Genomic DNA, 144179 nt, shown 5'->3' with positions numbered 1-144179 from the left:
GCCAATGTAAGGAAGTAGACATCAGGCTTTGGGTAGATGGGGTTGATACAGGAGAGATAGGAACAACTTTGAAAAACAGCTTCAGAAATTTGCTTAGATGTGAAACCAAGCAGCTTAGATTGGCACTTGAACCATGATCTATTAACTGAGATCACACACAAGGTCTCAGGACTTAATGAAGTTCACGTTCTTGATGTCTCATTGCAGGAAGAATTGAGAGGGAAACAAAATGATAGGTAAGAAGTGCATTTATTTTGAGAGAAATACACTCCACAGAGTGTGGGCCATCTCAGAAGGCGACAGAGGCACTAGGGTATGGGGTTGTCAGTTTTTATAGGGATGGGTAATTTCAGAGGCTCTTGAGTGGGAAGAGTATTACAGCCATCTTGGGGAAGAGGGGATGGGGTGGGGATTTCCGGGAACTGGGCCACCACCCACTTTTTGACCTTTATGGACTGTCGAGGTGCCTGTGAGTGTGTCATTTAGCTTGCTGATGTGTTGCAATGAATGTATATGAAGGCTCAAGGTTTAGTGGAAGTTGACTCATCTGCCGTATTGGGCCCATTTGGTTCTAATCAGTTTATGTCATGTTTAGAGTATGTCATTCTTTAAAAAACTGTGCCCTGCTCCCTTCCCTCCTGTTTCAGAGGTATCCCTGAAACTTTAGCTAAATATTAATGTGCACTTGCAGAGACTGAGAAATCATGAGATAGAGGAAAGTAACAATTGTTGGGAAGCTGCAAAATGAATAATTCCCAGAGCAACACAAATTTGAATTCCATCAGGCCAGAGTGCAGATATTTACTTGAATACCTTGCACAACCAATAGAGGCAACAAAAGGGCCATGCCTTAGTAATTAGACTAGGTTTGATAACAATTAAAGGAATTTTAAAACATGCTTTGAAAAGATCAACCTCCTCTGCAAGTAACATAACTACCTGCCAAATAAATCCAGCACTCTTTAACAAAGAGAAAACTAAGTCCAAATATTCAAAGATATAATATTCACAATGTATGGCAATGGATGAAATTTTACAGAAATATATAGCAGTTTTTTTATTGCTTCCATAACAAATTTGTACAAATTTAGTGATTTGCAGTACACGAATTTATTATCTACAGTGCTATAGGTCAAAAGTATGGCAAGAGGCTCACTGCTGCTGCTGCTAAGTCACTTTAGTCGTGTCCAACTCTGTGCGACCCCATAAACAGCAGCCCACCAAGTCTCCACCATCCCTGGGATTCTCCAGGCAAGAACACTGGAGTGGGTTGCCATTTCCTTCTCCAATGCATGAAAGTGAAAAGTGAAAGTTAAGTCGCTCAGTCTTATCTGACTCTTAGCGACCCCATGGACTGCAGCCTACCAGGCTCCTCCGTCCATGGGATTTTCCAGGCAAGAGTACTGGAGTGGGGTGCCATTAGGCTGAAATCAAAATATTAGCAGTATATATTCCTTGCTGGAGGCTCTGTGGGAGAAATTGTTCCCTGCTTATTTAAGTGGTTGGCAGAATTCAGTTTTCATTAGTTTTAGGACTGAGGACCCCATAAACCCTGTTTACAGTCTTATTGGCTGTAAATTCAGGGTAGTTCCCAGTTTCAAGAAGCTATAGCATTCCTTGGCACATACCACCTCCCCATCTCCCTTTTCCATCTTAAAAGTCAGAACTTAGAGGTAGATTCTCTCTAAGGTGGTATCTCTCTGACCTCAATTGGGAAAATTTTTCCATTTTCAAAGACTCTTGTAATTAGACTGGGTCCACCCAGATAATCCAGAATAATTTCCTTATCTCAAGGTCTATAACCTTAATGACAAAGTCTCCTTTACTATTTAATGTGACATAGTTACAGATTCCAGACAGGATATGAATTGGGGCTAGTGGTAGCATTCTTGACTATTACATCATGTGAAAAACTGAAACACATAATCAGAAAGAAAATCACTCTTTAGGTGTAATTCCAGAAATTATTTGATTTCTATTACATTTACTGACAAATGGGGATATATAAGTAGTTATTAAAGCTATAAACATGATAGGCAATTTTAAGAAAAACATTAGGGACTTCCCTGGTGGTCCAGTGGCTTAAACATTACACTCCCAATGCAGGGGGCCCAGGTTCAACCCTCGTCAGGGCACTAGATCTCACATGCTGCAATTAAGACCTGGCGCAGCCAAATAAATTAACAAATATATTTTTTTAAAACAATAAAATGACCATGAGATAAATTGATGATATAAGGAAATGGATCACACTGAAATTATAGAGAGAAATATATTATTTCTGAAAGGGAAAATTTACTCAAATTTAACATCAGAGTAGATACCACAATAGAAAATGAGTGAATTTGAACAGATAGTGACAAATATCCAAGATGAAGCTTGGGCTTGAATGTTTACATTTAAACTATTTTTTTCCAAGATGACAGGTCAGTAACATGAAGCATGGGAAAGTAGTCAGGAGTCGTCATATGGCAAAGGTAGCATTTTCTCCACTACACCAAGCTTCATTTCAATATTTGCAAAACATAACACACATACTATGGGCTTCATGAATTTATAATGTTTGCTTTGATAGCTATCATCATATAGAATAATATTTAAAAAATAAAAATTTGGACCTATATATCTTGGGTTCAAATTCAGGTACTTTCAACTGAACTATATGACATTGAATATTTTGCAAGTTTTCCTAACTCTGAGGAGCAGTATAGGGATGGCTTGAGGGAAGTTAATCACATGTTTATCAACTACAAACTGTCACTTGCCATTAGCAGTTGCCATCTACCTCTGCATAGATTAAACCATGAACTGCGGTAGCGGCTGCCTTTCAACACCACCTGAAAGGCATTCAGGGTAGAAAGCAGAAATGAGACACTCTGTTCACTGAGAAAAACTGGAAGAATAGATCTCCAGATAGTTTGATATTTTCAGGCGATGATTTTACAAACCCAATTCTTGTATCTCCTCGTATCTAGAAAAGCACTATAATACTTCATGCTCACATCTGCTCCTCATGACTGGCAGGAACCTTCATGACACCTTTTTTTTTTTTTTTTTGCAAAAGACACATTTTAGAAAAAAAAAAATGTGCTTAATTGCATGTACTTCCCCTTCACAAAATCACATATAAACTGAACTTCTCCTCTACTTCTTTGGAGCAGTTCTTCAGAACTATCTTAGATGCTGTCTCCCAAGCTATGGTCCTCATTTAGCCCAGATAAAATTTAACTCACGACTCTCAAGTAGTACATGTATTTAAATCAATATGTTGCTCTATGAAGAACAGTTGTTTCAATCTGAATTTCAAGTCTTGGATACCTTCTTCCTTTTGTTTTCTTCTTCTTCTCTTTTTGGGGTCAGTTAACAAACATATTGCCTAATCCAGAAAGGGAAGGATGGAGATTTGAAATAACGTATTTTATGAACTTGCCTGTTGAACTTCTTTAATATGATGGGAACCTTCCATTTTTGCTGGGAAGCACAACATTATGGCCTATAAAATTAAATTTGTTTTTTAAAATAATTTAATTCAACACAGACAGCTACAGCTGTCAGATAATATTGGAGCATGAAATGCTGCATTAAATGTTGGGACATTGTCAGTTGATGAAGGTAAATGAACATCCTAGATGATTACAAATACCTCTTTGTGTTTAATGTCACATTATCAGTTATATAATTCAACATTGCCATGCAAAGTGGATTGAATAAAGCAAGTGCCATGACATAGTTTTGCTTTACATCATTAATGATGGCATATGAATTTGACAAGATGTCTTTAATTCTATATTAAGTTGACTATGCATTTCACTATGACAAAGTTTATAGAGGTAGATAAACTCTCTGAGTTTAATAAACTTAAAACATTGCAATTTTAATCCAAATTTATTATATTGCTTATGAAAGATGCCACAATGTAAATTGTCTATGATCAAATTCTACATTGGCTCTAAATTAAGCAAGTTCAAACCTCATTAACTTGACCACATTCCTTAAGATACTATTAAATTTTTTCTTTGGTGTAATAAACTTTACTCTGATTAACTAGAAGGAAATTACCTCTAAGTACAGGACTTATCAACAATGGGATTTTAGGCAGTGTGTAAATTTGGTTAGGGCTTGGGAGGGTGTGGAGAAAAGGGAACGAATGTCCTGTTGGTGAAATGTGATTTGGTACAGCCACTATGAAAAACAGTATGTAGGTTCTTCAGGAAATTAAAAATAGAACTACCATAAGATCTGCTTTTTAATATGCTGTCTACATTGGTCATAGCTTTTCTTCCAAGGAGCAAGTGTCTTTTAATTTCATGGCGGCAGTCACCATCTGCAGTGATCTTGAGCCCCCAGAAATAAAGTCTCTCAGTGTTTCCATTGTTTCCCTATCTATTTGCCATGAAGTGATGGAACCAGATACCATGATCTTAGTTTTCTGAACATTGAGTTTCAAGCCAACTTTTTCACTTTCTTCTTTCACTTTCATCAAGAGACTTTTTAGTTCTTCACATTCTGCCATAAGGGTGGTGTCATCTGCGTATCTGAGGTTATTGATATTTCTCCTGGCAACCTTGATTCCAGCTTGCGCTTCATCCAGCCTGGCATTTTGCATGATGTACTCTGCCTTTAAGTTAAATAAGCAGGGTGACAAAATACAGCCTTGATGTACTCCTTCCCTGATTTGGAATCAGCCTGTTGTTCCGTGTCCAGTGACATGAGTTTGAACAAGCTCTGGGAGTTGGTGATGGACAGGGAAGCCTGGCATGCTGCAGTCCATGGGGTCACAGAGAGTCAGACAAGACTGTGGGACTGAATTGAACTGACCATAAGATCTAGCAACCCCACTTCCAGGTTTGTATCCAAAGGAAATGAAATCACTATCTTGAAGAGATATTAGCCCCTCTATGTTCATTGCAGCATTATTCACAACAATCAAGGTATGATTGACTAAAAAGGTAGAAAACTTGCCCTTTAAGATTAAGGAACGAGATAAGGATGGCCACTCTTAACCTAGGCACCCAGGAAGTTCTAACCAGAACAATTAAGCAAGAAGATGAAATAAAAAGTCATCTAAACTGGAATAAAAGAAGTAACATAGTTTCTGTTCATAGCCATATGGTGGTGGTGGTTTAGTCACTAAGTCATTACAGATATATAGAATCCATCAAAAAGCTGTTAAGTTTAGTTCAGTCGCTCAGTCATGTCCAACTCTTCGCGACCCGATGAACCACAGCACTCCATCCAGGCCTCCCTGTCCATCACCAACTCCTGGAGTCCACCCAAACCCATGTCCATCGAGTCAGTGATGCCATCCAACCATCTCACTCTCTGTTGTCCCCTTCTCTTCCTGCCCTCAATCTTTCCCAGCTGTTGGAGAAAATATTCATAAAATATTGAAAAATCTAGTAAGAATTTATTTGTTCAAAATAAGCAACTATAACAAGTAGTATAGAAACATTGTAGGATATTCAAATATCAATTATAATTTTGTAAAAGAGAAATTTAACTGTGACCATTTTTACTAGCAATAAATAATATATGCAATAAAATGTGACAAGATTTTAACATCCTTGTGTAAGAATTCATTATATGAAGTGAAGTGAAGTGAAGTGAAAGTTGCTCAGTTGTGTCTGACTCTTTGCAACCGCATAGACTCTACAGTCCATGGAATTCTCCAGGCCAGAATGCTAGAGTGGGTAACCTTTTCCATCTCCAGGTTATGTTCCCAACCCAGGAATTGAACCCAGGTCTCCCGCATTGCAGGTGGATTCTTTACCAGCCGAAACACAAGGGAAGCCAAATTCATTATGTAAGACATCAAAAATATCTAAATATACTTTCACAAAATATACATTAAGTAACTTAATACTGTCCAGTAATGCCCCCAAATTGGTCTATGTATTTAACCTAATTGCAATAAAAATCGCATTAGAACTTTGAAAATAAGTTGACAGAAGAATAAAAAGTTCAAGAGTAAATAGCCAAGAAACTCCTGAAGAATAATATTGTGGAGTCTTTATAATGATGAAGATGTTTTAGGAAGGTATGGTAATAAACCTGTGAGTTTGGGGGCAGAGAATAGACAGACCAGTGGAACAGCAGAGAGTTCAGAACAAACTCACACAGGTACAAGAACCTGCGCTGTGACAGAGATGGCACCGAGAATCAATGGAGAAAACAACCTAGTCAGAAAACGGTGTTGAAAAAACATGTAAATTAAAATATTATATATATAGTAATGGATTCTTATCTGACAACTTACATGCAAATCAATTCCAAATGGATTAAGAACTCAAATTTTAAAAAATAACTTCAAAATCAAAAGTAAACAAACATAGATGAATATATTTATAACTTGGATTAAGGATGTGTTCTTAAGACCAGATGGCATTTACCACAAGTGAAAAGACTGATACATTTGAATGCATTGAAATTAAGGATTTCTCTTATTCAGAAGACATCATAAAGAAAATGAAAGTATAATTAACAAATTGGGAGAAGATGTGTGCAATATACACAGTTTATGAAGGAGTTACACCAAAATACATAACTTCTTTGAATCTGTGGGGGAAAAATAACCTTCTTTTATAAACATGCTCTAAAGGAATAGTTAAAAATATGCACTAGTAGATCCTTATGTAGTGATAGTTTAAAATACTATCACAATAGCAACTAATAACACAAAACATAGGAAAAAAATTCAATCAACAGTTGAATAGAAAAATAAATTATTTTTATGTACACATATTATATGGCAGTGAAAGTCAACAAAGGAAATATATATATACACACACACAATATGGGTGAAACTGAAAAACAGAATATTGAACAAACAAAGCAAGTCACAAATAATTTTACTTCTTTAATCTCCAAAAATCAAGACTAATATATATATCTTTAGTATACAGTCAAGTATGTAATGGAGAAGGCAATGGCAACCCACTCCAGTACTCTTGCCTGGAAAATCCCACGGACGGAGGAGCCTGGTGGGCTGCTGTCTATGGAGTCGCACAGAGTCAGACACGACTGAAGCACCTTAGCAGCAGTAGCAGCAAGTATGTAAATCTATTTTTGAAATGACTATAAAATGATTACAGAAAATAATAAGATACAAGTTTCCATCAGGGGAAGAAGTGCTATGACATCTACCAGGAGTATACAGAGGTCTTTGAATTAGTAATATTTTCTTTCTTAAATGAGATGTAGTTTTCATGGATACTCCTTTTATTATTTCCTTAACTATAAATTCATCATGAAAAATATAAAATTAAACAAAATAGATAATTTTGGATGCCAGAAATGATAAAAGAAAGGAATGGGTCTCAATCTGATATGCTGACTGATATTACCCTTGTTTCCAAATTTTATTTAATATTTTCTAAATTTGTTAAACATTCTTTATTTTAATATTTTAAATCACATTAGAACTATTAGACTAGTAAACTTTTGTTATTAATAATAACATTTGCCAAAATTCATCACCCTAAAAAAGATTATTCTATACATATTGATATTTCCTTTAAAAAGTTTGGATATTTCATATGTGATTAATATGTTTGTCAGGGACATTTTCTAAAAATGAATAAAATACTCATCACTAAAGATGATCCGGTTAAGTGGAAAAGTTTACTGCAATAGGAATTTACAAATTATATCAGACATTAGATTGTAAAGTGTGTTCAGCCTTGCTTAATGTATTCTCTATATGATGGAATCATATGACAGAGATCTAGAAGATTAACCCTGGATCACACATATCAGCAAGCAAATCTCCAAAGTATCTTCAAGCTGAATAATTTACCCTAAAATTCTCAAGAGGTTCTATTACGTTCTCTTCATTACATTATTTTATGGTCAAATAATTACATACAAAAATTATTACTCTAGCAATAGAAGTGAGAGTGAAATAAATTTGATGAACAGTGGAATATATTTTACTTTAAATATCCTATTTATTTAACTGTACATTAATTTAAAGCAATAGTAATATTAATCTGATGAGAAATTGTTTACCTCTTGAAAAATAAATTCAACAGCTGCTAAGTTATGTGTCTAAAATTGACACAAGTAAACAATGAACAAATTCCTTGATTAATTCATTTCAGATCACATATTAATACTATCTCACTCAGTAGTTTTCACTCACATTCTGAAGCAAATCAGCCTTAATATGATAGAAGTAAAGAATAAGCTATTGAGAATTATTTAACTGACATTGTATGTCAGGAAATTTACCAAAGCAAGAGACACAGGTTCGATCCCTGCATCAAAAAGTTTCCTGGAGTAGGAAATGGCAACATGCTCCATTATCCTGGCCTGGAAGATTCCATGGGCAGGGGAACCTGTCAGGCTATAGTCCAGGGATCTGCAGAGAGTTGGACACGACTGAGCTACTGAGCATAAACACACAATAACTAAAACATGTTTTCTTGGATCTGTGACCAACATAGGATGGCCTGCTGGAAACAGTTTCCATTTTTCAATCAAAATATCTAATATCCAAGCTCATCAAGAACAATTTTTTAAATGTAGTAAGATCTTGCATTTTGTTAAATACCAAAATAACTTATAAACAAGAAGCATAATCTCTTCTTCTCAGGTTAACTTGGTTTCAGGAAAAAGCTAAGCTACAACAGCACTGCCAGTGATGTTTTCCCCCTTTCTTCCTTCCTTTTAGAGCTCTCAATTCTGCCCTACCCTGAATTAGCTTTTCAATACATTCTTCTCCTTTTTCCTGATCCGTTCCTTACTTCTTTATTGCATTAGCCTCTCTAGAAAAATGATTCCAGATACCAGTCCTGAAAATGCCTAACAGCCAAAATGCTTTCTGTGTGCTAAATGACTAAAGTAGTTACTTGGTTGAAGCTTTTACACCCCATATGCTCAGAATGAATACATTCTTACAATTGTAGTTTGCAGATAAGACTGTGTTTCTAGTTTCCCATGTAAACTTAGAGAAGCTAAATCTGTAAACTAAATATAAATTGATAGAGATTCTTAACATTGAATTGCTATGCACTGAAATATATTCAAGGATGGAAATCCACAAAAATATTTTTTAAATGATTTTCCTTAATAGCTGACTAATAATCAAGGAAAAACTCTATTAAAAGTTAGTTTCAGCTCATGGATAATTTTCACTGAGTTCACAATTAAATATGTGGAGATTATACATGCAGATTTTTAAAATATCATCTATGAATTCAATATTTCTGACTTCAAAATATTTAATACAAGTAATTTAAAAGATTCATCATTTCCATAGTTGTCATATTGAAAAACAAAATTACATTGTTGAGATTATTTCAACATAAATTTTAAAAATGGTTTCTATAGCTGTAGAATTGGAAAATAAAATTATATTACCAGGATTCCTTCAATTAGTCTAACTTTTAATAATGGTTAATGGCAACCTACTCCAGTACTCTTGCCTAGAAAATTCCATGGCTGGCGGAGCCTGATGGGCTATAGTCCATGGGGGTCGCAAAGAGTCAGACACGACTGAGTGCCTGAACTGAACTGAACTGAAGACCAATTCATTAGAGAGGGATGTAAAGCATAACTCTAATTTTATCCAAAATATAAAAAGAACTCTTAAAACTCAGCAATAAGAAAACAAACAATCTCCTTTTAAGAATGAGGGAATTTCCTGGTGGTCCATAGTTTAGGACTCTGTTTTTACTGCTGAGGGCCTAGGTTCATTCCTGATTGGACAACTAAGACCTGCAAGCTGCAAGGTGCAGAAGAAGAAGAAGGAAAAAAAACCCAGAAACCTTAATGTGTGCCCGAGAAAATAAGCATATGTAAAGGTGGTCCGTATCATATGTTTTCGGGGAAATTCAGTTAAAACAACAATGAGGTAACACTACCGACCTATTAAAATGCCCCAGTTTTGGAATACTGATAATATCAAATGCTGTTGAGGCCATGGAACAAGAGGAACTCTTGTTCATTGTGGGTGGAAATGCAAAATGGTACAGACACTTTGAAAGATAATTTGGAAATTTCTTGCCAAACCAAAGATACGTGTACCACATGATCTAGTAATTGAGCTCCTTAGTGTTGACCCAAAGAACCTGAGCACTTTTGTTCACACAGGAACCTGCACATGACTGTTTACAGCAGCTTTATTCATAATTGCCAAGCAATTAAGATGTCCTACAGCAGATGAATAAATAAACTGTGGTACATCCAGACAGTGGAATATTATTCGGCACTAAGAGGGCAGATGGTGACTGCAGCCATGAAATTAAAAGACGCTTGGACTCTGAGGGAGAGGGAGAGGGTGGGAAGATTTGGGAGAATAGCATTGAAACATGTAAAATATCATGTATGAAACGAGATGCCAGTCCAGGTTCGATGCACGATACTGGATGCTTGGGGCTAGTGCACTGGGACGAGCCAGAGGGATGGTATGGGGAGGGAGGAGGGAGGAGGGTTCAGGATGGGGAACACATGTATACCTGTGGTGGATTCATTTTGATATTTGGCAAAACTAATACAAGTATGTAAAGTTTAAAAATAAAATAAAATTAAAAAAAAAAAAAGACGCTTACTCCTTGGAAGGGAAGTTATGACCAACCTAGATAGCATATTAAAAAGCAGAGACATTACTCTGCCAACAAAGGTCCGTCTAGTCAAGGCTATGGTTTTTCCAGCAGTCATGTTTGGATGTGAGAGTTGGACTACAAAGAAAGCTGAGCACCAAAGAATTGATGCTTTTGAACTGTGGTGTTGGAGAAGACTCTTGAGAGTCCCTTGGACTGCAAGGAGATCCAACCAGTCCATTCTGAAGGAGATCAGCCCTGGGATTTCTTTGGATGGAATGATGCTAAAGCTGAAACTCCAGTACTTTGGCCACCTCATGCGAAGAGTTGACTCATTGGAAAAGACTCTGATGCTGGGAAGGATTGGGGGCAGGAGGAGAAGGGGACAACAGAGGATGAGATGGCTGGATGGCATCACTGACTCGATGGACATGAGTCTGAGTGAACTCTGGGAGTTGGTGATGGACAGGGAGGCCTAGCGTGCTGCGATTCATGGGGTTGCAAAGAGTCGGACATGACTGAGGACTGAACTGAACTGAAAGAGGGCTCTAAAGTCATAAAAAGACATGATGGAAACTTAGATGTGTATTAATAAGTGAAAAAAGTCAATCTGAAAAGGCTCCATACTATAATGCTAAGCTGTTTTGACTTTTTGTGACCATATGGACTGTAGCCCACCAGGTTCCTCTGTCCATGGGATTTTCCAGCTAATAATACTAGAGTGGGTTACCATTCCCTTCTCCAGGGGATCTTCCTAACCCAGGGATTGAACCCACATCTCTTATGTCTTCTGCATTGGCAGGCAGGTACTTTACCACTAGTGCCACCTATAACTCCAACTATATGACGTTATGGAAAAGGCAAAAGACAGTAAAATGGAGACAGTAAAATGATGAATGGTTACCAAGGTTTGGATGTGTGGGGAATTGGAGAGGCAGAGGAAAGAGGATTTTTAGGGCAGTGAAAATACTCTGTAGGATACCATAATGATGGATATATGTCATGATACATTTGTTCAAACCTGTTGAATGTACAACACCAAGAATGTACTGTAATGTAAATTATAGACTTTGTGGTGTGTTAACATATATCAACTGTAATGAATGGACCACTCTGGTGAGAGACACTGTTAAGGGGAATTGTATGTATGGGGGATATAAGAAATCACTGTATCCTCCCTTCAATTTTTCCTTAGACCTTAAACTGCTTTAAAAAAATAAAAAGTCTGAATTTAAGTATAATAAAAATGTGCTATACATGTTTAAAAATATTAACCTTATACCTAATACACAATCTTAAGCAATTAATCAAAGATGTATGTAGAAGTAATTTATGTGCATTAAGGGAATATTTTCTTACTTTTGTAACATCAAAAGGAGAAAAAATCTAAATATTAATGCTATAGAATAATAAGACATATTGATAAGTCATGTTACTTTGCAAGTACTAAAACTCATGCTTTAATTTTTTGAGAACTTGACAAAATTCTCATTTGAAAAATTTATTAAAAAAAACTAAACACCAAACTTTACATAGTCAGACCTTTTTACATGTACTTGTGTAAGTTTTCAGATGTTTCTATACCGCATATGTGTGTGTTAGTCACTCAGTCATGTCCAACTCTTTGCAACCCCATGGACTGTAGCCCGCCAAGCTTCTCTGTCCTTGGAATTCTCCAGGTAAAAATACTGGATTAGGTTGGCATTCCCTTCTCCAGAAGGTCTTCTGGAGTCAGGGATCAAACCTGTGTCTCTTGCACTGGAGGTGGATTCTTTACCACTGAGCCATCAGGGAAGCCCACACCACATATATGATACTTTTATAATTTTATTATGTATTAAGAATGCTGTAATTTTAAGGAATTCCAAAGAAAAAGATATTTTGTAAATATATTTCTCCCAATTTAAAGCAGTATGTTATATCTAGAATATATGTATTATATTTTCTTAATACTCTTCTATTTATTCAAAGTCCTACTGTATGTATCTCCAGTCTTCAAAACAGTAAGTGGAGAAGGAAAAGGTGCCATCCATCACAGGCTGCAGCAATCACCCTCTCCTCCTACTCCTAAAACACACACACACATACACAATTAATCACAACTAGCTTCTGCCAAGATGAGGTGGAGAGCACTTTTAGGAAAAACTAATTTGAATATTAGTATCTTGTGATTTGCACTTGTATTCAGTGTCTTAGTTTGGGTTTTGATCTAAATTCATGCATTTTATGTTCTACTACAGCAGAGCATATATATGTAATATGTGGATAATATTTATTATAAAAAGAAAAGGAAAACTTGTTATTCAAGTAGACTATTATTAAATAACTAAAAGAATCTTAGATAGCATATTCAAAAGCAGAGACATTACTTTGCCAACAAAGGTCCGTCTAGTCAAGGCTATAGTTTTTCCTGTGGTCATGTGTGGATGTGAGAGTTGGACTGTGAAGAAAGCTGAGCACCGAAGAATTGATGTTTTTGAACTGTGGTGTTGGAGAAGACTCTTGAGAGTCCCTTGGACTGCAAAGAGATCCAACCAGTCCATTCTGAAGGAGATCAGCCCTGGGATTTCTTTGGGAGGAATGATGCTGAAGCTGAAACTCCAATACTTTGGCCACCTCATGCGAAGAGTTGACTCATTGGAAAAGACTCTGATGCTGGGAGGGATTGGGGGCAGGAGGAGAAGGGGACGACAGAGGATGAGATGACTGGATGGCATCACCGACTCGATGGACGTGAGTCTGAATGAACTCCGGGAGTTGGTGATAGACAGGGAGGGCTGGCGTGCTGCGATTCATGGGGTTGCAAAGAGTTGGACATGACTGAGCAACTGAACTGAACTGAACTGAAATGAACTGAAAAGAATCTTGTACTGTTTACATATTTCACCATTTTTCTATTTTGCCTTAATAAAGTCAGGTATATAAAAACTGAATGTAAAAACTACAAAGATTTTTGTAAAGATTTTCAAAAAAAATTTTTGGTGGAAATTTTACTAGTTTTATCTGTTTATTTGTAGACTAGTAAACACTGTCAGAGACAGTTATAGAGCTTTTTGTGTACTCTTTATCGGGAATTAATCATATATCAATGCAATAAGCTATAAAATTTAATATCTAGAGTTAATTTGCAAAACACTTTTATTATAAAACAATTGGCATAAATTTTTAGGAATGTACTTATTGTATAGAGTAAAATCTTAAATGAAAATAACAATATAGAATCTATACATAGAATAAATCAATAAGGTATAGTCATTTGATTCTAATTTTGCTATCCTCACATAAGAATTGTTTAAAATTTTGTGCTTCAAATTCAATTGAGCCTCCTCAATACAATCTATGAGAATAACCATGGGCTAATGAAGGAATTGATCAATTTGCTAGTTAATCCATAGTGCATGGGGAAGTAGCTATTGGAGAAACCATGGAGAGAACAGCTGGTCTGCTCACTGGGAGAAAAACAAAAACAAAAACAAAAACTTATTTACTGGGTTCGTTCCAAAGATGCTAACTACATAGGTCCCAGGTGCACTGGCGGTGGTGGCTTCCTTTACAATCATTCTGAACTGTGATTTAATGGAATCATATGGACAATATTTACTGCCTAAATTGGGCAGTACTCCCTATATGCTAATTATATTTGACATGAATGAAATCTTCAAGTATTGTTCAGTCAATGATATTCTGATTACAGAACAGCTGCAGTGAATGTTTTCCACTTGTTATATATTATGTCCTCTTATTCCTTTTAAAATAAATAGCCCTTATATATATATAATTAAAATAAACACTAGCAATGTTATGGTATCCAAAAATGCTGAGATTGTTGCTTATGGTAAGCTTTTTATTATACTACTCAATGACAAGTTATAGGTATCATCTTAATTTGCTATTCTTGTTGTTCAGTCACTGGGTTGTGTTTAACTCTTGGTGACTCCATGAACTGAAGTAGCCCACCAGGTTCCTCTGTCTATGGGGTTTTCCAGGCAAGAATACTGGACTGGGTTGGCATTTCCTTCCCCAGGGGAACCTGTGTCTCCTGAATTGGCAGGTGAATTCTCTACCACAGATCCACCAGGGAAGCTCATCATTTTAATCCTTTCCACTAATTATGTTGCCACTATTTGTCAAAAAACATAGTACTAATATAAGGAAACCCACACATCAGTTCCAATTTTAGTAGATTTAAACTAAATTATTTTGCCTTCTGACTTTATAGCATTCATCCTTATGGAACTGTTTGTTTTTAACAAATGAAATAATAGAACTATCAAAGGGACTCAATTCAAAAAAAACAAAAGGTAATTCAGTTTTTTTTTTTGTATTAGTAGTAAAAAATAAGAAAATGCAACACTTTCTGCCTGTGTACATATGAAATAGTCATTGTGCTTCTAAGGGGACACAAGGTTTTTGACTAGAATACATTCTTTTGTAAAATTAAGGACATTACCTAGATAGTGTAATAATCTAAGGTAGTCCATGATAGTCCAATCTATACTATACTCGTAACTTTTAAATGGAACACAGGTGTTCATAAAAAGAAAGCCTGGATACAGGGCTCATATAGCTTCTACTTAGAGTCAAGGTTGCAGTTTCTAGAGATCTTCTAATGCTGCTCTGTGGAGATAATTTCATGAGGGATTCTCGACTAAAAACTCTAATGTTTCCCTTTCAGGTGACAGAGCGCACGTGTGTGTCCGTGTGTATATATGTGTTGCCGGTAAAGAGCTCTCCATGACTGGCCCATATCAAATGACCAATGTCAATTTATATGACTGATGCTACAATTTAATAGCTCTACACACAGTCTTTGAACCGTGGCCATATTTATTATATAGTCCTGCCTATTTTGCAATGCTCTCCCCTTTTCAAAAGAGACATTCTTCATCTTAAGTGTTTATGCTAATCAACTCATAATGTACAATCATTCTAGACTTGCAATTATCAGACTACAAAACATTGCTTTACAGCAAACTGTACACCAATAATGTAGAAGCGATTAATCTCTCCTGTATTGTTCATTTGTTGCTATGGAAATACTGCTCCTCTACAGGGCTATTAGTAAACATTGTATTAAGATTGCTGCCAATGACAGAGTCACCCTTGGCAAACTCCGCAACAAATGCAAAGCAGCATGATCCCACTCATGCTCTGCCAGGCATGCAAACATCAGAGCATGCTTTTTATCAGGAGGATTTTATTTCAGTGAAAAAAAATGCAATTTCTATTATAAAACATACTGATAGGAAATTGACTACACATTGGTATTTATTGGGAATGTATGCAAATAAAACATATCAGTAATTTACAATTAAAATCATTTTTTATTTTTTAAATGAAATGGCTTATGCTTATCCTTATTAGAGTTGAATGTCTTTGACCACAATGAACTACCTGACACATTTCTTTCTTTCAAACTTAAAAATATATAATTTTTTCATTCTAGAAACACTGAAAAGACATTAAAATCATGTTAATTTTTGAATAAAAACTAAGCACATCATATATTAGCTTGGGTGGAAGGGCAGAGTGTTGTGCTACCATATACAACACAATTGATCTCACTTGATTGAGGTGATTTTAAAGCTCTAAAGTGAAAGTGTTAGTCACTCAGTCGTACTCAGCTATTTGCAACCCTGTGGACTACAGCCCATCAACTCCTCTGTTCTTGGAATTATCCAGGCAAGAATACTGGAGTAGGTAGCCATTCCCTTCTCTGGGCCATCTTCTTGACTTAGGGGTCAAACCCAGGTCTTCTGCATTGCTGGTGGATTCTTTACCACCTGAACCAACAGGGAAGATTGAGGTGATATGTGGGCTGAAATAGTTTACTCATTTCCATTAGGACTCATAAGAATAGGCGAATATTTCTGTAAATACATTTCACTCATGGCACAAAGTGAAGAAAAATATTTTAGATTGCCATGAAGTACATCTAACTGTTAAAAAAGCTAGTTTTGATACAATTTTCTCTAAACAAATATAGATTTGGCCTATATCAATCAAGTTAAACTGGTTAGCATCTTTTTTCTTATTGCTAGGTGATCATTGTTACAGTTGCCACTTGATAAAATAATCTTTGAATATAAGATAATAAACTCAAATTAAAAAAAAACTGTATTAGAGATAATGGCATTAATTTAATTGCATTGATGCCTTTATTTTACTTATACTTTTTCAGTTTTATTGAGATATAATAGGGGAATAAAATGACAGTATCTGAAGTGTATATTTGATATTTGTGTATATTATCAAATGATTACCACATTCAAGCTAATTCATATATCCATCACTCACATAGCTACCTTCTACATGTGCATGTAGTGAGAACACCTACAGCAAATTTCAAGCAGATAACGTTAACGATAGTCACTATGATGTACATTAGAGTCTCCATAACTTATTCGTCCTGTTTAACTGGAAACTTTGTACCATTTAGCCAACATCTCCCTCATTTTCTTCACCTCCTTCAGCCCCTGGCAATCACCATTCTACTCTCTGATTCTATGAGTCTAGCTTTTTAAGACTCCATTTATACTTGAGATTCTGCAGGATTTATCTTTGTGTCTAGTTTATTTCACTTACCATAATATCCTCCAGATTCAGTTATCACTACATTGTTGTGAATGGCAGGATGTCTTTCTTTTGAGACTAAATAATACTCCATTGTGTGGTCAGTCTCACATTTTCCTTATGTGTATATCCAACAGTGGACACTTAACTAGCTTCCATATCTTGACTATTGTGAATAATGCTGCAGTGAATATGAGAGTACCGATATCTCTTCAAGATACAAATTTTATTTCCTCTAGATATTTTCCCAGAAGTGGAATTGCTGGATAATAGGATAATTCCTGCCCCCCCCCCTCCCCCAAGGTGGCGATGGTGGTAAAGAACCCATCTGCTAATGCAGGTAGACAAAAGAGACTTGGTTCGATCACTGGGTTGGGAATATCCCTGGAGGAGGGCACGGCAATCCACTCCAGATTCTTGCCTGAAGAATCCTGTGGACAGAGCAGCCTGGTGGGCTACAGTCCATTGGGTGCACAGAGTTGAACACAATTGAAGAGGCTTAGCATGTAAACACATACATGTACATACACAAATTTACACTTGTAATGCTGCTGCTGCTGCTGCTAAGTCGCTTCAGTGGTGTCCAACTCTGTGCAACCCCATAGACGGCAGCCCACCAGGCTCCCCCGTCCCTGGGATTCTCCAGGCAAGAACACTGGAGTGGGCTGCCATTTCCTTCTCCTACGCATGAAACTGAAAAGTGAAAGTGAAGTCGCTCAGTCGTGTCCAACTCCTAGCGACCCCATGGACTGCAGTCTACCCGGCTCCTCCGCCCATGGGATTTTCCAGGCAAGAGTACTGGAGTGGGGTGCCATTGCCTTCTCCGACACTTGTAATATATACATGCAAAATATATACATGCAATTTCCTAATGCAATTATCAAGAATTAACATTTATCATAAGGCATTTTTTAAAAATCATAACCAATTTGCTTTAAGGACTTTCTTCATCTATTTCTGTAGTATAATATTAATAATATTTGGGTTTGCCAGGTGGCTTAGTGGTAAAGAATCCGCCTGCCAATGCAATAGACAATAGAACAGGTTTGATTCTTGGGTCAGGAAGATCCCCTGGAGAAGGAAATGGCTACCCACTCCAGTATTCTTGCTTGGGAAATCCCCTGGATGGAGGAGCCTGGCGGGCTACAGTCCATTGGGTTGCAAAAGAATCATACATGGCTGAGTGAGCACACATGCATTCATTAATAATATTTACATTTAAATTGATTGGAGTTAATTAATAAAATATAACTATCAGATTTATTGAATAAATACTATTGAAGCAAGCTAATCTTTGATAGAAATCAGCTTGAAAGTGAGGAGAAATAGCTTTCAACAGCTAATTTGGACAGTGAAACTTATTTTCATCTAATAAGCATTAATCTGTGACAAAGTCGCCAGATTCCCAAAGGCATCTTGGCACACATTTTATCTGGCTACATCATTATGGAAATCTTGACCTTTGATCTTAATTGGGCACTCACACTTCCATGATGAAAGTCATAATTTTGGTTAGTGGTTTGCATAAAATGTTTGCACATGTAGTTTTGATTTAGAAATGAGTGCAGGGCATGACTGAAACTTAGCGGTTGAAGATAATTGGCACTTATGCTGGGTATTTACAAGTGGGAAAATCTTTCTTGGGAATAAAGCAAGTGAAGTTGTAGGAAACAGCAGCTTTCCAAAACTGAAAATAATTGAGAAGCAGGTAGTTTTAAATCCAAAAAATCCTGAAAAATGTTTTCTTACATTTGATGTAACAATGATGGTAAATAGAACTCAGATGCAAAAATTAACATAGCGGCTGAGATAGTATACTGTCCATTCTTGGACAAGACAAATGAGTTTTATGCAGTGAATAGTGCTAAATATCTTAACTCCATGCTGCTGCTGCTGCTAAGTCGCTTCAGTAGTGTCCGACTGTGCGACCCCATAGACGGCAGCCCACTAGGCTCCCCCGTCCCTGGGATTCTCCAGGCAAGAACACTGGAGTGGGCTGCCATTTCCTTCTCCAATGCATGAAAGTGAAAAGTGAAAGTGAAATCACTCAGTTGTGTCCAACTCTTCACAACCCCATGGACTGCAGCCTTCCAGGCTCCTCTGACCATGGGATTTTCCAGGCAAGAGTACTAGAGTGGGTTGCCATTGCCTTCTCCATCTTAATTCCATAGTGTGGTTAATAAGAAATTCTGCAAATACAGAACAAAATAGTTGTTTTAGTAAAATAATAAATGGTCAATAAGCTTATTTTTATTTCATATCTGAATGGAAATAATACTAGACTTCCATTACATGAAAAGAGAAAATCCTTTATACCTCATTTTTGTTTGTCCTCTACAAAAAATAATTTGAGCCTGAGGGATTGCAAAATATCATAAAGCTTTCTAACAAGAATAAAGCAAAGGCCTATCTTATCTTTCAAGGTTGATATCACACGTAACTTAAGTCAAATATTTTGTTTCTTCCCATTTTTCTTTTTTTTTCTCCTCAACATTCCTCTCTCAATGGTATTTTAAGCACATATGAGAAAAATCTGAGTATATTTAAAAATCCTTCCTTTCTTCCTTCTTTTCACTATATACTTATTAATCGACTTTATTTTAAAAAGTTCACATAACATACAATTCATCCATTCAAAGTATCCAATTGTATGTATCTTAGTATATTCATTAAACGGTACAACTATCAACACAATCCAGTTTCAGAATATTTTCCTTTATTTTCCAAGAGGAAAATCTTACCCATTAGCTGTCACTTCTCATTTTACCATAAACTGAACACATCTAATCTTAAGCACCTGTTTATCTTTATAGAATTGCCTATTCTGGACATTTTAAGTAAATATAATCATGCAATATGCAATCTTCTTTAAAAGTCTTCTTTCACAATAAATACTGTATATTTTAGTATAATACATTCAAGTTGAGGCATGTATCAGTACTTATCTTTTAATGCTGAATAATAGTATACAGCTAAAATATATTTCATTTATCTATTCATCAGTTGATTAACATTTGGTTTGTTTACCAATTTTGATTATTATGAATAAAGTTTGTCTAATTATTTGTATACTCATTTTTTAAATCTATATGTTTTTTATCGAATTTGTAGATCAATTTTGGGAGTATTGTGTTAAAAATATTGATACATGAACATGAATTTATTTAGGTATTATTTAATATCTTTCAATAATGCTTGGTGGTTTGAGTGTATAAGACTTACACCTCTCTGGTTAAATTTATTGTTAAGTATTTGGTGCTTTTCTGGTGCTATTATAAATGGAATTGTTTCCTTAATTTTGTTTTTAGATGATTCAGTGCTACTATATAGAAGTGAGATTAATGTTTGTGTATCGGTAGTATGTAGTACAAATTTGCTGAACTTGTTTTTTTACTTCTAATATTTTTCATGGATTATTTAGGATTTTCTATGACAAGATCATGTTGTGTTAATAGAAATAGTTTTGCTTTTTGCTTTCTAATCTCAACACATTTATTTTTCTTACTTAATTATCTATGCTAGAACCTTCAGTACAATGTTAAATGGAAATGTCAAGAGAAGACTTCTTGATCTTCCAATCTTGGAGGGGAAGATCTCATTTTTCACCTTTTATTATAATGTTAGTTGTGGGTTTTTCATAGATGCCCTTTAACAGTTTGTGGAATTTCCCTTCCAATTCTAGTTTGTTGAAAATTTGTATCATGAATGTGTGTAGGAGTCTGTCAAAATTATATATGCATCTATTGAGATGCTCATATGCTTTTCTTATCCATTGCATTAATATGGTACACTATATCAATTGATTTTGAGATGCTTAAGCAACACTGTATTTCTGTAACAAACTTCTTCATCTTAGCTTGTAATTCTTTTTATAGATGGTTGGATTTTGACTGTTAGTATTTTACTGAGGGAACTGTATCTATTTACATTTGAAATATTGATCTGCAGATATCTCCACCTGAGCTGTCTTTGTCTCATATTAAAATCAGGCTTTCACTGGTTTAAGAGTGAGTTGAAATTTATTCTTTCCATAAAGTGTTTCTGTTTCCCTAATCAGTTTGTTTAAACCCTAACCTCTAGTGTGACTGTATATGGAGATACGCCTCTGATGGAGAATCAAGGTAAAATAAACACAGGGCCTTGGCCTGATGGGAGTGGTGTAGAGATATAAGAAGGTGCACCAGAAACTTCAATGTCTCCCTCCTTGCATGTGCCAAGAAAGGTCACGTGAGCAAACAGTGCCACGACAGCTGCCTCCAAGCCAAGTAAAGAGGCGTTAGAATAGCCTACATTTCTGCAGCCTTGTTCATGGAAGTCCCAGTTTCCAGAACTTGAGAATAATCTTTCTGGTGTTTAAATTACCTAGTCTATGGTATATTATTATGGTAGCCTAAGCTGAGCAATACACTCTGCTTGTATTTTTGGCAAGAATTTGAGGGAGATAAGAATAGATTATTACTTTTTTAATTTGGTGGAGGTTACCAGTGATGCTGTCTGAATCTGGGTTTTCTTTGTAGGAATTTTGAAATTAAATTGAATCTCTGCTTTTGTTATAGGTCTATTCTGACTTTCTACTTCTTCCTAATTAGGTTTCAGTAATTTACGTTCTTTTGAAGGAATTTTTTCAATTTAATCCAAGTTGTCTAATTTATCAGTATATAGTTGTACATGGTATTCTCTCTTATTTCTGTAAAGTCTTATCGATGACGCTCTTTCATTCTATTTTAGAAATTTGTGTTTGTTTTTATTTTTTCTTGGTTATCCCAATTAAAGTTTTTCAATTTTTTATAATTTTTAAAGAATTATTATTTGAAAAAAATTCTCTATTAGTTTTCTATTTCTTATTTCATTTATGTTTTATATATGCCTTTATTATTTCTTTTTTTCTACTTTCTTTGTGTTTCATTTGCTTTCCTTTTTTTTTAAAGTTGACCTCAGCTATTGATTTAAAATGTTTATTTTTTTAATATGAGCATTTATAGCTCTTCATTTCCTTCTGAATATTGCTAATTTTGCAAAATATTTCCCTTGAATTTTAAAGCTTCTGATGCCCTTGTCATCTCTGTTTTTTTTTTTTTTTTCTTTTAAACTAGGGATTTGCCCTGGATCAGCATAAACATCTTATTAGATTTTTGTCCCATATTCGATCCAGGACTAGTGGCTTGAATGATCCCTCCTGAGAGCTCTGCTATGGGGATGCAAGTCCTTCAGATTTCCAGGGATGACTATTATAATACTTTTAAGCCTGACTTGCTCAAGTCATCTCTGGATCAGAGTAGCTTATTGTTCACTCAGTATTAAGAAATATAATGTGATGGTGAATGTCACTCTAAGGCATGATTCTCAAACTCAGTCAGACCAACGGAGTCTCCAAAACCTGGGCTCTTTCCACTGCTTATTTCCATGTTCTGGTTTCAACACTAGTTTTGCTGGCACTGTGCCCCTTCTGCCTCTTCTTACTGGATTATGTTTGTCCTAGACCTTATGGATGGCCAGAGGAAAGACTTAAATTAGATAGGACACTTGGGAGCAAGCTGGAGAAACTATAGTGCTAGGACTCTATATTATTAGTATATATCTATATGAATCCATTTTTGTCAAAGTCCAAAAGAGTCTGACACATACATACTATTTTTATGTCGTATGTGATAAGAATACATTTCTTGGCAGGTTTGTGATTCATAGACTAGAACTTCTGTCAACTTGTTCACTAATTTTAGTGTTTTCTTTTCATAGTTTCTTAATACTAATGATGTAAAATAAGAGCCATTACAGGAAGACACTGGAAACTAAAATAGTATAGCAGCTTCATGCTTAGGTCGGTGAATATGTGCATTTTATAAAGTTGTTCACATGCATCTTTAAAGAAACAGGTTAGCAAATTGCTGAATAATTCACATCAAAGAATTCTCTGTCTCTCTTTTTCTCTCAGTAAGGAATGGAATATGCTATGCATTTAACGAACTGAAGATTCCCAAAGTGGCTATTTTCAATATAAGACACATTTTCATTTTTTTTTTTTCTGAATCGCTGGATTTGAGATAAGAATACACTAAATTCAACTTTACTGCTCATTACTTGGAAGCAATTTTCTGTTAAGTAGGGAGTTATTCTATGATCTATATATTTTTTATTCCCAGTGTTGAAGTAATTTTGAGTACTTCAAGGACATTCATTTACGAAGGTTGGATAATTTTTGGCAATTCTGGCTTAATCATTACACATAAAAGAAACAATAGTTAAGTTCAAAATGAGGTCATAAAACTTCCCCCTGAATTAGCTCACCAGCCAGTGGGAGTCGATAGATTTTCTTGATTTGTACCTAATAGCTTTTGATAGTTGCAAGGAAGATGGTTACCACAGTAATCTTTACATTAACACAATTTTCCAAGAGAGATGGCTGTATTTTCCTTTTTATTTTATTTTTATTTTTTTTACTTTTTTATTATTTTATTTTTAAACTTTACAATATTGTATTGGTTTTGCCATATATCAAAATGAATCCGCCATAGGTATACATGTGTATTTTCCTTTTTAAATTAGAGCTAGGCTACACTACCTCATCCACATCATTGAAAGTGAAAGTGAAAGTGTTCACTTCTCAGTCCTGATTCTTTGCGACCCCATGAACTGTAGCCCACCAGACTCCTCTGTCCATGGAATTCTTCAGGGAAGAATACTGGAATGGGTAGCCATTCTCTTCTCCAGTTCACATCCTTTAGTAGAGCTCATTTGGAATGTCTGTGTTACTAATGAGCATAAGCTCTAAAGAGGGGATGGCTAGACACAACGCAGAAGTTCATGTTATTGGGACTTCAGTTTTCTGTGTCTAAAAACACACTCATATTTACTGAGCACTCAGTGTTTGCTAATGATGGACTAACAACCTAGGGAAAAAAAAAAGATTTTCTAGGGAGATTAGCACTCATCTCACACGCTAGTAAAGTAATGCTCAAAATTCTCCAAGCCAGGCTTCAGCAATATGTGAACTGTGAACTTCCTGATGTTCAAGCTGGTTTTAGAAAAGGCAGAGGAACCAGAGATCAAATTGCCAACATCCACTGGATCATGGAAAAAGCAAGAGAGTTCCAGAAAAACATCTATTTCTGCTTTATTGACTATGCCAAAGCCTTTGACTGTGTGGATCACAATAAACTGTGGAAAATTCTTCAAGAGATGGGAATACCAGACCACCTGATCTGCCTCTTGAGAAATCTATATGCAGGTCAGGAAGCAACAGTTAGAACTGGACATGGAACAACAGACTGGTTCCAAATTGGAAAAGGAGTACGTCAAGGCTGTGTATTGTCACCCTGCTTATTTAACTTCTATGCAGAGTACATCATGAGAAATGCTGGAGTGGAAGAAACACAAGCTGGAATCAAGATTGCAGGGAGAAATATCAATAACCTCAGATATGCAGATGACACCACCCTTGTGGCAGAAAGTGAAGAGGAACTCAAAAGCCTCTTGATGAAAGAGGAGAGTGAAAAAGTTGGCTTAAAGCTTAACATTCAGAAAATGAAGATCATGGCATCTAGTCCCCTCACTTCATGGCAAATAGATGGGGAAACAGTGGAAACAGTGTCAGACTTTATTTTCTGGGGCTCCAAAATTACTGCAGATGGTGACTGCAGCCATGAAATTAAAAGACGCTTACTCCTTGAAAGGAAAGTTATGACCAACCTAGATAGCATATTCAAAAGCAGAGACATTACTTTGCCAACAAAGGTCTGTCTAGTCAAGGCTATGGTTTTCCTGTGGTCATGTATGGATGTGAGAGTTGGACTGTGAAGAAAGCTGAGCGCTGAAGAATTGATGTTTTTGAACTGTGGTGTTGGAGAAGACTCCTGAGAGTCCCTTGGACTGCAAGGAGATCCAACCAGTCCATTCTGAAGGAGATCAGCCCTGGGATTTCTTTGGAAGGAACGATGCTAAAGCTGAAACTCCAATACTTTGGCCACCTCATGCGAAGAGTTGATTCATTGGAAAAGACCCTGATGCTGGTAGGGATTTGGGGCAGGAGGAGAAGGGGACGACAGAGGATGAGATGACTGGATGGCATCACTGACTTGATGGACGTGAGTCTGAGTGAACTCCGGGAGTTGGTGATGGGCAGGGAGGCCTGGTGTGCTGCGATTCATGGGGTCGCAAAGAGTCGGACATGACTGAACTAAACTGAACTGAGGGAGATTAGACTATAATACACTGTGATTGGCTAACATGTTCTATTTTTATGGAAGTGCAAGAAACCAGTTTATTTTCAGACCACTACTTGGTAACTACATAGGCACAACAACAGGAGTTTAATAACCTTAATGCAGTTCTTCATAAAGTATAATTTTAACTTTTAAAGTATTATATAAATAAATAAATTTTAGTAAGTCCACATTTCATTTTCCCCATTAAGAAATTTAAACATACATTTGTTTGTGCAAAGAGAAATCAAACCAATTTTTTTCATGCCTGACTCCATCTTCACCATCACCAAAATCACTATCAACAATGACAAAACAAAGCAAGCAAAACAAATACTCTATTGCTTTTGTTCAATTCATGGTTTCTTATATTTAAAGGATCATGGACTTTTTAGGCAAAATCTATTAATGTCCTGAAAACACTTTGATTTTTGGGAAGTTTTGTCTTACAGAGATTCATCAGATACAATCACCTCTATAGAAATAATCTACCACAAGAGAGCAAGATATAGATAATAAAATATTGTGCCCATTTATTAGTACACTCAGATCCAAGAAACTAGATTAATAAGTCTTTAAGACTCATGTTCATGTACTTTGAATTTTATTTCTTCATTATTCCTTTGTCTTTATCTGAATACCTATTTCAGGAATAAGTGTGCTTTTCATAGTTTGATGTTTCTCACACTCGTCAGTTAGATATAACAACTGCTGACACTCTTCTTGTTTTTCTCATTGTATTTTTTCTAAACTATGATCTCCCCATTCAACTCAAAGGACATCTATTACTTAGGTCTTCTGAACCAAATAACACATTACCATGTACTAATTCTATGCTAAATTCCATAGTCAGTACCTCACTGGTATAATTTTAGTCACATTGATATAAAATGATTCGTTCAGGGCATAAAAACAGCTCAGAGATATATATTTTGCCAAGCTTAATTAGGTGCTCAGGTGATAACTTTGTATATTAAGTCACTATCTACAAATATTATAAGCAGTGAAGAACATAGATGGAACTCAGACCTAAATGTCCAACCATATTTTCCAAGTGAAAATGATCAATATTTGCAAAACAATTACTGAGCATTATGGTGTACTTCTTTGAATCTTACAACCTGAAGTGTGTGGGAAAAAAAGTCACCCCAATTTCCAACAAAAGTCATTATAACATACAAGCATTTAATAATAAAGTGACCTCTCAAAAATTTTTTGCCACTTACTACTAGCTTAGGGCATATTCTTTCTAATGGTGTCAAAATATTTGTTGATTTCATGTATATTTGTATTATAAATACAATACTATACTGTATTTAGCAAAGTGAACAAACAAATCATTTAAAAATATTCATTATTTTATTTGGTGATTTTGGAATAGCTTTAAAATTGCACTCAAGCTCATTGACTACTTAGAATCTGACAGTTTGACCTGTTAATACTCAAAAAAAAAAAGAGAAGTTTCCACTGTGAGTGAATTAAGTACAAGATTATTGATAGGATCTTTTGAAAACCAATGGACCTTCACGTTTTTCTTTACCTTTGTCTGCCCAAAAAGTCACCCTCAAAATGCTAAGTGAATGGTAAAGTGTGTATGAAATACTGCACATAATATACAGTGACAAAATATATCCTCTGTGAATATTAATGATTGAATTATGTGGTTCTAGAATCTGGAGTATAGCTGCTATTATAATCCCAAATATAATATAATACAAAACAAACTATTTTATGTGTTTAATTTCTCAAGACAGCCTCCCAATACAACTCATTTCTCATTATTTATACTTTGAAAATTGTTTCACATTTTAAATGAATTCACCTAAAGTGACTGTTTTTCTCCCCCCAGATAATTCAGTTTTCCTGGCAGAAAGTGATTTATCATTTGTCGTTAAGAATATAGATAATGCTAAAGCAAACCTCAAAAGAGTGATTAATTTTTGCTACAAATATATTTGAGATCCTACCATGTGCCAGGCATTACTCATTGTTTTTGATACAGCAGTAAATAAAGCCTGTTAACATTGACTCAAATCTCATGAAAGACTATAAACAGGTAGGTATTATCCAGAGGTGGTATAGGTTATGAAGAAAAGTTAAGCAATTGTAGGGGAAAATTTGGAGAAAGAAATGGCAACCCACTCCAGTATTCTTGCCTGGAGAATCCCAGGGACAGAGGAGCCTGGTGGGCTGCTGTCTATGGGATAGCACAAAGTTGGACACGACTGAAGTGGCTTATTAGCAGCAGCAGCAGCAGCAGGGGTAAATACAGCAGTGTTCTCCAGGAAAAAATAAAAATAAAAAAGAACAAAAGGGGTTTAAATATATATATATATATGTGTGTGTGTGTGTGTGTGTGTGTGTATATAAAGATTTCGTATATTTTGGAATTGGAAGCCAAGGAACTGGAATTGGAAAATGGAAGCCAAGAAGTCCTACAATCTATTATCCACAAGTGGAGAACCAGGAAAGCCACAGTATAATTCAGTCTCAGTACAAAGGCCTAAGAAAAAGAGGAGTCAGTGGTTTATCCCACAGATGGAATTCAAGGCCCCCAGAACTAGTAGCTCTGATGTCCAAGGACAGGAGTAGATATCCCCATTCAAGGGAATAGTCAGAGAGCTCTCCCTTTCTTTGTTCTTATTTAGTTCCATTTGGGCCCCCAGGAGATCGAATGATGCCCACTCACATTGGTTAATATTAAGGGCAAAGGTTAGTGAAAGAGCTACTTTTTAAGCATTCCTTAAGAGTAAAAGTACATGAATTACTTTTGTTTTAAAAGAATAACTATCTGCTGAATAGAGACATTCAGCATATGTCTTCTTGTCTTCTAAGGCTGCTTTGGAAAGAAAAGGCAACAGCAGGGAGACCAGTGAGCAACTCTTAATCCACCAGGAGGAAGACTTGACTTGGGTTGGGGTGGTAGTCATGGAGGTACCAAGAAATAGTCAACAAAGCGATAGATTGTGGTAGGATTTAGTAATGGAGTTGTATGTGAGTGAGAGGGGAGAGAGATTGTTTTAAACATGCTAGTGGGAAAGAATACATGAGGGAAAAGTAAGTCTTTTTTTTTTGTTGGCTAGATTACTTTTTCTAGAAGATGGAGACCCAACCATAAGTAAAGACTGAGAAGGAAGGACACACTGGACAGAGAAATCTTGAAAATGAAATATAAGGAAATAATCGGTACGATATTATTTTACAACTATGAGTTTGGAGAAAGAAAGGAAAGTTTAAGTGGAAAAGCTAACTTTAAAGGAAGGGACATTTTCTTAAGGGGCTTTCCTGGTACCTCAGTAGTAAAGAATCTGCCTGCCATGCAGGAGCTGCAGCAGCTGTGGGGTCGATCCCTGGGTCAGGAAGATCTCCTGGAGGAGGGCAGGGCAACCCATACCCGTAGTCCTACCTGGAGCATACCATGGACAGAGTTGCCTGGTGGGCTACAGTCAGTAGGGTTGCAAAGAGTTGGACACAACTGAAGCAGTTTAGCATGCACACATGCATACTTTCTTAAAAAGGATACATCCTTAAACAATGAAGATACAGAGAGCTTAAAAGGAAGATAGGAGGAAAATGAAGAGATGTCCATACTAGATGACTTCAATCATCTCTTAATTCAGAGAAAACAGGGTAGTGGCAGAGGTGTGATGTATGTTTTACTTTACTCGATACAACATAGATCTATTTGTTTTCTTCGGCTTTAAAAACACCATGCAATCAAAAAGGAGACACTGAGTCTAGACTTCTTGAGAAATAAATAAAATAAAACAAGAGCCCACTGAGAGAAGGGTTTATTTCTCACATTTCTATATACCTTTCAGTAAAATTTCAGTATGAACTTTGGAAAGCATGAATAACCAGAGGGATTCTATGCCACTGGAATAGTACAGATGCTCTCAGAAAGGCCCTGTTCAAGGTGAGGAGTCCTGATGTTACACCATATTGAATCAATAATCCAGAAACCAGCTTCCCTCGTGGCTCAGTGGTACAGAATCAGCCTGCCAATGCAGGAGACATGGGTTCAATCCCTGGTCCTGGAAGATCCCACATGCCATGGAGCAACAAAGCCCGTGTGCCACAACTATTGAGCCTGCGCTCTGGAGCCCAAGAGCCGCAACTTTTGAGCCCTTGTGCTGCAACTACTGAAGCCCGCAGGCCCGAGAGCCCATGCTCTGCAACAAGAGAAGCCACTGCAATGAGAATTCTCTGCCTTGCAACTCTACAGTAGCCCCACTTGCTGCAACTAGAGAAAAGCCCATGCAACAAGGAGGGCCCAGCACAGCCAAAAATATAAAAATAAATAAAGAAAAAATTTAAAGTACAGATATTTGTTTAAAAAATAATCCATAACCTTATACTTGTTCCATGGCACTTAACCAACATTCTCTTCCACTTGCCCACCTCAAGGAGTTCTTCAATTCTTTCCAGATCTAACTGTCATGCATTTTATGAGGGAGGTAGAGGCTAAAGTTCTTTCTGTGGTTTAAGAGGAAGCTTATTTCCATAGAGTCTTGGGAAACTCTTCAACAATATCCTCTTGACCTTTTCATCTTTAGTAGAAACATTGATGGACAAAAGCGTAGATACACATAGTAAAACAGAGACTTTTCTATGGTAGGGGATCCTGTACAAAAAGGGGCCATACTGACTAGACCCAATAGTATTCTAGATGTTTTGTAAAGTGTCCATGTCTATTTCACTTTTTTTCTCTTCTCTATTATACGACCTGGTGTCTGGATGAGGTCTAACTAGTCAATCCTAGAAAATAATATTAATGATAGGTGCTTGCTATGGTTCCATCTATCAGTGTGCATAGTAAAGAAGTCTTAGGGAAACATTAGCTACATAGAAATCACACCAAATAGTCGTATATTACAAGCAACTTGAAAAGTTAAGGGACCTCACACTCTAAGAGCAGATGGAGCCTAGTGCATCTTCTTAAATAATGTCACATAGTCCCGGTTTATCATATAAATATTTAATGTTTTATACCTTACAGCTCTTTGAATTGGCCACCGAAGTATGTTTTTCTAGGTAAACTCTCAGCATTGCCCTGATCTTTGAAAGGTATGAGCATGCTAGCTCAGAGGAAAGCAGCCGAATTTTAGCATGCTTCTTCAAAGCTGTCAGCTTTGTTCAGTGTAAATTTCTGAAGTCTGAAAGCCTCTCTGCCTGGCAGTGTTTCGTCCTCTCACTGTGTACTGGTGATCACTGTCTTCACACTACCAGCAAGGCCATCGCATCTCAGTGGTGAGAGACAAGTGTTACAGTAACACTTGGTTTCATAAGAATCACCATCCAGGTAGCTCAGGAACCTTCATGATTTCGGTTGACACATGTTCTGCTTTGTCAAGGTGAGACTTCATTTCACAGAGACTTGGAAACGAAAGTTGAAAGGATACTTGAAAACTAAAATTCTTCACTTGGGTGCACAAGTGCTCAGTTGTTCAGTCATGTCCAACTCTATGCGACCCCATGGACTGTAGCCCACCAGGCGGCTGTGTCCGTGGAATTCTCCAGGCAAGAATACTGGAGTGGGTTGCCATTTCCTTTCCTAGGGGATCTTCCCGTAGGAGTCACATAATAGTCTTTCTCAAGATGAAGAGCTTGCAGTGAGATGCAAATGACCACAACAGCTTTCTCTATTCTAAAACTATTCATTCCCATAAAAGTGACCTTCGATGTCTATGTCCATAGTATCTCTGAAGCTTATTTTTTAAAGATTTTTTTAAACTTAAATTTATTTATTTTAATTGGAGGATAATTACTTTACAATATTGTATATTTTTTGATGTGGACCTTTTAAAAAGTCTTTATTGAATTTGCTACAATACTGCTTCTGTTTTATGTTTTGGTTTTTTGGCTGTGAGGCATGTGGGATTCCGGCTTCTAATGCAAGATGTTGAACCTGTACCCCTTGCATTGGAAGTTGAAGTCTTAACCACTGGACTGCCAGGGAAGTCCCCTGAAGATTTCTTAAATTATAATATTTAAATACTGTAAAAAGAAATTGGTCCACAATTCTGTATCTGGTCAGTGTTGTACAATGAGATTTCCCAGGACTCTTTTTGTTTTCTGCCTATGCAGCAGGAGGGACACGTGGTTTAGCTTAGCCCCCGTTCACTTTGGCTCTAAGTAATTTAAATGAAATATATCTCAGGAGTAATTGTGTAAGCTAATCCCCTCTAGAAGAACTTATATTAGGTCCTTGGGGAAGTTTGTCACTTTTATTTGATGTTACAAGAATTTATACCCTGACAAGTACACTATCAGGGTGTCACTAGTTGTATCAATTTAATTAAGGTAGTGTCAGCTCTTCTCTAGTTTGCACAGTTTAATGTCTCAGTCTTTTATAATCAAGTGGGCCAGAAAATTGGTGCTCAGTTTACTAGCCCTGGTTTGTTTTATTTTCCTGAAGTGTGACTTGAATTGTTGAAACCATTTTTTAGTCATTTGATGTTAATGTGCATAGATACATATTTATACTTCTTTTTGCATAGTTGAGTCAGTATCAGATAGTCTTCTAGTGCTCCCCTCTATGTGTTAAGAAATATTTAAAAATAAAATCGGTGGATGCATTGGATTAGTTAGTTTATAAAACAATATATAAAAGATTAGGCTTTTGAGATGTATTAGGATTTTGGATGGAGAAGGCAATGGCACCCAACTCCAGTACTCTTGCCTGGAAAATCCCATGGATGGAGGAGCCTGGTAGGCAGCAGTCCATGGGGTCGCACAGAGTCGGACACGACTGAGTGACTTCACCTTCACTTTTCACTTTCATCCATTGGAGAAGGAAATGGCAACCCACTCCAGTGTTCTTGCCTGGAGAATCCCAGGGACGGGGGAGCCTGGTGGGCTGCTGTCTATGGGGTCACACAGAGTCGGACACGACTGAAGTGACTTAGCAGCAGTAGGATTTTGGAGAGAGATTCTGTTTCTTCTGAGGAATAAAAGACCTAATATTTGATCTATGAAATACAATAGTGTTTTTAAAATACAAATGTTTCTGTTAGCATATACCTATATTAATTTTACCAATTCATAATCATTTAAAATTGAACCAATGTTTTACTAATTATTTAACTCATTATAGGCAGCATAAAGGTTTAAAAGAGTATAATTTTGAAAGGGTGCTTAATTTTGAAGGCAAAATTTTTGTTCAGTAAAGTCTGTTGTGCAATTAATTACTTATGCAACACATGGAAAAACACCCTATTCAATCCAGAAAAGAGTACCAGCTGTCATTTCTAGAAAACCTCATAATATTGATGATGGTAAATAGATGATCTAGATATTTGTGTAGATATAGGTATTAATGGTATTAATATAAGGAGAGAAACAGAGAGATAGAGATATATAGCAGATAGATAAGACTTTCTGGCCAAAATACTCAATTAGTTCTTATATAAATAATTAATTAGTTCTAGTCTAAATCATTTGCTGTGTGAATTTTAATAGCTCACTTTCATTTTTGTGTCCTAAAATGGGAATACTAAAAAGCAGAGACATTACTTTGCCAATAAAGGTCTGTGTAGTCAAAGCTATGGTTTATCCAATAGTCATGTATGGATGTGAGAGTTGGACCATAAAGAAGGCTGAGTGCTGAAGAACTGATGCTTTTGAACTGTGGTGTTGGAGAAGACTCTTGAGAGTCTCTTGTATTGCAAGGAGATCAAACCAGTCAATCCTAAAGGAAATCAACCCTGAATATTTTTTGGAAGGATTGATGCTGAAGCTGAAGCTCCAATACTTTGGTTGCCTGATGCGAAGAGCTGACTCACTGGAAAAAAATCCTTTCCCACATGGGAAAGACTGAAGGAAGCAGAGGATAACATGGTTAGACAACATCATCAACCCAATGGACATGAATCTGAGCCAAGTGTGGGAGATAGTAAAGGTCAGGGTAGCCGGACCTGCTGCAGTTTATGGGGTCCCAAAGACTTAGCAGTTGAACAACAACATTGAATAAGAAAACATTTAGGCATTTAAGGTTCTTGACTTCAGGTGTAAAACTGTGAATCTAACTCCTAATAATCTAGTTTCTGAAATTATATGCATTCACGCGTATATACGTTTTATATAAATAAATATATATCCAGTAACGTATCTGCACATATACTCTATGAATTTGGATAAATGCATACTGACAAATGTTCATCATCATATTATCATACGTAGTATTTTTGCTGCTCTGAAAATCCTCTTTGCCCTGCCTATGCCTCTCTCCTCATATCCTCTGTATCTACTAATATTATTGTTCCAATGGCTTTGCTCTTATGTCATATAATTAGAATCATACAGTATAGAAATTTCTCTGATTGACTTCTCTCACTTAGTAATATGCATTTAAGTTTCCACCATGTCTTTTTCTGGCTTTACAGCTCATTTATTTTTAGCATTAAATAATATTTCATTATCTGGATGTACCATAGCTTATTTTTCCATTCACCTATTGATGGACATCTTGGTTGCTTCCAAGTACTGGCAATTATGAATAAAGCTACTATAAACATCCACATGAAGATGTTTGTATGGACATAAGTTTTCTAAGTCCTTTGGGTTAATGCCAAGGAGTATGATTTCTGGATTCTAGGGTAAAAGTATATTTAGTTTTGAAAGGAAGGCCAAACTGTCTTCCAAAATGGCTGTTCTATTTTGGATTCCACCATCAATGAGTGAGATTTCCTATAGCTCCACACCTAGGCCAGCATTTGGTGTACTGGATTGTTGCCATTTTTAATAGATGATTAATGGTATTCCATTGTTGTTTTATTTAATTTCATTCTATGAAAAACAGAGCATCTTTCATAAAGATAACACATTTTCCATTCTTATATCTTCTTTGGGCTTCCCTAGTGACTCAGATGGTAAAGAATCTGCTTGCAGAGCAGGAGACTCAGGTTTGATCACTGGGTCAGGAAGATCCCCTGGAGAAGGAAATGGCAACTCACTCCAGTACTCTTTCCTGGAGAATCCCATGGACAGAGGAACCTGGCGGGCTTCCATTTACGGGGTCACAAAGAGCTGGAAACAACAGAGCTACTAACACACACACACACATATTTTCTTTGGGAGTTGTCTGTCCTGATCTTTAGCCCAATCTTTTAATCGTCATCATTTTAAGAAACTGATGATTTAAGTTTTTTCTATTTTTTGATCCAAATTACTTCTTTTGCCTTTTTATTATTGATTATTAATTTTATTTCTGTAATGGTAAGATGTGGTTTCTAATTATTTTTAAAAATTTTTGCAGTGTTTCTGAAAAATATGTAATTATTCATTTTTAAATATTCTTTGGATATACAAGAAGAATGTGGATCCATTAGATTTGATGGTGGTGTGTTTCAAGTGCCCCTCACTACCAATCAAGCATATTGTTAAGTAGTTTAAATCATCTACAACTTTATTGTTTGAATTATGTTTTGACCTATCAATAACAAAGAGTGCTGTTTTGATATTGCCCACCCAAATGGTAGATTTTAAAAGTTTTTTGTCATTTAAACAAAATTTGTTTTCTATATCTTGTGAAAATTTATTCAGTGCATGAAAATTTTGACTTCATAAAGCTTCTTGGGGAGTTAATGTTTTCTTATTACATAGGAGCCTTCTTTATTCTTAATACTTTTAACCCCAAATTATATTTTGAATAATATAAATACAGAAATCTTTCTATTAGTATTTTACTGATATTTTCTCTTTTAATCTTTTTGTTATATTTTAAATGAATCTCTTGTAAAAAGTATGAAAATCATTAAAAAATATTATTTAGCAATTATCGTGGTGACAAGAATACACAGAAGGACTGTACAAAAAAGATCTCAATGATTCAGATAACCACAATGATGTAATCACTCACCTAGAGCCAGGCATCTTGGAGTGCAAAGTCAAGTAGGCTTTAGGAAGCATCACTGCAAACAAAGCTAGTGGAGGTGATGGAATTCCAGTTGAGCTATTTCATATCTTAAAAGATGACACTGTAAAAGTGCTGACCTCAATTTGGAGCAAATTTGGAAAACTCAGCAGTGGCCACAGGACTGGAAAAGGCCAGTTTTCATTCCAATCCCAAAAAAGGGCAGTGCAAAGAATGCTCAAACTACTGAACAACCGCACTCTTTTCACATGCTAGCAAATTCAGTTCAGCCCCTCAGTTGTGTCCTACTCTCTGTGACCACATTGACTGCAGCACTCCAGGCCTCCCTGTCCAAAACCCACTCCTGCAGCTATCCATCACCAACTCCCAGAGTGTGCTTAAACTCATGTCCATCGAGTTGGTGATGCAATCCAACCATTTCATCCTCTGTTGACCCCTTCTCCTCCTACCTTCAATGTTTCCCAGCATCAGTGTCTTTTCCAAGCATCACTTCTTTGCATCAGGTGGGCAAAGTATTGGAGTTTGAGCTTCAGTATCAGTCCTTCCAATGAATATTTGGGATTAATTTCTTCTAGGATTGACTGGTTTGATCCCCTTGCAACCCAAGGGACTCTCAAGGGTATTCTCCAACACCACAAGCTAACAAGGTCATGCTCAAAAATCCTCCGAGATAGGCTTCCAAGATAGGCTTCAACAGTATGTGAACCAAGAACTTCCAGGTATACAAACTGGAATTAAAAAAGGTAGAGGAACCAGAGATCAAATTGCCAACATCCATTGAATCATAGAAAAAGCAAGAGAATTCAAGAAAACCATCTACTTCTGCTTCATTGAGCTAAATCTTTCTAAGCTAAATTTTTTGACTGTGTGGAACACAACTTACTGTGGAAAATTCTTTAAGGAATGGGAATACCAGACCACCTTACCTGCCTCCTGAGAAATCTGTATGCAGGTCAAGAAGCAACTGTTAGAGCTGGACATGGAACAACAGACTGGTTCCAAATTGGGAAAGGAGTGCATCAAGGCTAAATACTGTCATCCTACTTATTCAACTTATAGGCAGAGTACATCATGTGAAATGCCAGGCTGGATTAATGACAAGCTGGAATCAAGTTTGCTGGGAGAAATATCAATAACCTCAGATATGCAGATGACACCACCCTTATGGCAGAAAGTGAAGAGGAACTAAAAAGCTTCTTGGTTAAAGTGAAAGTGGAGAGTGAAAAAGTTGGCTTAAAGCTCAACAGTCAGAAAACTAAGATCATGGCATCTGGTCCCCTCACTTCATGGGAAATAGATGGGGAAACAGTGGAAACAGTGTCAGACTTTATTTTTTTGGGCTCCAAAATCACTGCAGATGGTGATTGCAGCCATGAAATTAAAAGACACTTACTCCTTGGAAGGAAAGTTATGACCAACCCGGAGAGCATATTCAAAAGCAGAGACATTACTTTGCCAACGAAGGTCCGTCTAGTCAAGGCTATGGTTTTTCGTAGCCTTGTGAGAGTTGGACTGTGAAGAAAGCTGAGTGCTGAAGAATTGATGCTTTTGAATTGTGGTGTTGAAGAAGACTCTTGAGAGTCCCTTGCACTGCAAGGAGATCCAACCAGTCCATTATGAAGGAGGTCAGCCCTGGGATTTCTTTGGAAGGAATGATGCTAAAGCTGAAACTCCAGTACTTTGGCTACCTCATGCGAAGAGTTGACTCATTGGAAAAGACTCTGACCCTGGGAGGGATTGGGGGCAGGAGGAGAAGGGGACGACAGAGGATGAGATGGCTGGATGGCATCACTAACTCGATGGCTGTGAGTCTGAGTGAACTCTGGGAATTGGTGATGGACAGGGAGGCCTGGTGTGCTGTGATTCATGGGGTCACAAAAAGTTGGACACAACTGAGCGACTCAACTGACTGAACTGAACTGAACTGAACTGAACTACATGCTCAGAATTTCTTCTCTCATTTAAAACTTTTAGATATCACTTAGGTTCTTTGAAAGTTTGTCCATTAGATGCTTTCTTTGTGTAATTTTCATGGTGCTTGCTAAGTCCCTTCAGTCGGGTCTGACTCTGTGTGACCCTATGAACTATAGCTTGCCATACTCCTTTGTCCATGGGATTCTCTAGGCAAGAATACTGGAGTGGGTTGCCATTTCCTCCTCCAGAGGATCTTCCTGACTGAGGATCGAACCTATGTCTCATGTCTCCTGCATTGGCAGGTGGGTTTGTTCTGACTAGCACCACGTGTGCTATGAAGTACAATTTTTAATGGAAAATATTTATGTGTTTGATGGAAAATATTGCCAACAAAGGTACATCTAGTCAAAGCTATGGTTTATCCAGTAGTCATATATGGATGTGAGAGTTGGACTATAAAGAAAGCTGAGCCCCAAAGAATTGATGCTTTTGAACTGTGGTGTTGGAGAAGACTCTTGAGAGTCCCTTCCAACCAGTCAAGTCCAGGGGTCGCAAACAGTTGGACATGACTGAGCGATTGAACTGAACTGAACTGATTGATGTGTTTGTTTTTCCTTTGTTCTTGAAAGACGATTTTTAGTGCAAAAATTTCAGGTTTTATGGTCAGTTTCTTTTTGAAGAGATTACAGGGCTGATTTCTGACTTTTTCTGTTTTAAAGTGTGCTAATCACCTAACTGCCATTTATTTACAGGAAATTTTTTTACTTCAGTATTCTTCAGTTCCAGTACAATGGGTTTACATCATAGTTTTCTTTTAGTTTATCCTGCTTAATATACATTATACTTGTTTCTGTAGATTCATCATCAGTTTTTGTTTTTATTCATGTATTATTTGTTCATATTGCCTTTTCTTATCTTCTTTCTATGTTTTCTTGGTGATGCTCATTAGACATGTAAACTTTCCCAGTAGGTACTCATATTTCTTAACCTCACTTACAAATATTTTGAAATTTTTATCTTTTGAGGCTACATTTTGAATAGTTTAAAAATGTCTGTTGAGTTATTAAGTTTTTCTTCAGCTGTGTCTAATTTTCTTTTTTACTCATTGAATTTTTGATGTCAATTATTTTATTTCTATTCCTCAATGTTTTATTTTTATTAATTTTCAAATGATCATTTCAGAATGTGTTTTCTTGGTTGCTTATTTTTTATGCCACTTAAAAATTCCTTAAATATTTATTAATCTTTTTAAAAAATTGAGGAGGGGTGCTGCTGATTCTTTTATAAACAGTGAAACCAAATGATGAGCCATGAAAGAAGTAATTAATTTTGTAGTGGTAGACCATTTAAAAATATCTAGTCTGCCTTAAGTTCAGGAATTGGAATGCATCTTTTTACCACATTAAAGTTTTTGAATATAGAGTATTTTAAAGTATAATTCACTATTATTGTGCATAAACTTCTGTGTCATCTGTATACCATAGGCTTTTCCCTTTTAAGAATATCTTAACAATGATCATAGCCCATCAAATGACCATGGTCTTATATATGTCATCATTTAATGGTGTATCATCAATATATATTATCAGTTTCAGGTTCAGGTGTTACAAACATAGCCTATGATCAAATTAATGATAAATGTATAAGTGTCGTTGTTACTATATGAAAGTTGCTTTTTCACTAGAATGGCCACTAGTTTTGTTTCTGGTATGGTAATTTATGGTCAAACATATATCTATACTCAATTTATATTAATTTTTAGAAAGCATGAACATATTTGTTATGTTTTCTTTTTGTGTGTGTGTGAATTATGACCAAATTATTTGCCTATTTTTGAACATTAATTTTATTTATTTTCCTAATTTCTACTAATGCACTTTTACTGTATTATCCCTTGGCCACATTCTACAAATAGATTTTTTGAAAATCAACTTGGATTACATACTATACACTAAATATTTTAGTTCTTATGTTGCAACCAAGTATGTCTACCTTTAATTGTGATACTTCTTATCACTTTGAATTTTAGTATTTTTCTTCAAAAAGTTTGACACTTAGTTTAATTTTCTTTCATTTTTACCCATTTTCAATTGTATCTTCATTTGTTTAACAAGGTTTTAAAAATATGATATGATATGGGAAGTTAAAAATATTAGGTGCCTTTAACACAAATAATTAACAAATTGCCCCAATACCATATATTGAATACTCATTTTACTCTCCATTAATTTGTCATGGTTTCCTTTATAAATGCATGGCTTATAATAATCTATGCCATTGACTTAATCTATCTATAATATTTGCTGTTAGCACAAGACCTCAGTCAGTCTAGTTGTTCAAGCTGAAAACTGGGAATCATTTTTGATGTTTTGAAATTTTCCCATTTTTATTTCATGCATTCCCTTTCTTGTTTCAAATTTCATGCCTCGGCAAAATCACAAGTACAAATCATCATCACCTCTGGTCTACTCCCTTAGATATACCCTCCTAACTGTTTTCTTAGCTTCCAATTTTATATCTTTCTACTGAGTTTTCCAGTCTGTCAAAGCCATATTTTCAAAACATAATCATATTGCTTCCTTGTTTGAAACCCTTTTAGTTGCTTCCCATGGCTTGCTTTGTTTGAACTACAAAGTGCAACACACTGTTCTCCATATGCATTGCTTGTCTTATAAAACACTTTTCCCCACAAGTCACTTTTACATCTTCTTTACTAATTTAATTTTTTTTATTTAGGAATAAAAGTGCTGAAGAAAGTAAATATATGAATGAATTTATATTTTTAATCAAAAAATACATTAATCTTTTTAAAAATTAGGCATTGAACTAGTAAATGGCATTGGAAATTAAAAAAAAAAAACTAGCCTTTGATTTCAAATAACTGACAATCAATAAATATCAAACATGGCAAAAGAAGGGCATTCATTTCAGAGAAAGCTATATTAGCAAAAAGCTTAGTTTGAGCATAGGCAGTGAGAAAAGCAAAGTAAAAGATATTTTGTTTCATCCAATAAATATTTTTAAGCATCTACTATGCGTCAGATATTAGTAAATACACTGAATATAAAGTGGTGAATTAAATAACTAATCTGAGGCAACGCAATACCTATGAGAAGTTATAAGACCTTATGGTAAGTAAAGAAGAAATTCAGAAATTTGGATCTCATCCTGTATAAAATTGGGCTTTGTGAAGTGTCTTAAATTGAGGAGAAATATGAAACATTTGCAACTGAGGAAGACTGACACACTGCTCTATCTTTGGGGAAGATAGAGCAAAAGTTCTGATACAGAGACCAATGAGATGATTATTGCAAGTAATAAAGGAGTAGAAACTGATAAGAAAGAAGATTAAGAAAGAAGATTATGAATATTAGAGATGTTATGAAGTTAGGAGAAACAGGATATGGTCTGAGATTAAATGTAAGGGATCTTTAATACTAGACTCAAACATAATTTCCAGATTTCTGACATGGCTGGTTGGTAAATGAAGAGCCCAAGTAGAAAGAGAGGAAATGTAGAAGCAAGAATATGTATGAGGAAAATGATAAAAACAGTTTGGAGTGCAGTCAGACTCAAGTCTCCAAGGGCACCCAAGCAAAAATTAATATGAAATTAAATACAATGTACCTATATATAATCACAGGTTTTCTGGTAGCTCAGTCATAGCATGGGGAAGTGGCAGTACATAACCAGGATTTTTTGTCTGTCACCAGATGTATTGTACATAAAATATTAGTCAACTTTGATTCGATGCTATTACAGTATGACAATGGCCAGAAGTCTACAATTTTCTTTGAAATTTAGATCATCACAGGAATTTAGGCTCACTGGAGACTGAGATTGTTACTTCTTTCCCAGTAGAACAAAAGTTTTAATTCTTACTGATAGAACTAACTAAAACTACTAATAGAACTATCTGTTGCTGGACCAGGTAGTTTTTTTCTACTTATATTTATTTGTAATAATTTCTTTTGTCCTTGAAAATAATTAGTAATTATAAATAACCACAGCCAAACCAGTCAGTTGACGAAGACAATCAATGCCAAGGGGAATTCACGTATGCTCATTTAAAACTGTTGGAAGAACATTATATATATATGAAGACTTAACTACTGGGATCCATACATTTTCCAAAAGGCAAGGTCTAAAACCCAGTAAATTGGAAATTTCCTTCCTGTCCCTCTTCTTGAAACATAAAACAGATTAAAAACAAAGAAAACTTTGTCTCTTTGTTCTTTGCAGTTTCAGTTTTTTGGTTGAATGGTCTCCAGTTACTATGCATTGGGTCTGAGTGCTTTTGATTTAAATAAATTAGCTCCTAATATTCCTTAAATGGAGAAGGCAATGGCACCCCACTCCAGTGTTCTTGCCTGGAGAATCCCATGGACGGAGAAGCCTGGTAGGCTGCAGTCCATGGGGTCGCACAGTCGGAAACGACTGAAGTGACTTAGCAGCAGCAATATTCCTTAAAAGTTGTCATTACAGACTTGTGGTTATTTTTTCCTACTATTTTTGCAGTATATTTAAAAATTTTAAGATTGTTTTATAAATGCTATGAACATCTGGAGTTTAAACAAGTCATATTTTGATATACATATTTATAGTACTAAAGTTGTTTTACCACCTTAGTAAAAACCATATATTATTCAACTGTGCTGAATGGATCGGGAGCATTTTTGGCATAGATTTTGGCTTATAAATGTAGAGTGTTGAATAAGCACAAAAGAGTAACAGTTGGTATTTGTTTTAAATGACACACATAATAGGCAGAACATCAAAATAGTGGTTAAACTTCAATCTCAGTGTTCACAGGTCACTTGTCACAGCTACAGTGTCATGGCTTTTTTGGACCCAGAAAAAAAGCAGCCTGAAATGTAGTCATTTTTTCAGATGTTTCTGGAATAGTCATCTCTTTGGGCAATGGGATTTCAGAGGTTGTCCAAAAACAGCAATTTGTCAACAACTTGAAAATAGGTTTGTGACATGATGTATTTATTTGACAGTATAATGCAATAATAGACAGACTGTAGAATGATGACTGTAAAGGAAATTACCATTTGTAAGTGCTCTTCCTTGCAATTAATTTCAGATGTCTATGGGGAAAATTCTGATTGACAAAATGATTATGGGTGGGTGGATGAACAAAATACATGTTACTGGTATTGTCCTATGTCTTTTTGTATATTTATAGAATCAAAATTAAATGATGCTTAGAAAACAGAGGAGTTTTAGTCATTTCCTTTCAGTGGAAAACACAAGTAAAATGCAAATTCAACATTTTAATAGGCTGCAACACTGATTTGAAAGAGATTACAGATCTGGATTTGCATAAAGCCAGCAAAGCAAAGGTTCCCATCTACTTCACATACATCCTGCAGAAATTTCCACCATTTTTTTTTTTTTTACCTATGAGACTTACAATATTATGAACAGTTACCTACAGAAATACATATTTAAAGCTTTCCCTATTTTATAGAGTTTTAAAAGTAGCCAATAAGACTTAAATAGACTTTCTGTGTATAATTTTATTTAAGAATTAAAAATTTACTGAGTACCTTTAATACATGGGGGTTTAAATTATTTTTCATTATAATTACTTAAATGAAAACATCATTGTTCAGTAGCTAGGTCATATCTGATTCTTTGTGACCCCATGGACTGCAGCACGCCAGTCCTCCCTGCCCTTCACCATTTTCTGGAGTTTGCTCAGACTCATGTATAGTCCATCAGCTAAATCTCAAAGTAAAATGAATTAGAAAAATCCTTAATTATGTTTCAATATGTACCCAAATAAAAACTAACTAGATAATCTAAATTTAGCTTAGATGAAATGTTGCTCTAAATTTAGAGGAAAAGATAGAAGACATCCTTGTTTCTTTGGGGTGATAGGAAAAACTCCATCGTTAAAATTTTTTGATTGAATTTTTATTGAGCTAATTTATAGATTCACATATGGGCTTCCTTGGTGCCTCAGTGATAAAGAACCCACTGGCCAATGCAAAAGATGCTGGTTGGATCCCTGGGTCAGGAGATCCCCTGGAGAAGAAAATGGCAACCCACTCCAGTATTCTTGTGTGGGAAATCCCATGGACAGAGGGGCCTGGCTGGCTACAGTCTATGGGGTCACAAAGAGTTGGACACGACTTAATGACTAAACAAAATGGTTTTTAAACCATAAGAGATCGTGTACAGTTTCCTTCAGTGATAACATCTTGCAAAGCCAGGATATTGACAGCAGTGCGATCTACTGACCTTACTCAAAATCCCCAGTTTTAACTGCACTCAAAGTTGGGGGGTGTGTGTATCTGTGCGTGTGATTTGCATGCATGTGTATTTAGTTCAAAATGATTGCATAATATGTAAAAGTTTGTATACCCACTGCCATAAGATATAGAACACTTCCATCATGACCCCCTACTTCCTGCTCCATATCCAACCCATAGCAATCACTATTCTGTTCTTCATTTAATATATTTTTTTTTATTTTAAAATGTATAAATAGAATCTTACAATAAGTAACTATTGGATTAGTTTATTTCACTAAGCAAAATTCACAGGAGTTTCACCATAGTTGGTGTGTTATCAACAGCCCTTTCTTTTCTATTCCTGAATTGTATTCCATTGAATCAATATATTATAACCATAATATAAGCCATTCACCAGTTGAAGTGTATCTACTGTCTTTAATTTAAAATTTTTTAAATGCATATGACCATTAATTCATAGGATATGATCATTAGTGCACAGGTTTTTGGGTAAATGTGTTTTCTCTGAGGTAAAATATCTAGGGATATAACTGTTGAGTACTATAATAATTGTGTATGTTAATTTATGGAAATAAAGAAACCACCAAACTATTTCCAAAGTGGTTATACAATTTAATATTTCACTAGCAATGCATGTTACCTAGTTTTTCTGCATCCTCCTCATCATTTGGGGTTGTCACTATTTTTTGTAAAATAGCCATTGCAATAGATGTTTTATAACACAAAAAATGATTATTTTGTGTGTTGATCTTGTAGCCTGTCACCTTTCTGAACTCATTTATTATTTCTAGGAGTTTGTTTATAGATTCCTTAGAATTTTCTGTGCTGAAAGTTATATCATCTGTAAATTGGACATTTTATTTTCTCTTTTACACTTTGATGATTTTTAATTACTTTTCTTGCCTTCTTATAATCACTCATATATGATATTTTATATCTGAGTCTATTGCTACAATGTATAATAGGGTTAAAAATAAGCATTTTAAATGCACTGTTCCCATGATTTCCACTAAAATAAATTCAATAAAGGTAGTTGACATGCATATTTTAATCATAAAAGTAACACCAATTTTTAATATAAAATTCAAATAAGTCTGGGGAAAATAAAATACAAAACCTCTGTGTCCCTACTATCAAGATTTAACAACAGTAGCCTTTAATTATATGCTGATGTTGAAAAATAATATCCAAAAGGATATTAGTGAAATGATTAAATTGGACATTCTTCAAAAGTTGGTTAATGATTTTTTATTTTTTGCTTTGTGAAATGCCTGTCCTTATCTTTTGTTATATTTTAAAGTAAAAAACCATAATATTTATGCAGTTTTAAAATTGGCCTCTCCTCAATGCACAGATTATCAAAAGAAAAACTATTCAAAGGGAATCAAATTCAGAAGCCTACTCTGAAGTTACTTTAGTGATCTAAGCTACTCTTAGAAACAATCCTTTCTCTTGGTATCCTAGAAACCTCTTAATACTGCTAACCACCTCTATAATATTTTCCTGGTTAAGACAAATGTCACCAGGCAGCAATATACAACATTCTCTTCATAAAGGGAAGTACAACCAGAAGTGGATATTTAATGAATTTTTCTTCATTTCAAATATTAAGCACAAAGATATATTCATTGCTTACAACATATTCACTACTTATAATATCAGCCACTTAAAACAACAGTTGTAATATTAAAAATATTGCTAGCTACTCATGCCTCTATAATAAAAATCAAATTTGTGCAATAGAATATAATATTTACCCAGAAATAGAAATATAATAAGTACAGGAAAGAGCATTGCTAGACACATCATTGTCAAACTTTGGTGATGCTGAAAAACCAATGGAAATCGAACATAAAAACACCATATTGAATGTAATCAGAAAAAAATAATCAAATTAGACTACAGGAGTAAAGTGACAAATATAATAATTGTCCATATCTCTTAACAATGCTAAAAGAAGATTTGCAAGATAGGGTACACAAAAATGGGCTTCCTAGGTAGCTCAGCTGGTAAAGAATCCATCTGCAATGCAAGAGACCCCAGTTCAATTCCTGTGTCGGAAAGGTCCCCTAGAGAAAGGATAGGCTACCCACTCCAGTATTCTTGGGTTTCCATGGAGGTTCAGAGGGTAAAGAATCCACCTGCGATGCAGAAGACCTGGGTTTGATCCCTGGGTTGGGAATATCCCCTGGAGGAGGGCATGGCAACTCACTCCAGTATTCTTGCCTGGAGAATCCCCATAGACAGAGGAGCCTGGTGGGGCACAAGACATGGGGTTGCAAAGAGTCCGAGGTGACTAAGCACAGCACACGGCACGTGAATACTATTTAAAATATTAAAACAAATAATTGGTTCTTCTGATATATGTAGTTTGAAAATATTAAATCAGCAATAAAAAACATAAATCAGAATTAATAATGCAATCATCTCACCAGAAACTCTTGATACTGCTCACTGTCTATGCTTCTGTACAAAATATATCACAAAGAGTCGCACATGACTGAACAACTAAGCCCAGCACATCACAGCATACACAAAAATAGCATCAGTGTGTAAAAAAAAAAAAAAAAAATTGAGGATTTTTACAAACTAGAATTTCTTTAATTTTTGGAACTGTGGCCCCAAAGCCTGATACCCCCTCAATAGAAGTATTATATTTAATTTAATTGGGTAATATGTTGAAAATTCAATCTCGGTTCCTTGAAACTGTGACTTAGTTACCTTGAACAAATTTTCTGAACTCTATGAAACATTCAATCTGCCAAGGGAATTGGTAGAAGTTTAAATGGTATAATGTATATAAACTATCATAGTTCTGATTATCATTAAAGTGTAACATATAAGTTCAGTTTTCTAATCAAATAATTTCTAATTCATTATACTCTTTTTTATTTTAAATTTTGTAACTCTTAATTCATGTTATCTTTTAGATGAATGGAGAGCAGATACAGAATACCTACATAGTTGACATTGCTATGTTAACACAGAGAAAAGTGCATACATACCAAAGTTAAATGTTATATGGGTGTGAGATAACAGAGCCATAGAATCAGTTCTTATTAATGTAATAAAACAATCACTCTATCTGGCTGACAGTGCCAGACTAGATTCAATATTCTAAAACAAATAGAGATCTGAAATTATGGGAGCAATTTTGCCAAATCTACTATTGACTAAAGGCTTCACAGGTGGCTCAGTGGTAAAGAATCTGCCTGCCAAGCAGGAGGCTTGGATTTGATTCCTGGTCAGGAAGATCTCCTGGAGAAGGAAATGGCAACCAACTCCGGTATTCTTGCTTGGGAAATCCCATGGACTGAAAAGCGTGGGGGGCCATATACAGTCCATGGGGTCGCAAAAGAGTCAGACACAACTTAGCGACTAAACAACAACAACTATTGACTGTGTCTACCTGCAATTATTGTGTCACGATAAGAAACAAATGTGAAGACTATCTCTGGAAAAAAAATTTTTTTTTTTTTGAAGATGAATTCGACAAAAAAATCACGGTTTGAACATGTCTTCGAGTAAATCTTCAGATAACTTTAATGGCTCAACTTTTATGATGCAAAACACAAAATTAATGGATTCATCTAACAAATATCCATGAGCTGGGATCTATTCTTAAACCTCTGAATGTTTTACCTTAATTATGTCTCCTATTAAAATGACTGTATTCTAAATGAGAAAATCAAACTCAGTATGTATATGTACAATTTGCAATTCAATTCTGAAAAAGTTCTTCACTAAAAATAATTAGGTGGAAAATTATCCCCACGTATAAAGCTTAAGTAGGTATCACATAGACACTTTTGTTATGATCGTTTTGCTATTTTCCCCTTAGCAAGCAGATAAAGAATTGGGTCTTAAAGTACATTGAAAACAAGCAAAAATAAGTGATTAAAATTACTGGGGATTTCTGCAATCACAGAAAGGCAAACAACGATAATAACAATTCAACTTTTATTTCATATTTCAGCAAATATACATGATGTGTGCAATAGGTGTGCAAACTGTTTTCTTTTTTCCATTTATGCAAATTTCCTCCTCTAAGGCATTAAAACTGCTTTTATCCAATTCTATTTGGCCCTTATTAGTATATAGTTACATGCTTCTTTTTCTAGTTTGCTTATACAGACTTATGAAAATTATCTCTACCATTTCGACTATATGCTTTAAGTAAAAAAATAGTTAAGGTAAGTGAAAGTGAGAAGTTTCTCAGGCCTCTAATAAGCCTTGTGTGAGAATATTTCCTGCCCTCTGCTGACCTCCCCTACTCTTTCCATGTTTTCTAATTTAAAGAGACTATTAATTCATTTGTTCTTCTTAGGAGATATTAATTCAAGCACAGTTATTTGTGGGGATTATCACTGTGTGGTAAAATTCTTCACTTGTATTTTTGCTTTCTTCACTCATGTTATATAATTAGAAGGTCCATTATTTTTAGGTAAGAGTTACCTTATTATCTTATATGAAGCTGCTATACCTCAGTATAAGCAGCTGAGTTCAGTTAAGCAATAGATATCCTTTTTCATTGATTTCTCCTTTTACTCTAATGTGGACTAAATTGAGCACTGAATGATCTAAAAATAAGATTTTTTTCCCCTTTCCTGTTATCTTACCATTTACAACAGTAAATGCCTGCAAAGCTTTATTGCTGTTGTTCTCCAGGGGATCTTCCCAACACAGAGATCGAACTTGTGTCTCCCACATTGCAGGTGGATTCTTTACCACTGAGCCACCAGGGACGACCCATTTTACCACTTACAACAACAGTAAATGCCTTCTCTGCTTCAGAGTAGATACTTACGATATGAAAACACTCTCAGATCAGATCAGATCAGTCACTCAGTCGTGTCCGACTCTTTGCGACCCCATGAATCACAGCACGCCAGGCCTGCCTGTCCATCACCAACTCCCGGAGTTCACTCAGACTCACGTCCATCCAGTCAGTGATGCCATCCAGCAGTCTCATCCTCTGTCGTCCCCTTCTCCTCTTGCCTCCAATCCCTCCCAGCATCAGAGTCTTTTCCAATGAGTCAACTCTTCGCATGAGGTGGCCAAAGTACTGGAGTTTCAGCTTTAGCATCATTCCTTACAAAGAAATCCCAGGGATGATCTCCAAAAGAGTGGACTGGTTGGATCTCCTTGCAGTCCAAAGGACTCCCAAGAGTCTTCTCCAACAACACAGTTCAAAAGCATCAATTCTTCAGTGCTCAGCCTTCTTCACAGTCCAAATCTCACATCCATACATGACCACAGGAAAAACCATAGCCTTGACTAGACGAACCTTTGTTGGTAAAGTAATGTCTCTGCTTTTCAATATGCTATCTAGGTTGGTCATAACTTTCCTTCCAAGGAGTAACTGTCTTAATTTCATGGCTGCAGTCACCATCTGCAGTGATTTTGGAGCCCAGAAAAATAAAGTCTGACACTGTTTCCACTGTTTCCCCATCTATTTCCCATGAAGTGATGAGACCGGATGCCATGATCTTACTTTTCTGAATGTTGAGCTTTAAGCCAGCTTTTTCACTCTCCTCTTTCACTTTCATCAAGAGGCCTTTTAGTTCCTCTTCACTTTCTGCCATAAGGGTGGTTTCATCTGCATATCTGAGGTTATTGATATTTCTCCCGGCAATGTTGATTCCAACTTGTGTTTCTTCCAGTCCAGCGTTTCTCATGATGTACTCTGCATATAAGTTAAATAAGCAGGGTGACAATATACAGCCTTGACGATCTCCTTTTCCTATTTGGAACCAGTCTGTTGTTCCATGTCCAGTTCTAACTGTTGCTTCCTGACCTGCATACACATTTCTCAAGAGGCAGATCAGGTGGTCTGGTATTCCCATCTCTTTCAGAATTTCCCACAGTTTATTGTGATCCACACAGTCAAAGGCTTTGGCATAGTCAATAAAGCAGAAATGGCCTTACAAATAGCTGTGAAAAGAAGAGAAGCGAAGGCAAAGGAGAAAAGGAAAGATATAAACATCTGAATGCAGAATTCCAAAGAATAGCAAGAAGAGATCAGAAAGCCTTCTTCAGCGATCAATGCAAAGAAATAGAGGAAAACAACAGAATGGGAAAGACTAGGGATCTCTTCAAGAAAATCAGAGATACCAAAGGAAAATTTCATCCAGAGATGGGCTCGATAAAGGACAGAAATGGTATGGACCTAACAGAAGCAGAAGATATTAAGAAGAGGTGGCAAGAATACCCAGAAGAACTATACAAAAAAGATCTTCATGACCCAGATAATCACGATGGTGTGATCACTGATCTAGAGCCAGATATCCTGGAATGTGAAGTCAAGAGGGACTTAGAAAGCATCACTATGAACAAAGCTAGTGGAGGTGATTGAATTCCAGTTGAGCTATTCCAAATCCTGAAAGATGATGCTGTGAAAGTGCTGCACTCAAGATGCCAGCAAATTTGGAAAACTCAGCAGTGGCCACAGGACTGGAAAAGGTCAGTTTTCATTCTGATCCCAAAGAAAGGCAATGCCAAAGAATGCTCAAACTACCGCACAATTGCACTCATCTCACATGCTAGTAAAGTAATGCTCAAAATTCTCCAAGCCAGGCTTCAGCAATATGTGAACCGTGAACTTCCTGATGTACAAGCTGGTTTTAGAAAAGGCAGAGGAACCAGAGATCAAATGGCCAACATCCGCTGGATCATGGAAAAAGCAAGAGAAAACACTCTAGTTGCTTAGAAAATGTTACTACTGATGAAGCAACACCATGTCCTAAATTACATGGTATTGTAGTGTACATTATTGTAATGACCAGACTTTTGAGAAGGTTGGAAAATGAATCTCATGAGAGATTAGAACTAAGCTTATTTAATTTTTTAGATAACCAAGGTGGCCATAATAATGGGTGACAGCTTAGGACTGGAAGGACTTAGATCCTTAATGATAATCTGAAGTCACCTTTGGAGATAAGATAAATGAATATTAATTTATTATGGCATATGTTTTGTGATTGAGGGGATTTGCTTATTCTAGAACTCAAAACTCTTTGGGTAAACTTACCAACAGGAAGTCATTCATATTTTTAATATACAGGGCACCTTTTTCATTGCATCAAGCTATCATCCATATAAGGTTTATGAAATTTTATAATGATGTGTGAGCAATGGAATAGAATACAGTTTAGGAAATGGAATCAGATTGGATCCTTGGCCTTGAAGTAAATGAACGTCTTGTTTAAATAGACAGCTAATGAGTCATGTACCCTGGTTCCATGCATCTACAAAGAAACAATGGTGTTTGCAAAATAAGGAACCGTATTGTTATTATTGTTTAGTTTCTAAGTCAAGTCTGATTCTTTTGCAAACCCCAAGGACCCACCAGGCTCCTTCCTTCCATGAGATTTCCCAGGCAAGAATACTGGAGAGGGTTGCCACAAGTTCCTTCTCCAAGGGAACTTCCGCACTCAGGGGTCAAACCCCCATCTCCTGCATTGGTGGTGAGTTCTTTACCACTGAGCCACCAGGGAAGCCCAAAGAACCATATATGACTGTAGTAATTTTTCCTTGATAGTTAGTTGCTCTTTTCTGTGAATTGTAAACTCTATCCATGATGGACCATGTATTTAATTATTAAACTAAGTAGTTTAAAGAAATTTAAATTAGGAGAAGAGGCAGAGAGACTCTCATTCCTTTCTCAACACAGCAACAATTTTTTTGGACCTTTGTTAGCTTTCTGTTATCACTCATGCCCTTTTCCCCATAAAGGAGAAGAAAATACCGATCGTGTCATTCTGCAAATGTTTGTGCACTCAGCCCCTTAGTTGTGTCCAACTCTTTGCAAATACTTACCTATGATTAACAATGAGTGGGATTGTTATACTTTTATTCACGATCTCCTCTTTAGACACTAAAGTAGGCAGAGACATTAATTTAAGACTGACGTCCCCAGGAAACATATTATTTTACTAGAATTGGATATTAAATGAATAACAGAATGGAAGTGAAAAGCAGTGAAAATGTTAGTTGCTCAGTCATGTCTGACTGTTTGCAGCCCCAGGCAAGAATACTGGAGTGGGTAGCCATTCCCTTCTCCAGTGGATCTTCCCCATCCAAGGATCAAACCAATGTCTCCCTGATTGCAGGCAGATTTTTCACTGTCTGAGCTTGGTGGGCTGCAATCCACAGGGTCACAAAGATACGGAAACAATGAGTGACTCAGCATGCTGAGCAATGAGCAACTCATATGAGAAGATACATGCTTAATGAGCTTAAGAAAATTAAACAGAACCATTATTATTATTGTAGTTAGTTGAGAAGCACAAGTTTCAAATCTATTTTTATATTTGGAAAATTTCTCACTTTTCCTTCGTAGTATTCAGATAAAATTCTCCTTTAAACTATTTGTTTAAGACTAAAACACTTTTGTATTGGGACTCTCTCCGCATTCTTAAAAGTTATTAAGGATTCCAAGAGCTTTATGTTATGCAGATAATATTTATCAGTATTTACCCTATTTTGAATACCCTAGGAATTCAAAGTTGAAAACATTATTTATAACTTGATTAAACTAATAATTCCATTACCTGGTATCATAATAAATGTTATAAAAAATAACAACTCTTTTTACAAACAAAAAAGAAAAATTATTGTAAAATATGTCATTATTTTAATTTTTAAAAGTTATTTTAATAGACAGTTTAATTTTCATCTGTTTAAAAGTTGACAGATAAGGTTTTAATCTTTATATCTGCTTTTAGTGTGCTGCAATATGTTGTGTTGACTGAAGTATGTAAGAAAATTTAGCTTAAGAAAAATAGCTAGCTAGAAAAGGAAAAAGTATTTTACTAACCATTTCAGATCATTGTGGATATTTATTAATATTACACAAAAACATGACAGATAGTAGTTTATTAAATGGAGTCAACAACCATTCCAATTTGCTTGGGATTGCAACAGCATTAGTACCAAAGTCCATTTACTAGGAAAACACTCGGTCCCAGGCAACAAAGTGTTGATCATCAAGGGAAGATCCTCTAGAGAAGGGAATGGCTACCCACTCACTATTCTTATATGGAGAATTCCAAGGACAGAGGAGCCTGTTGGGCTACAGTCAATGGGGTAGCAAAGAGTTAGACACGTCTGAACAACTAACACTTTCATTTTTACACTTTCAGTTCAGTCGCTCAGTCGTGTCCGACTCTTTGCAACCCCATGAATCGCAGCACGCCAGGCCTCCCTGTCCATCACCACTCCTGGAGTTTACTCAAATTCATGTCCATCAAGTCGGTGATGCCATCCAGCAGTCTCATCCTCTGTCGTCCCCTTCTGTCCTGTCCCTAATCCCTCCCAGGATCAGGGTCTTTTCCAATGAGTCAACTCTTCGCATGAGGTGGCCAAAGTATTGGAGTTTCAGCTTTAGCATCAGTCCTTCCAATGAACACCCAGGACTGATCTCCTTTAGAATGGACTGGTTGGACCTCCTTGCAGTTCAAGGGACTCTCAAGAGTCTTCTCCAACACCACAATTCAAAAGCATCAATTCTTCAGCGCTCAGCTTTCTTCACTGTCCAACTCTGACATCCATACATGACCACTGGAAAAACCATAGCCTTGACTAGACGGACCTTTGTTGGCAAAGTAATGTCTCTGCTTTTGAATATGCTATCTAGGTTGGTCATAACTTTCCTTCCAAGGAGTAAGTGTCTTTTAATTTCATGGCTGCAGTCACCATCTGCAGTGATTTTGGAGCCCAGAAAAATAAAGCCTGACACTGATTCCACTGTTTCCCCATCTATTTGCCATGAAGTGATGGGACCAGATGCCATGATCTTCGTTTTCTGAATGTTGAGCTTTAAGCCAACTTTTTCACTCTCCACTTTCACTTTCATCAAGAGGCTTTTTAGTTCCTCTTCACTTTCTGCCATAAGGGTGGTGTCATCTGCATATCTGAGGTTATTGATATTTCTCCTGGCAATCTTGATTGCAGCTTGTTCTTCTTCCAGCCCAGCATTTCTCATGATGTACTCTGCATATAAGTTAAATAAGCAGGGTGTCAATATACAGCCTTGATGTACTCCTTTTCCTATTTAGAACCAGTCTGTTGTTCTGTGTCCAGTTCTAACTGTTGCTTCCTTACCTGCATATAGGTTTCTCAAGAGGCAGGTCAGGTGGTCTGGTATTCCCATCTCTTTCAGAGTTTTCCACAGTTAACTGTGATCCACACAGTCAAAGGCTTTAGGAGTTACAAATATCCAGGGAAGCTAGAAATAACTATGTGGTACTGGATTAGAGTCGGATGCCTCACATTTATTTAGCTTAACATAGATCCAGATGTATAGATTCTTCGAAGGGCTAGAAGCAGTGACATCCTTATAAACAAAAACATACCCAGAGCCCTGATACTGGTTTCTGACTATCATTCTCTAATGAAAGGAACCGGAGCTCTTTTGAGAAATATCTGATTCTGTAGCTGGGGTGCGGAAAATGGAAAAAGACACTGGACATCTTTTAGCACCAGAGAATCATGGAGTACTAAAAAGCAAAAGGATCAGTGCACATCAGAGAAACCCAGAGCCACCCTGAACGAGCTCCCAATGGACAAAATTGGAACAGTTTGGACAAGAAGTTCAAAGTATCTTTTGGGATTATAAGGCAAAATATAAATTAATATGGGCTTCCCTGGTGGCTCAGTGGTAATCTGCCTGCAATGCATGAGCTGCAGGAGCCATGGGTTTGATCCCTGGGTTGGAAAGATTTCCCTGGAGGAGGGCATGGCAACCCACTCCAGTATTCTTGCCTGGAGAACCCCATGGACAGAGGAGCCTGGCAAGCTACAGTTCATAGGGTCACAAAGAGTTGGACATGACTGAAGTGATTTAGCACTGCACAGCACATAAATTAATATAAATACGTCCATACTGATATAATAAATTATTACCCAAGTAAATGGGTAGTACTGCATAACTTCTAAACTCCTCTCTCCAAGAGACAATGCAGCACTTGGTGACAGATTTCCAAATAGTAATGTGGAAAGGAGGACCAAAGTAATTTAGTGTGAAGCTGCCTGAGCCAGGTAATTAATTTAAACATCACCAGGGATAAATCACTTGATTGAATGAAATGTTTTGATAAGAAGGGTACTTTACTCTGTGATATTCACCACAATCCATAACCTTTGTCTAGTCATTTAAAAATTCAGAGGAAAACAGATTCTAGGTTCTTGTACAAAATGGTAATACTTAAAACTAGCAAAGTCATGAAAAGTAAGGAGACATGCTGACTAAACTCAGTGTAGTATTCTGGACTGGATTCTGGCACAGTTGGAAAATGGTGAAATCCAAATAAAATCTGGAGGATATTTTATGATAATACACGATTGCTTTACCAGTTTTGATAAATGTCTACTGCTAATATAAAAGGTTGAAACTGAGTCAAGCATATATGAAAACTCTGGACTAAATTTTTTTTTTAAATCTGAAGCTCTTCTGAGGAAACTTTGGAGGCACAAGCTCTGGCCCCTATGGTGGTGGAGGCCAACACTTTGGAAACCATAGAACCAGGGTGGCGATGGGTGGTTCCAGCAGCAGCAGTAGCTATGGAAGTGGCAGAAAGTTTAAATTACTACCCGGAAACAAGCTTAGCAGGAAAGGAGAGCCAGAAAAGTGACAGAGAAGCTACAGGTTAAAACAAATGTATAAATTCAGCCAAGCGTGGTGGTGGCGGGGCCTAGCAGCTACAAAATGTTTTAGACACTATTCATGTGCTTCCCAAATGGAGCCAGTGGTAGAGAATCTGCCTGCAATACAGGAGACACAGGAGACATGAGTTCGATCCCTGGGTTAGGAAGATTCTCTGGGGAAGGAAATGGCAACCCACTCTAGTATTCTTGTCTGAAAAATGCCATAGACAAGGGCGGCAGAGTCGGACATGACTGAGCAACTGAACACACATGCGTGCTTGGGGAAAAAAACTCAAGCACTGCATTTGTGACTAATTGTATAATAGGTTACCTTAGTTTCTGTTCTGTGGAAGTATAAAACATTCCAACGAAGGGTTTTAATGTAGTTTTTTTTTTTTTTGGCACCCATGCTGTTGATTGCTAAAGGTAATAGTCTGATCATGACTCTGAATAAATGTCATTAAAAAGAAACAGCTATTTTAGAATTTAAAATTTTAAAATTCTTATATATAGTCAAATTCTTATTTTGAAAGGCAACTTGAATTTATTTTGCATGTAAACATAACATAATCTTTTGGGTTTATAGACAGTTGAATTTTTAAGAGTTGATGGTAAGATAAAATCAGTAAAGGTTAGACATATAAAACCTGTCTGTTTTTATGTCAACCTGGGCATAAATGTTATCTGTATATGCCCATTTTTTTTATATAAATGAAATATGAAAATATAAGAATTAGCTATTTTCTAAGCCCTTCCTATCTTTATTCATTTTGTGAAACATTCCAGTGATAATGAGTCCAGTCATTAAAATATGCACTGAATAATTAAAATTAATTATGTAGAAAAGTTTGATATGCTCATAATGTACTTATTTATAAGTATTTAGAAAATAAAAATATTTACTTTATTGTCTTATAGCACATAAATATTTTGCAGCTATAGAGAAATGTACTTATTAAGCAGATTATGGTTTATACGCATTAGAAAATTAGGATGATTATTTGAGTTCATATCCGTAATTTCTTGTTTCTTAGAAAATATATTGGAAACATGTCACTTTACTTTCTAGAGAACCATTAAGTAAGCAAGCACTTGAAAAGTTATTTGACAGAAAGTTTTCCCAAAGTGTGAAGATTTTTAAAATTCAGGCTAATAAATTATTGACTATTTTGTTCTCCCAATATAGTTAATCTCTTCTTGATTAGATAAGCATAATGTGGGTGTGTGTATACAGACTTATGAGAGAGAATGAGAGAATATCTAAAAAACAAAATATTAAATACAACTGAAACAAAGTTATTTGAGCATTTTAAAAATATAGACATGGTCCTGCCTCGTGGTATATGATTTTCATATACAGAAATACAAATTCACATGTACTTATTCAGTGCAGCACACATAGTTGGAGCAAGAAGCTTTTATGCAACAGCTAGGTCTGAAAGGAAGTCTGGAGAATGCATTTTTGATACCTCTTTATTGGAATTTCTGTGAAATACTGATAGTTTATAGGAAAAATATAATGTTGGAAATTGATGCTTCCTTAGAATTACCTGGAATAAATAGGCTCTTTTTGCAGAAGTAATAGGCTCTCTTTCTATACATAAAAGAATAAAAGAAAAGAAAACTGAGTGCTGAAGAATTGATGCTTTTGAACTGTGGTGTTGGAGAAGATTCTTGAGAGGCCCTTGGACTGTGAGGAGATCAAATCAGTCAATCCTGAAGGAAATCAGTTGTTAATATTTATTGGAAGGACTGATGTTGAAGTTGAAACTCCAATACCTTGGTCACCTGATGCAAAGAACTGACTCATTGGAAAAGACCTTGATGCTGGGAAAGATTGAAGGCAGGAGGAGAAAGGAACGACAGAGGATGAGATGATTGGAAGGCATCACTGACTTGATGGATATGAGTTTGAGCAAGCTCCAGGAGTTGGTGATGGACAGGGAAGCCTGGCATGCTGGGATCCATGGGGTTGCAAAGAATCAGACACGACTGAGCAACTGAAGGTTTCATAGCCTGCAGAATAACAGTTCACCTAAGGTTCCTCTTTTCAACTTGCCATGTAAAATCAGCCATTTTCCAGTGGAAATTTATTTTTAAAAAGACAGTGAAAAAAACATTCAGCTTTGGAATCTGAGGCAAGTTACTCTGAAGAAACAAATTCCAAGGTTGGGACATGACTCCATACTCATAACTTTCTACCCCCAACAGTTTTTTTTTCTGGTTTCTCCCCCTACCCCTGGGTTCTTCACGTCACTGTTTCATGTGACTCAGTTCACCATGGGTTCTTATTTTCATCTACTTTCACTCTCTAGGTGATCTCATCCAAACCCATTTAAAAGAAATATAAAGCCTTATGGCTCCAAATTTCTCTCTCTAATTGGGCCATTTCTGCTGAACTCCACGTATATGTATCCCTGCTGCCTACTTGAAAACTCCATTTGATTATTTAACAGACTTGACTTGAACTTAACATTGAACTTAACAGGTCCAAAACCAAACTCTTTATTTTCCTTCAGAAACTTACTTCATCAGCAGTCTTGGCAGATGTTTTGAAGGTGCTCAGATGAGAAAATTTAGTATCCTTCTTGATTCACATTTTTTCCCCCCATTCCTCATACCTATTATTGCAGAAAATTCTCTAGGCTCTCTCTTCAGACTCTGATCACTTTACTTCCTGTTCTACCTCTCTGCCCTCAAGTCATTGTTATTTCTTGCCTGGGTTATTGCAATAGCTTCCACTCTCATCCCCTTACAGTTTACACTCAATAAAGCAGCCAAGTTGGATCATCTTTCTCCTTTTCTCAAACCCTCAGAATAAAATCAAAGTTGGTGCAAACTTTGGGCCCTAGAGAAACCAGCTTCTCTTATTTCATCTTCACTGCTCCCCCTACTGGCCATTTAGCTCCAGTCATACTGACCTATTCCTCAAACACTATTCTTTCCTAAACTTCCTAACTCCTAAATGAATTCTTCAAACCTAATCAATAATTCTGCTTTCATATGTACTTCCCCTTTGATAAGCCTTTCCTAAAATTAAAATAACATTTCAAATTACTTTGTAAGAATTTGTTTCTCATAACCAAGCAGTATTCTCCCACTTCCTGGCTCTTGGCTGCTCTCTCTCCTGCCTAGAAGAGTCTCCTAGTATACCCTCATAGCTTGCCTATGCCCTCTGCGATGTTAATCAAACATCACTTTCCATGAGAGACCTCCCCTAAGGACTCTTTATACAACTGCAATAGTCTCCACTGGCCACCCAATCCAGTATTCTTGCCTGGAGAATCCCAAGGACAGAGGAGCCTGGCGGGCTACAGTCCATGGGGTTGCAGTCAGACTGAAGTGACTTAACACACACACAATATTCTTCACACTCCCAATTATGCTTTTATGCTTAATTTTTTTTTCTATAGCTCTTATCACATTGTGAAATAACATACATTTTATTGGTTATGTAAATATATATTCTCTTCACAAGAATATGATTTTTTTTTTTTTTTTGCCAGGAGAGATTACTGTGTGTTTATTCACTGTTTCATCTCTAGCATCTAAGACAGTTTCTGCCACATAAACAAATGCAACAAATTCATGACAAACGAATATGTTGACTGAGTCCAAAGGGGGTATTTCTGAGTGATTAAGGGATTAGAATATGTGAAGAGAGTGTTTTATGAACATAACACTGAATTGTTGTCCAAGTGAATGCAGTGGTTAGCCTCTTTCACTTATAGAGAAATCAGTAATATATAGGGTTGGGGATTATATTGAGTCAAACCATTTATTTTTTATTACTAAACCTTAAACCCTCAGAAGGATGTTATTGGAAAATTTCCCAGTTTAATTTATAAAAATAAAATGAGTGTCTTTGATAAACCTGGAAATTTTGTTTTATGCTAATTATCTAATTTAGTATTCAGGTTGTAATCACAATGTTTTCTGAAAAATGGGTTAAAAAGGATGAATTAGTTTTTTTACTAGTAAGAATTCTTAGCTAAATAGCAGCTTTGCTTTAGGCTTGGTAATTAAATCTTGATGTGATATTATGTTGCCTCTTTCTCTAGCCTGTTCTGTGCTAATTGCCCTTAATCTATTATTGATCACTGAAAATTTCTCCCTAACCTTCCCATCTCCTAAATCAGTCCCTCAAATCCAATCAATAATTCTGTTTTCAGCTACTTTCTTCATTTCCACATTGCTAAATCTTTCCCCAATTTAAATAAAACTTCAAATTACCTTGTATAAAGTCTCTAGACAAATTAATATATTTCACTATATACATCACTTCAGGGGACAGAAATGAATTGGGTAGATTCCCTTCCTCTGGTTAACTTTTCAAGAATATAGTGTATAATTCATTTACTCTTGTTTTAAACACTCCTCATTTTAACATTTTTATCTTCTGTAATGTATTTTATGTTGAATCTCTTGGGACAAGTACTGTGTTCCATCAATAGGGTTTGATGAAAAATTTACGTGATAGAAGAGCAGTTGAGAAGACAGTGGAAATAGCTACCATGTAACCTTGCCCAGGGACTCCAATCTTTTTATTGACACTCACAGGTATCCATCAGTTTAAGAAATATTTATAAGCGGTGTGCAAATATGCATTACCTTGTTTATTGCAGTGAAAATCAGCACATCATGAATGAAACAGTTGATTGTTAATAAACTCTACATTAAAAACTAGTACTATTTTATTATATAGGTATGTTAACATTGATGCCACCTTATTTTATTCTTTCTTTTCATTTATTTTCTCCATTTTGATTCCTTTACTAGGCAGAAAAAGAGAATATGGAAAGCCATTTAGAGGCATTCTAGTATAATGCTTTCATTTATTTATTTTTAAATATTTGTTGAGTTATTTGGCTGCTCCGGGTCTTACCTGCAGCATGTGGGATCTAGTTCCCTGACCAGGGATTGAACCTGGGCCCCCTGCACTGGGAGTGCAGTCTTAGCCACTGGACCACCAGGGAAATCTCAGTGCTTTCATTTATGGTTGCAAAAAGGAAACCGAGTACAATGACATTAACTCTTCTAAATAACAATTACTTTTAGCAGCAAATTTGTCTAAAGCATATATGTGCTTATGTTATGATCTATATGTCACATAGCCTCTCTTTCTTGCCTCCAGCAAGCAGTATGAAAATTCAATTTCCTTCCTCTTTACCCTTAATATATATTCTGCTTCAATTAAAATATTTTAGCAGTACTTTGTCACTCTATAATTCGTTTTATGTCTACAATACTGTATCCAGCATACAACATGTCTGGTGGCAAATTTAAACATTATTTTTACTAAAGAACTATTAAAATATATAGAAAACTTTGAGAATTCCACAGTGTTTTATATTTTAAACAATAATAAGTTAGAGGTAAAATTAAAATAGTACAAATTAAATATTAATATCAATTTTGCACATATCCTAAAAATCATTTTGAGAAATTTAGTACTTGATTATGAAAGTAAAGAGTCAAATAAAAGCATAATTGAGGTAAAGCAAGTGTACTGTAGTCAGCAATTTAAAATGATATTATTTTAGCAATATGAGAACAATTTTAAATTGCCACACTTGCTCTGAAAAATAAGAATGATTTTAAACCTACATACAAAACCTATTCTGCTGCTGCCGTTTACTTGCTGTCATGCCCGACTCTTTGCATTATTATCCTAAACAAAATTTTCAGAAATAGGCAAGTGCATTAATAGGCAATTAAATATTTTAAAACATAAAGTGCTTGCTGAAACAAAATGTCTCTTTAATCCTTTATAAACATTGCTTCTAACTAAATCCTTGACATTGACTTCATGAGATAATTATAATAAAAGTAGGATACAAATTGAAGCCTTGTATCTGGTAGTCAAATTTACTGTCATAACAATATGTCTTCCAAACTCAAACTTTAAAATGTTTGTCCCAAATTTATATATTAGTCCATTTACTAGAAGGAAATATTCATAGATACCTATTCATTCTTTGAATCTTCTTCAAAATATAATGCACACTATACATTTAAGGAGCAGAACAGTTTGTATTTCAAAATCATGGAAATGAAATAGGTGGAAGTACATATCTTGCCAAGTGTTAGCATACAATATCTTTGTGTTTATGGGCATCCGTAAACAGTAATATATTCCAAAGCTTTATGAAGGATGGTTTATATGTTACACTGTTATCACTGCCTTCCAAATGTTCAAACACTTAGTGCGAGAGTATTCCTATGCACAAATAACTGATTTACATGATTATTACTCATCTGGCTGGCTTTATATATTATTTTATATAAACTATTGCTAAATAACTAATGAATTAAGAAAATTAAAATCTAAACTGTCTAAAATATGCCATTTAAACACCCCTTTTCTCCATTCTTTATCTACCCAGTTCTCTCTGTAATACCACATTCAAATTTTTTCAGGAAAATATAAGTACATGAAAATATTCTTTTTCCCCTCTTACGAGTATATTATATACACTCTTCTATTCCCTAGTTTTTCACTGTTGTTGTTTAGTTGCTAAGCCGTGTCCTTCTCTTTTGCAACCCCAAGGACTACAAGCTTGCCAGGCTCCTCTGTCCATTGGATTTCCCAGGCAAGAATACTGGAGTAGGTTTCCATTTCCCCTCCACTGGATCTTCCCAGTCCAGGGGTTGAATTCATATCTATGTGTCTCCTGTATTGGCAGGCAGATTCTTTACTACTGAGCCACCAGAGAAGCCTGCTTTTCACTAATACTATATTTGAGTCCATTCTCAATTTTAACAGCTGCATAGAATTCCAGATTGTAGATTTACCTTAATTGTTTAGCTAGCTCTCAATGATGGGATTTTATAATTTAATTCTCCTCTCTTTGATCTGGGCCAGCCTTTGTGATTATATAAAATAAAAAATCCAGTGGAAGTAACTCTGTGTGTCTTCTAGGTGAGATTAAAAGAAAAAAAAATACAGTTTTCTCCTCTTTCTTCTCTCTCCATCTCTCTCCCTCACTCCCTTTCATCTGGCTTTTCATTTATTTTTTAATTTCCTAAATCATATTTAGAAAGAAAATTTTCTAGATCACATTGATGGAAGAAAGAGCTCATAGATCCAACATATAGGGTAAGAGGAATTTATTCTTGGACAACTTACTTCAAAAATTTCAGGCTGTTACTCTTGTCCTATTTTCTTTACATAAAAGTTTATTCTTTATGAAAAGTCCACCAGACTATGCTAAAAATGGCTAACTATAGAATTATTGTCAGAATTCATTCAGGAAAACTGATGTATTTTTATTTAAAGAAATGAAAAGTAGTATTTCCAATTTATTTGCAAAGGTCCTAAAAATGGAAATTGAATAAATATCAGAAACAGTAGAGGTAGTGATCAAAATAGGACTCATTCCTATGAAAAATATGGAATTTTGCTGAGGGATGTAAAGGGCTCAGTAAATGAAGTCTATGAACCAATCAGCTTGCAGAAAAGAGACAATGGGAAGGCCTTCATGTTGCTGTAACTAATATAACTTAAAATGCTAGTTTTGAAATCATTTGCACTTGAAGAACATTCAGAATTTCTTGAGTATACTCTCATTACTGTGAAAATGATAATTAAGTACTCTTTCCACCACAGAGCACTTATATAGTATAGGCTGGGTTGATAAAATATTTTATGTTTAAAAGAAATAAAATAAAAGCATCTTTTACTTAGAAAATGTTATTAAAAAGTTAAAAAGCTTAAGGAAAAGGAAAACAAAAGTCAAAAAATGTAGGCAAATTGTTTTTTTTTTTTTGACAGATGATTGCTTATCTTCTTGAGAATTGAAATGCTTTTTCAGGGGCAAGTTACAATTCTCCCTCCCTTAAAATTGTCACTGCTCATTTAAACTACATGCTTGATAACTTTTTCAACTTACAGAAAGGTACTTCTGTTGTAAAGCGATACACTGAGGCCAAATCAATCTTCCTAATGGTTAGGTGACTGTGCCACCTCAGTTGGCATTACAGGTTATTTAGCATAAACATATGTGTTCTCATTAAGAGCCATCTTTCGTGAAAACACAATGACTCGCCAGTGAAGGAAATCTTGTCTATAAATCTGAAACTAATTTCTCCAGTGCACCCTCTATATGCCTAGTTGTAAGACTACACAAATGTTACTCATAAAATAAAATTATGTAAGAATAATACATATAATAATTTATATGATTTTCTCACAGCACATATTCTATTAAACAACAATGAATCCAAAATTGGCCTTGACGGTTTTTCATCCTCGTAAAATAGCTCAAATAACATACAAGCATTATATAACTGACATGGATATGGCTTTCTTAGAATAAATAATTATACTTCATATTTTCTATTTTTAAGTTTCCTCCAGTTAAATGTTTATGATTAGAGTTAGCGTCCACGCTATTCAAAAGACTGTTGCTTTGGTAAAAGATGGAAATAATCATGAAACAATCTTCAATCTGAGAAAATATTATGAGAGATTTAAGATATTAGTTCAACAAAAAGACATGAATAGAGAAATGTAGATGTTCAGTGAACATTTGAGAGCATATTTAACCTCAATAATTATCAAAGAGAGAAAATAATTTTTTAATTAGTAAAATTATTTATGTGACTGGCAAAGAGTGGGTAAAATAGATACATATACTGTATCGGTAGAAGTAATAGCATAGTACAATTCTTATGAATACAGGCTTCAGTATATAATTCTTAGAAACGTTCATATGTTTTGGTGCAGTATGATTCTCCCTACCACACTGAACTAGGGAGATGATTGGTTATAATAGCTTAAAAGTTTCAATGGAATAAATGCTCACCAATCATAGAATCATTTGATAAATTATAAATATCAATAAAATTAAATATTTTGAAGGCTGCTAGTAAATGACAAGGAAAAGCTTATAACATTCTGTTAAATCAGAAAAGTACTCCACAAAACTCTTCCTCAGTCTCTGAGTTAATGTGGGTGCATATATTTATGCATATGTCTGCATTTATTTATATGTGTGGTGGCGCTAGTGGTAAAGAACCTGCCTGCCAGTACAGGGGACATAAGGGATGCAGGCTTTATCCTTGCATCATGAAGATCCCCTGGAGGAGGGTATGTCTGCTCACTCTAGTATTCTTGCCTAAAGAATCCCACGGATAGAGGAGCCTGGCAGGCTACAGTCCATAGGTTCCCAGAGTCAGACCCGACTGAAGTGACTTTGCATGCATGCATACGTATATATAAATAAACTAAGAGAGTCTATTTCAAATTATTAACACTGGTTATCTCCAGAAGGTTTTGGGATAGTGATTATATTTTATTTTTATAAGATTATATTTTCATCAATATGCCCCAGAACAAAGAAGACCCTGATTGATGTTTCAGCAGACCTTATTTTGGCCTTCAACTCTGTCTCATTCCAGAAAGCAGAGTCCGCAGGACCCCAGCTCCATGTGAGGAGATACAGACAGCGCTTTTACATGTGGGCTGAGATAGTGGGCAGGGTCCCTGTGGTGTATTATCCTATTAAAGTGGAAGGAAAAGGGATCAAATGATGGTTGGGGGTGAGGAGCAGCTTTCCCTAGGCCACTACATTTTAAAAAGGAACTTTGAGAATCCCTCAAATTCTATTTTTTTCTTGCTTCCAGGTTGTCTCCAGGTTGAACATAACAGAGTATATTATACTTAAGTATTTCACAGAGTCACATGTATGGTTTTCACTAACATTATAGGTAGAAAGATAATATTAATATATTAAATATATTAAACTCATAAACTCTAGTTTTAAGGCAATTCTATTCAAGGAGTAGATTACCCCAGTATAGGAAAGAAAGTATTCAACTCTTAAAGTCTGGCTGCCTTTTTTTTTTTTTTTTAATTAATTTTATTTTTAAACCTTACATAATTGTATTAGCTTTGCCAAATATCAAAATGAATCCACCACAGGTATACATGTGTTCCCCATCCTGAACCCTCCTCCCTCCTCCCTCCCCATACCATCCCTCTGGGTCGTCCCAGTGCACCAGCCCCAAGCATCCAGCATCGTGCATTGAACCTGGACTGGCATCTCGTTTCATACATGACATTTCACATGTTTCAATGCCATTCTCCCAAATCTTCCCACCCTCTCCCTCTCCCACAGAGTCCATAAGACTGTTCTATACATCAGTGTCTCTTTTGCTGTCTCGTATACAGGGTTATCATTACCATCTTTCTAAATTCCATATATATGCGTTAGTATACTGTATTGGTGTTTTTCCTTCTGGCTTACTTCACTCTGTATAATAGGCTCCAGTTTCATCCACCTCATTAGAACTGATTCAAATGTATTCTTTTTAATGGCTGAGTAATACTCCATTGTGTATATGTACCACAGCTTTCTTATCCATTCATCTGCTGATGGACATCTAGGTTGCTTCCATGTCCTGGCTATTATAAACAGTGCTGCGAGGAACATTGGGGTACACGTGTCTCTTTCCCTTCTGGTTTCCTCAGTGTGTATGCCCAGCAGTGGGTCTGGAAAAGCTTGAAATTCAAACTTGTGTGGAGAGGTTTCCTACATTCTCTCAGAGTCCAAATAACACAGTAAGAGCTAAATCTGGAAGACTCAGCTCATAGAATTCCCTTTTGTGCCATTAAGGCACACGTTTGAAGACTAAGGTCAACAAAAGAGAGAGTGCTGCAAGATTAAGTGTCAGTGTTTAAGGTTCTGAGACATTGAGGCTGAGGAAAAGGAAGAGAGGAGTGTGGCTGGTATTGTGGTAGATGAGTGAGGGTAATGCTGAGGAAAAGACCAGGCTTTCTGCCCTCATCCCTGTTCTCACTTTAGACCGCTGGTGCTAAACCACCTAGAGCACAGTGGTACAAGCTGTACCTTGAGACTGATCTTCTAGGATCACTCTTGCTTCCCATGAGGCCTGGATAGCTTCAGGACTTCCTGTGATACCTCCTCTCCTATGTAGAAATGATCAGAAAGTAGCATACTTGAGAAACAGTTGGCAAGTAGGAGGTGCCCAATACAGATGGGTGATGTGGCTCTACTCCATGTGCGCTATACAAGAGATGGAGGCTTTCAGAATTTAACAAGCAACACAGAGCATCCCAGCAAATGAGGGATGTTTTCCCTGCAGTATACTTCCAAATGACACTGAAGAACACTACCCACCCCACCACATCAAAGTCATACCACCCACTCAAGCCCTCCACCTGAAAACCATCTTTGACAGAAACTGGGCAAAAAAAATGTTGGAAATGAGAAATATCAGGTTATTGTTATAGAGGCTTCCACACTGAAAATAGACATGATTAAAATGTTAAATTTGATCATGATGATTGGGATTTGACATTCGTATTTTAATTTAAACTCTTTTGATATAGATAGACAACATTATACTATATTAAATCTGATACTTGTTATAAACTCATCTGGGATGAAATCCAGGAATTGAGTTCAGTTAGCTTTTGATTAAAAATTGGAATTCTCCAGGCAAAAATACTGGAGTGAGTAGCTGTTCCCTTCGCCAAGCAATCTTCCCTACAAAGGGATTGAACCTAGGTGTCCTGCATTGCAGGCAGATACTTTACTGTCTGAGCCACCAGGGAAGCCTCTACTACAAGGACGGGTGCTCTAAATCCTACCTATGTTTTCATTTCTCACCAACACCTGGAGTTTTGCTACTCAGAATTATACATGATCAAAATGGATTTTCCTTTATGATATCAGAACTGGCTACATAATTTGTGGGGAAGAGTACAAAATGGAAAAACAGGGCCTGCTATTCAACAATTAAGAATTTCCAGAGTATTGAATATTAGAACATTATATCAAGTCTTTCTGAGCATGAGATTATTTGTGCGTGCAGAGGTCACACATTGATGAAGCTGGCCCTGAGTGAGGTTCTATATAAAATTAAACATTCTGATTTGGATAAATATATGGAGTAGAAGGAACACATCTTTTCCAAAGTGATCCAAACAATATATGTTGATACTCTGCCCTTAAGCAGGAGGAACTTATGGCATCTCTACCATGCCTGCTCCTTAAAAGACCCTGGCTCCTTGGAAGAAAAGCTATGACCAAACTAGACAGTATGTTAAAAAGCAGAGGCATTACTTTACCAACAAAAGTCTGTCTAGTTAAAGCTATGGTTTTTCCAGTAGTCATGCATGGATGTGAGAGTTGGACTATAAATAAAGTTGAGCACTGAAGAATTGATGCTTTTGAACTATGGTGTTGGAGAAAACTCTTGAGAGTCCCTTGGACTGCAAGGAGATCAAACCAGTCAATCCTAAGGAAATCAGTCCTGAATATTCATTGGAAGGACTGATGCTGAAACTGAAACTCCAATACTTTGGCCACCTGATGCAAAGAGCTGACTCATTTGAAAAGACCCTGATGCTGGGAAAGATTGAAGGCAGGAGGAGAAGGGGAGGACAGAGGATGAGATGGTTGGATGGCATCACCGACTCAATGGACATGAGTTTGAGCAAGCTCCAGGAGTTGGTGAATGACAGGGAAGCCTGGTGTGCTGCAGTCCATGGGGTTGCAAAGAGTTGGACATGACTGAGCAACTCAACTGACTGACCATACCTGAGCTGGACATAGGGGCTTGCTGTGGAGGAAGAGAATATGAAAAGGGACATATGTAACTTGCAACTTGACAGAGAGAAATCTGACAAAATCTACCCATAACAATCAAAGTAGATGCCACCAATAATAAGACATGTGGCTATGACATGCTCCTGATATGATGAGTTGAGAAGGGAGCTTCATCTCTTAGGTATTTTTCCACAAAGCCTATAAATAAGCCCAGGATAATCATGATGCAGAAGCTGAAACTCCAGTATTTTGGTCATCTGATGGGAAAAACTGACTTACTGGAAAAGTCCCTGATGATGGGAAAGACTGGAGACAGAAGGAGAAGAGGGTGTCCAAGGATAAGATGGCCAGATGGCATCACTGATGCAATGGACATGAACTTGGGCAAACTCCAGGAGATGGTGAGGGACAGGGAGGCCTGATGTGCTGCAGTCCATGGGGTCACAAAAGAGTCAGAAATGACTGGGCAACTGAATAACAACGACAAGCATGAGATACGTACCAAATGTACTGAAATTCAGGCATATTCATGTGATGACCAGTACTGCTCAAAATTGTCAAGATCATTTTTAAAAATTAAAAAAATATAAAATGAAAAAAAGAAGACTGAGATATTATTTAGAACTATGATAAACAAGACATGAATGAGAGGATATGATTATTAAATACAATATGGGGTCATGGAAAGTTAAAAGATTAATGGAAAATTGGCATAATCTAAAGTCTGGAGTTCAGTTAATAGTAGTAATGTACAAAAATTGGTTTCTTCGTTGTGATAATTGTACCATTACATGTGTTATGTTAACATTATAAAGAATGGATTAAGGATGGGAATATGGAAAGTCTTTGCAACAGTTTTGCAAATGTGAAATTATACAAAATAAAATAACTTATTCCTTAAAAATGTTTTATAAATTAATCATTTGGAAATCAATTACTTACAATGTATAAATTGGTTTAGAATATTCATGAGCCAGTCCTTCATCCTAGCACTGACAAGATATAAAATCCTAGTGGGCTCTAGAGCATGTATGCTTATGAACAGCATTCTAGGTGTAATTACTGAATAGGAATCAAGTATCTCAGTCATTTGCCACCTGAGATTTAGACAATTCTTGGTATCCTGACTGATGATTTGTGAATCCTGTTGCTAGGATATTGTCACATTTGCCTCAGAGATCTTTTAATGCCTATTATTTTCAGAGGAAAGTTTATTTACAAAAAGTGTGCTTTGTTAAATCAATGTCACTTATTTCTTTGAATTCTCTTTGAGTTTATATGCTCAAAATGACATGAAAATATATTGCTAAAGAATTATTTTGAAAAATCTATAATTTGATATTTCAATTGGACTTTGATTTATATTTTTAAAGGGTTCATAAAGAAACAACATGCAAAATATTTTATCTACTCATTTAGAGTCATTTATTTGTATAGGTTTTTAAAAAGATATAAAATTGCTTTACCAAGACTTGACAAACAAGTGTAATTATACCTGCTTTTTTTGTTGTTGTTTGTTTAAAGCAAAGGCATTTTTTGACTGAATATCTTAGGAAACAGTTCAAAGAAAATGGAACACATTGCTCATTTCAATACATTTCTGTCAATACAATGTTTTTCATAAAATTTCACTGACTTTAATATGTTAAGTCAACAATATTGAATTTCAAGCTTAGTTCATCCAATTTATAGAAATATGTTTGCTGTACAAATTGACTAGCAGTGTTTTCTCACTGTCAAATTAATCAGAAAATTCAGACATTTTCTCAAAAACAGTATAATTTCATTTTCTTCAGTTTGGGTAAATATATCAGTATACATTTAGTGGCATATTATGAAAAACACTCCAAACCTTTTAAGAAAGACTGGCACCAAAATGATGTCGAGATAATGTAATTAATATATTCATTTACATTGTTACAAGAAGATAATCACCAGTCTTTCTCATTTAATGAATAATGTTTCACCAAACCTAATGTTTCACCAAAATTATGTTATCTATGAAATAAAATGTAAAAATGTGTGGCATTATTAGCTATAATATGTAGAAATATGTTATTTTCCTTTGGGAGGAATAGTTAAGTGCTAATCACTTATAAAAATGATAAACAACTTCACTAAATTCTCATTGTCATTATTCAGTTTTCTCTAAAAAACTCATGCCTCTAAAATGAATTGGTCCAATGGTTAGCCTGCAATTTCATTTTTAGTTAACAGTGGGTAGAAAATGTTTAATATTTTTAAGATGAAAGAAAACAAAGATTAACTGGAATTAGAATACATGTTTTATGATATGGTTTGATCAGACATATTTTAATTTCTATATTAAATAATGCACAGAGACTCTATAAGAAAGCATATGAAATGTTATCTGCAGGTTTTATCTACTGCAAAACAGAAGGGAAAAAAGAGTGATTCTTGAAATGATTCGTTTCAATTAAACACATTAGAATCAGTAAAGTTTTCTTTTAACTAATTATAATTCTAGGGATGAGAATAACTGAGAAAGATATTGTTTACACTGAAATATGTGCAAAGAGTCATGGTTATGTTATTATGTTAGTCACTCAGTCATGTCAGACTCTTTGTGACCCCATGGACTGTAGCCCTCCCGGCTCCTCTGTCCATGGAATTCTCCAGGCAAGAATCCTGGAATGTTGCCATTTCCTTCTCCAGGGGATCTTCCCAACCCAGTGATGGAACCTGGCTTCCTGCATTGCAGGCAGATTCTTTACCATCTGAGCCACCAGGGAAGCCCACATATTTCCTGCCATTATTCTATTTGCTTTGTTCTCTTAAGTGTGAAAAAGAAAGTCGCTCAGTCGTGTCTGACTCTTTGTGACCCCATGACTATACAGTCCATGGAGTTCTCCAGGCCAGAATACTGGAGTGTGCAGCTCCAGCTCCAGATTTGGAGGTCCAGATCTCTAAGGGATCTTCCCAACCCAGGGATAGAACCCAGGTCTCCTGCATTACAGGAGATTCTTTACCAGCTGAACCACCGGGGAAGCCCAAGAATACTGGAGTGGGTAGCCTACCCCTTCTCCAGGAGATCTTTCTGACTCAGGAACGCAGGCAAATTCTTTACCAACTGAGCTATCAGGGAAGCTCATAAGACTTTCCCAATTAATTTTTTGACAGTTATGCAACAGGGAAGAGGTGCACGTAGCTGAAAATGGCAACTACTCTCACCACCAGCACGCCAGATGATTTTCAGTGATTCTCATGAACGTCCTCATTTCTCATTCATGAGGCCTCACTCTTAGCAGAAATGTATGTAAGACAGTGAAACATAGTAAAAAAGAAAATCTTTTTTTAAGAAAATAACAATACTGTAAAATTTCCTTTTGTTTTTCGCTATAGAGTTTTTACCGCCCCCAAACAATGTACCACATATTTTTACATACACATCCATACGCAATTCTACATGTGGATCAAACACAATAGTAAGGAAATATTTCTGATAGGATAATCTATCTTCACTCAGTCACTCCACACTTGGCCTCTCTTAACCAACTGTCTGGTGATTCTCACTTAAAAGATTCTGTCTCAACTTTCCACAACAAAGTAATAAAACATTCAGACAGGCATAATTTTTGAGCTTTATTTAGGATTCTTTAGTGGTTGGATCAGCTTGTGTTTGCTGATTTACTGGTTCTTAATCTAACATCTACCTCTAGGCTATACTGTTTGATTCTTAAGTAGCATTGTGAGAAATAAAATGGGGTCCTCTTACTATTAAATATTTTACTTTCAGGTCCATTTAATAAATAAAAGTTATTTCTGACTTTTCTAACCTCTTTCATTTAGATATGCACTCTAATAAGTATGATGTAATAAATATGAATAATAATGAATACCATATGAATAATAACATAAGAGAAAGCCAAGAGCTACACTGCATTGAACTTCTAATGCTTTATATATATATATATATGTATATTTCTCACATATTACCCTCTATAATTGAATCTTTGAAAATTTCAGATATACTTGAAATTATTTCTATGTTTTTATGGCACACCTGAAATTATCAGTCTCTATTAATTAGAAATTAACTATACATATTTTTATCTCAACTAAATCATGATACTAGTAGTAATCTTTTTCTGTTAAATGACTAAACCTTTCTTGTCTGTTCCCAAGTAATTTGTCTATAAGGCATTCTTAGAACTTTTGTTTATGAGAAAGTTAACAAGATAGTGTTAAAGACTAAATTATACTCATTTAGATTTCCCATATAGAAATGTTTTATTTTCTCTAGATTGTTCTACTGGGTTTGTATTAAATAATATTTTCCATTATTATTAATTTTACTAGGATAGCTAATTGATTTGCTAGTGACTACTACATGCATGGCCAGAATCATTCATGAATTATTATATAGCGCACCCACAGTGTCACTATAATGCACTTTGTGAAAAGTGGTAATTTATAATAATGACCCAGAATTAGGGTTAGCATCATTTAATCTTTGATTGTTCATGAAATCCTCAAGTGCTTATCTTCTGATTTTATTGTCTATTTATGCCAGTCATAGAGTACTAGAAAAAAACTCTATTCTCTAGGAAAATTATAGATATTTTATATGATGGAATCTTTACAGAATATTATGATTTGAAATGAAAATGTACAACGAGGTCTCCCTGAGGGAATTGATTTATTTCCCATAATACTTGAAAAATATTGCAAAATAGTACAGTAAAGACACTATTTACTTAGAAGTATTTGATTAAAATATTATAATAAAATAATTTCCCAACTATTCTTTTTGGTTTCCTTATGTTTAGATTTTCAAAAGAAGCAAGGGAAAGAATTTGTTATGTAAATTTCCTTTTGTCATAAAGACCAAAGCATTATCTAAATTTAAAGTTTTATTAATCAAACTGATGGAATTATATATGTATTTGTGGAAATTTATGTGTATGATGTACTTTAAACATCATAAAATACATGACAAGTTCTCCTCAAAACTATCTAGGTGATGAAAAACAAAGAAATTTGGAGAAAGTATCACAGTCAAGAGCAGCCTAAGGATGTGAAATATAACAGAGTATCCTGAAAGAGAAAAAAAGGACATTTGGAGAAAAAAAGGAAATCTAAATAAAGTATAGACTTTACTTAATTATAATGTGTCAATATTGGCTCATTGACTGTGACAAATATACCATGCTAATGTAATATTTTAATAATAGGGGAGGTTGAGTGTAGGGTAACTGGGAACTTGCTATTTTTAAGTTATTTAAATATTTCAGACATTTTTCTAAACTAAGGAGAATGCAGTGGATATAAAAAGAAGCATATGGATTTTGTGTATAAGAAATAAAGATCAGCAGGATCTGTTGGTATATATTGTATATTAGAGGAAATATAAATTGGGTTTTCTACTTTGGGCAAAAAAAGTATAAATTTAATTGTCTTGCCAGATTTCATGTGTGACTGGACTCATTAAATGGAGATGCTAAATAGCTAGTTTCTATGGGAAATATAAATTTGAAACTCCTATACCCAAGTTAGGTAGAGAGTTTAGGAGTAAGCATTAGTAATTACAATTTAATGCCTGTATTGATCCTTCCAAGAAATGGGAGGAAGAGAGGAAAGTGTGGATAATGGAAAACCAGAATGGCTTGTTGTCCCAGAGGAAAAGATATTAATAAAAGAATGTTATAAGGAGGAACTAGTTAATAGTAGCAGCTACTATTACGAATTCAAGTTAATAAAAGACTGAAAAAATTGTTCATTGGAGTAAGCTACAAACGGCTGATAAGAGCCATTTTTGCAGAATGATGGTGAAATGGGAAGGATGTCAACCAGATGACTCATGGTGAGACTGTTGCTGTTTAGCTGTTAAGTCATGTTCAGTTCTTTTGTGACCCTATGGACTGTAGTGCTCCAGACTCCTCTGTTCATGGGATTTCCCAGGCAAGAATACTGGAGTGGGTTGCCATTTCTTACTCCAGGTCATCTTCCCCACTCTGGTATCAAACCCGCATCTCCTGCTTTGGCAGGCAGATTCTTTACCACTGAGCTAACAGGGAATCCTTAAGATTACATGCTGAGGTGTAAAAAAAGTGTATCTCCAGTCTTAACCTCACTCTGGAAACTTCTTAAATGCTCAAGTAGCTTGAAAGTGTGTTAGTTGCTCAGTTGTATCTGACTCTTTGCAACCCCATGGACTGTAGCCCTCCAGGCTCCTCTGTCCATGGGATTTTCCAGGCAAGAATCATGGAATGTGTAGCTATTCCCTTCTCCAGGAGATCTTCCTGACCCAGGCTTCAAGTTCAGGTATCCCACATTACAGGCATATTCTTTACCATCTGAGCCACCAGGGAAGCCCAGAAGTCAGATACATCTGCATTCAAAGCCCTCAGTCTTTTGGTGGTGTCATACTACATCCTAAATAGAAGACATTGGATTATTATTAACTTTTAGTTCCTCCTCCATTTCATATTTCAGTTAATAGCATCTTCCCCAACCCAGTCAGTTAAGCCTGAAAATGGCCAAGATCATTCTCTTTTCTTTTCTTTCAAAACTGACTGCTGAAAAAAAAGTCACCTATTCCCTCAAATACCTGCCTGTTCTACATTCTCCCATCCAACCCATACTACTGCCAAATTTGAGGTTATAATTCTTTTTCCTGAATCATACCAATAACTTCCCTCTTGGTCTCTCTGTCTTTAATCTCTTCCATATAACCGATGCATTCTTCATAGAAATAAATTATATCTTTGCATGTGGGTTCCCTGGTGTTTCCGAGTGAAATTTCTCCATGGTGCTCAAGAATAATTGAAATCTCATACCCTGACACAGAGGTTTTCTATCATCTGGTCCCAGTGTAATTTTCCAGTGTTATATTTTAACATATATATCCAGGCACATTTTCTTTAGCCATGGGGAACTATTTTAAATCCCACGAACATGCTGTGTTCTCCCATATGCTTAGAACATTGCTAATTCTTTGGCCTTGGCCTAAATACCTTTTTTTCCCACTTCCTATTTGTCTGCCTGCATAACTTTTATTTTTCTTTAAAAATATAACTTAAGAATTATTTTTTTATAGAACTTTTATTTCTCTGCCACTGCTATGCTGCATTGACTATAACAGCTGCACAGACTGTCCTTGAATTGATCACCTTGACATTTTTGAGAAGTGCTGGGCAGGTTCTTTTTTTTTTTTTTCCCAAAATATCCCTCAGTGGGGGGCTTGTCTGATATTTTAATTATGGTTGTATAGGTGTAGTGTTTTTATTGGGGATGGAGGGTAAGAATATCACAAAAGGAAAGTGCCAATTTCATCACATCATATCTGGGGTTACTTTCTCATTTTCTGCAGTACATTTACAGCCTGCTCATATTATGATTTCAATTCTGTAATTAACATATTTTGCACAATTTTTCCTTTTTTATTATGAATTCTGAAGACATGTTCTCTTGGAGAGTAGCTGCTCCATTAACGTTTGCTTTCCTTGAATGAAAATGACATGAGGATTTTATAAAATGCCCCTGATATTATGAGAAGCTTGAAGTTAAATAATAAATAAATTTAAAAAAATATTCACAATACATTTCTCTTTCTGACCTACTTCACTACTTATTTGCAAAGGAGAAATACAGTCAGAGACATAGAGAACAAAATTAATTGTTATCAAGCGAGGCATGAGGGGAGTGAGTTGGGTGACTGGGACTGATATATATACACTACTATGTATAAAATAGATATTTAACTAGTGAGAACTTACTGCAAAATAAAATAAAATGCAATAAAACATACAAATTATCTGCAGAGAATATGTTTTCTGTTGAAAAGTGCAAGTGAAAAGTAGAAGTGAAGTCTCTCCGTCATGTCCGACTCTTTGTGACCCCATGGACCTTAGCCTACCAGGCTCCTCCATCCATGGGATTTTCCAGGCAATAGTACTGGAATGGGTTGCCATTCCCTCTCCAGGAGATCTTCCGACCCAGGGAGTGAACCCGGGTCTCCTGCATTGTAGGCAGATGCTTTACTGTCTGAGCCACCAGGGAAGATATTTCTGTTGAAGTAGATATAATTTGAATCTGATTACAGAAGACACTGAAAACATAAAATCAAGAATCAGTCAGTTCAGTTCAGTTGCTCAGTCATGTCCGACTCTGCGACCCCATGAATTGCAGCACGCCAGGCCTCCCTGTCCATCACCAACTCCCGGAGTTCACTCGATCTCAAGAATAGTGGTGGTTAAAAAGCTCATCATCAGTAAGAAAATGGTGAAGACAATGTATTGGCCATGTCATCTAGCAGTGTCATGTAAGAACTTGAAGGATTTCATTGCTGTAATAAATATTGAGAGCATTATGGTAATATAAGTTTCCTGGGTAACATAAAAGAAAACTTATATTTTTATGTTAATGTGTGTTTCAAACTGATGACCTAATGATCACTTAGTGTTAAAAAAGAGGTATGCTTATTCTAAAAATAATTCTGCTTGAATATAGCATGAACTAACAATGCAATTGAACTATTTTCTACTTTAAACCCATAATTAGATAATGAGGTTAGGGGAGGAAAAGAGGGGTAGAAAACTGAAAATGGCAAGCTAGAAATGAAAGCTAAAAGATAATTAAAGTAGAAATGGGGAATAGAATCTACTTGAGAGAACTCACAACTGTCAGTAAAATAAGAATAGCTAAAATAAGCTACTCACTCAATATGGAAAAGAAGGAAAGAGTAGGCATCATGAAATTGCTGAACAAATTAATTTTAATTTCAGATCAGAAGGGCTTTCAGGACTGACATACTACAAAGAAAGACTCTAGTGTTCTCACTGATTGGAAACTTACAGAACATCACAGCTTAGCTCAGCCTAATTTAAAAATGCTCAGACCACTCACATTAGCTTACAACTGAACCAAATAAACTAACACAAAACCTATTTTCCAATAAAGTGTTGAATATCTCACTTAATTTATTGAATGCTGTACTGAAAGTGAAAAACAGAATATTAATAGTTATCTTCTGGTAGCTCAGCAGTAAAAAATCCACCTGGGTTGGGAAGATCACCTGGAGAAGGAAATGGCTACCCGCTCCAATATACTTGCCTGGAAAATCCCACGGACAGAGGAGCCTGGCAGGCTACAGTCCATGGGGATGCAAAAGTGTCAGAAATGACTTGGAGACTAAACACAACCACCATGCAGAACAGTTTCACCTGGATGGGTTGTTCACCCTTGTGATCATGGGGCTGTCTGGGAGCAGCAGCTGACGCCCAGCCCAGGGTCACCAGGGCTTACCTTATCACACACGTTATCACACATCCCTAGTCTGGAAAAAGACCAAAATTCAAAATGCTTTCTACTGAATCCTTATTGCTTTCATACCATTGAAATGTTGAAAAATCATGAGCCAAACTATCATAAGTTGGGGATGCTTTCTAACAGTATGCTAATGAAATAATGTCTTATCCATATCCATGGCTGCTTCCTTGACTGAAGATGTTAAATCCTTTTCATACTAAAGGCTACAGGATAACAGCAAGATTTATCTCTGGCTACTGTAAAAAGAGAAAAAGCTTCTAAAGGCTAACAAAAGTCAGTTGCAACTATAGATATAGGCAAGTGTCATAATCTTGTTTTAGGGGGGAAACATAATCTGACTAGTAAATAATCCTTTGCCCTGGGTCCTGTCAACTAGCAGTGGTTTGAAGGTCCAGTGTCTTCCTTAAGGATGTGATTATTCCTTGTTACCTACATCATCCTGACATCTCTCTAATGCTTTCCTTCCTCTTAATTTTTCCTTAATCTTCACAGGACAAGTTCATTTGGTGACTAGCGCCCCCAAATTTCAAACACTGTTTTAAGATATTTGTTCTGAGATAAACTTTATAACCAACAGACCATTCAGTTATGACCTAAATCAAATCCCTGACAATTATACAGTGGAAGTGACAAATAGATTCAAGGGCTTGGATCTGATAGAGTGCCTGAAGAACTATGGATGGAATTAGTGACACTGTACAGGAGACAGGGAGCAAGACCATCCCTAAGAAAAAGAAATGCAAAAAAGGAAAATGGTTGTCTGAGGAAGCCTTACAAATAGCTATGAAAAGAAGAGACGCAAAAGGCAAAAGAGAAAAGGAAATATATACCCATCTGAATGCAGAGTTCCAAACCATAGCAAGGAGAGAAAAGAAAGCCTTCCTCAGCAATCAGTGCAATGAAATAGAGGAAAACAATAGAATGGCAAAGACTAGAGATCTTTTCAAGAAAATTAGAGAAATCAAGGGAACATTTCATGCAAAGATGGGCTCGATAAAGGACAGAAATGGTATGGACCTAACAGAAGCAGAAGATATTAAGAAGAGGTGGCAAGAATACACAGAGGAACTATACAAAAAAGGTCTTCACAACCCAGATAATCACAATGGTGTGATCACTCACCTAGAGCCAGATATCCTGGAAATGTGAAATCAAGTGGGCCTTAAGAAGCATCACTACGAACAAAGCTTTTGAAAGTGATGGAATTCCAGTTGAGCTATTTCAAATCCTAAAAGATGATACAGTGAAAATGCTGCACTCAGTATGCCAGCAAATTTGGAAAACTCAGCAGTGGCCGCAGGACTGGAAAAGGTCAGTTTTCATTCCAATCCCAAAGAAAGGCAACACTAAAGAATGCTCAAACTACCACACTGCTGCTGCTGCTGCTAAGTCGCTTCAGTCGTGTCCAACTCTGTGCGACCCCATAGATGGCAGCCCACCAGGCTCCCCCGTCCCTGGGATTCTCCAGGCAAGAACACTGGAGTGGGTTGCCATTTCTTTCTCCAATGCATGAAAGTGAAAAGTCAAAGTGAAGTCGCTCAGTCGTGTCCGACCCTCAGCGACCCCATGGACTGCAGCCTACCAGGCTCCTCTGTCCATGGGATTTTCCAGGCAAGAGCACACAATTGCATTCATCTCACATGCTAGCAAAGTAATGCTCAAAATTCTCCAAACTAGGCTTCAGTGGTATGTGAACTGTGAACTTCCAGATGTTCAAGCTGGATTTGGAAAAGGCAGAGGAAGCAGAAATCAAATTGGCAACCTCTGTTGGATCATAGAAAAAGCAAGAGAGTTCCAGAAAAACATCTACTTCTGCTTTATTGACTATGCCAAAGTCTTTGACTATGAGGATCACAATGAACTGTTAAAAATTTCTTAAAGAGATGGAAATACCAGACCACAAGACCTGCCTCCTGAGAAATCTGTTTGCAGATCAAGAAGCAACAGTTAGAACTGGACATTGAACAGACTGGTTCCAAATCAGGAAAGGAGTATGTAAGGCAGTATATTGTCACCCTGCTCATTTAACTTATATGCAGAGTACATCATGCAAAATACCAGGCTGGATGAAGGACAAGCTGGGATCAAAATTGCCAGGGGAAATACCATAACCTCAGATATGCAGATAACACCACCATTATGGCAGAAAGCAAATAAGAACTAAAGAGCCTCTTGATGAAAGTGGAAGAGGAGAGTGAAAACATTGGCTTTAAACTCAACTTTCAGAAAACTAAGATCATGGCACATGGTCTCATCACTTCATGGCATGAAGAAAGAGTGGAAACAGTGACAAATTTTATTATTATTATTATTTGGCTCCAAAATCACTACAGATGGTGACTAGAGCCATGAAATTAAAAGATGCTTGCTCCTTGGAAGAAAAGTTATGACCAACCTAGACAGCATATTAAAAAGCAGAGACATTGCCAACAAAGGTCTGGTTAGTCAAAGCTATGGTTTTTCCAGTAGTCATGTATGGATGTGAGAGTTGGACTATAAAGAAAGCCGAGTGCCGAAGAATTGATGTTTTTGAACTGTGGTTTTGGAGAAGACTCTTGAGATTCCCTTGGACTGCAACGTGATCAAACCAGTCCATCCTAAAGGGTATCAGTCCTGAATGTCATTGGAAGGACTGATGCTCAAGCTGAAACTCCAATACTTTGGCCACCTGATGCAAAAAGCTGACTCATTTGAAAAGACCCTGATGCTGGGAAATACTGAAGGCAGGAGAAGGGGATGAAAGAGGATGAGATAGTTGGCATCACCGACTCAATGGACATGAGTTTGAGTAAACTCTGGGAGATGGTGATGGACAGGGAGGCCTCGTTATCTGCAGTCCATGGGGTCGCAGAGTCAGACACGACTGAGCAACTGAACTTAACTGAAACTTTATAAAGTTAAAACATTTACTAAGTCATGAAACACACACACAGGCACAGCCTTTGAGCTACAATCTGATGGCAGGACAATTTCTTTCATAACAGTACAACATAAATCAAAATACATTTTGAAGACATTTTAAACAGAAAAATTTTGCAAAAGTAAAATTCTGAAATATAGTCATCTGTGCAACAGAAATTTCATATAAGTGAATATTGAATTTATAGTTGTTTCTTTATATTCTTTGGTGTTATTTGCTAATTTCCTTCTTACATGAGGTATTTAGGGCAGCATATTTGTCAAATGATGGCCCAGTCAAGTGTCCTATTATAGGAATGCATTATTTTTTGATGTTTGATCATCATTATTATAATTTTACTGAAACAACTTAATGGTAAAGAAAATCTTTACATAACTGTAAGCAACTTTTATATAAGATTAAACCAATGCTTCCTATCAGTGATCTTTCCTATCAGGTGAGTTAATAATAATATTATTGATCAAAGGAGTAATAAAGAAATTTAACATATGAAATATCTGTTATTTTTCTTTATGGGGAAAACAAGATCAAAAATCTTTTGAGAATAGAAAAGTCCCTTCACATAGATTCAGAAAAAGAACTATAGGTTACCATCCATATAAAAATAGGCTATTGATATTTATGGGATACTGGAATAAAAATTGTGAGAGAGCTTAGGGAATATGTGTATAGAAGTAAAAAGATTAATGATTAGTCTAGTTCCTTAAAGGATGGGATTAAAAGAGTAATAATGCATGTTTTAATGATTTATTATTATATAAATATATGTTTTAAATATATAGACACATAAACACAGGTTTTCAATTTTATATACATTCATATATTTCTATATCTATCTATATATACATATAAATGCATTATAAATAAATAGTGTTGATATTGATGGCCTTTGGAACCTGTCATGACACTAGAATCAACTGGAGAGCCTTGAATAAATACTGATTCCTGGAACCTACTCTTAGTTAATCTAATTCACTTGTTATGGGTAGATTTCATATCCTGATTTATTGTAAAAGCTCCGTTTTATTATTTTAATGTGAAGTTGGTCTGGGAAATAGGCTTTTTGAGTAATCTGAAATAATCTATTACAGATACGTGTGAGAGTATGCCAATGTGCATGTGTGTGTGTGTGTGTGTGTATGTGTGTGTGTGTTAATTTGCAGAGGCTTTTTCTGCTTTTTGGTTTGGGCTGGTGAGCTATTTGAAAAAGTCCCATGATGACAGCTGTCCAACAATTAGGAATCTTCATCTTATACAAATATCTTGTAGTTCTGTCTTGTCTTGTAGTCAGCTTGTCTGTATTGTAGTCAGCGATCTTATACAAATATCTTGCAGTTTTGTCCCCTTGTAGTCAGCTATTAAAATAGATAATTTTAATAATCATCAATTCCATAATTAATTCCATGTTATACAGTTTTTAAACTTCTAGATGATTATGTAAAGAAGCGCAGGAGATAAGACAAATCATGATTGAAAACAGATTTTTTCCCCCAGAAAACCAGATTTCAATTAAATACAGTTCTCTTCCACTATTCAGTAAATTCTCTTTAATGTAAGTTCTGTTTCTTGGACCAGTGCTGAGATCAGAATATACATAAGATACAATATACTCTTTAGTATTTTTCTGAATAAATACATATGCACACTCTGCTTTTTAGAATGCATAAATTGGCAAAAATTTTTAAAAACAAATATATTCTCTCCAAACTAGAATACATAGATCTTGTATTTTATGCTTAAAAAATGTTTTGTTGTTCCAGTTTCTCAAGATCTGTGGGATGTATTTAACAGAAGAAACAGGTGTTTAATGATTGCTGTTGTATGACTCTCTGCAACCACGTGGACTGCAGCATGCCAGGCTTCTCTGTCCTTCACTATCTCCCGGAGTTTGTTCAAACTGATGTCCATTGAATTGGTGATACCATCCCACCATCTCATTCTCTGTCACCCACTTCTTCTCCTGCCCTCAATTATTCCCAGCTCTTCACATCAGATGGAGCTTCAGCTTCAACATCAGTCCTTCTAATGAATATTCAGGGTTGATTCATGTTTATAAGTAAAATTTATCCAAATTAATCACTAATAGCCAATAAGAAGGAGAATTACTGAATATTGATTTGCATAAACCATCTATATGACATGAAAGAAATTGGGTTCTTTTTAGCAATGTATATTGTTTTTATTTTTATTTTTTTTTACTATGTTCTCTGTAGTTATTTTTGGGCTTCCCTTGTGGCTCAGCTGGTAAAGAATCTGCCTGCAATGTGGGAGACCTGGGTTTGATCCCTGGGTTGGGAAGATCCCCTGGAGAAGGGAAAGGCTACTCACTCCAATATTCTGGCCTGGAGAATTCCATGGACTGTGTAATCCATGGAGTCGCAAAGAAGTCAGACATGACTGAGCAACTTTCACTCACTCACTCACTCTGAGTTATTTTATTTTGACTAACACTCAGGGATTGATGATTCTTTGCCACAGTTCTCAGGAAGAATGGACTAGTGACCGGTGCAGAATCTATAAAAGATAACAGACTGAGCCTCATCTTCAAACATGGGAGTGGGCCAGCACTTAATAAGTAAGAACTGGACCTAAGAAACACAGAGTATTTAATAATATTAATACACTAAGCAGTCGCCACAATCACAGTAAAGCTTAATATTTAATTATCTTAAAATATGTAGGCAATAAGACACACATTTCCAGATGCTAACACCTACTGTCAAACAATTGTTCTACTTCATTATTTTCTACATAGATGAACATTACATAATATTTGGATTTCACCAAACTGATTTTAGCCTTATGCCTGTAGTTCAGTTCCTTTTTCATATATTTGAACATAACTAGATGTCTCATATTTATGATGAGGGGGCCCAGATGGTTGTTCTTACAACCACGTAGATCACTTCAAAGAGAGAAGTGTTCTGTGGCTCTTTGTAAAACTGCTTCTGTGATTGGCAGTGATGATGGCACTCATAATTCTATGACCTCACTTAAGCAACATTAAACATCAACCTGGTATGATTTCTTATATAATCTCTGTGAGCTCTCCATATTTCACATATTGCTTTAGTATAAAAGCTCATTTTTTATAAACATACAGATTTCTGAAGGACTTACTTAGAAGCCATAACTATTACTTTATAACAGTAGTTAACAAATATACTTTATTACTTATTTTTCCCCAAGAGTAAAGAAAAAAAAAATCAGTGCTAAACTGCTTAAGTTTTAAATGACTAAATTCCCCTTCAACAATTATTAAAATCAATAGATAAAAACTTTATAATGAAAAATAACTAACAAAAATCTTCCTACACACAAAACTAAGCAAGCAAAATAGGCCTTGATTCAAAAAAAGAGCTTTATAAATAAGCCATAAATGGCCTGAAATCAGTGACTCTCAAATTTTGTTTCACCAGATGTGGTGGGTGATAGACATGGATCCAGGCAACTGTGTGTGACTCTGTGAACTCCTGCTTTAGTATCATCCATTTCTTATCCATTCAAGGTAGCAAATTTAAACGAGATTGACTATGAAATAGAGTCCACTGTGTTTTCACTGTGTGCATTATGCACACATTTAGGTTTAAATTCGGTAACTAGTTCCTTGTGAACAGTGCAAAGCTAAAGTCAATACACCACATACCATGAAACTGAGACAAAGACTCACTCAGAGATATCACAAGGTATTCTGTTCTCATGTTCTGTCCCCATGTGGTGCTTGGAAACAAACCCTGGGAGATGGAAGATGTTCTAAGAAGACCTAGAACAATCTTGCAGTGAGAAAGTCCCAGAAGAGTTATCATTAGCATCAGTTAACATTTAAAACTGGAGCTGCTGCCAGCAACTGGAGGTTTTGTAAAGATTGCCTGCCAAGGGGGATTTTTGAAGATACTTCTGGGAGTTGTTAATAAATTTGATATGTACCTTTCCAATGGGGCTGACACTAGAATTTTGCCATTGGGAAGAATAGAGAGAGTAGGCATGGAAAGAGAATTTCAGTTTATATATCAGTTCTGATCCTTTAATAGTACTCCCAGAAATGTTACATTGAAATTTTATATAGGCTTACTGTGAAATAAGTGAACATACTGTGGATGGGGGAAGATATGAAATGTCTGCTAAGCCTGGACAAATCTTTTACAGCTAAACAAATTGGTAGTATTTGAGGTCCAAAAATAAATAAATTGGTGACTGGTTCCTACGTATTATAATTAGTGAATTCTATATTTTATATTGTTGATGACTGAGTTTATGCTGGGCAATCTGGTGAGCTGAAAAACAGTTACTAGAATCAAACTGCTATATACCACTAAAGACCTTGAACATGTCATTTATTCTCTCTGGGCCTTACTGTCCTATTCTATATGATGAGGCTTCAAATCTGCTTAACAGATCTATTATTAGGAGTAAATGTGTAATATAGTGGAAAAATAACTGAACTGAGAATCATCGACAATTTTGTTAGTTCTTGTTTTGCAATTAAGTAGCTGAATTGTTTAGACAATGCTTTCCATATATCTGGCCGAGATCAATTTCTTACTCCTCCTCATTATCTAGGACTTGCAGGACACTTCCTATTTGCCAGACACAGTTTAAAATATTTTAAATGCATTAACTTATTTTATATCCATAGCAAACCCATACGTATATAAATACAAAATGAAATATTTTCAAATTATAAATATTTATAGATCTGTGATCCTGACTTGATTATATCCAAATGGAACAAGCATTCTCTCATAGAAACAAATCAAGCAATCAAGTTAAAATACAGAAAAGGAGAAACAAGATTATAATTACATGCTACCAAAATAATCATTCAAGTAACTATTAAATCATTTAGACTTCATCATTCCTAGGTAAACATCAATGTCTACTTTGTTAATTTGCTGCCTACAGTATTCTGTCCATTGTTCAAAACTTATCTTAATATTTTTATACAGAAACCAAATTCACTTACTATTATCAATTTTAAACTTCCAGTATATCATTTTGCATAGAACTAATAGGATGCTAGATACTGTTGAGATAAACAGAGGGTTATATATATATGAGTTTACAAAATTAAATAGGTTGTCACATGTTAGAATATACATATAAGTTTTAAGAAAGAGAAACAAACTCACTGGAATCTAGTTAACCATTCTTCAAAATCTGACAAGAAAACAGCCCCATTACACGGTACATGAGAAACACCTAACAGATAAACAGACATATCCTAAATGTAAATTTGTAATGATCAATAAATTAGTTAGATAGACTTTAGCCTGCCAGGCTCCTCTGTCCATGGGATTTTCCAGGCAAGAATACTGGAGTGGACTGCCATTTCTTTCTCCAGGGGATCTTCCCGACTCAAGAATTGAACCTGTGTGTCTTAGGTCTCCTGCATTGGCAAACAGGTTCTTTACCACTAGCACCACCTGGAAACCCATAGATAATTAACTTCTCTTTATTTCTTAAAGGATTCTTTCACAGTGACCATTCTAAATTTCACTGTTTCTAAAACTGTGAACTTCTTTGGTATACTTACCAGTCTATACACAACTTATTGGTATTTATGATAGGGTTGAAAATCATCCCAATTTTAAATTAATGTAAGTTTTAGGTACATTTGGAAAAAAAATTAGTCACAAAAATCTTATATGAAACAACATTCACATATGTAAAATGTAAGTAATATAATAATTACTTAAAATGGGAAAGATTAGAGACAGCTGAATCAATTCTTCAGTATATTTTATTTCTTAGAATTGAAAAAAAAAAAAAAAAAAGAAAGCATTTGACCTGAAGCTAGTGTGAAAGGAAAGAAAAAGGAATGGGAGCTAGTTTTATTCTCACAATACAGTTAACACCACCCACTGAGTTCCCTCCAGTCCTGAGGCTGGAGGAAAGGGTAAGCGTGGGAGTGGGCCTGTGAACACCAGCAGACACCCGTTATGTGCATTGTACACTCCAGACCAAGGGTCTTGAGTCTGCAACTTTTGAAAAAACCAATACAAATAGTTATTGAGACAGAAAAATGTATCTGTGAAACAGAACCGCTTGTCAATTTTTATTCACTTCACATCAACTCATATGTAAACTGCCTTTAATACAAGCTTAGTATATTTTAATGGATTTATAATCACATCAAATGCAAGCACCAAAATTAGTTTCCAGGAGATCTATGAAAAGCTTATGATTACTTTGACTGTATGTACCAATGAGACAGAGTCCTGTGTGACGGTAGAGACTCTAAGAACATTTTTTCTGTTTGATTAGCAAATAATCGGAGGGCAAAGAGACCACTAACAGAGCTCACTGGTAGAAATTATCTTTGGAGCTGCAGCATCTTGAGATGGTTTGCTTCAGACTTTAATTCCCTTAATTGGATTTTGCTGTGAAGTGAGGCCAACCTACCCAATGCCCTACACTCTTGGAAACCTGCCTTGACAGATGGTCTTAGTAATTACTACAATTGTGATACTCCAACTTACACCTCTCACTTCAGAGTCACTTTTATTTATTAAAGCTATACCAGAAAAAGGGGCACTGGGACTACTGCTTTAAAGAAAATATTTTTCCCCCCTACAAAACACATATGCAAAAATTAAATACTTAGGGAAACCATGAAGTTATTGATGCACTGCAGAAATAATATCTTTAAACTTTGGAAAATGCAAAATGAGTTATTTAAGAAAACATAAAATTTATGCATCAGTATAAAAAAGGTATTAAACTCTGGGGGATAGTGAAGCATAAGGGAGCCTGACATGCTGCAGTCTGTGGGGTTACACACCACTTAGCAATTGAACAAAAAACAACATAAAACAAGTGTGTATGTAAAATCCCTCACTATACCGAAGAGAACTATTAAAGTAATGATTTAGTCAATAATCAAAGAAAACTAATCTATCAAACATCTTTTTGTATATTTAATATATTTGAGACTGTTGTTGTTGTTGAGTCATCAGTCTTTCAACACTCAGCTTTCTTTATGATACAGCTCTCACATCCATACATGACTACTGGAAAAAGCATAACTTTGACTATAAAGATCTTTGCTGGCAAAGTGATGTCTCTGCTTTTTAAGTCACTGTCTAGATTTGTCATAGTTTTTCTTCCAAGCAGTAATCATCTTTTAATTTCATGACTGCAGTCACCATCCACAGTGATTTTGGAGCTCAAAAATTTAAGTCTTTCACTATTTCCATTTTTTCCCCATCTATTTGCCATGAAGTGATGGGGCCGGATGCCATGATCTTAGTTTTGTGAATGTTGAGTTTTAAGCCAGATTTTCCACTCTCCTCTTTCATCTTCATCAAAAGGCTCTTTAGCTCCTCTTTGCTTTGTGCCATGCTGCTGCTGCTACTGTTAAGTCACTTCAGTAGTGTCTGACTCTGTGTGATCCCATAGATGGCAGCCCACCAGGCTCCCCCGTCCCTGGGATTCTCCAGACAAGAACACTGGAGTGGGTTGCCATTTCCTTCTCCAATGCATGAAAGTGAAAAGTGAAAGTGAAATCTCTCAGTTGTGTCTGACCCTCAGCGACCCCATGGACTGCAGCCTTCCAGGCCCCTCCATCCATGGGATTTTCCAGGCAAGAGTACTAGAGTGGGGTGCCATTGCCTTCTCCGGCTTTCTGCCATAAGGGTGGTATAATCTGCATATCTGAGGTTGTTGATATTTCTCCCAGCAATCTTGACTCCAGCTTGTGATTCATCCAGCTTGGCATTTCACATGATGTACTCTGCATATAAGTTAAATAAGTTGGATGACCATATACAACCTTTTCCAACCTTTCCTGATTTGGAACCAATCTGTTGTTCCATGTCTGGTTCTAACTGTTGCTTCTTGACCTGCATACATATTTCTCAGAAGGCAGGTCAGGTGGTCTGATACTCCCATCTCTTGAAGAATTTCCCACAGTTTGTTGTGATCCACACAGTCGAAGGATTTAGTGTAGTCAATGAAGCAGAAGTAAATGTTTTTCTGGAATTCCCTTGATTTTTCTATGATCCAATGGATGTTGACAATTTGATCTCTGGTTCCTTTGCCTTTTCTAAATCCAGCTTGTACATCTGGAAGCTCTCGGTTCATGTTTTGTTGAAACCTAGCTTGGAGGATTTTCAGCACTATCTTGCTAGCATGTGAAATGAGCACAATCGAGCAGTACTTTGAGCATTCTTTGGCATTGCCCTTCTTTGGGATCGGAATGAAAACTGACTTTTTCCAGTCTTGTGGCCAGTGCTGAGTTTTCCAAATTTGCTGGCATATGGATGTGGCACTTTCACAGCATCATCTTTTACAATTTTAAATAATAAAGGTGGAATTCCATCACCTCCACTAGCTTTGTTTGTAGTAATGCTTCTTAAGGACAATTTGACTTCACACCCCAGGATGTCTGGCTCTAGGTAAGTTACCACGCTATTGTGGCTATCAGCATCATGAAGGCATTTTTCATTCAGTTCTTCTGTGTATTCTTGCCACTTTTCAACTTTACTCTTTATTATTATATTAAAAACAAATAACTGACATCAAAGACTTTGTTTTGACGGAACCCTGAATTACACTTAAAATGAAGGAATAGTGTTTTTGTCCAAAGGAATTTTAATAATGATTGATTATTCTTCAGAGATTTACATATTGAAATATTATCTCAATCATATTTAGCATTTTTTGTGTTGCAGAGTATAAAATTTCTATAATGGTATCTTCCCTTTTCTATTATTTTGTAATTTGCTGGGAAAAACAAATCCAAATTTTGTAGAATAGTGGTAAAAAGACAATTTTAATAGAAGGCAATGAACAGTTTGTATCTTCATTCCTCCTGGGAACATTCAACGCCATTTCTCCCTGCAAGATTGTTCAGCATAACAAATACATGAAACACTCTAATAATCAATAATGTGGTGATAGATACAAATAATTATGGCACATTTACTAAAGAGAACAATAGAGATACTTTGCTGTCATTTGAGATACAGTGTAGAGATGCATTTATAAATACAATAATTTTAGGATTATATTTACATATAGGTATATTCACAATATTTAACATAAGATAGTGGGATTTAAAATACATTTGGTAATTTTAAATGTATGTATATTTATTTAACTATATAATACATATTATACTTCCTATTTGAATACTGGAATCATTAAACAATATCACACATTAAAATAATCCTAAGTCTACATACAAGTTAGTATGCCATAAATTCATTGTAGCCAGGTTATAGCATTACTAATGGTTTGTATTAACTATTGTTTCCTCAGTTTTAATTATAGAATGTTAAAATAAAATAAACACAAATAATCATGTAAATTTTTCCAAAAGAAAAAATGTCAATGCAACCGATACTTGTAAAATATAAATATCAGATCAGATCAGATCAGAACAGTCAATTTAAAAGTAAAGCAGCATTTGGTATTAAAGTGTGTGTATTGATTTCCAGTGTCTCTATACCTACTATTTTAATTATTTGATGTCAGTGTCTCCCTTAGTTAAAAGACTATGATTAAGCTTTTGGCAGTTTGATAATTCTCAACTCTTTGATTTCATTTCCCTGAAAAAATCCATTACAATGTATCCTAAATCCTCAGCTGCTGGTATAAAGAGTTAGAAGTAGCTAGTGGGTGGAGATTTTAGAAATCATATAACATATTTTTATAATATAACTCAATTTGTCATCACAACTCTCAATCCCTAATCTTTAGAAATTTCGAAGAGCAGCTTTGACATACTCTACATTTCATTGAAAACCCAAAATCTAAAAAAAAAGAAAGAAAGAAAATCCCCAAACTAAAGATTTTTAAAGCTTCATTGTGTATAGGAATCACATAGGCTGTCTGTTAAAAATAAAAATAGTCTCCACCCTGGAAATTCTGTTCAAATATTTCTGTTTATATAGATCTGGACTCAGCTCTAAGGACCTGAATTTTTAATGCTTAATTTTCATGGAAGTTATTGGTTGACCACATTACAGATATAGTATCAACATTATTTTATAAATCAAAGGCAGATTAAAGAACGACTAGAGAAGTCAACTTATTCTCTAAATTATATGGTTAGAAATATGCTTTCATTCTCCTGTGTGCACAGTTTTATAAAATACTAGTGATACTTTTTTAAATGAGTTGGGAAAAAAAAAAAAAAACAAAAAAAACCTAACGAGCAACTGAAATGGGGATGTGATATTTTTTCAGCTCTTCTGTGGAGTAAATTAGTTTTGATTATACTCCTAACTTGTTTGCCATGATTGATACCCATGTGGTCATTTATTTCCTTCAAAATCATCTATTTATAAACAGTTGTTTTTGAGACTGCAAGAGGCACATTAGATTTATTCCAGGAAGATTACAGAGGAAAAACGTGGAAAACTTAATATTTTTCTTTCAGCCTTGATTGCAAAAGCAAGTTTAGAAAGGCTGAGTATTTGTTCTTTACTTCCACTTAAATATGGGTACTTTAGCCTCAAAAAAATGGTTATAATGTTGGCAGTGAACATAGCAATTATGCAGGGGAGTTGGGGGGTGTAGAGAAGGGACTGGTGTGCCATAAAACTATTTCAGAACTTTAAGGGAAAAAAAGCCCTGCAATTAAAGAGCACTCTTACAACAGCAAGGTGTATTTATTTAGATTTTAAAAAATCATAACCTTTGAATAATGATTTGCTAGTGAATGTCTTAGCACAGGTGTTCAGGTGTTCTGTATAAACGATTTGTCAAGAGTAATTGGTGGGTTATGTTACCTTAAAAATAGGTAGTTATTTCACTGATGAATAGAAGAGGAGTGTATGGGGAAGTTTTATATTCTTCTCAGCGCTTTAGGTTTTTTAAAAAGTCATCCATAGATTACATAATTTCTCTGTATGTTCATAACTGTAATTTAAAATAAAATAGGTGACTTTTTTTTGATTTTGCAGTTATTTCATGGGAAAGTTTTCCTAGATTTTTTAAAGATATAAGGAAACCTTTAAAATAATTCCAAAACTGATATACAGTAAATGAGATTTTCACAGTGACTGCAATTTTCCTGAGTGCCTTCTATTCTATTATAGAATTTCCCGATTTGCATTCAGGGAATATATCTAAAATAAAAGTGTCTTTGTGTGTTTTATCATGCTGGTTTGGTCAAACTGCATTCCTGTGTACTGTCTGTAATTCATAAGCATCTTATCATTTGCCATGGATCTTATGAAGTGGCCTTATTCCACTTAGATTCAGAGGAATTCTAAGTCCTATCATATATATGTTTTTATTTCTAATGGCACTTCCTTACCTCCATGTACAATGAATTGTGATATAATATAGCAAGATGTTTGTTAGAGGGCTTGTCATTTAACCATCTCATACTCTGTTGCCCCGCTCTTCTCCTGTCCTTAATATTTTCCAGCATCAGAGTCTTTTCCAATGAGTCAGCTCTTCACATCTGGTGGCTAAAGTATTGGAGCTTCAGTTCAGCATCAGTCCTTCCAATTAACATTCAGGGCTAATTTCCTTTAGGGTTGACTTGTTTGATCTCCTTGCTGTCCAAGGGACTCTCAAGAGTTTTCTCCTGCACCACAGTTTGAAAGCACTAATTCTTCAGTCCTTAGCCTTCTTTATGGTCCAACTCTCATATCCATGCTTGACTATTAGGAAAATCATAGCTTTGGCTATATGGACCTTTGTAAGCAAAGTGATGTCTCTGCTTTTTAAAACACTATTTTTTTTTTTTTAATTTTTTTTCTAATTTTATTTTATTTTTAAACTTTACATAATTGTATTAGTTTTGCCAAATATCAAAATGAATCTGCCACAGGTATACATGTGTTCCCCATCCCGAACCCTCCTCCCTCCTCCCTCCCCATACCATCCCTCTGGGCCGTCCCAGTGCACCAGCCCCAAGCATCCAGCATCGTGCATCGAACCTGGACTGGCAACTCGTTTCCTACATGATATTTTACATGTTTCATTGCCATTCTCCCAAATCTTCCCACCCTCTCCCTCTCCCACAGAGTCCATAAGACTGTTCTATACATCAGTGTCTCTTTTGCTGTCTCGTACACCGGGTTATTGTTACCATCTTTCTCAATTCCATATATATGCGTTAGTATACTGTATTTATGTTTTTCCTTCTGGCTTACTTCACTCTGTATAATAGGCTCCAGTTTCATCCACCTCATTAGAACTGATTCAAATGTATTTTTTTTAATGGCTGAGTAATACTCCATTGTGTATATGTACCACAGCTTTCTTATCCATTCATCTGCTGATGGACATCTAGGTTGCTTCCATGTCTTGGCTATTATAAACAGTGCTGTGATGAACATTGGGGTACACGTGTCTCTTTCCCTTCTGGTTTCCTCAGTGTGTATGCCCAGCAGTGGGATTGCTGGATCATAAGGCAGTTCTATTTCCAGTTTTTTAAGGAATCTCCACACTGTTCTCCATAGTGGCTGTACTAGTTTGCATTCCCACCAACAGTGTAAGAGGGTTCCCTTTTCTCCACACCCTCTCCAGCATTTATTATTTGTAGACTTTTGGATCGCAGCCATTCTGACTGGTGTGAAATGGTATCTCATAGTGATTTTGATTTGCATTTCTCTGATAATGAGTGATGTTGAGCATCTTTTCATGTGTTTGTTAGCCATCTGTATGTCTTCTTTGGCGAAATGTCTATTTAGTTCTTTGGCCCATTTTTTGATTGGGTCGTTTATTTTATTATACTGTCTATTTTAATATACAATAAGGTAAATTATTGTTCATTTTTTCTATGTGAAAAATAAAAGGAATGGGCTCATCACATAATAGGACTCTAGATTAACAAATATTGTACCACTATTTTATTTAGGAAAAATATATCACTGTGTTTAATTTTCCGTATTCTTTAGAACAAATTCCAAACTATTTGTCTATATTCATATTCTCACTTGTTCTGACTTTTTTTCAAATACTGGAATTAGCTACCAAATTATTCTCATCATTGACTTGAAAGATTAACCCAGTTATAATAACTTAAATCAAAAATTGTGTCCAAAGCTTTCCTATATCCAGTCATAGTCAGGAAATCTACTCTTAGAGATTATTGTAATATTCACTTTTTAGTAGTAATATTGTGCAAAAATGGCAATTAATATCTTAATTTATAAATTTACTCAGAGAAATGATCTCCCTCTTTCTTTCTCTCTTTCTCCCCCTCTCTCTTCCACTGTCTCTCTATTCCTTTCAACCTGGGTTTCTCTATTTAAATGAAAGTTTTATTTAAAACATTATATGAAAATACAAAAATGGAACTGAGCTGGTTGAAACATGCTTAGAAGCATGATCCCCTCTCTCTCTCTTTTCTGAACACCTCCCAAGTTACAGAGGAAGTTCGCTTGTGCACAATTCAAATTCCCTTATCTAAGACTTATGAAAAAAATTAATGATGGAAAGAAAAGACATAACACACTTCTTTCACATTTTATTTTTCTTTTGAAATTTCAAGCCAACAATGACTTGAATTACTGTAGTTTCAAATGATCTTTCAAATATTACACATTAAATGTATAGAGTTTGAAAAATGATTAAAAACAAAAAATAAGTTTACTATATAAGTAATCAATATTTTTCTATAATGTTAAAAATATGTAGATTATAACATTCAGTGCTATTTTTCTTACCAAAAAGGGATTCTATTTGATTATTTGGAATAGGTCTTCAGCACTGTCATACGTGTACACGAGTGCATGCTTGCTAAGTCACTTCAGTCATGTCCAACTCTTCATGACGCTATGGACTGTAGCCCGCCAGATTTCTCTGTCCATGGGGTTTCCCAGGCAAGAATACCTGAGTGGGTTGCTATGCTCTTCTCCAGGGTATCTTCCCAACCCAGGGGTTGAAATCATGTCTCTTAGTCTCTTACATCTCCTGCATCGAAACATGTATTTTTACCACTAATGCCACTTGGGGAGCCCGCATATTCATATATATATATAGATATAGATATATATATAATATGTATGCAAACACGTATGTATATATTTAAATTAAAGTTTATGTAGCCAAATTTATATGCAATCTAATTTTTGCTATTTGTGTTTGTAGAAATACAATCTAGGGAAAAGTGACTTACATTTTAGCAATCATAATTATCTATCAGTTGAATAGAAATCTCAGAAGTAAATCCATGTGCATAGTCAGTTAATTTAAGACAAAAGAGCCAAGAATATACAATGGGGAAAGTATAGTTTCTTCAATCAGTGGTGTTGGGAAAACTAGACAGCCACATGGAAAAGACTGAAATTATACCATTATCTTGCACTATGAAAGTGAAAGTGAAAGTCGCTCAGTCATGTTCCACTCTTTGCGACCCCATGGACTATACAGCCCATGGAATTCTCCAGGCCAGATACAAAAATTAATTCAAATGAATTTGACTTGAACATAACACCAGAAACCACAAAACTCCTAGAAGAAAACGTGGCTCAGTGGTGAAGAATCTGCCAGCATTGTAGGAGATGTGAGCTCAAGAAGATATGGGTCAAGAAGATCCCCTGGAAGAGGGCATGGAAATCTCCCCCACTATTCCTGCCTGGAGAATCCCATGGACTGAGGAGCTTGGTAGGCTACAGTCCATAGGGTTGCAAAGAGTCAGACGTGATTGAAGTGACTAAGCATGCACACACAAACTCTTTGACATTGGTCTTGGCAGTAAATTTTTGGATATGACTCCAAAAGCAAATGCAACAGAAGCAATAATAAACAAGTGGAACTATATCAAACTAAATAGCATCTTCACAGCAAAGGAAACCATTAATAAAAGTAAAAAGGCAATTTTCTGAATGGGAGAAAATATTGGCAAATCATAAATTTCATAAGGAAGCTAATATACAAAATATGCAATGAACTCATAAAACTCAGTAACAAATAATTTGATTAAAATATAAGCAGAGAATCTGAATAGATATTTTTTTCCAAAGCAGACATACAGTTGGTTAACAAGTACATGAAAAGGTGCTCAACATTACTAATTATCAATAAAATGCAAAAGACTGAGATAATATCTCACTCTTGTTGGAATGTCTATCACCAAAAAACAAGTGTGGTCAAGGATGTGGAGAAAAGGGAGTCCTTTTGATCATTGTTGGTGGGAATGTAAATTGGTATAGCCAATATGGAGAAGAGTAAGAAGGTTCCTCAAAAAATTAAAAATAGAACTATCTACCATACTATCCACCTCTGGGTAAAGAAAATCAAATACTAATTCAAAGTGATATATCCACCAGTGTTCACTGTAGCATTATTTGTAATAGCCAAGATATGGAAATAAGCTAAACCAAGCATCCACTGATAGATGAATAGATAAAAGATGTGATATATATAAATCACACACACATATATGTATATTCATATATATGAGCACTACTCAGACATAACAAAGAATGAAACCTTGTCATTTGTAACTACACAGATGAACCTTGAGGATATTACGCTAAGTGATATGTCAGACAGAGAAAGTCAAATATCATTCAGTTCAGTTCAGTTCAATCACTCAGTCGTGTTTGACTCCTTGCGATCCCATGAATCGCAGCACTCTAGGCCTCTCTGTCCATCACCAACTCCTGGAGTTCACCCAAACTCATGTCCATTGAGTTGGTGATGCCATCCAGACATCTCATCCTCTGTCATCCCCTTCTCTTCCTGCCCCCAACCCCTCCCAGCATCAGAGTCTTTTCCAATGAGTCAACTCTTCGCACGAGGTGGCCAAAGTACTGGAATTTCAGCTTTAGCATCAGTCCTTCCAAAGAACACCCAGGACTGATCTCTTTTAGGATAGACTGGTTGGATCTCCTTGCAGTCCAAGGGACTCTCAAGAGTCTTCACCAACATCGCAGTTCAAAAGCATAAATTCTTCAGCACTCAGCTTTCTTCACAGTCCAACTCTCACATCCATACATGACCACAGGAAAAACCATAGCCTTGACTAGATGGACCTTTGTTGGCAAAGTAATGTCTCTGCTTTTGAATATGCTGTCTAGGTTGGTCATAACTTTTCTTCCAAGGAGTAAGTGTCTTTTAATTTCATGGCTGCAGTCACCATCTGCAGTGATTTTGGAGCCCCCAAAAATAAAGTCTGAGACTGTTTCCACTGTTTCCCCATCTATTTCCCATGAAGTGATGGGACCAGATGCCATGATCTTAGTTTTCTGAATGTTGAGCTTTGATATAACTTACATGTGAAATCAAAAAATGAATAAATAATAAATAAAACCAGACAAACTCAGATACTGAGCATAAATTGGAGGGGTTTTGGGGGGGGTTAGGAAGTGGGTGAAGATGGTCAGGAGGCACATACTTTCAATTATGAAATAAATGAATTATGGGAAAAAAATCTGTCAGAAATGTTACTTCTGTGAGGACATGAAGCAGTCTTTATAGTTAATTCCCTAGAGATTAAAAACTGAATACAAGCATATGTTTATTTTAAATTTAAATAATTGCTGGTTAGTTGAAATCTGATATTTTATATCAATTTATATTGTTATGAAAAGTCCATAGAAGATATTGGCTGGATGGCATCACTGAGTCAATGGACAAGAGTTTGAGCAAACTCTGGGAGATGGTGAAGAACAAGGAAGTCTGGCATGCTGCAGTCCATGGGGTTGCAAAGTGTCAGACACGACTTAGTGACTGAACAACACCAATAGGAAAGACTGTACATTAGTTTCTTAATTTTCTATTTAGTTATTGACCTTAATGATTTATTAAAGTTCTCCATATTTGGGCATATTAATCCTGCTATGATGCAAATGGTTTTTCCCATCTTATCTTTATCTATAGTGTATTTTATCACATATTTGATTTCAAAAATAATATGCTTAAATTGAATAATGTTTTATTTTTGCTTTTGTATGTTATTTTGTATTTTTAAATGATTTTTAATTTTTAAATGGCATAAGTATATTATTCTATCCCTAATTTTTAAATTAATATTAATGTTATTTTTCCTGTTATTTTGTTATTTGGTTTTTATATAGTTATTTACTTGAAATATTTGGTTTTTAATTTTTGTAATGACCTGAATGGGAAATCAATTTATCTTTACTTTTTCCAGTGCTATCTCCAATTTTCCTATCATAAAATTATTCATTTTCTCTTAGAATTAAAATACCACTTTTGTCAAATACTATAACCAAACACAGTGCTGATCTTATAACCTCAGTCAGTCAGTCAGTCAGTTGAGTCACTCAATCATGTCTGACTCTTTGCAACCCCATGAACCAAAGCACGCCAGACCTCCCTGTTCATCACCAACTTCCAGAGTCTACCCAAACTCATATCTATTGAGTCGGTGATGCCATCCAACCATCTCATCCTCTGTCGTCCCCTTCTCCTCCTGCCCTCTATCTTTCTCAGCATCAGGGTCTTTTCAAATGAGTCAGCTCTTCACATCAGGTGGCCAAAGTACTGGAGTTTCAGCTTCAAAATCAGTCCTTCCAAGGAACACCCAGGACTGATCTCCCTTAGGATGGACTGGTTGGATCTCCATTTTTATCAATTTGTTTATTTGTTATACCATACCTTTATAACATATTTTACTATCTAATCACAAAAGTTATGTTGTTTTAAAAATTTCTAATATCATATGTGTGCTTAGTTGCTCAGTAATGTCTGACTCTTTGTGATGCCATGAACTATAACCCACCAGGCTTCTCTATCCATGGAATTCTCCAGGCAAGAATACTGGAGTGGGTTACCATTCCCTTTTCCAGGGGAATCTTCCTGATCTAGGGATTGAATCTAGGTCTTCTGCATTACAAGCAGATTCTTTACCACAGGCCACCAGGGAAGCCCCAATGCTAGGTATATATCGCTAATAATTTAAAACAGGTTCTGGTCTTACGTTGAGATCTTTAATCCATTTTGAGTTTATTTTTGTGTATGGTGTTAGAAAGTGGTCCAGTTTCATTCTTTTACAAGTGGTTGACCAGATTTCCCAGCACCACTTGTTAAAGAGATTGTCTTTAATCCATTGTATATTCTTGCCTCCTTTGTCGAAGATAAGGTGTCCATATGTGCGTGGATTTATCTCTGGGCTTTCTATTTTATTCCATTGATCAATATTTCTGTCTTTGTGCCAGTACCATACTGTCTTGATAACTGTGGCTTTGTAGTAGAGCCTGAAGTCAGGTAGGTTGATTCCTCCAGTTCCATTCTTCTTTCTCAAGATTGCTTTGGCTATTCGAGGTTTTTTGTATTTCCATACAAATTGTGAAATTATTTGTTCTAGCTCTGTGAAGAATACTGTTGGTAGCTTGATAGGGATTGCGTTGAATCTATAAATTGCTTTGGGTAGTATACTCATTTTCACTATATTGATTCTTCCAATCCATGAACATGGTATATTTCTCCATCTATTAGTGTCCTCTTTGATTTCTTTCACCAGTGTTTTATAGTTTTCTATATATAGGTCTTTAGTTTCTTTAGGTAGATATATTCCTAAGTATTTTATTCTTTCCGTTGCAATGGTGAATGGAATTGTTTCCTTAATTTCTCTTTCTGTTTTCTCATTATTAGTGTATAGGAATGCAAGGGATTTCTGTGTGTTGATTTTATATCCTGCAACTTTACTGTAGTCATTGATTATTTCTAGTAATTTTCTGGTGGACTCTTTAGGGTTTTCTAGAAACTATAAAACTCCTAGAGGAGAACATAGGCAAAACACTCTCCGACATACACCACAGCAGGATCCTCTATGACCCACCTCCCAGAATATTGGAAATAAAAACAAAAATAAACAAATGGGACCTAATTAACCTTAAAAGCTTCTGCACATCAAAGGAAACTATTAGCAAGGTGAAAAGACAGCCTTCAGAATGGGAGAAAATAATAGCAAATGAAGCAACCGACAAACAACTAATCTCAAAAATATACAAGCAACTCCTACAGCTCAACTCCAGAAAAATAAACGACCCAATCAAAAAATGGGCCAAAGAACTAAATAGACATTTCTCCAAAAAAGACATACAGATGGCTAACAAACACATGAAAAGATGCTCAACATCACTCATTATCAGAGAAATGCAAATCAAAACCACTATGAGGTACCATTTCACACCAGTCAGAATGGCTGCGATCCAAAAGTCTACAAATAATAAATGCTGGAGAGGGTGTGGAGAAAAGGGAACCCTCTTACACTGTTGGTGGGAATGCAAACTAGTACAGCCACTATGGAGAACAGTGTGGAGATTCCTTAAAAAACTGGAAATAGAACTGCCTTATGATCCAGCAACCCCACTGCTGGGCATACACACTGAGGAAACCAGAAGGGAAAGAGACACGTGTACCCCAATGTTCATCGCAGCACTGTTTATAATAGCCAAGACATGGAAGCAACCTAGATGTCCATCAGCAGATGAATGGATAAGAAAGCTGTGGTACATATACATAATGGAGTATTACTCAGCCATTAAAAAGAATACATTTGAATCAGTTCTAATGAGGTGGATGAAACTGGAGCCTATTATACAGAGTGAAGTAAGCCAGAAGGAAAAACATAAATACAGTATTCTAACGCATATATATGGAATTTAGAAAGATGGTAACAATAACCCTGTGTACGAGACAGCAAAGGAGACACTGATGTATAGAACAGTCTTATGGACTCTGTGGGAGAGGGAGAGGGTGGGAAGATTTGGGAGAATGACATTGTAACATGTAAAATATCATGTAAGAAACGAGTTGCCAGTCCAGGTTCGATCCACGATACTGGATGCTTGGGGCTAGTGCACTGGGATGACCCAGAGGGATGGTATGGGGAGGGAGGAGGGAGGAGGGTTCAGGATGGGGAACACATGTATACCTGGGGTGGATTCATTTTGATATTTGTCAAAACTAATACAATTATGTAAAGTTTAAAAATAAAATAAAATTTAAAAAAAAAATAAATAAATAAATAAAACAGGTTCAAACAAACCTATGAACATGCATGTTCATATTCAAAGTAACCAAAAAGTGGAAACAACTCAAATGTCCTAAAATATATAAATCAATAAATAAATTGTGATATATACATACATACTATTCATCCATAAAAAGAAATTAAGTAATAATATAAACTACAATGTAGGTGAACCTAACACTATGGTAGGTGAAATAAATGAGACAGTAATGTTCAAATGTGGTATAATTCCATTTATATTAAATATTCATAGTAATATAGTACATTCATAGAGACGGAAAGCAGGCTGGTGGTTGACAGGGGCTGGGGTGGGAGAAATGGAAAGGAGCTGTCCAGTGGGTGTGGGGTTTTAGTTTGGAGGGATAAAAATGTTTTGGAACTAGATAGAGGTAATAGTTGCACACATTGCAAATGTAACCAATGCTGCTGAAGAGTTAGTTTTTTCCAAAGATTATTTAGAGATTTTATAGGATTTTGTGACCAGTACACATTATAGGAAAACAACTGTTACCTCATGAGTCTGAAGCAGAGAAGATTACAAAGATTTTATAAATTGAAAATATAATTCTGCATGTTTTCTGGAAAATCCATTCTTTTTTCTTCCCAGCTCTGTAATCACCCATGTATGACTCCAATGAGCAGGGAATGAGGGACTTGAGAATAAAATTCATTTTATTGAACTGTTTACTTTAAATATTTAATTTCATCTTATATAAATTTCACCTAAAAACACCTATAATGCTGATATTTGTATATAATATTTTCCAGATTTATTTATTTTCCATTTCATTGTAGATTTGCATTAAAATTCTACATAATCATATTATCTTGGAAAAATGATAAGCTTATTTATAATTATTATTTTTATCTTTTTTGTCATATAATGTTGGCAAAAACTTCTAATCAGACTTGGCAAAAGTAGTGATACTGGGAAGCCCTTAACCTCTTTTTTAATTTTAAAGGGAGAAAGCAGCTGCACATTTTGTATTAGCATTAGTGTCCCAGGAGAAAAATAAATATCACCTTAGGAGTTTAAATGGAGGGGCTTTGATAAGAGGACTGGCTATACAATGCTGTAAGAATAGGAGGAACAAAGCAAAATACATGAAGAACCTCAAGTGTCTGAAATGACCTTAGAGTGTGAGGGACAGAGTAAGAAAGCTATGTTACCTAAAGTTGAATAAACACACTCATGACTGAGCCTGCTGCAGTTTATGCTTTTAGAACTGCCACTTCACATCAGAACAGAAACCTAAGAGACAGTATTTATAGAATATAATACTGTCCAGTCCTGCTGCTGCTGCTAAGTCGCTTCAGTCATGTCTGACTCTGTGCGACCCCATAGACGGCAGCCCACAAAGTTCCCCTGTCCCTGGGAGTCTCCAAGCAAGAACACTGGAGTGGGTTGCCATTTCCTTCTCCAATGCATGAAAGGGAAAAGTGAAAGTGAAGTCGCTCAGTCGTGTCCGACTCTTAGTGACCCCATGGAATACAGCCCACCAGGCTCCTCCATCCATGGGATTCTCCAGGCAAGAGTACTGGAGTGGGGTGCCATTGCCTTCTCCACTGTCCAGTCCAGTACTGTCTAATACTGTCTTATTATACTGTTCTGAAAAGTAGAGAGTAGAGGGTATAAGGAGAAATTTTGATTAAGATCCAATATGCAAATCAACAGCAAATTCCACATCTTTGGCTACTAAGCAATTTTATTCATTTTATATTAAGGGCTTCCTTGATGGCTCAGTGGTAAAGAACCCGCCTGCCAATGCAGGAAATGCAAGTTTAATCCCTGGTCCCAGAAGATCCCCTGTGGAAGGAAATGGCAACCACTTCGGTATCCTTGCCTGGGAAATCCCACGGACAGAGGAGCCTGGTGGGCTACAGTCCATGGTGTCAGAGAGATGGACCATAAAGAAGGCAGAATGCCAAAGAATTGATGCCTTTGAACTGTGGTGCAGAAGACTCCTGAGAGTCCCTTGGACAGCTCAGAGATGAAACCAGTGGATCTTAAGGGAAATCAACCCTGAGTACTCGCTCGAAGAACTGATGCTGAAGCTGAAACTCCAGTATTTTGGTCATCTGATATGAACAGCTGACTAATTGGAAAAATCCCAGATGCTGGGAAAGATTGAGGGCAGAAGGAGAAGAGGATGTCCGAGGATGAGATAGTTGGGTGGATGGCATCACTGATGCAATGGACGTGAATTTGGGCCAACTTTGGGTGATGGTGAGGGATAGGCAGGCGTAGCATGCTGCAGTCCATGGGGTCACAAAGAGTTGGACACAACTGGGTGGTTGAACAAGAACAAATCAATACTAAGAAGCAAGGAAGCCAAAATGTAATCAATATAACTGCCAAGATCTTCATTTCTGTAACTAGAAAAAAGGAAACAGTTGATATTTATGTGACAAGTCTAATCTTCTCATGTCTCTTTTGCCCTCAGATACTAAAATTCTACCTGAAGCTCATCACAGTTCTTGACCTGATGAAGTGACCCAAACCTTCATTTTGAAGGATTTGAATCTTTGGTGGTCCTGATATTTATTAAGCTGATTCCATCTTACATTATTTGCTACTAAACATGAAAATAAAAAGTGACTCTCCAGAAAATGTTTACGTTCCAGGCATGGGCCTCTCTTTCTCCACCGATTACAGTCAATCCTATTTCCTCACAGGTTTACGATTGAGCTTATCAGCCAGTACAGTGAACCTTTTCTGTCCCTGCTGATGTAGTTCTATTTGGAGTCCAATTCCCAGTTGGAGCTAGTGGTAAAAAGCTGCTTACCAATGCAGGGGATCTAAGAGACACAGGTTCGAGCCCTGGGTGGGGAAGATCCCCTGAAGAAGGAAATGGCAACCCACTCCAGTCTTCTTGCCTGGAGAATCCCATGGATAGAGGAGCCAACAGTCCATAGGGTTGCAAAGAGTTGGACAGGGCTGAAGAGACTTAGCATATACACACACAAACACATAACCATTAGGCAATTTTTGGTTTTGTTTTTGCTTTGGCATGTGGGATCTTAGTTTCCTGACCAGGGATTTAATTAGTTGTGATGTCCTCATCTATCCAAGAGCAAATTGCAGCTTGTTTTCATATTACTGCTATTTGTTTCGTCTTGTAAAGCTTGGAATGTTGGTAAGCCTGGGGTTTGGTTGGCCAGGGCCCCCTCAGGGACTCAGCGATTTCAAGATTCCCCTATCTTATAGTGATTCCCCTATATTATCTATGGTGCCACAAGTCTTGCACTCATGGCAGGCGGTCAGGGCACTCACAGTCAGGGCAGGGTCCAGGCAGGTTAGAAGAAAGGTGAGAGGTCTCCTTTGCTTTGTCTCTGAAGCTGAAATAAGACTATTTATTTAATTTCCCTAGCAGAACTTTGGTTCCTTTTGTCTTTCACTGTAAAATACAAACTTGCCACTTCTGCAAAATCATGGTATCAAGCTCAAAATCTAGCATTTCAGGGCAGTTTGGAGCAGTCTTAAGAAATCTGTTTGCACTAGAGTTCTACTAGATTGCTTTTTGGACTCAGAAAACTAATAAGGCAAGCTACTTTGCGGCACATTTCTTGCTTGGAGAGCAAATATACACATTCTTGCAATTACCTCTGTCGGAGGTCCTACCTTTTCCATGTTTTCCCATGATTTCTTTTAGTGCTGAGCCAATATCTTATTCTGTTTCAGGCTTGGGGACACATATCAGCTAATAGTTTATTTGTTGTTGTTCATTCACTAAGTCATGTCTGACTCTTTGTGACCCAGTGGATTGCAGCACACCAGGCTCCTCTGTCCTCCACTATCTCCTGGACTTTGCTCAAATCCATGCCCATTGAGTCAGTGATGCTGTCTAGCCATCTCATCTTTTTCTGGCCCGTTCTCGTCTTTGCGTTCAATCTTCCCCAGTGTCAGGGTCTTTTCCAAGGAGTTGGCTCTTGGCATTAAGTGGCCAAAGTAATAGTTCATGCTAAGGTTTAAACCTTATTTCTTTTAATCCAAGATGATAGACTTTTTAGCAGTAGACACTCAAAAATTTATCTGGCCTCATATATTTTATTGGAGTCAGTTCCATGTAGCAATCATCATGGCTACGTTGTTTTTAAGATAAACTTCTTAGCCTGACTTTCTTTTCTTCTTTTTTTTTTTTTCCATTTTTTTCTTTTTGCCTTTCTTTCTTTTTTAATTTCTTTCTCTCTTGACTTAGGTGAATATACATTTGTCATGTCAGGCTTCAGTGGGAGAATTAGATCTTTCATCTCTTTCCTAACTATTTTGTCCAATTTAATGGATTTAATTAGTGGTAGGCCTTTAAATGGACCTTTAATCTAGAGTATATTAATACATATACAATTTTTAACAGTGAGAGTGTCAGATACTCTTCACTGGATCCTTTATTTTCCATTTGCATTTTGTTGTTGTTGTTGTTCAAGATTTTCTTAAATTTACCTCTTAGCAGTTCGGGTTGAAATAAAAACATTCTCTAGAACTGCAAGTTCCTGAATTCTGAATTTTACTCCATTTCATTTCTGTCTGTATACTATCCCTTGTCTGAGACTCTCTTTCTTATACTACCTTGTCCAATTTAGCCCAAAGCAGCCAACACACAGTACTGGCACTCTGTCTTATGGCCTCTAGACTTAGAATATAAATTCATTATGCACACAATTCAATTTCAAAATCACCACAGGGAATATTTGATTCACTGTTGCATTAAAAGGGAAACCATCCTGCCAGTCACTGACTCCCTGCTTAACAACCAATCAGAGTGTTGGCTACTGTTTAATACCAATATATATTTAATATACACTGAATAAATAATATATAATAAAAATGAACAATATATGATATCTTTCTTTTTTTTGTCAGTGCCCACTTATTATTACAATGTATTTTAATCTTTCAGGATGTGGTACAAACTCAAAAATCTCAGTAGTTTAAAACAAAAAGTTTAGTTTTTGCTCATTCTGTACATATGTCACAAAGTGGCTGAATCTCCACTCTGCCAAGGTTACTGTGGGAAAGACTGAGGGAGTTGCCACCATCTAGATTACCGCTGGTCATAATATGAGAGTGAAAAAGTGCTGTGAAAATCTGGCTCTTAAAACTTTGGCCTAAGAGTGACACGTATCATTTCCATTTTTAATTTATTGTTAACGTGCAAGTAACAAGTTCAAAAGTGACGGAATGTGCATTGACATTGTGCCCACACAAAGCAGTGAAATACTTCATATATATCCATGTCTGATTTCTAGTTGTATGTATCCTGGCAACAAAGGAAATAGAACCAAGAGACAGTCAATGTGTCAAAATTTATATATATATATATATATATATATGTCATCTCACAGAACAGTAACCCAAACTTACAATGTTGTCTCTTAGCTAGAGCTATTAAGAGCAGAAGGAGAAGGAGGCAATAGAGGATGAGATGGTTGGATGGCACCACTGACTGAATGGACATGAGCTGAAGCAAACTCCAGGAGATGGTGAAGGACAGGGAAGCCTGGCATGCTGCCATCCATGGGGTTGCAGAGTTGGACACAACTTAGCGACTCAAAAACAATACTGAGTATTCAATTGGTAACTCCCACATTTTATGAAGCCAATGGCTTCTTGGTGATGGGATATGTCTAAAGCAGTAAAATTCATGGATGTGAGTTATTTTAATGAAAACTAATTTTCTTTGAGAGAAGAAAGACTTTTTGTGCCATCACAACAATGAATATTCTTAGACATTTATAAATTATGGCTGGCATAGCATTACAGGAAGGAAGATATTCAGAATGAATGTCTTTTCTATTAATGATAATCACTGTCTATGATTCCAGGGTCATATAAACGTAGGCACTTTGCTTCTAGGTGACTGAGTGGCCTCTTTGGTGAACTGGGCCACAGCACAGACTTAGGCTGACCTTGGTTTGTGGAGTTTAGATACATGTTGAGGTGATAGCTGTTAGAGAAGAAACTCCTAAATTGTTAAACATACATGCAACCTCCGCTCCTGATATTATTGACTCTTTGTACCTGGTTATGTGGTGCAAGCACTGATGTTAAGGAAAAAAAGCTGAATGACAGCTAAACAATGGGTCATCGTGTCTTCTCAGTCATTTCTAGCCTCTGCAGTGACTACTCTTTGCAAACCTTCACATTATGAATAAATAGTCACACATTCTATGTGTATGCTCAGTCATGTCTGACTCTTTGTGACTCCATGGACTGTAGCCCACCAGGCTCCTCTGTCCATGGAATTTTCCAAGCCAGAATACTGGAGTGAGTTGCCACTCCTTTCTCCCAGGGATCTTCCTGACCCAGAGATTGAACTCATGTCTCCTGTGTCTCCTGCATTGCAGGCAGATTCTTTACCCACTGAGCCACAAACCCCACACATTGTGTATACCCTTTCCAAAAAGCCAACTGACATTACTCTTGCCCAGATTTCCTTTTCATCAATATTCCTATTTTGTTCAAGTGCCTGACCACTTGGCCAAAATGTTGGCCAATTTGCATAATTTCGTGCAGGATCTTTGGCTATAATGGCTCCAATCAGAGTAAGAAAACAAATGTACTTTGTGATAGATTGCCTACTAGGAAGACTTTTTCTCCCTATTCTTCTGTGGAACTCGTATGCTGCAGCAGTCAGTCTCCAGATGAGGTCAACGTAACATGAAGAACCATCCAAAAATCAGGTGTAGGCTTTTTTATTTATTTCCTGACTAGTCATAAGGAATAATTCAAAAGGCTATAGGTTTGAGGTGTCTATAGAACTAATCTTAAAGGATGGTTTATATACAACCTGAAACTTGGCAGCCTAATGATCATTGTCAAAGGGAATTTAATACTTCAAATCTCTAGACATTCAAACTATTAAAATTATTGAAATGGAAACATTTAAGAATGTATAACATTTGAATGGCAAGGATAAGATGAATCAAAAGAATAAAAATGCACAGAAGTAAACTGTGATATAAATAAAAGACACAAGTCATAAGAAATGAGACTCAACAACAAAATATAATGTCACAAACTGGAAGATAAATCAAAATTATTTTTTAAAATTTGAAATAATTGAATAAAAATATAGAAGAGAAAGTACTTTATCAACATATGACTATAATTTTATATTTGATTTTGTAAAATCTTTTTCTCAAATTCAGCTCTCTTCAACTGACTTTCAAAATAATAATAATTAAGAAGAAAGGTATGCTTCCTGCTGGGTTTGTTACTGTGTGCTTGCTAGTTCTCCTTAACTGTTAAATTGGAGCTTTATTAAAACTTCAAAATATACTATAATATCTTTAGTAAAAATAGTAATATGATGGGTAGATTTTTAAAAATTATTTTAAGAATATTTATGGCATATCTAGTGAGAAAATTACATGTTTTAAATGGACACTATTATTTTTCATAAAAGTTCCTTAAAACAGGATTTTCATGGAATCTGGAACTAGCCTTCTTGGGCATTTTTGTCACTTGCTGACTGTGTCTTTGCCAGGTTAAATTACTTCTCTATGCCTCAGTTTCTTCACTTGAAAATATAGACATAATATTACTGACTTTTTAAAATGATAATGATTTATATTTACTGTCAAAAGACCCATGTAATAAGGAATCACTGATGATTTATCATGGGCAGCTTCTTGGATTTATGGCATAGACTCTATCAGCACTATTTATGAAATGCAATAGAAAATTCTCTTATTTCATCTCATTGTACTTGCTGAAGAAATAAACTATTCAACTGGCATATTACTTTGCTCTCAGCTCTTTCATGGATCAAAATATTAATGTTTCCTACATATATTTGCCTGGTGAAGAATTTTCTAATCATTAGGGAAATCAAAATCAAAATCACAATGAGTCATCACCTCATATCTGCCAAAATGGCTATCATCAAAGAACAAGAAATTACAAGTGTTGGAGAGGACATGGAGAAAAGGCAACTCTGATGCTCTATTGGTGAGAAGGTAAATGGGTACAGCTCTTGTGGAAAACAGTATGGAGTTTCCTCAAAAAATTAAGAAAAGAACAACTACACCATTTAACAATCCCACATTTGGGTTTTTATCTGAAGGAAATGAAAACACTATTTCAAAAAGATATATGCATTCCAATGTTCACAGTAGCACTATTTACAACAGCCAAAAAATGAAAGCAACCTAAGTGCCCATCAACAGATAAATGGATGAAGAAAATGTGATGTAGATAATAGGCCATTGCTCAGCCACTGAAAATAATAAAATTTTGTGACTCGCAACATCATGGATACACCTAGAAGATATTATGCTTAGTGAGATAAGTCAGACAGACAAAGTCAATTACAGGATGTTTTCATTCATATATACAGTCTAAAAAAATAAAACAAATGAACAAATGTAACAAAACAGCAAGAAATTCAGAGACATAAAGAACAGATCAGTGGTTGCCAGACTGGGAGGGCAAAATGGGTGATAGGGATTAAGAGGTACAAACTGCTAGGTATAAAATTGTAAAATAGATGTTTCAAGGATGTAATATACAATACAGGCAACATATCCAATGTATATTATAACCTTATTTGGAATGTAATCTATTCAAATAATGAATTATTATGCTGTACACCTAAGACTAATATAATGTCAACTACAGTTCAATTTTTTAAAATTCTCACTTTGTCAAATAAGCATATTTTAATATATATTAGCTTGGAGAGTGGGAATTCTCAGCTCATAGCCATTCTGTTTTATTTGTTGATATCTAAAACAATATGGACCTTTGTTGGCAAAGTAATGTCTCTGCTTTTTAATATGCTATCTATGTTAGTCATAACTTTCCTTCAAAGGAGTAAGCGTCTTTTAATTTCATGGCTACAATCACCATCTGCAGAGATTTTGGAGCCCCCCAAAATAAAGTCTGACACTGTTTCCACTGTTTTCCCATCTACTTCCCATGAAGTGATGGGACCAGATGCCATGATCTTCGTTTTCTGAATGTTGAGTTTTAAGCCAACTTTTTCACTCTCCTCTTTCACTTTCATCAAGAGGCTTTTTAGATCCTCTTCACTTTCTGCCATAAGGGTGGTGTCATCTGCATATCTGAGGTTATTGATATTTCACCTGGAAATCTTGATTCCAGCTTGTGCTTCTTCTCATGATGCACTGTGCATATAAGTTAAATAAGCAGGATGACAATATACAGCCTTGATGTACTCCTTTTCCTATTTGGAACCAGTCTGTTGTTCCATGTCCAGTTCTAACTGTTGCCTCCTGACCTGCATATAGGTCTCTCAAGAGGCAGGTCAGGTGGTCTGGTATTCCCATCTCTTTCAGAATTTTCCACAGTTGATTGTGATCACACAGTCAAAGGCTTTGGCATAGTCAGTAAAGCAGAAATAGATGTTTTTTGGAACTCTCTTGCTTTTTTGATGATCCAGCAGATGTTAGCAATTTGGTCTCTAGTTCCTCTGCCTTTTCTAAAACCAGCTTGAACATCTGGAAGTTCACAGTTCACATATTGCTGAAGCCTGGCTTGGAGAATTTTGAGCATTACTTTACTAGTGTGTGAAAAAGCAGAGACATTACTTTGCCAACAAAGGTCCGTAAAGTCAAGGCTATGATTTTTCCAGTAGTAATGTATGGATGTGAGAGTTGGACTGTGAAGAAGGCTGAGCGCCGAAGAATTGATGTTTTTGAACCATGGTGTTGGAGAAGACTCTTGAGAGTCCCTTGGACTGCAAGGAGATCCAACCAGTCCATTCTGAAGGAGATCAGCCCTGAGTGTTCTTTGGAAGGAATGATGCTGAAGCTGAAACTCCAGTACTTTGGCCACCTCATGCGAAGAGTTGACTCATTGGAAAAGACTCTGATGCTGGGAGGGATTGGGGGCAGGAGGAGAAGGGGACTATAGAGGATGAGATGGCTGGATGGCATCACTGACTCGATGGACCTGAGTCTGAGTGAACTCCGGGAGTTGGTGATGGACAGGGAGGCCTGGTGTGCTGCGATTCATGGGGTGGCAAAGAGTCGGACACCACTGAGTGACTGAACTGAACTGAACTGAAGATTAACATGTAATTTATGTGTCACTAATTATTTGGAAGATCATGCATGTGCATATTTGTGCTCAGGGACTCTAAAATGACCAAAATGTCTGAAATTTGTAAATAAGTGCTTTGTCACCTATTTTAAAGTAATTGAAGGCAGCAATTTCATTGAATTTAAAACATAATTCAGTACTATATAGAAGTCCTAAGAAAGTTTTTGTTATTATTATCTTCAGCACTAACAGTTCCTGTATTATGTTCATGGATAAAGAAAGGTCTAGCCAATGGGATAGTAATCTGTGTTTATATAATAGGGACTTCAGATTTTACAATAAGATAATGAAAGATGATTTGTATCAGGTTTCCATTATCAGATACAAAATTGCTTCTTACATTTATTCTTACCAGGCAATTTTTCAAAGTATTTCTTTATGGAAAGTATTTCAATTGACTTAATCATTTTGAGACAGCATAGAATTTTTCAAAAGTGATTATGGAGGACAGATTTTAGGCTGGCTTCTATTGGGGAGACATTCATAACTCAAAGTTGTTTCTCTCCTAGAATATAATGCTCTTCATTTTTATACCAGAAACAGTGACCGCCAATTGAATTTAATATGAAGAGCCAAATTTTTCATGAGATTTAGCTGTGGCATTATATTTTGCACCTGTACTTTTACAGACATAGAATTTAATTGCTCCTTTATTTGGCTGATAATTTTTACATTTGGCTGTTTCTGCCACTACACTGAGATTCAATTATGCACTTATTGATCCCCTTGGGAAATTTTGCTTCATCATGACAATTCATAGTCATAATTTAATTGCAGAAATGATGCATGGAAATAAAAAAGGTGTTTACTAAATGTGTTGAGAAGAGTGAGGAACTACAGTTGCACTTAGAAGTAAATTTCAAAATGAGAGCTGTTATTGGAAATAATTTCAGATCAATTCACTACTACATTCTTAGGGAGACAGGTCTGATTATATTTTCTATTTTCAATTTTATATGTGCTCTTGCTTTCAGGGAGAAATAAGTAACAACATATATTATTGTTATATATATAACAATATATTAATGTATATAATATTATATATATATTATCATAAATACATCAATTGGTAAATCTACTACACCTACATTATATCTACTACTGTGGGCAAGAATCTATTAGAAGAAATGGAGTAGCCATCAGAGTCAACAAGAGTCCGAAATGCAGTACTTGGATGCAATCTCAAAAATGACAGAATGGTCTCTATTCATTTCCAAGTCAAACCATTCAATATCACAGTAATCCAAGTCTATGCCCTGACCAGTAATGCTGAAGAAGCTGAAGTTTAATGGTTCTATGAAGACCTACAAGACCTTCTAGAACTAACACTCAAAAAAGATGTCCTTTTCATTATAGGGGACTGGAATGCAAAAGTAGGAAGTCAAGAAATACCTGGAATAACAGGCAGATTTTGCCTTGGAGTACAGAATGAGGCAGGGCAAAGGCTAACAGAGTTTTGCCAAGAGAACACATTGGTCATAGCAAACACCCTCTTCCAACAATACAAGAGAAGACTCTACACATGGACATCACCAGATGGTCAACACTGAAATCAGGTTGATTATGTTCTTTGCAGCCAAAGATGGAGAAGCTCTATCCAGTCAGCAAAAACAAGACCGGGGGCTGACTGTGGGTCAGATCATGAACTCCTATTGCCAAATTCAGACTTAAATTGAAGAAAGTAGGGAAAACCACTAGACCATTCAGGTGTGACCTAAATCAAATCCCTTATGATTATACAGTGGAAGTGAGAAATAGATTCAAGGGATTAGATCTGATAGAGTGCCTGAAGACCTATGGACAGAAGTCTGTGACATTGTACAGGAGGCTTTGATCAGGACCATCCCCAAGGAAAATAAATGCAAAAGGCAAAATGGTTGTCTGAGAAGGCCTTACAATTAGCTGAGAAAAGAAGAGAAGCTAATGTATAAAATGTTTATTAGGGGTTAATACCTGTGAGTTAACACCTGTGACTCCTGGAGTTGGTGATGGACAGGGAGGCCTGGCATGCTGCAGTCCATGGGATCAGACACGACTGAGTGACTGAGCGACTGAACTGACTGACCGACTACTACAACTAATAGGCTAATTATCTCGTCCCAAGCTAGCTGAGTAAGCCTTATTTTGGCTTTTTATTGAAGAGAGACTTATGAGAGACAAAAGGATGTTAATATACCTGTGTGATTTTAAATTCTGTTTAGCCTAAGAATCCTCCGTGTTTTGTCTCTTGTGACCTTTGTTAAAACCGCTTAGAATGAAGACATCTGAAATTATCACCTGCATAATAAAAAGTGACAAAATAGTAAAGGGCAAGGATAAATGATTTTAATTTTAAGGCTTAGCTTCATTGGAAGAAAAAGACAAACTAGTATTTGTGTAAGTATTTGAAAACTTTTGAGCCACTGGGAGCTTTCCTGATGCCTCAGAAGATAAACAAAGTGAAAGTTGCTCAGTAGACTCTGACTCTTTGTGACGCCATGGACTATACAGTCCATGGAATTCTCCAGGCCAGAATACTGGAGTGGGTAGCCTTTCCCTTTTCCAAGGGATCTTTCCAACACAGGGGTCAAACTGGGGTCTCCTGCATTGCAGGTGGGTTCTTTACCAACTGAGCTATGAGGGAAGCCCCTAGACAATAAAGAATCTGCCTGCAGTGCAGGAGACCCGGGTTCAATCGCTGAGTCAGTAGAATTCCCTGGAGGAGGAAATGGCAACCAACTCCATTACTCTGCCTGGAGAATTCCAAGGACAGAGGAACCTGGTGGGCTACAATCCATGAAGTGGCGAAGAGTCAGGTAAGACTGACTGACTAACACACATACACTTGAAACCTTTAATTCAAGTATGGAATGCAAGGTTCCAGGTGCTTTCATGAGCTTTCAGTCAAAATGTTACTTTGAAACTTTTATCTATGCACATATGCACACAGTACATATGTGACAAACATTGAAGATTATAAGAGTCCTATAGTGAAGAGCAGCAGCTCTTCACACCCACTTCATTCTCAGTCACACTTTCTAGAGAGATCAGTTTTAGCTGGTTCTCATTTTAGTTTCAATGGCAGTTACTTTTTAAGTTACAAAGTTTATTATATTATTACTTTTTCAAGATTAAATACTCATGTACAGTTTAAAAGGAAACAATTTAATTCACATCCTTCAACCTCTACTTCCACTCAATCCCTCCTGAAAAAATTTTCCTGCACCATTGACTTTAACTTGTAGGGCTTTTAGATTTAACTGCAGATAATATGCTTGAATCAACATTTTTCCTTCAGCATTGACTCTCATAACATAAAGTGAACATTTTAATGTCAAAAGCCTTTTCTTAATAGATGTTCTTTCACCTCCCAGTCCTTTCAGCTGTTACCTTTACCTTTATATTTTCAATGCTGATTTCATTTGCATTCTGTTCACTGTCTTTACTTTTATTTTTTTCTGTCTTTGAAAGAATAAATGTCTTCTTTATTGTATTTCCAAATTTAAATTGTTTTGATATAGGGCATGAAATCTATTTTTCTTGAAGACAGCATTTTTATTTTGAGTGGAGTGTCTGTTCAGATTTGTACCAATTGGTACCTCATTGATCTCAATATTCCTTTTTATTTAACCTCTGATTTACTCCCACCAATTCCCATATCTCATAATTTTTTCTTTTTTTACTCTTATTTATTAAAACAGATTCTCAGATTTTTTTCTCAGAAAGATTCTGGGCATTTGATTTTTCTTAATTCTAGCATGCCAATCCCAAAGAAAGGCAATGCCAAAGAATGCTCAAACTACCACACAATTGCACTCATCTCACACACTAGTAAAGTAATGCTCAAAATTCTCTAAGCCAGGCTTCAGCAAGATGTGAATCGTGAACTTCCTGATGTTCTAGCTGGTTTTAGAAAAGGCAGAAGAACCAGAGATCAAATTGCCAACATCCGCTGGATCATGGAAAAAGCAAGAGAGTTCCAGAAAAACATCTATTTCTGCTTTATTGACTATGCCAAAGCCTTTGACTGTGTGGATTATAATAAACTGCGGGAAATTCTGAAAGAGATGGGAATACCAGCCCACCTGACCTGCCTCTTGAGAAATTTGTATGCAGGTCAGGAAGCAACAGTTAGAACTGGACATGGAACAACAGACTGGTTCCAAATAGGAAAAGGAGTTCATCAAGGATGTATACTGTCACCCTGTTTATTTAACTTATATGCAGAGTACATCATGCGAAACGCTGGACTGGAAGAAACACAAGCTGGAATCAAGATTGCTAGGAGAAATATCAATAACCTCAGATATGCAGATGACACCACCCTTATGGCAGAAAGTGAAGAGGAATTAAAAAACCTCTTGATGAAAGTGAAAGAGGAGAGTGAAAAAGTTGGCTTAAAGCTCAACATTCAGAAAACGAAGATCATGGCATCTGGTCCCATCACTTCATGGGAAATAGATGGGGAAACAGTGTTAGACTTTATTTTTTGGGGGGCTCCAATATCACTGCAGATGGTGACTGCAGCCATGAAATTAAAAGACGCTTACTCCTTGGAAGGGAAGTTATGACCAACCTAGATAGCATATTCAAAAGCAGAGACACTACTTTGCCAACAAAGGTCCATCTAGTCAAGGCTATGGTTTTTCCTGTGGTCATGTATGGATGTGAGAGTTGGACTGTGAAGAAGGCTGAGCACCGAAGAATTGATGCTTTTGAACTGTGGTGTTGGAGAAGACTCTTGAGAGTCCCTTGGACTGCAAGGAGATCCAACCAGTCCATTCTGAAGGAGATTAGCCCTGGGATTTCTTTGGAAGGAATGATGCTAAAGCTGAAACTCCAGTACTTTGGCCACCTCATGCGAAGAGTTGACTCATTGGAAAAGACTCTGATGCTGGGAGGGATTGGGGCAAGAGGAGAAGGGGATGACAGAGGATGAGATGGCTGGATGGCATCACTGACTTGATGGACGTGAGTCTCAGTGAACTCCGGGAGTTGGTGATGGACAGGGAGGCCCTGGGTGCTGCGATTCATGGGGTCGCAAAGAGTCGGACACGAATGAGCGACTGATCTGATCTGATCTGATCTGAGCAAGAGAGAAAAAACCTTATTTTCTTAGAGTTAGGTATAGAATTCCTGTTCAAGTAAGTGCTCCTCAGAATATGAAAGGATTGATCTACTGTATTCTTTATCCTCTGTTGCAGGTGAAGAATGCTGCTAACCTGATCATTTTCATTTATGTCCTTATTTGTTTTTGTATTTTCTCTCTGATATATGCATAAAACTTCTCTTTATTCTTGATTTCATGTCAAATTTTAATCTATTATTTATAGTAAATATAATTAATTTCTAACACTTCCTGTTGTATTCTGTCTCTAAAGCTCATTTTAGATTTGAATACTGGGTTTCCAGGTAGCGCAAGTGGTAAAGAACCCACTTGCCAGTGCAGGAGACTAAGAAACGTGGGTTCTATCCCTGGGTTGGGATGATCCCGTGGATGAGGGCATGGCAATCCACTCTAGTATCCCTGCCTGGAGAATCCAATGGACAGAGGAGCCTGTCAGTCTACAGTCCATAGGGTCGCACAGAGTCTAACACTACTAAAGCGACTTAGCAAGCGTGTACTGGGTTTCCAAAATGCCTCATTTTTTTTTTTTCCACGTGCTATGTTTTATCTTTATCTTTTTAATTTTGTCATTATTCTAAGCAGATTAAATACCCCTTCCCATTTCATGGATCCTAATCCAACCTGTATCTTCATTTACACTGCTTCACTCAATAATGTTGCTTGCTTTTCTTTCAATTATGAGATGAATTGTGTGTACACGAGCTGATCTGCCATCCACTGTCATAGTCTGGCAGCGCTCGGATTGGCTTATAGCAGTACCCACTCTGATGGATGATGTTATTGATTTGACTAGTAGGTAGCAGTGCCATATTGGTTCCTAAATATTTTCAATATTCCTCACTTACACATATATTATAATAATTGAAGAAGACAGAAAAGTTTAAAAGCACACCCAAAACAAGAAAATAAAAATCACTCTAAAATAATAGAATCTCATTGCACTCCAGAGAGAAGAAATACAGCTCCACCCACCAGAACACCGACACAAGCTTCCCTAACCAGGAAACCTTGACAAGCCACCTGTACAAACCCACACACAGTGAGGAAACGGCACAATAAATATTTTAATATTTTTAACATAATATCTATGAAAGAGTAATTTACAAAGATTTATACCTACATTTGTTTCTTATTGTTTTCATAAATTATGACCAGCAGTTCTCTATAACTTTAATCAACATGTTTACCAGATAAACAATAATATTTTTTCTGAAAGTATAATTGTTTATTATTTAAACTTAATTTTGAGACATCAAAGTAATGTATTGCTTTGCTTTATAAATAATATTATGATGAATCTCATTGTACAAAAAATTTTAAATAGCTATAATTTTCTTAGGAAAACTTTGTTCTTGTTTATTGCAAGGTAAAAATGATTGAGGATAACGGTATATATAAAGCTTTTTCTGCTATTGATGTTCTCCATCTCTTCCTATTACTGAAAATTCTAATATCTTCTATAGTTTTATAAAACTCACATCTGAATTGGGGACCTAATTTTATTTTGCATTCCTTTGATTGCTAACTAGGTTATATATTTTCTAACATAACCACTTGTATAAATCTATTAATATTTTATAGAAATCACTTAGTTGTTTTTTTTTAAAAAGGTCTTTTTCATACTGAAGCCTAAAATTTATTCCCTTATATCCTTAACTTATTCAAAACCTAAATCTATTTGGAATTAATGCTGATAACATCTTTTATATGAATAAGATTATGTTTTTCAAAACACTTAAAAACTGTGCTCGGACAAATTATTCAACATTATCAGATAGTCATATATTTTTCCACTCTTACAAAAGATAATTATGCATGCATTTAAAAAAAATATTTTGAAGAATCTACTTCTAGGCTTTCTTATACTCCCCTGAGCATCTGTCTACACTTGTAAGAACACTAAAATCATTTGATTAATGTAGCATTTTAGTTCATTTTATTGCTTGTAGGGCAAGATTTACTGGATAAATTTTTATTGAAAATATTTATGAGATTTTTTTTCATGGATTATTCTTCTCAGATGAAATACAGATGAATTCATTATCTTAAAAAATGAGATATGAATAAATAAAATCAATGAAAATTTGGAATTTAGTAAATCTATTAAGATATTTGGTGACTATAGGATAATCTTTAACAGTAAGTCCTTGTAATCACAGAGACCTGAGCCTGAAATGGAGTGCCTGTCTTTCCAGGTCTAATATTTCTCAACTGCAAAGGAGGGATAACAATATAAAACTTACAGAGATGTTGTGAATTTTAAAAATGATAATTATTTTAAGTGCATACCTGAGAACCTAGCTCTAAATAACCATTCAGTAAATGGTTGCAGTATTAATCTCATTTGTTCAGAGGAGTGAATTACTGATCACCTTTCACCCCTTTCTCATTGACAACATTGGATGATTTCATCTCTGAAGTATTTTTGAAAATTAAAACCAAAAACCCTGCTTCCTTTGTCAGTATGAGAGGATTACTGAATCCACCAAAAGTGTTCCGGTACAATATAAAAGCTATAATTAGGTGTGATGATGACTAAGCCCGTTAGAAATTTTCTGGCTTTGCCTTATTTTATATTAATGACCTCCAATGAATCAGGGCTCCCTGGGTCCATGATTCTGCAGTGTGAAATTACCATTGTTAGCATCAAAAGTTGAAGTTTATCCACCCCTGTCTAGTCCGTTCAGCTTGCTGTAATAAAATATCATAGACTTGGTAGCTTATCAACAACTGAAATGCATTTCTCACATTTCTGGAGGCTGGACAACCACAGTCATGGTGCCAACATAGCTAGGTAAGGGGCCTCTTCCTGGTTCATAACCCAAATCTTCTCTCTATGGCCTCTCATGGTGGAAGGGCTAGGGATCTCTTTGGAGCCTCTTTTGCAAGACACTAATCCCATTCATGGGCTTCTCAGGTGGCTCACTGGTAAAGAATCTGCCTACCAATGTAGGAGACAGGGCTAGATACCTGGGTGGGGCAGATCTCTTGGAGGAGGAGATGGCAACCCATTGCACTATCTTGCCTGGAAAATCCCCTGGAGAGAGGAGCCTGGCAGGCTACAGTCCATGGGGTCCCAAAAGAGTTGGACATAGTGACTAAACACCAACAATCCCATTCATAAGGGCTCCACTTTCATGACCAAAGCACCTCCACAAAGTTCCACCTACTAACACCATAGCCTTGGGTGGTTAAGAGTCAACACATGAATTTTACTTGGAGAGGGGAGCTTAGACATTCAGATCATGGAAATTCTCTTGACTCGGAGCTTTGCTTGCAATTTGTTTTGACCAACAATATAACATGCAAGTTCTGGCTCAGCTGGTAAAGAATCTGCCTGCGAGGCAGGAGACCTGGGTTAGATCCCTGGGTTGGGAAGATACCCCTGAGAAGAGAAAGGCTACCCACTCTAGTATTCTTGCCTGGAGAATTCCATGGAACAGTCCATGGGGTAACAAAGAGTCAGACACGACTGGGAAAGTTTCACTTTCAATAACTTTCTAGAGCCTAAGCCTTGAGAGGCCATAGAGTATTCATTCCCACCTTCTTTTGAGAAGACCATATTGCCAAAGTCCAGTCCAGCCTAAGGGTGATAATCCACTAGGTGGTGAACCAAGACACTAATTGCAAACTATGTACCTCTTAAACCCTCCAGTCCTAACAGAGGAATGCAACCATATGAGTGATCCTGGCAAGATTAGCAGAAGACTACCCAGACTGCTGAGCACAGATTTCAGAAAATAATGAAGCACTGTCTTAAGCCATGAACTTTCAGGTAAGTGATAGAAAGGACAGTGATAGAAAAAATAAAGCAAAATAGAATGAACATGCAGGGAAAGGTGAGTGCTCTGTTCTTCCATTCATCCTGTATATAAACTGCCTTTTCTGGGCATGTGGTCTGAATAAAAGGAGACAGAGCTTTCTGATTATACAATATAAACCAAAAACAAAAACTTCTCAGAGGATAAATCAAAGGAAGCTCTTCCAGTTTCATTTTATATAGGCCCAACGGGTAATTGAAATAAAAAAAAAAACAAAACTCTTACAGACATCTGAACAAAAATCAATGTCTCTCTCTTTTCTGTGAATATACTAAACATAAAAATAAAATGAAAATAGAAAATTCCATATCCATACTTGGAAATGAACCCAATTTCAAGCAATGATTTTGGCAAAATAGCTCTGAAATGCAGTGACATTTGAAACAAACCTGGGCAATGTGTGGATGGTGGACACATTTTGCTTCAGATATTAAACAGCATCCAGATGAAACATACAAGCATAAAAGTAAATTTTAAAATAGTAAATATAATAAATATATTTGCATTTCAAGATGAAAAATTCTTTCCTAGTGACTGAACTGAACTGAAGCATAATGACAATAGGAAACTAATATATTGTCATATTTGATTTCATAAGTTTCTAACACTCAGAAGCTATATATATATATACATATAATATATAAATATTTATATATTAAATATAACATATGTATATAATATAAATATAATATATATAACATATATAAAGAAAACCACAGAAAATAAAGGAAAATAATGAACTGGGGATAATTCATAATATTTGTGAGAAACAGATTTATATACTGAATATGCAAAGAAATTTACAACTAAATAGATATCAATAAAATAAAGTATCAAGAAAACTAATGATCATTTTAGAAAATAGGAAATATAAATACCTCAGAAAAATATGAATACATACATAAATTTACTAGCTAAGAAAAAAATAATAAATAAAGCTTCTTTGTCTTTGTTACAAATGGTGGAGAGTTAGAAAAGATGGAGTGAATGAGACCCAACAGTGCATTACCATTTAAAAAAAAAAACAATTTCTGGGGAGAGATTGAGAGTGGGAGGGTGGCAACTACATAAAAGGCTACTGCGCCAGGCGGAAGAAAGTGTACGGACACTACAATAACACGAGCAACTTACAGTCTACATAGCTTTATGCAAAGTTATCAAAGTCTTTTGATCACTCAAGAGTGAGAAGTCCAGACTGCCGGGAGCAGAGTATCACTATGCAGAACAAGAAAAAAGGGTTATAGGACAGTATTCCATGTTTCAAGCTGCTACATCCCTGACTCACTTCCTAACTACTCTCGCCTAATAATTTTTATTAAACGTTTGGCATGAATAAGGAACCGAAAAGGGGAACAATTATGATTAGAAATGAATCCATGTGGTGCCAATGCATGCATATTCAATATTTTTTTAAATGGGAAAGAATCATTTTACGCACACAGACACACACATGCACACACACACATAGAGTCATGCGTATGTTCCCTCACTCCTGCTTTGAAAATAACTCAGTATCCATAAAAGTGGAAAATTGAAGAAAAGAGTGTAAGACAAGAGACCCAAAAGGATCTGATAAACTCTTAAAAATGAAATTACAAGTAAAATATAAGTAGTAGAAAGGAGAATAATAAATACTGTTAAGGACACAATCATGAATATAGAAAATATTTGTAAGAAAAGGAATTATAGGACAATGGAAAAAAAGTATTCTGAATAATCAACTGAAAACAGATATAGATGACTAGGGTGACCAAATATTTAAGTGAGAGAGTTAACTAAAGAAGAGAAAATATGACAAAATATTACTAATTATATTTTTTCTGGTTACTATTGCATTAGTGGTAACCTGTACCAAATGTACCATCTCAAAACAGAGTTCTCTTTTAATAATTACGTGACAAAAAATAACATGAATGCATTTTTTGAAACCTTTTTTCTTTTACCATTTTTATACATGTCTCACAGTATTTTTTCTCCTCAAATTTTCTACATTTTTGCATGGAGTTATAAACATATCATCTTAATGACTTTACCTTAAAATATGACTCAATTTTATTGTAATAATTTGACAATAGAAATTTCCTTATTCTTTTTCTTCCCTAATTAAAGATGTTGCTCATCAATATCTCTTTTTCTTTGTGCTACGAATTTTTCAATGCAGCCAGTCACAGTATTCTTCAGTATCCTTGTGAGATAACACATTCAAATTCAAATTCTGATATTATTAATATCTTATAAAATTAAGATCCCTTTGTCTCAGACTTTGTTTGCAAAAAATGTAATTATTATATACCAGATGAAATAGATAATAATGTTATACATATTATGGTATATAATAAGCACTTGAAATAAATTTGCTATATTTTACTATAAATTTAGTAGGTAGACAAAAGTATATTTGAGATAGAGTTGTCATCATTTCCAACTGTTTTCCATCTGACATCACAGAAATTAAAACGTCATGTACCTGCCATTCCCCAATCTAGGAACCAGGAACTGAATGGCAAACTGCAAATTCCTGGGTAGAAAGAAAGGTAAACGTCTTTCAATATAGAATATTTTGTAGATTTAAATCAGGAAATATATTTTACATAATGTAAAACAAACTTATACAATAAAAAACAAGGTTAAAACTAAACCAAAATGAAACAAAATAACCTGTTTTAAACATACATAAACATAGCTATGTATGAAATATGAAAAAGCTGGCTTAAAACTCAACATTCAAAAAACTAAGATCATGGCATCCAGTTCCATCACTTCATGGCAAATAGATGGGGAAACTGGAAACAGTGAGAGACTTTATTTTGGGGGGCTCCCATATCACTGCAGATGGTGACTGCAGCCATGAAATTAAAAGACGCTTGCTCCTTGGAAGAAAAGCTATGACCAACCTAGACAGCATATTAAAAAGCAGAGACATTACTTTGCCGACAGAGGTTCTGTCTAGTCAAAGCTGTGGTTTTTCCAGTGGTCACATATGGACGTGAGAGTTGGAATAAAGAACTAAATAGACATTTCTCCAAAGAAGACATACAGATGGCTAACAAACACATGAAAAGATGCTCAACATCACTCATTATCAGAGAAATGCAAATCAAAACCACTATGAGGTACCATTTCACACCAGTCAGAATGGCTGCGATCCAAAAGTCTACAAGCAATAAATGCTGGAGAGGGTGTGGAGAAAAGGGAACCCTCTTACACTGTTGGTGGGAATGCAAACTAGTACAGCCACTATGGAGAACAGTGTGGAGATTCCTTAAAAAACTGGAAATAGAACTGCCTTATGATCCAGCAATCCCACTGCTGGGCATACACACTGAGGAAACCAGAAGGGAAAGAGACATGTGTACCCCAATGTTCATCGCAGCACTGTTTATAATAGCCAGGACATGGAAGCAACCTAGATGTCCATCAGCAGATGAATGGATAAGAAAGCCGTGGTACATATACATAATGGAGTATTACTCAGCCATTAAAAAGAATATATTTGAATCAGTTCTAATGAGGTGGATGAAACTGGAGCCTATTATACAGAGTGAAGTAAGCCAGAAAGAAAAACACCAATACAGTATAATAACGCATATATATGGAATTGATAAAGATGGTAACAATAACCCTGTGTACGAGACAGCAAAAGAGACACTGATGTATAGAACAGTCTTTTGGACTCTGTGGGAGAGGGAGAGGGTGGGATGATTTGGGAGAATGGCATTGAAATACATATAATATCATATATGGAACGAGTCGCCAGTCCAGGTTCGATGCACGATATTGGATGCTTGGGGCTGGTGCACTGGGACGACCCAAAGGGATGGTATGGGGAGGGAGGAGGGAGGAGGGTTCAGAATGGGGAACACATGTATACCTGTGGCAGATTCATTTCTATATTTGGCAAAACCAATACAATATTGTAAAGTTTAAAACTAAATTAAAAAAAAAAAAGAAAGCTGAGTGCCAAAGAATTGATGCTTTTGAACCGTGGTGTTGGAGAAGACTCTTGAGAGTCCCTTGGACTTCAAGGAGATCCAACCAGTCCATCCTAAAGGAAATCAGTCCTGGGTGTTCATTGGAAGGACTGATATTGAAGCTGCAACTCCAATACTTTGGCCTCCTGATGTGAAGAACTCACTCATTTAAGACCCTGATGCTGGGAAAGATTGAAGGCCAGAGGAGAAGAGGATGACAGAGGATGAGGTGGTTGGATGGCATCACTGACTTGATGACCTGAGTTTGAGTGAGCTCTGGAAGTTCGTGGTGGACAGGGGAGCGTAGTGTCCTGCAGACCATGGGGTTGCAAAGTGCTGGACATGACTGAATGACTGAACTCAATTGAACTGATATGTGTGTATATATATATATATATATATATATATATATATATATATATGTACTCATACAGATACAGGAGAAGGAGATGGCAGCCCACTCCAGTATTCTTGCCTGGAGAATCCTTTGGACAGAGGAACTTGGTGGGGCTGCTGTCCATAGGGCCGCACAGAGTCAGGCATGACTGAAGCGACTTAGCATGCATGCATGCATGCATTAGAGAAGAAAATAGCAACTAACTCCAGTATCCTTGCCTGGAGAATCCCAGGGACAGAGGAGCCTGGTGGGCTGCCATCTATGGGGTCGCAGAGAGTCGGACACGACTGAAGTGACTTAGCAGCAGCAGCAGCATACAGACACACACACACACAGAGGTAAGATGACACAATGTCTGCTATTGTTTCAAAATTTCAAAATAGGACATGGTGGTGATGGGGAAGTAGGTAGAGAGTTGTAGAAGAAATCAGATCCAGGCTGAGCTGACCACTCCTATTACCCATGTTCTTGCCCACACAAAAAGAGTATATGCAACAAAAATAAAAACCAGAAGTTCCTTTTCTATCCTTTAAAAAAGCTACTAATACAATCTTCCCATGTTCCCATGAGTTTCTTTTGCTATGTTGATTCATATTGTGTGTGTGTTAGCCACTCAGTTGTGTCTGACTCTTTGAGACCCTGTGGATTTTAGGTCCCGCAGCTCCTTTGTCCATGGAATTCTCTAGGCAAGAATACTGGATTAGATTCCTTCTCCAGGGGATCTTCCCGACCTGGGGATAGAACCCAGATCTCCTGCATTGCAGGCAGATTCTTTACCATCTGCTCCACAGGAAAGCCCTGTTAATTCATAGTAACAGTATTTAAAATTTATTGTTTGCTGCTAAGTTGCTTCAGTCGTGTCTGACTCTGTGCAACCCCACAGACAGCAGCCCACCAGGTTCCCCCATCCCTGGGATTCTCCAGGCAAGAATACTGGAATGGGTTGCCATTTCATTCTCCAATGCATGAAAGTGAAAAGTGAAAGTGAAGTCACTCAGTCGTGTCCAACTCTTAGCGACCCCATGGACTGCAGCCCACCAGGCACCTCCATCCATGGGGTTTTCCAGGCAAGAGTACTGGAGTGGGGTGCCATTGCCTTCTGGATCAGAATTTATGGTCAGTCTCCTGCTGCCCCTTTTTTTGTTTTTTGTTTTTGTTTTTTTTCCCTTGATTTTCTTTTCTCTGTCCCTTAGAAATAGTCCATACAGGTCATTATGAAGCTTTCTGTTATTTCCTCATGGATAATCTATCTCCTGGATCTCAGTTGCTGGGTGACAGTTCTGTTAGTAGCTCCTTTGTGGAGCGATTCTTTTATTCTAGTTTGTAATTGGCTCCCCAGCCACAGAATTTTACTCTAGAGTATTTTCCAAGTGTCATGGATTTCTTAGTTTCTTTCTCTGGCTTTACCAGACTCTTACTTTTTCACCCTTTCTGTTTACAGTCTTATGAAATAAAGTTATGAAAGAAAGTGATCCCTCTAGGCATTGTGATGTTTTTATCCTGAGTAGAACACTTACCCAGAATGTTCTCGTGTTTTTATAGCTGAAGGTAGTTTTCATGGCCATTTAGAATTCATGATGGCTTTTCATTTGTTTCATGAAAGATCTAATCTAAACTGTACTTCTATGCATATATTTATTGCTCAGAGTTTTAACATGGATACTTTATATTAATATCTATTATTTTCTTCTGTGATCTGTATAACTAAAGAGAAATCACAGAAGGGTCATAGTTAATTTCACAATCATTGATAAATACTGTAACATATATTTCTTATTTTATTCTGACATTCAGAACATTCTAGGATATAGAATATACTTTACTTCTGAGAATTTTTTTAAACAGCTTTCCCCCACCCACCCCTATTTAACTGTTTGCACTAGTCACAGAGTACCTAGCAGCTTAGATAAGGGGAAACATTCTGATTTGTAAAATGAGGAATGTGAGTCAATTACTATACAAAGAAGAACACCTTCATGGTACCAATTTCAACCTTGAAAGTGCTTGAATACATTCTTAACATGTTAGATTCCAAGGAAAGTATAATTTCAATCAATGTGAAAATGTGATCTGGGTACCTCAGTCCATGACATCTTAAACCTCATGCAATTGAAGAAGTACATGTGGGGAATGGAGTTCTGGGATCTGCATCTCAATGAACACCTCAGATAATTCCAGGTTCAATGCATGATACTGGATGCTTGGGGCTCATGCACTGGGAGGACCCAGAGGGATGGTATGGGGAGGGAGGAGGGAGGAGGGTTCAGGATAGGGAACACATGTATACCTGTGGCGGATTCATGTTGATATATGGCAAAACCAATACAATATTGTAAAGTTAAAAAATAAAATAAAATATAAAAAAATTCTTTGTACACACAAAATCATTTGAACCATGTATATTTTCAGTACTGAAGCAGCAGCACCAAAATTTTCAGATCAAGGAAATCTTATTCATTCAATTTCCATAAGTAAGAAAATTTTTCCCCTGTGCCATGTATGTGTGTGTGTATGTTTCATCCTACTGGGTTTTTTTTGAAATATTCAAAATGCCCTATTCTCCTGCCTATATCAAAGAAGTTTATGGCCCTCCTCCCAAAGCTATAACTATCTTACATCCACTGTATGTATTTTGTGCTGATTATTAAATTTCATCTTTCAGAATATTTGGGAAATACCTCAAACTAAATATGATACTGGAAGCAGTCAGAAATAAATGCTCAGTAGTGTCTGACTCTTTGTGACCCCATGGGCTCACCAGGCTCCTCTGTCCATGGAATTCTCCAGGCAAGAATACTGGAGTGGATAGCCGTTCCCTTCTCCAGTAGATCTTACCGACCTAGGGATTGGACCTGGGCCTCCTGCATGCAAGCAGAATTTTTACCATCTGAACCTCGAAGGATGCCCAAGGTAAATGTTAATATCTTTTTTTGAATCTTCATTCTAAATCTGTATGTATATCAGCATAAAATTTACAAAACAAACTACATCACATGTTGTATAATTTACATTTCTTAACGTTATACATGTATTTAATTAATATTTGAATAGAAAGTATTCATGTGGTTTAAAAGTAAAGTCAATCTATATAAAGTAAGGATTCTCTCTTAACACTACTCCCAATCTTCATTTATTTGTATAGTATCCCCAGAGAATAGGTTATCACTGCTGTTACCTGTATATCCTCACGGAATTTGTATATTCATAAAAACAGGTGGATATATATATTAGTTCCCTTATTTTGCACAAATATTTGCTTACTATATACACTACTCTTGGCTTCACCAAAGGAGTGTCTGTGTGTGTAAGTGTTTTCTCCTCTGTTTACTTGATGTCATTTACAATATTTAGATTTTATATTATGTTGCCAACTTAAGAGTAAAAGTAGAATCTTACACATTCTGTTAAGGTTTTGATTCCTATATTTTGATCTTTCATATTGCTTCTATGTCTTGCTTTTTTATTTCCTGTACTTGGATTTTTTTATAGTGTTAACCTCATGATCTGTTTGAGCTCTTTAGCCTGTAAAATAATAATATGTATCTGTCATCTCCTGTATGTAGCACACTATACCGATAACCCCTTTGTACTTTCATTTGTGGTTTTAATTTTCAAAAATAGTTTTCCAGTCGGGTATTAATTTATCTCCAGTTTATGTGCTAAAGTTTCCTCATCAGTAGTCCCTAACAAATTAGCTATCAAGCTTATTGTGAACAGTTACACACACTGGTATGCCAGTAAATATTTAAAAAACCAGTTCTCTGCAGAAAAAAATAAAGAAACTCTTGATTTGTGGATTTGTTAATTTTGATAGTGTAAAAAACTATAAAATCTACTTATTGCTCATGAGAAACCCATGTCAAACAACCAATATGATGTTTACCATCTCACAAAATTCTGGAATTCTTTCACTCAGCTCTTATCCATCACAGAGTAAGCTCTAAATAACTTCTTCTTACAGTTTTATATTGTCTTAGGAGATTTTATAACTATATTTTTCATTGAAGTTGCTTATTTCATTTGAAATTTGATGTGAGTTGAGAATGAAGCCCTAATACATTTTTATAATTTCCAGAAATATAATCAACTGCTGTAATTAATTTTAATACATAATCCACTAATTCACCATTGGCTTATGATCATGGATACTTTTTTATTAATAATTATTTGCATCCACACACCCTATTTTAAGTAGAAAGAGCTATGAAAATTAATGGGAGTCATTTCATTTATGAAGATATCAAATAGGTTATGGTTCAAAGAGTGTTCAACATTTAGAACTTGGAAGTAAAAATTCTTGATGACTCTTCATTACACATGCCCATTTAGTAATAAAGAGGCTGAGAACAAAAAACCTTTCCCTCCAACTAATTATACAGCTGTTTATTGAGTTTCTTATTTCCCAGTATAGCACTTGACACCTATACTGTTATTTCATGATGAATTTTGGGGCTAAATCAAATGTTTAACAATGACATTTATGATGACTTTTATAAGTATGCAAATGATGGAAATAAAGTTACACAGAATAAAATTAATGCCTCTGTCTGGTGCATACTAGACAATGACTATATTCCAAAATTCAGTTTATCTCTGTATTGCATCAACCTTTTATTGAAGAAGATATGACTTCCAACTATGGAAAATCCCATAGTCATAAGAAATCTGTGGTGACAGATTATCAGGCCAAATTTTGAATTTTACTAGTCCCATCTTAAAAAGAACATCTCTGTCTTCTATTTTGTTATGTTTACTATCTAGTCATTAGGTCCAGATGGCACTACATAAAAGCTCAGGTTGATAGTTATTTGGAAATATGAGCAATATTATAAAATCAACACAAAGAAGCTAGGATTAAAAACTTGCTTCTTAATTTTTCATTGAGGAACCTGAATTTCAAGTAAAATTAACCCTAGATTGTTCATTATACAGTCATTCTGCCAGAAGGTAGTAATGTGTAATTTTTTAAAAGTCTATTCTGAATCCATAGACTCTTTGCATTACAGACATAATTGATTCTTAAGCCACTATGATGGCTTCTTGGTTAGAGGTTGATTTGTCAATATTTCTAAGCTCATTCCAGATACCATCATTTACCATTTTAGAATTGGGATGATAAATGAGATTAACACAATATTGCCCTTTGGCAAATTTACTGTGGTAGTTAAGTGTGTTAGTTGCTCTGTTGTGTCTGACTCATTGCAAATGCATGGCTCTCTGTCCATGGGATTTTCCAGGCAAGAATACTGGAGTGGGTTACCATTTCCTTCTCCAGAGGGTCTTCTCAACCCAGAGACTGAACCCAGGTTTCCTGCATTGAGACCTGAGTTTCCTTTCTCTGAGGAAATCATTTTTAACTAACATATTTAGCCTTGTATAAACCCACTGCCCAACGATAGTTCAATCATCTCTTGGAAATACTCGTAGGTGATATAAAATTCAGAAAATATTTATTTTGCTTCCAAATATCTGTGGGATCAATAATCTTTTAAAAAAAGTCTACATTAGTACTGAATAAATGATCCTTGTTTTACAGACAAAGTCAACTTGTTCAATAAGATCTGATTGTATGATATCATACATAATTCTATTTCAGAGCTATTTTGCCTCACTGCTTTATTAAATATGGTATGTATAATATTCAAATGTGGATTTTATAGTATTCAAATGTGGAATTATATAACTAAATGTATAGCCATATACTTACTTGCATGTTTGTATAAATATGTAAGTTATTATGCATAAACTTATTATCCTGAAAATTTATATTTCAAAGTTTATCAGAAGTATTAAAATTAAAATAATTATAGACACAAAATTGAAAATTGTCATTATGCTTTAGGCAAACACATTAAAAATCTCAAAATTGATATATCTTGGTAAATATATATAATACAAATGAATACAAGAAAACTGAAATTTTTGGATACATAAAAATCAGGAAAGAAGCAATAAATTGATTAAGGAATTATTCTCTTAAAGTTCCACAGTAGCATTGTTAAGTTATTTTACACATAGGGAAAATTTCTTTAGTATATAGAATTTTCAAGTGGTAAGAAAAAAGATACGTGGTTAAAAAAAAAAAGTGCAGTGTGCTTATTTGCTCCGTTGTGTCTGACTCTGTGACCCTATAGACTGTACCCATTAGGCTCCTCCATTCATGGGCATTCTCCAGGCAAAAATACTGACATATTCAAACTTTATTATATGGAGCTCTTACAAACCAGAAAAAAATATGATAAATGACCAAAAGTATATACTTTTAAGTGTAAAAACTTAATGAATCAAATATAGTGAATTTGCAAAAAAAAAACAAAAACAGAAAACAAACCATTGCCAAATGCTTCCAAAAAGAATATGAGATGATTTAATATTAAAATGGAGCAATGTATTTCATCAATTAATGAAATCAAAGGAATTAGATGTTTAAGCATTTCAAATATAAAAATGTCAATCCAGTTTAAACAGCAATTATTAAGTAAGAACTTTTTCAAAATGCCTCCTCTGCACTGATTAGCTGCAGTAGTTCGAAGCTGCACACAGACACACTCTCATTTAGGTTTATATAATATATATGTATTTACATATATTCACACACATATATATGCATATATATACACATACAATTTCATTTAAATTGGGATAAAGAAAGTATAGATCACTGTCTACTATTTCTTAAAATTGTTCAGATCATTGCAATAAATATTTGAGTAGAAATATGAAACAATATTCAAAAATAGAGAAAAGTGTTATTTGCTTACCTAAATTAATAATGAAGAATCAACTGAAATACAATTAGAACTAATAGGAATTCAACTATTGTGGCTGAATACAGGATAATTATGGAAAATAATATGTAATACTGATAATCAATTTTGTTTGTATATTTTCAGAAGCTTCACATTTACAATTGCCACTAAATTGGTAAACAAATAAACTTAATAAGACACACATGAGAACCATATTAACACTATAATGTTATTAATTTTTAAGTTGGTTTTTCTGCCTTAGAATAAACAGAAAGATGTTCTATGATCCTGAATGAGAAAACCAAATATTAGTTCATAATACCACATCTGTCATAAAAAAGCTCTCAAGCACCAATCTTTTAGGAAAGCAGCTTTACGACAAATCCTTATCTAAAAACTGACATCAATCAACCTTTTTGTAAGTCTTTTCTCCCTCTTAAAGCAAAAGCATCATGTTTGAAGCTCTGGACTGAGGGGTTAGGAATGAATATATATTTCACTACAGTCTTTCCACAGACTTTATGTAATACAGTACCTGTATGAACATTCTAAAATCTGAAAAATTCAGGTTGGACAGTTTTAGATGAGATTTCAAGATTTTTTTTCTACAAATTAGTTTATACATTTAAATTTAATGAAATCACAGTCCAAAGTGATTTTTTAGGAGCATGTGTAAACATTGTAAAGTTTCATTAGCAAGAATCCATCAGTTCAGTTCAGTTCAGTTCAGTCACTCAGTCGTGTCCGACTTCTTGTGACCCCATGAACCGCAGCACACCAGACCTCCCTGTCCATCACCAACTCCCGGAGTTCACTCAGACTCACGTCCATCGAGTCAGTGATGCCATCCAGCCATCTCGTCCTCTGTCATCCCCTTCTCCTCCTACCCTCAATCCCTCTCAGCATCAGAGTCTTTTCCAATGAGTCAACTCTTCGCATGAGGTGACCAAGATACTGGAGTTTCAGCTTTAGCATCATTCCTTCCAAAGAAATCCCAGGGCTGATCTCCTTCAGAATGGACTGGTTGGATCTCCTTGCAGTCCAAGGGACTCTCAAGAGTTCTCCAACACCACAGTTCAAAAGCATCCCAACTCTCACATCTGTACATGACCACTGGAAAAACCATAGCCTTGACTAGACGGACCTTTGTTGGCAAAGTAATGTCTCTGCTTTTGAATATGCTATCTAGGTTGGTCATAACTTTCTTTCCAAGGAGTAAGCGTCTTTTAATTTTATGGCTGCAATCACCATCTGCAGTGATTTTGGAGCCCCAAAAAATAAAGTCTGCCACTGTTTCCACTGTTTCCCCATCTATTTCCCATGAAGTGATGGGACCGGATGCCATGATCTTCATTTTCTGAATGTTGAGTTTTAAGCTAACTTTTTCACTCTCCTCTTTCACTTTAATCAAGAGGCTTTTCAGTTGGTCTTCACTTTCTGCCATAAGGGTGGTGTCATCTGCATATCTGAGGTTATTGATATTTCTTCCAGCAATCTTGATTCCATCTTGTGTTTCTTCCAGTCCAGCATTTCTCTTGATGTACTCTGCATATAAGTTAAATAACAGGGTGACAATATACAGCCTTGACGTACTCCTTTTCCTATTTGGAACCAGTCTGTTGTCCATAGATGATAATAAATATATCTTAGAAAAGGATGATCAAAAATCATTAATTATGCTAACAAATATTAAACCAACAAAGACACTGTTTCTCAATAGAAAGGACTGAGGTCCTTACAGGTGAGGAGAATCATGAAATAAACCCAGTTTCATGTTGGTTTCCAAGTGTTTGTAGAAAGAATGACTTTACTTCTGTCTCTGACATGCAAGCACACCTATTTTTAGGGTCAAAGACTACAGTTGCCACTCTTACTTTATAGGTGGTGCAGTGGTAAAGAATCTGCATGCCAATTCAGGAGATGCAAGAGATTCTCCAGGATTCTTGCCTGAGAAATCTCATGGGAAGAGGAGCCTGGAGGGCTTAAGTCAGCAGGGTTACAAAACAGTTGGACATGTCTGAGTGAGGATATTTGAGTACTTTTTAGTCAAAAAACTTCCTCATAGGCTGAAAAAAATAATTTCAGGTACAGCAGAAGTTCAAGTTTTTAAAGGTAGTGATGATAACAGTATACAGCAGATTAGTGTAGTCCAAGGGATTACAAGTCATGAAACTAAGAAAAAAAAAAAACAGTAGGATACACATTTAGTGAATGAGAAAACCATCTCTTAAAAATTCTCCAATTTTAAGTGCCTCTATGCATAGATAGTTTATCCACTGCTTCTATTTATTCATGAGACATCTTAAGACAAATCACTTGAATTCTTCAGACAAACAAATGGTAGTACCTCAGAATTGTCTAATACTCCCCAGTCTGGCATGATTTGAGGGCCAGGTGACTTGTATATGTTATATAAGTGCAGTAAAATGCCAATGAGGTAAGGTGGAATATTCAGTCCTGTAATTTAGGAAGATGGGTTTTTTTCTCAATATCAGATATGTGGCTGCTTAGATGAGGACCATCTGGTTAAAAGTGTCCTCTCAATCTATATAAAGCCAACGATCTTTTCCTTGCCTGTAAATGTTCATTTCACTAGAGACAGCCGGTATCATTGCATTTAATTGTTTTTATGGTTCTCCTTACCTTACACTGGAAGAGCCCTAACACTGCTGCCAAGAGGAAGGATGGAGAGATAGGTTCATTTACTCCAGACTTTGTATCTATCAGATAGTTTCATGATACTTGCAGTCTGAAATACTATAAAGCCCTCTTCATGACACCATGCTTAACCATTGCACCAAAATGAGGGATTATCCAAATCCAATCATTGAGCTAGTTTATGGAACACTGTGACATACTGACTGATCATATTAAGTAGTTAAAAGGGCATTCCAACTATAGTGAATATTAACTTTAAAGGAAGCAATGGATTATGATGTTCATTCATTGGAAGGACTGATGCTGAAGCAGAAGCTCCAATATTTTGGTGACCTGATACAAACAGACAACTCATTGAAAAAGACCCTGATGCTGGGAAAGATAGAAGGCAGGAAGAGAAGGGAGTGTTAGAAGATGAGATGGTTGGATGGTATCACTGATTCAATGGACATGAGTTTGAGCAAGTTCCAGGAGATGGTGAAGGACAGGGAGGCCTGTTGTGCTGCAGTCCATGGGGTCACAGAGTTGGACACAAATGATCAACTGAACAACAGCAGCAGCAATATGATTATGATAACCTACAGTCTGATATTCTCTGACTGCCAGGGCTCTTGAAGCATATCCCCTTTAACTGCTCCCCAGGTAAGAAACTACTGACCATGCATATGGAAGTAAAATAGGAAGATTCAGTTTGTAGATTTTACTAAACATGCCTATATGAGTTTCTCTGCTGCTGCTGCTAAGTCACTTCAGTCCTGTCAGACTCTGTGCGACCCCATAGATGGCAGCCCACCAGGCTCCCCCATCCCTGGGATTCTCCAGGCAAGAACACTGGAGTGGGGTGCCATTGCCTTCTCCATGATATTCTCTAGAAGGGGAAGAAAGGACAAAACTACTTATGCTGAGGCAGCTTTCAGTGATATGCTTGAGATTTTAAGGTTAGTAACCACAGACTTGTTTCTGATATTTAAGACACAATGTCGTTGTTGTTTAGTTACTAAGTCCTGCCCAACTCTTTGTGACCCTGTGGACTGCAGCCCACCAGCCTCCTCTGTCCACAGGATTTCCCAGGCAAAAGTGCTGGAGTGTTGCCATTTCCTACTCCAGGGGATCTTCCTGATCCAGGGATGAAACCCAGGTCTCCTGCTTTGCAGGCAGATTCTTTACCACTGAACCACTAGGGAAGGCCCTAGACACAATAAATATTAATATTTGCCTACTCTTGCCTCTTATGTCTGATTGCTTTATATTCGTAACAACCATGATCTGGGAAATAGCCAAGACTTCATACATCTTGCAAGGTAATTATAGAAAGGAATCTAGAACAATAAGATTATACATATTGATCTTCTTATTAATTTTGTTAGATCCAGATTTCCAAGAGCTCAATGGGGATATAATGCTGGAAGTTTCAGACAAAGCAGGAATGAACAGCTGACTGCAGGCTCAAACCATCGGAATACAAGGTGGAACAATATACGTACACTGCAAATAATTAAAGACTCAGCCCATCATAGGACATACATTTTTATATCAACCTAACATGGAAATCAGAGCAAGATGAGGTCACCTTAAAAATTCTAACTTGAAAAGTTATTAGAGTATCTGGGTCTTATCTCTCTCACGAGTATGGGTAAGCCAGACTAGTTTAGAGGTCAAGGGACAGAAGACAGAATCACTGTCCATGACGTTTACCCAGAGCCATACTTTTTTCTCACTAGCCAATCAATTCATCATCTCTGTGCCATGTTGTCCTCCCAGGCTAAGTTCTGCTACGGACCTTCCAGGTTTGGATTTGTGTTGACCTAAATTTTCAGCTCTTGACAATCCCGTTCATTTTTCACTTCATTGCTTGTGTTCCCCTGGGTAAGATATTTTGAGACTGCCTTCCTAATAACTGACCTTTTGGCTTAGTCCTAGAAATATACCTCCCACTATAGCTCCAGAGAGACACTTCTCAAGTGTTGAGTACTGTAATGAGATATCCCTGACAGTAACATTAGGAGACATTTCAAACTATAGCTGTTCCAGTCATGGTTGTTTTGTAAATCATGCTGTAGAAAAGTTAAGGAGCTATTATAAGTTTGTAGTTTATAAAGGCAACTTGGCTGAGGTCAGAATGATATGGTGCAGATGTATAGCTTTATAGTAATCTGGACTAGTAAGTTTATGAACATGGAAGAATCTTGAGGAATATGTGGGACTCACATTTCCTTCAAAATATCTTTTCCAAATATCAATATCAATTGTCATAGCTGCACTTTTGCATTAGCAGTATATTAAACAATTAAAGATCAAATTTGATAGTAAGTATGTTCAGTTCAGTTCAGTCGCTCAGTCGTGTCTGACTCTTTGCGACCTCATGAATCGCAGCATGCCAGGCCTCCCTGTCCATCACCAACTCCCGGAGTTCACTCAGACTCATGTCCATCGAGTCAGTGATGCCATCCAGCCATCTCATCCTCTGTCGTCCCCTTCTCCTCTTGCCCCCAATCCCTCCCAGCATCAGAGTCTTTTCCAATGAGTCAACTCTTCGCATGAGGTGGCCAAGATACTGGAGTTTCAGCTTTAGTATCATTCCTTCCAAAGAAATCCCAGGGCTGATCTCCTTCAGAATGGACTGGTTGGATCTCTTTGCAGTCCAAGGGACTCTCAAGAGTCTTCTCCAAGACCTCAGTTCAAAAGCATCAATTCTTCGGTGCTCAGCCTTCTTCACAGTCCAACTCTCACATCCATACATGACCACAGGAAAAACCATAGCCTTGACTAGACGGACCTTTGTTGGCAAAGTAATGTCTCTGCTTTTTAATCTGCTATCTAGGTTGGTCATACCTTTCCTTCCAAGAAGTAAGCGTCTTTTAATTTCATGGCTGCAGTCACCATCTGCAGTGATATTGGAGTCCCCCCAAAAATAAAGTCTAACACTGTTTCCCCATCTATTTTCCAGGAAGTGATGGGACCAGATGCCATGATCTTCGTTTTCTGAATGTTGAGCTTTAAGCCAACTTTTTCACTCTCCACTTTCACTTTCATTAAGAGTCTTATGGACTCTGTGGGAGAGGGAGAGGGTGGGAAGATTTGGGAGAATGACATTGTAACATGTAAAATATCATGTAAGGAACGAGTTGCCAGTCCAGGTTCGATCCACGATACTGGATGCTTGGGGCTGGTGCACTGGGACGACCCAGAGGGATGGTATGGGGAGGGAGGAGGGAGGAGGGTTCAGGATGGGGAACACATGTATACCTGTGGTGGATTCATTTTGATATTTGTCAAAACTAATACAATTATGTAAAGTTTAAAAATAAAATAAAATAAAAAAAAATAAAAAAAAATAAAAATAAAAAAATAAAATTTAAAAAAATTAAAAAATTAAAAAAAATTTTTAATTGAAAAAAAAAAAAAAAAAAAAAGAGGCTTTTAAGTTCCTCTTCACTTTCTGCCATAAGGGTGGTGTCATCTGCATATCTGAGGTTATTGATATTTCTCCCGGCAATCTTGATTCCAGCTTGTGTTTCTTCCAGTCCAGCATTTACTTCATTCTGCCAATCAATCCATATGGTGGCAATAGAGATGTGCAGATTAAAACACAATGCTTTTAATTACCAAAATATCAGGAATCTATTAACTATAGTTGAAAAAAGAGAAATATACAGATACAGAAATTTCCAGGTTGTTGTAACTGAAATTTCCTCCAAAGACCACCATAATTTCCTAAACACCACTATAAATTATTTCACATACATACATATGTATATATAGATACATACATATGTGTATTTTCTCCTTTGATATTGCATATGGAGAAGAGAAACTATTGAATCTATAGTTTTAATCTTTAAAGAGAAAGTGAATGTTAGTCACTTAATTGTGTCTGGCTCTCTGTGAGTTCATGGACTCTAGCCTGCCAGCCTCCTCTGTCCATTGAATTCTCCAGGCAAGAATACAGGAGTGCGTTGCCATTCCTTTCTCCAGGGGATCTTCCTGACCCAGGGATCGAACCCGGGTCTCCTGCATTGCAGGCAGATTCTTTACCATTTGAGCCACCAGAAAAACCCACTTTAATCTTTAAGTCCTCAGAATTCACAGTCTGGAAAAGTTTTCCCAAATATCTAAATGTTAAAAGAAATACTACATCTAGGGACTTGCCTGATGGTTCGGTGATTAAGAATCTCCCTTGCAATGCAAGGGACATGGGTTTGATCCCTGGTCGAATAACTAAGATCCCACATGACACAGAGCAACTAAACCTGTGTTTGTGGCACAACTACTGAGTCTATGTGCCACAAATAGACAATCTGTGCATTGCAAGGAAAGATCCTGCATAGTGTAACTAAAATCCAATGCAGCCAAATAATTTGAATAAATAAATGCAGTACTATATCTTCTCTACTTAAAAGACCACAATCTTTTAATACACTAGAATTTTCTCTTCTTAAAGTATTTCCAGTTTCTTTATAGGTTACACTTCTAAGTTTCTATTTCTAATATTATTTGGCAAATACATCTGATTTTGATTTGCTTTTTGTTTCTACATGACTTAATTCATTAAGGCTTCATATTAAACCTTGAAGACAGCAGGAGACATCTTCTACCATCTTATTTGTTTTTCATTTCTGTTCATCTCTATTTTATTTATCAGTATTTCCTCTTTTGGTTCTTACCACAGCTGTTGATCTACTTTTTTTTGTTAATTGTCTCTATATTTTCCTAAAGTCCCATTTTGTTGCTCTCCTGTCATCCTTTTTATGTGTATCCCAGATTCATGTGTTTCTATTTTACCTGTTAAGCAAGTAAAAATTAGAAGTTAAAATACTTTTATTGAAAAGACACCTGTTAAATTTGTAGTAAGAAAAGACTAAATAACAATATATTCTCTAATTTGCAATGTTTGCTTCTCTTTCAAGCTTTCTTTTATGTTTATTATTGTCATATATTCTTTGTCAATTTACTATCTAGGTTACTATTCCACATGTTCACCTCAAATCTGTAATATTTCTCCTTCCCTCTAGTACTCAACCAATGATGAAGGTTGGTATTTTACTAAAATATAGTAGTAATTTCAGAAAAAATAAGGACTATCTAACAATGACTTTCAACCACTTGCATTTTTATCTTTGCCTGCCATATAATGGACATATGTTTTAGTTCTATCCAAATCCAATTCTTTCACATATTCAGTGAATTTCATGATTTCTTCTCACCTTAGAATCCAGAAAGCCTTCTCTCTCCCTCCTACATGGACAGTTTCCACTCCAAACTGAATCAGTCCCATGATGGTATATTTCTTATCTTTAAAAGTTACTTTTTGTTTGCTCATCATACCTTTTCATTCTTTTTTCTCTGCTATCAATTAGAGCAAAAAGTTATACATAATTGTTCAAATTTAACGATGATATTGTTTCCTGCTTCTTAGATCCACCAGGATATTGAAACAGTTCTTTTTGGGATCCTTAGTGATCTCCATATTTCTAAAGCCAATGGTCAAGACAAGATGGTCATTTCTTGTCTAACTTAGTTCATCAGCAGAGGATGACAAGGCCAATAAATAATCTAAAACGTTCATTCCCCTTTGTGCCTCTTGGAACACTACTCCATCAGTTCTCCTCCTTGTTCACTTATTAATCTGTCTCAGTATCTTTTGCTTCCTCTTCAGTCCCTGTCTTGAAATGGTTTTAATGTTCTATAGGCTTATTTTCTGGCCTCTTTTCCCCACTCACTTTAGGTAATCTCATGTAATTACATAGGTCATAAAAACAAGCAGGAAACCAATACTTGTTACATATACTAATGATTTCCAAATGCCAATGTCTTGCCCCATTATTTCCCATGAATTCAAAACTTCCAGAAAGCATCTACTTTTGTTTTACTGACTACGTCAAAGCCTATGACTATGTAGATCACTACAAACTATAAAATTGTTAAAAAAGATGAGAAGACCAGACCACCATACCTGCCTGATGAGGTATGCAGGTCAAGAAGCAAGAGTTAGAAACAGATATAGAACAATAGACTGGTTCCAAATTGGGAAAGGAGTACATCAAGGCTGTATGTTGTGACCCTGCTTATTTAACTTATATGCAGAGTACATCATGTGAAATGGCTGACTGGATGAAGCACAAGTTGGAATCAAGATTGCCAGGAGAAAGATGAGTAACCTCAGATATGCAGATGAAGCCACCCTTAAGGCAGAAAGTGAGGGGGAACTAAAGAGCCTCTTAATGAAAGTGAAAGAGGAGAGTGAAAATATTGGCTTAAAATTCAACATTCAAAAAGCAAAGATCATGGCATCCAGTCCCATCACTTTATGGCCAATAGATGGGGAAACAATGGAAACACTGAGAAACTTTATTTTCTTGGGCTCGAAAATTACTGCAGATGGTGACTACAGCCGTGAAATTAAAAGACGCTTGCTCCTTAAAAGAAAAGCTATGACCAACCTAGACAACACATTAAAAAGCATTGACATTACTTTGCTGAAAAGGTCCATCTAGTCAGTTACGGTTTTTCCAGTAGTCATGTATGGATGTGAGAATTGGACCATAAAGAAGGTTGAGCACTGAAGAATTGGTGCTTTTGAACTGTAGTGTTGGAGAGGACTCTTGAGAGTCCTTCGGACAGCAAAGAGATCAAACCTGTCAATCCTAAGGAAATCAGTCCTGAATATTCATTGGAAGGACTGATGCTGAAGCTGAAACTCCAATACTTTGGCCAACTGATGCGAAGAACTGACTCCTTGGAAAAGACCCTGATGCTGGGGAAGATTGAAGGCAGGAGGAGAAGGAGACGACAGAGGGTGAGACGGTTGGATGGCATCATCAACCTGATGGACATGAGTTTGAGCAAGCTCCAGGAGTTGGTGATAGACAGGGAATCCTGGTGTGCTGCAGTCCATGGGATTGGAAAGTGTTGGACGTGACTGAGTCATTGAACTGAACTGATACCCAGATATTTGGATGTATAAAAACAAACACAGTATGCTTAGAAAATGCAGATTTTGGTGTTCTAACTTGACATACTCAAAACTGAACTTTTGATACACAAACCTCACCACATATCTGCTATTCATACAATTTTCTCCATCTCAGTCATTACACTCCATACTTCTAGTCGTTCAGGTTGTCTTGGGGTAAACCTCAGCATCCCTTTGTCTCCAATACTGCATCTAAATATCAGCCAATTCTATAAGTTGTGACTTCAACATAGAGAATCAGATTTAAATCATCTTACCATTCCTATTTCTATATTCTGGTCCAAGGTACCAATGTCTCTTACCTTGATTATTAAACTTTTAACTGGTTTCTGACTTCACGTCTTGCCCCCTATATTTTATCCTTTATGTATATGTGTGTGTGTATTTGTGTGTGTGTGTGTGTGTGCATTCAGCCGAATCTGACTCTTTGTGACCATATGGACTATAACCCGCCAGGCTCCTCTTCCATAGGATTTTCCAGGCAAGACTACTGGAGTGGGTTGCTATTTCCTCCTCCAGAGGATCTTCCCAATCCAAGGTTGGAACTTGTGTTTTCTGCATTGCAGGTGAATTCTTTATCACTCAGTCATCCAGGAAGCTCTTTATCCTCTATACAACAGTCAAATATTCTATTCTATTGTATCTTATTCTACAATATCTTCTATTATCCTACCCTGTCCTATCCTAAATTACTCCTGTACATTTTAGGCCTCAAAGAATTTTCCATCATCTGATATAAAATATCCTTTCCCATTTCTCACACAAGGGACAGACTTGTTAGGGTCACAACTTAATCTCCAGAAAGAACACACCCACATACATGTCTGAACACACATGAAGAGACATATGCATATATATATTTTTTGATACATATGAAAACACATATATATGTCAATAAATATGTTGTTTGAATAAATGAAAGTTAAATGAATGATCACCCAGATGTAGACTCAGAACAGTATGCCATTCCACATTTACATTTATAACCAAACAAAAAACCTTTCTCTTGGTTTACCTCATACAGAATTACACACCAAGGTAGATTAAAAAGTATGTAAGTAACTCTGAAAGTTGTCCAGTTTAAACTTAACAATTTTTGATATGAGAATATTAGTTATGCTTCTGCGAGTGTCTGAGTTGAAGTTTCTCTAGGATTAAGCAGTGACATAGCCCTCTATCCTTTTCTACTCCTCAGAGCCACCCACTGAAACTCTGTTGGTTTCAAATATTTATCACTTTCATTTAATTAATAAGCACATCTTATTCTGATAATTTTCTGGGATGGGAGAATCAGGATATGTAACTGAATTTCCCAAACTGTTAAGCACCCTTACAGAGAAATGGAATTGACATTTGACATTCTGAGTTAAATATCAGAATCTCATTAGCAAACTTCTTGATAAAATTTCTATCCTCAGTTATTTTTTATGAGTTACTATGGGGAGTATATCCTCAATTACTTGTTATGAATTACTACAGTTGCTACATACAAATATATCTGGGATCTCAACTGTGCCTAACATAAGTATTTCCTTGAAATCATTTAAAAATCATATTCAAATCACACACTTCCATTCTCAGCGACACCCCCATCCCCCCAAAAAAAGAGAAAACAACCACTGGAGGATACTACTGAGATTCAGATGGTGAGATAATGAGTGATAATTTTTAAGTGATTTTTAGAGTGACACCAACAGAATAACCAATACATGTATTAAAACTTATCAGTGATTCTCCATTGTGAATTGAAATAAAGCATGATTTGTAACATTTAGTGTATAAAACCATCTATGGTCTGATTACTCACAGCTTCCTGTCTCAACTATTTTCAATCCTATGCATACAATTCCTACTGTGCAATAGAGACCCGCTTGAGGTCCTAGAACACATGACTGTGCTTTATTTCTGTGCCTTTGTTCAGGTGATTTCCTCTGCACTGCATTTGTTCCTTCCCTCCCATTTATATCTTCCAAGAGTCAGTTTGGATCTGATTGGTGATAAAACCTTGTTTAAATCTCCTCTTTTTGGCTCCTCCCCCAACAGTTTCCACTATATATTCAATATGTATATCTAAATGAATGAATAGACCTCTGGTTCTTAAATGTTCATGATATTGAAACCACCCCGAAACATTTTTCTTTAAAAATATGTCCACACCCCACACTGTCATCTCTCATGTGCCATGGGTCATACTGATAGTGACAGGGCTAGGATAGCATGGTGGGGAGAATGAGGCGTTTAAAATGTTTCTCAGGTGATTGTGATTTGTTTTAAAACAATCAAAACTAAACAAGATCTTGATGAAAGTGAAAGAGTAGAGTGACAAAGTTGGCTTAAAGCTCAACATTCAGAAAACTAAGATCATGGCATCTGGTCCCATCATTTCATGGCAAATAGATGGGGAAACAGTGGAGACAGTGGCTGACTTTATTTTGGCGGGGCTCCAAAATCACTGCAGATGGTGACTGCAGCCATGAAATTAAAAGATGCTTACTCCTTGGAAGGAAAGTTATGACCAACCTAGATAGCATATTAAAAAGCAAAGACATTACTTTCTCATCAAAGGTCCATCTAGCCAAGGCTATGATTTTTCCAGTAGTCATGTATGGATGTGAGAGTTGAACTATAAAAAAAAGCTGAGCACCAAAGAATTGATGCTTTTGAACTATGGTGTTGGAGAAGACTCTTGAGAGTCTCTTGGACTGCAAGGATCCAACCAGTCCATCCAAAAGGATATTAGTCCTGGGTGTTCATTGGAAGGACTGATGCTGAAGCTGAAACTCCAATACTTTGGCCACCTGATGTGAAGAGCTGACTCATTGGAAAATATCCTGATGCTGGGGAAGATTGAGGGCAGGAGGAGAAAGTGACAACAGAGGATGAGATGGTTGGATGGCATCACCGACTCAATGGGCATGGTTTGGGTAGACTCAAGCATTTGGTGATAGACAGGGAGGCCTGGAGTGCTGCAATGCATGGGGTAGCAAGGAGTCGGACACGACTGAGCGACTGAACTGAACTGAACAAGATCGGATCTTAGTCTCCTAGAAAAGATTTTGAAAACTGTAAACACATCATCTAGTAATAATAACTAGCCATACAGTTTTTGATAATTTTACTTTTTTAAATTCAGTACATATATTATATTCTCTCCAATCCTGAACTTAATCATCAAATATACTCACACAGATAAATCAGCACAATTCATCCTAACAGTAAGAGGTAATGGGGACATCTTATGTGTCAGGTACATGCATTTCTGACTGCCTAATACCATTCAAGTCTGTTTTTTCTTTGAGAGGCATTACATTTCAGTTCATAAGTTGATGTAAAGAAGGAATTCATTTTTTAAAGAACTTTCCACAAAGTACTTTCAGAAAGATGATACTACTTCTCTTTGGAAGCTTCTTTGATATCCAAGTATTTTATTGCACAACAACCATAACATTCTTTCAATAAGACATATACAATCTCAGAAGTTTCTTGCTGGATTATCTGACTTCCTTCACATAAAATTGAAATAAACCCAACTGAATTTCCTCACTTCTTTTCAGAACATAGTTGTAAGCTTCCTTTTCATTAATTTCCTTGTAAAAAGAGAATTGTGTTGTTTTTGTCTACAATTGGGAACTAGTGGGAGAGAAGACTAGGAGGAAATACTTTTCAAAGTAAGATGTGGTTTATCATATTTATAGAGAAGAGATTAAATGCTCAGTTTAAACACGTATAAGGATCTAGCTGCCAACTTCCAGTTCAATTTCTAGGTAAGATGAGGAAAATGCGACATACCAAATGTGGCAGGCAGAATGATGCCCATCCTCAAAGATATTCCTAATCCCTGGCATCTGTGACTATATGTTACACAACAAAGGGGAATTTAGATTGAAGTTGGAATTAAATTTGCTGACATTAAAATAGGTTATACCGTATTATCCAGGTGGGTGCAGTATAATCACGAACCATTAAAAATGGAAGAGGAAAGTGGAAAAAAATTAGGAGATACTTCTAACTTTCTACAGAAGAGTGGTTAGAGAGACATAGTATTCCTAGCTTTGAAAATGGGGGAAGGGGCCCATAGCCAAGGAATGCCTCTAGAAACTAGAAAATGTAAAGAAACAAATTTTTCCCCTAGAGTACCCAGAAAGGAAAACACTGATGCTGACAATTTAGTTTTTATCCCAGAGATATCGATGTTGCAATTCTAGCTTAGAGGACTAAAAATAATATATTTGCATTCTTTTAAGCCATTAAATAGTAAGCTAATGCATAACAATAGGAATAAGAAACTAACTCATGACACATTAAGAAGATAGGTATCTTAATTAATGGACGTGAATGATTTGTTATTTATTTCCTAAGAGTTTCCTTAGGTTTCCAGGGTTTCTGAAATCATCAATAATGATCTAACAAGGACTGTCTCAGTCATTTTTTAATATTATAACCTGTCTTAGCTTATTAAATACACAAGTTAAACATATATATATACACACACACATATATGTGTATATAGTTATACATATACATACATTTATATATACTTAGGTATATATATATATTTACATTTTAAAATGAATTGAACATAGTGACTTAAATCAGAGAAAAGGGAAAAGGAGCACTTTTGATTAAAATTCCCTTTTATATTTAAAATTACACTATATCACACTGTAAAGTAGTTTCAAATCTGTGATATTCCACTGCACCTTTAAAATATTAATTTGTAAAAA

The sequence above is a fragment of the Bos indicus x Bos taurus genome, chromosome 24, assembly GCF_003369695.1.
Source record: "Bos indicus x Bos taurus breed Angus x Brahman F1 hybrid chromosome 24, Bos_hybrid_MaternalHap_v2.0, whole genome shotgun sequence".
Classification (NCBI taxonomy): domain Eukaryota; kingdom Metazoa; phylum Chordata; class Mammalia; order Artiodactyla; family Bovidae; genus Bos; species Bos indicus x Bos taurus.
This window is presented reverse-complemented; position numbering follows the sequence as displayed.